Genomic DNA, 114,547 nt, shown 5'->3' with positions numbered 1-114,547 from the left:
ATTGAACTGTAATGGAGATCCACAATAGTGTATTATGTATAACCCAGTGCACACACTAAAGGCAATATTCTCACAGGGAGTCAGTATCCATTATCTGTCAATTTATTTAATTCAGATCAAAAGAAATTACAGCTCCTTTGTGAAACACTTCAGACACTGGGGCCGAATTATTAAGCTCTGAATGGAGCTTGATGCCCTTGTTTCTGCATGAGCCTTCAGGATCGCCGGAACATAAGTTATGAAGCAGCGGTCTAAAGACTGCTGCTCCATAACGTGTCCGCCTGATCTGAGGCCGCAGACATCAATCTACCTGATCCTATATGATCGGGCTGTTTGACACTCTCTGCTAGCGGCCGATCGGCCACAAATCTGCAGAGGCGGCATTGCACAAGCAGTTCACAAGAACTGCCTGTGGAATGATAAATTCAGACAGCGTAAGCTGTCGGCATTTATCGATGTGCGGCGGACATGGTCTGCTACATCGTATCATGTCTGCACAATGATAAATTGGCCCCTCAGCATCAACCTTTAATGGGCTCAATGCATTTCAACAAATATAAAGTCTTTTTAAAGAGCAATACAAATAAAATCACAAACGGGAGATCATTGTTTTTTCCCATATTACTTTTTTTGCAATAGATTTATCTTGCTAAGGTTGTTTTCCATATTGAAGAAGCACTGTCCTATAAAACTGTTATCCGCTAATGTCTTTCCAATTACTTGTAATAGCAGCTGCCGAGTATTAAATGTATGGAAAATTGCTTATTTGAAAAAGCTGCTAACAGGAAATGAATGTTTGTGCACAACTGAGCAATTTCTTATTGGCTCATAAACAACTCAGGATGTTTTATTGGTGGATAGACCCACGCCCCCATTTACATGAGAAAAATACTTCTGAACAGAAATGAAAAAATAAAGAGAAAATATATTTGTAAATATAAAATTATTTTATTTACTATAGACCTTTTTTATTTACATTTATATATATATATATATATATATATATATATATATATATATATATATAGCCAGATTACTAGTGGTGTAATGTTAGCGCAGTTCAGTGGTATTGCTTATCGTGTCCCACGGTATCATTAGGGCACCACTTGGCCAATAGTAATTTATTTGCCTTTATATTTTGCAGTTCACTCTTTTGATATACTGTATAATCTTTCTTGTGCTATGTAACTTAAGCATTTCTCTTCTATTCAGGGGTAGATTCTGCGGAAGTGATACAATAAGAGAAGATATTCTTCAAACTCTTAACCCTTGTTAAATATTCAGCAGAATAACCACATATTTTTGGAATGAAAAAAGAACTGTGCACATTTTCTTTGTACCTTGTTTTACTAATAACTACTCATGTTCTGGAAAGTGTAACTTAGATTGTTTCTTAACTGCATTTAGATGGAGATTTCATAAAGAAGATACTCACAAAGGATTTTATCTTTGAAATGCTATGATTTACGCAACAGTAAACTCTGATTTAAATCATATGAGTCAAATAGATTTATACATTCTTGGAAATGATAGGGAAAGGTAATTCGAAAACAGGATCAAGGATACAGGAAGCAAAGTGTTTTATTTCTGATGGGAGTGAGCCAAAGGTATTCTTGGCAGATCAAATATATCGCCTAGATTTAGAGTTCTGCGGTAGCCGTCAAAAGCAGCATTAAGGGCTCCTAACGCTGCTTTTGGCCGCCCGCTGGTATTTAGAGTCAGGCAGGAAAAGGTCTAACACTCACTTTCAAGCGCGACTTTTCCATACCGCAGATCCCCTTACGAAAATTGCGTATCCTATCTTTTCAATGGGATCTTCCTAACGCCGGTATTTAGAGTCTTGGCTGAAGTGAGCAAGTAGACCTTCTACCGACAAGACTCCAGCCGCAGAAAAAAGTCAGTAGTTAAGAGCTTTATGGGCTAACGCCGGTTTATAAAGCTCTTAACTACTGTGCTCTAAAGTACACTAACACCCATAAACTACCTATGTACCCCTAAACCGAGGTCCCCCCACATCGCCGCCACTATAATACATTTTTTTAACCCCTAATCTGCCGACCGCACACCGCCGCCACCTACATTATCCCTATGAACCCCTAATCTGCTGCCCCTAACATCGCCGACACCTACATAATATTTATTAACCCCTAATCTGCCCCCCCAAAGTCGCCGCTACCTTACCTACACTTATTAACCCCTAATCTGCCGATCGGACCCCCCCTGCTACTCTAATAAATGTATTAACCCCTAAACCGCCGCACTCCAGCCTCGCAAACCCTAGAATAAATTGTATTAACCCATAATCTGCCCTCCCTAACATCGCCTCCACCTAACTTCAAGTATTAAACCCTAATCTACCGACCTGACCTCGGCGCTACTATAATAAATGTATTAATACCTAAAGCTAAGTCTAAACCTAACCCTAACACCCCCTAAATTAAATATAATTTTTAATCTAACAAAATAAATTAAATATTATTAACTAAAGTCTTCCTATTTAAAACTAAATACTTACCTGTAAAATAAACACTAATATAACTGCAATATAATGAATAATTATATTGTAGCTTTTTTAGGATTTATATTTATTTTACAGGCAACTTTGTATTTATTTTAACTAGGTACAATAGCTATTAAATAGTTAAGAACTATTTAATAGCTACCTAGTTAAAATAATTACCAAATTACCTGTAAAATAAATCCTAACCTAAGTTACAATTAAACCTAACACTACACTATCAATAAATAAATTAAATAAATGAACTACAAGTACCTACAATTACCTACAATTAAATAAACTAAACTAAATTACAAAAAAAAACCCCACTAAATTACAAAAAATAAAAAAAGATTACAAGAATTTTAAGCTAATTACACCTACTCTTAGCCCCATAATAAAATAACAAAGCCCCCCAAAATAAAAAAATTTCCCTACCCTAATCTAAATTAAAAAAGTTAACAGCTCTATTACCAGCACTGAAAAGGGCTTTTTGCGAGGCATACCCCAAATAAATCAGCTCTTTTGCCTGTGAAAAAAAATACCACCCCCCAACATTACAACCCACCACCCACATACCCCTACTCTAAGCCAAACCCCCCTTAAATAAACCTAACACTACCCCCTGAAGATCTCCCTACCTTGAGTCGTGTTCACCCAACCGGGCACCGATGGACCAAAAGAGGACATCCGGAGCGGCAGAAGTCTTCATCCTATCCGGGCAGAAGAGGACATCTGGACCGGCAGACATCTTCATCCAAGCGGCATCTTCTATCTTCATCCATCCGACGAGGAGCGGCTCCATCTTCAAGACCTCCGGCGCGGAACATCCTCTTCCGACGAATGAAGGTTCCTTTAAGTGACGTCATCCAAGATGGCGTCCCTCGAATTCCAATTGGCTGATAGGATTCTATCAGCCAATCGGAATTAAGGTAAGAAAATCTGATTGGCTGATTGAATCAGCCAATCAGATTCAAGTTCAATCGGATTGGCTGATCCAATCAGCCAATCAGATTGAGCTTGCATTCTATTGGCTGATCGGAACAGCCAATAGAATGTGAGCTTAATCTGATTGGCTGATTGGATCAGCCAATCCGATTGAACTTGAATCTGATTGGCTGATTGAATCAGCCAATCAGATTTTTCCTACCTTAATTCCCATTTGCTGATAGAATCCTATCAGCCAATCGGAATTCGAGGGACGCCATCTTGGATGACATCACTTAAAGGAACCTTCATTCGTCGGTAGTCGTCGGAAAGAAGAGGATGTTCCGCGCCGGAGGTATTGAAGATGGAGCCGCTCCTTGTCTGATGGATGAAGATAGAAGATGCCGCTTGTATGAAGATGTCTGCCGGTCCGGATGTCCTCTTCTGCCCGGATAGGATGAAGACTTCTGCTGCTCCGGATGTCCTCTTTTGGTCCATCGGTGCCCGGCTGGGTGAACACGACTCAAGGTAGGGAGATCTTCAGGGGGGTAGTGTTAGGTTTATTTAAGGGGGGTTTGGGTTAGAGTAGGGGATTGTGGGTGGTGGGTTGTAATGTTGGGGGGTGGTATTGTGTTGTTTTTTACAGGCAAAAGAGCTGATTTCTTTGGGGCATGCCCCGCAAAAAGCACTTTTAAGGGCTGGTAATAGAGCTGTTAACTTTTTTAATTTAGATTAGGGTAGGGAAATTATTTTATTTTGGGGGCTTTGTTATTTTATTAGGTAGCTTAGAGTAGGTGTAATTAGCTTAAAATTCTTGTAATCTTTTTTATTTTTTGTAATTTAGTGGGGGGTTTTTTGTAATTTAGTTTAGTTTATTTAATTGTAGGTAATTGTAGGTAATTTATTTAATTTATTTATTGATAGTGTAGTGTTAGGTTTAAATGTGACTTAGGTTAGGATTTATTTTACAGGTAATTTGGTAATTATTTTAACTAGGTAGCTATTAAATAGTTCTTAACTATTTAATAGCTATTGTACCTAGTTAAAATAAATGCAAAGTTGCCTGTAAAATAAATATAAATCCTAAAATAGATACAATATAATTATTCATTATATTGTAGCTATATTAGGGTTTATATTACAGGTAAGTAGTTAGTTTTAAATAGGAAGACTTTAGTTAATAATATTTAATTTATTTCGTTAGATTAAAATTATATTTAATTTAGGGGGGTGTTAGGGTTAGGGACAGACTTAGCTTTAGGGGTTAATACATTTATTAGAGTAGCGGCGAGGTCTGGTCGGCAGATTAGGGGTTAATAAGTGTAGGTAAGGTAGCGGCAATGTTGGGGGGGGGGGATTAGGGGTTAATAAATATAATATAGGGGTCGGCGGTGTTAGGGGCAGCAGATTAGGGGTACATAGGGATAATGTAGGTTGCGGCGGTGTCCGGAGCGGCAGATTAGGGGTTAATAGTATAATGCAGGTTTCAGAGATAGTGGGGGCGGCAGATTAGGGGTTAATAAGTTTAAGGTTAGGGGTGTTTAGACTCGGGTTCATGTTAGGTTGTTAGGTGCAGACTTAGAAAGTGTTTCCCCATAGGAAACAATGGGGCTGCGTTAGGAGCTGAACACTGCTTTTTTGCAGGTGTTAGGTTTTTTTCCAGCCCAAAGTGCCCCATTGTTTCCTTTGGGGGAATCGCGCACAAGCACGTTTTTCCAGCTAGCCACTACCGTAAGCAACGCTGGTATTGAGGGTTGAAGTGGCAGTACATTCGGCTCAACACACCCTTTTTGGAGCCTAACGCAGCCCCTCAGAGAACTCTCAATACCAGCGTTGTTTAGAAGCAGCGCTGGAAAAAAAAAGACGTGTAGCTAACGCACCCCTTTGGCCGCAAAACTCTAAATCTAGGTGTATGTAAATAAATAGTAGGATAAAAAAGAACATAAGTGTACTCAATTGGAGAATGAGAACCCAGAGAAGGTGAAATAAGAACACCAGTTATTTGAGTCCACCAATGCTTGCTAGGTAAAAAATGTCAGCTTGTGTAAAAGGTTTGGTTCTTTTCTAAATTATTCGAAATCCTTTTAAGGGACTGACATTAGAATTCCTTAAAAGGAGTAAACAGTTTATATTTCAGATTCCCATTAAGAGAAGACTGGAAATAGGAATTTAATACATTTTTCATTTCAATGTAAAAGATGGACATTAATTTTCATGGGCTGCGAGTCTCTGTACATTTTGAACATTTCTCCTTGAGGTTTAATATATGACTGTTACTAAGAATATGAATTGCTTTATTTGTGGTTTGAAACTGTGAAATATATGATAGCATTGAGGTCCTTGAGCTGGACTCAACTCAACAGCACACAGTAGATCTGACAGCCTGATATGCAAATATATTGTTACCTGTAGAGTTCATGATAGTGACAAGATGCCTCCTGCAAAAGCTAGACACTTAATCATTTATTTTATTGTTATTTTAAATTACATGATAGAGATAACTTGATAGTATATCATACTCAGAGGTTAAATGTGTTTAGAAGCAAACTCTCTATGCAAAAGATGACACTGCCCATTTATTTCATCATAAACCCACACACAATAAAGAGCTCAATATCTCTTGTAGTCTGAGATCTGATACATGAATATTGCAATATAAAAAAAAACTTGAAAACCCTGTTTTGTGTTGGCCTAGAACCCATAAAAAGCTGTGAAAATGTTTTACTACCCCGCTACAATATTAACCTCTAATCTGACAAATCCCATTGGAAACTACCCGCTATACTATTAACCTGATATTATCGAGGGCCTCTGACATCCAAGGGGTTAATGGGAGTTCCCTGCCAGCAGTGATGTCATCTACAACAATAAGGCAACAGGTGACATTTCTTTGGCCCCTTTATGTTAGAATAACATGTCAGCCAAGTCGTAAAACAAATTAACATCCTTTTTACTGCAATTGTTGTTTAATAGCTAAACTCCACCCATTATTTGCCTTATTTTGAGGAGCCAATCTTGGTTTAGTCTGCAGACAACAAGGCTAATCACTGTCATAAAGTTAGTTAATGCATTGTTTAGCAGTTGTTATCAGTTAAAGCCAATCAGGGAAAGATATATAGCAGGATTGGCCTTGAGAAGTCAGCAGAGTGCATTTCATGTTCAAAATCCAAAATGTTCTGAGCTAAATTTCATGGAAAGTCGGAAAAATAAATAATGAAATTAAATTGCAGTTATTCCATTCTAAATATTTTGGGCTAGATCACAAGTGAAGCGGTAATTACTGCTCCCACTCTAATGTTAACTTAGCAAGAAGTTACACTTTTGCATGCGTTGAGTAGCGTTGGTATTACAATTTGAAAGTAAAAATGTTGCCCTCGAAACCTGATGCACGCAAGATGTTAGCCACCGGATATGTGGGGCCGATTTGTCAAGGGCTGAATGACCCCTGATGCCCCTGTTTCCGCGCGAGCCTTCAGGCTCGCTGGAAACAGGAGTTAAGAAGCAGCAGTCTTAAGATACTATACGATTGGGTTGATTGACACCCCCTGCTAGCGGCCGATTTGCCGCGAATCTGCAGGGGTGTGCATTAAACAAGCAATTCACCAGAACTGCTTGTGCAATGTTAAATGCAGACAGCTTATGCAGTCGGCATTCAGCGATGTCTGGCGGACATGATACGCTACAGCATATTATGTCCGCCAGACATTGATAAATTGGCCCCAATGTGTCTTTGCGATATCCCATTAACCCCATTGACTTCTATTGAGCAGCAAAGTAAAAAAAAAATCACCTATACTCACATGTTAACACCCATCAAAATAATCCCTCTGTAATAAACCCTAAATCAAAACATTACCTTACTCTTTTAACCTCTCTAAACTAGTATTCCCTAGTCTGCCACATCCCCCATCGCAAACTACCAGAGGCAAATCTTGGCCTAGGCAAATAAGGCACTTGCTTAGGGCAGCAGATTGGGAGAGGACAGCATTTTTTGTGGCTATATTTGTAAAAAAGCTTACAATTATTTTAGAAGTATTATACAGGTATATAATGTGAGATTTTGCCCAAAGAGCTTTACATTCTAGGGGGGTATAATAATAGACTGCCCATGGAGCTTCTGTTGACTTTCGGCACTCAGTATTGTGTTTGCAAAAGTATTGTTTTAAGAAATCTGTGTTTGTTTGTTTGGTTTTTATATTTCAGCCATAGATAGATGTGTGCGTTTATGTCTATATCTGTGTGTGTGTTTGTGTGTGTATGTGTCTGTGACTGTTTGTGTATGTGTCTGTGACTGTGTATGTGTCTGTGGGTGTGTGTATGTATGTGTCTGTGACTGTTTGTGTATGTGTCTGTGCGTCTGTATGTCTATATCTGTGTGTGTGTATGTGTCTGTGACTGTGTATGTGTTTGTGCATGTGTATGTCTATATCTGTGTGTGTGCTTGTGTGTGTATGTGTCTGTGCATGTGTATGTCTATATCTGTGTGTGTGCTTGTGTGTGTATGTGTATGTGTCTGTGACTGTTTGTGTATGTGTCTGTGCGTGTGTATGTCTATATCTGTGTGTGTGTATGTGTCTGTGACTGTTTGTGTATGCGTCTGTGCGTGTGTATGTCTATATCTGTGTGTGTGTATGTGTCTGTGACTGTGTATGTGTGTGCATGTGTATGTCTATATCTGTGTGTGTATGTGTCTGTGACTGTTTGTGTATGTGTCTGTGCATGAACATTTATTTTGGAAATGCCATAAACAAAATTCACATTACTCCATGACCCAAAAATATGGCCACAAAAAGGCCTAAAACTTTAGGTGGGAGGGGGGTTAGTGGGGGGCAGTTGGATTTTGAGTGTCTAGGGCAGCACAAAACCTTAATACGCCACTGCAAACCACCCCACTTCAACTTTAACCCCTAATCCTCCACATCCCATAGCAAACTGTCTGCTACACTATTAACCCCTAAACTACTTAACCCTTAAACCATTATCCCCACCACAATACCCTTACACTACTTAACCCATAAACTTCCATTACCGCTACTGCAATAACCCCCCTACACTACTTAAAGGGATACTAAACCCAAAAATTTTCTTTCATGATTCAGGTAGAGAATACAATTTTAAACAACATTCCATATTACTTCTATTATCTAATTTACTTCAATCATTAGATATCCTTTGCTCAATAAATAACAATGCATATGGGTGAGTCAATCACATGAGGCATAAATGTGCAGCCACAAATCAGCAGCTACTACGCCTATCTAGCTATGCTTTTCAGCAAAAAGATAACAAGAGAATGAATCAAACTAGATAATAGAAGTAAATAAGAAAGTTGTTGAAAATTGCTGCTCTTTCTAAATCATGAAAGAAAAATTTTGGGTTTTTTATGACCCTTTAACCTCTAAACCACCATTACCCCATTCAATAACCCCCTACTCTATTAACCCCCTAACAGCTAACCCCCCAAGAACCCTAACCTAAGACCACCTAAGTTACAAAAAATAAAAAACTACCTGTAATAAAAAAGAACATTACTAATAATAAAAAACACTACCAGTTAAAGCCCTATTCTAAACTAAAGTACCTTAAAAAAAGCCCCACCTAAAAAAACTTGTAATAAAATAATCGACAAATCACCCTGAAAAGGGCTTTTGACAGGCAGTACCCTGTTTGAAGTCATAATAGCTCTTTTGCAAGAAAATCTATCCTACCCCCATTCCCCCTCAATAAAAAGGCTAAACCCAAAGTTTATACTTACTATCTTGAATCAGGCTTCTTTGGGGGGCAGCGGCGGGTCCATATTAAATGTAACATTTGCACTTATATAGGAGAGCCCTTGCATTTCTATTGGCTAGTTTAAATTTGAATTAAAATATAGAAGTTGGATCCACAAAAAATTGCTGTATCTGATTTGTTCAAATAAAGCACTTGACAATTCGGTGAGTGCCAGTTTTATCTGAGATTTGCATATTTTTCAGCTTGCATCCTAGTAGTTGTTACTTTTGGTGAAAGTGCGCTCCCTTAGAATTTATAATGTGTGTATATATATATATATATATATATATATATATATATATATATATATATATATTTAGACATGCATAGATATGTATGTGTGTATATTTTAGAGCCCTTTTTAGTTAAACACCTTATATATCTTTGAGCCCTTATCATTTTGTTATAAAAATATTTTAATAATTTCATCAGATAGTGTTTATATGAGTGTAACTACTTTTAAATGTATTTGTGTTAGTGTTGTGTTTTATGCAACTTTTTTTTAACTCATTAGTCATTACCCCTTAAAGGTATAGGAAAGTCAAAATTAAACTTGCATGATTCAGATAGAGCATGTCATTTTAAGACACTTTTAAATTCACTTCCATTTTCAAAAGTACTTTGTTCTCTTGATATCCCTTGTTGAAAAAAAATACACACATATCCTACACTAGTGAGAGCTGCTGCTAATTGGTGCCTGCACACATTTGTATCTTGTGATTGGCTGACTTGATGTGTTCATCTTGCTGCCAGTAGTGCAATGCTGTTCCTTCAGCAAAGGATAACAAGAGAACAAAGAAAATTTGATAATGGAAGTAAATTTGAAAGTTGTTTAAAATTGTTTGTTCTATCCAAATCATGAAAGAAGATTTTGGGGTTTCCTGTCCCTTTAAGTGAGATTATGCTCAAGCAAACTTGTTTACTTTCAACTAGTAATACAGGTGTTATGCAAAAAGTAAAAAAAAACCTGATAGCGTTAGCACACCACATGTAATCTAGCCCTAAAACTTTATCAAAAATACAAATGTTTTGAAAAAAACTTTGCCACATCAATCTCACATGCCATGAAATAGAAATATAATAATGGTATATTCTAAATCTGCTGGACCTGCTGAAAAAAACAATATATAATTTGTGTTGGTCACTCCCTGAAATTTTACATACAATGAACTAGAGCTAATGTAGAGGTAAATTATTATTATTAATATTATTATTATCGGTTATTTGTAGAGCGGCAACAGATTCCGCAGCGCTATAAACAAATGTGGAGTACAACAAAACAATTATAGGAATCAAATGGGTAGAGGGCCCTGCCAAGAGTTGCACTGTTGTAATCCTTTCTTAAGAAGGTGATCTACAAACAGCTGGACTCTTAGGCTTACATGCTAAGGGGGTTCAGGGGATAGCAATGGAGGAGAGGAACTGGTATAAAGAAAGGTTAGCGTAGGTTGTATGCATCCTTGAACAGTAGAGCCTTTAAGGAGCGCTTGACACTTTCAAAACTAGGGGAGAGTCTTGTGGAGTGAGGCAGAGAGTTCCACAAGATGGGAGCCAATCTGGAGAAGTCCTGTAAATGGGAGTGCGATGAGGTAACCAGAGAGGAGGAGGGTAGGAGGTCATGAGCAGAGCTAAGGGGACGGGAGGGAGAGTATCTGGAGACAAGGTCTGAGATATAGGGGGGAGCAGTGCAGTTGAGGGCTTTGTATGTCAGAGTGTTTGATCCTAGAGGCAAGAGGAAGCCAGTGAAGGGATTGGCAGAGAGGTGCCGCAGATGAAGAGCGATGTGTAAGGAAGATGAGCCTGGCAGAGGCATTCATTATGGATTGTAAAGGAGCTAGGCAGTAGGTGGGGAGACCAGAGAGGACAGAGTTGCAGTAATCGAGGCGGGAAAGAATGAGAGAGTGGATTAAAATCTTAGTTGTGTCTTGTGTAAGGAAGTGTCTAATTTTAGTGGTGTTTTTAAGGTGGAAGCAGCAGGCTTTAGCCAAGGACTGAATGTGAGGAGTGAAAGAAAGATCTGAGTCAAATGTGACCCTGAGACATTGGGCATACAGGGTAGGAGTGGTCGACAGTTGTAGAGAGATTGGGGGTGGAGATTTTGGAAGAAGGGGGGAAAATGAGGAGCTCAGTTTTGGAGAGATTTAGCTTGAGATTATGGCCTCTAGTTATCAAGCCGTCAACCTCGAATACGCTGGAATTCCGCAGCGTATTTGTGGCGAGGCTGATTCGCCTAAGTTATCAAGCCCTGCTGCCCGGCAAAAGTAAAATATAGTGTCGTAAGCTTCGATCTGCCAGACTCAGTCCGACACAGATCGATTCTTACGTCACTCCAGATGTTCCGAACGCAAGTTCGGCACAATCTGACTACTTTTGGAAGTTATCAAATGACTACCAGGTACGCTCGGCACTTTTCCGGCCCAGCGTACCTGGTTTTCAAACCGCCGCCCTGGAGGCGGCGGATCCCATAGGAATCAATGGGAGTCTGACCATAGCAAAAGTTAATGTTCGCTGCTGCCCGACATCCCATTGATTCCTATGGGAAACGTCTGCACCTAACACCCTAACATGTACCCCGAGTCTAAACACCCCTAATCGGCCCCCCTACACCGCCGCCACCTATATTAAACATGTTAACCCCTAAACCGCCGCTCCCGGAGCCCACCGCCACTCTAATAAACTGATTAACCCCTAATCCACCGCTCCCGGACCCCGCCGCAACTATAATAATTATATTAACCTCTAAACCGCCGCTCCCGGACCCCACCGCCACCTACATAATACCTATTAACCCCTATCCTGCCCCCCTATACCGCCACCACCTATAATACATGTATTAACCCCTATCCTGCCGATCCTGTACCCCGCCGCAACTAAATAAATTGTTTAACCCCTAAACCGCCACTCCCGGACCCCTCCGCCACCTATATTAAATTTATTAACCCCTAATCTGCCCCCCCTACACCGTCGCCACCTATAATAAATTTATTAACCCTTATCCTGCCCCCCCTATACCTCCGCCATCTATATTAAACTAATTAACCCCTAAACCTAAGTCTAACACTAACCCTAACACCTCCCTAACTTAAATATTATTTTAATAAATATAAATAAAAATTACTCTTATTAACTAAATTAATCCTATTTAAAACTAAATACTTACCTATAAAATAAACCCTAATATAGCTACAATATTACTTATAATTATATTGTAGCTATTTTAGGATTTATTTTTATTTTACAGGCAAATTTAAATTTATTTTAACTAGGCACAATAGCTATTAAATAGTTATTAACTATTTAATAGCTACCTAGTTAAAATAAAGACAAATGTATCTGTAAAATAAATCCTAACCTAAGTTACAATTACATCTAACACTACACTATCATTAAATAAATTAATTAACTACAAATACCTACAATTAAATACAATTAAATAAACTAAGTTATAAAAAATAAAAAAATACAAGATTTTTTATCTAATTACACCTAATCTAAGCCCCCTAATAAAATAACAAAGCCCCCCAAAATAAAAAAATGCCCTACCCTATTCTAAATTACAAAAGTTAACAGCTCTATTACCTTACCAGCCTTTAAAAGGGCCTTTTGCGGGGCATGCCCCAAAGTAATCAGCTCTTTTGCATGTACAAAAAAAATACAACCCCCCCCAACATTACAACCCACCACCCACATACCACTACTCTAACCCACCCAAACCCCCCTTAAAAAAAACTAACATTAACCCCCTGAAGATCATCCTACCTTTAGCCGTCTTCAGCCAGCCGACCACCGATGGAACAGAAGAGGACATCCGCAGCAGCTGAAGTCATCATCCAAGGGGCGCTGAAGAGGTCTTCCATCCGATAGAATTCTTCATCCAGGCGGCGTCTTCAATCTTCATCCAAGAATTAAGGTAGGAAAAATCTAATTGGCTGATCCAATCAGCCAATCAGATTGAGCTTGCATTCTGTTGGCTGATCGGAACAGCCAATAGAATGCGAACTCAATCTGATTGGCTGATTGGATCAGCCAATCGGATTGAACTTGAATCTGATTGGCTGATTGGATCAGCCAATCAGATTTTTCCTACCTTAATTCCGATTGGCTGATAGAATCCTATCAGCCAATCGGAATTCGAGGGACGCCATCTTGGATGACGTCACTTAAAGGAACCTTCATTAATCGGGTAGGCGTCGTTGGAAGAGGATGGCTCCGCGTTGGCTCGTTTGAAGAAGGCTCCGCTCCGGATGTATGAAGATTGAAGATGCCGCCTGGATGAAGACTTCTATCGGATGGAAGACCTCTTCAGCGCCCCTTGGATGATGACTTTGGCTGCTGCGGATGTCCTCTTCTGTTCCATCGGTGGTCGGCTAGCTGAAGACGGCTAAAGGTAGGATGATCTTCAGGGGGTTAGTGTTAGTTTTTTTTAAGGGGGGTTTGGGTGGGTTAGAGTAGGGGTATGTGGGTGGTGGGTTGTAATGTTGGGGGTGGTATTGTATTTTTTTTACAGGCAAAAGAGCTGATTTCTTTGGGGCATGCCCCGCAAAAAGCCCTTTTAAGGGCTGGTACGGTAATAGAGCTGTTAACTTTTGTAATTTAGAATAGGGTAGGACATTTTTTTATTTTGGGGGGCTTTGTTATTTTATTAGGGGGCTTAGATTGAGTGTAATTAGCTTAAAAATCTTGTAATATTTGTTTATTTTTTGTAACTTAATTTTTTTTATTTTTTGTACTTTAGTTAGTTTATTTAATTGTATTTAATTGTAGGTATTTGTAGTTAATTAATTTAATTTATTTAATGATAGTGTAGTGTTAGGTTTAATTTTAACTTAGGTTAGGATTTATTTTACAGGTAATTTTGTATTTCTTTTATCTAGGTAATTATTAAATAGTTAATAACTATTTAATAACTATTCTACCTAGTTAAAATAAATACAAAGTTACCTGTAAAATAAATATAAATCCTAAAATAGCTACAATGTAATTATTAATTACATTGTAGCTATCTTAGGGTTTATTTTACAGGTAAGTATTTATTTTAAAATAGGAATAATTTGGTTAATGATAGTGTAGTGTTAGGTGTAATTGTAACTTAGGTTAGTTTTTATTTTACAGGTAAATTTGTCTTTATTTTAACTAGGTAGCTATTAAATAGTTAATAACTATTTAATAGCTATTGTGCCTAGTTAAAATAAATTTGAATTTGCCTGTAAAATAAAAATAAATCCTAAAATAGCTACAATATAATTATTAGCAATATTGTAGCTATCTTAGACCTAGATTTGGAGTTTGGCGTTAGCCGTGAACCGCCGGTATTTGGAGTCACTCAAAATAGGGTCTAACGCTCACTTATTATCCGCGACTTTTCCATACCGCAGATCCCCTTACGTCAATTGCGTATCCTATCTTTTCAATGGGATCTTTCTAACTCCGGTATTTAGAGTCGTTTCTGAAGTGAGCGTTAGACATCTAACGACAAAACTCCAGCCGCAGGAAAAAAGTCAGTAGTTAAGAGCTTTCTGGGCTAACGCTGGTTTATAAAGCTCTTAACTACTGTACTCTAAAGTACACTAACACCCATAAACTACCTATGTACCCCTAAACCGAGGTCCCCCCACATCGCCGACACTCGAATAATTTTTTTTAACCCCTAATCTGCCGACCGCCACCTACGTTATCCTTATGTACCCCTAATCTGCTGCCCCTAACACCGCCGACCCCTGTATTATATTTATAAACCCCTAACCTGCCCCCCACAACGTCGTCTCCACCTACCTACACTTATTAACCCCTAATCCGCCTCACTAACCCTATAATAAATAGTATTAACCCCTAATCTGCCCTCTCTAACATCGCCGACACCTAACTTCAATTATTAACCCCTAATCTGCCGACCGAAGCTCACCGCTATTCTAATAAATGTATTAACCCCTAAAGCTAAGTCTAACCCTAACACTAACACCCCCCTAAGTTAAATATAATTTAAATCTAACGAAATTAATTAACTCTTATTAAATATATTATTCTTATTTAAAGTTAAATACTTACCTGTAAAATAAATCCTAATATAGCTACAATATAAATTATAATTATATTATAGCTATTTTAGGATTTAGATTTATTTTACAGGTAACTTTGTATTTATTTTAACCAGGTACAATAGCTATTAAATAGTTAAGAACTATTTAATAGCTAAAATAGTTAAAATAATTACAAATTTACCTGTAAAAGAAATCATAACCTAAGTTACAATTAAACCTAACACTAGACTATCAATAAATTAATTAAATAAACTACCTACAATTATCTACAATTAACCTAACACTACACTATCAATAAATTAATTAAATACAATTGCTACAAATAAATACAATTAAATAAACTAGCTAAAGTACAAAAAATAAAAAAGAACTAAGTTACAAAAAATAAAAAAATAGTTTAACGTAAGGAAATGGGATAGGCGTGCATATACTAGTTTTTCAAGAAGCATTGAGGCAAGAGGGAGGAGGGAAATAGGGTGGTAGTTGGATGGGGAGGTAGGATCAAGGGAAGGTTTTTTGAGGATAGGTGTGACCAGGGCATGTTTCAGCGATGAGGGAAATATACCGGTGCTGAGGGAGAGGTATAAAATGTGTGTTAGTATAGGGGTAGGGGAGCAGAGAGGGAGGGGAGTAGCTGTGAGAGGATAGGGTCAAGGGGACAGGTAGTGAGGTGAGAGCGCAGTATAAGTGCCCACTATCGTGCGCCTGCAAATGGGCTAATTCCCATGTTTGCAGTTGAGCGATAAGTAACCAGCCATTACAAGTGGCTATTTATTCTACGTATTCTATATGTCTCACGGTATGAGAACAAGGCTCCCATTGGAGCCTATTGAAGCATGCTCTGGTGAGCGTAATTCTTCAGTGCACTGGAATTACTTAGTGGAGAGCAAATATTGCTTTAGCGAATGTGATATTTTGAGCTCCACTTGTAAACTGGCCCAATATTGTTTAATTGTACGTTGCAAAAAAAGCTAAAAATTGCCTTAGCACGGGGGGGTGTGTGTGAAAAAGGCTTAACAGCGAAAGGGTTAAAAAAACTACGGCCTTGATTACAAGTGGAGCGCAATATTACGCTTTTGCAAGCATGATATTTGCGCTTTACTCAGTAATATCAGCACACGTAAATGTGCGCTGGTATTACAAGTTAGGCACAATGTGAATGCGACCTCGCGTTCACATTGCCTGGAATCGTGCTCACAAGAGCGCAATTCCTTAGGCTCCAATGGGAGCCTCGTTCTCATGCCGTCAGACATGGCAAAACAAAAAGTGCAGTGCAGGGGTAATTTGCGCAGCGTTGGCCATCAAAATAAAAAAAATATATGTATATAAATATATACATATAAATATATTTATGTGTTTATATGTGTATATACACATATTAACACGTACATATATATGTATTTAAGCATATACATATATATTTACAGTAAAAACACAGTCCCCATTCACATCTATGTAAAGGCACTTTCAGTTCCGTATTTTTTCAAACTCCCCACATCACCTTACTTTAACCCCTTATAACTGCGTTGTGCAGTTTTTTTATTAAAAAATGAAAAATGCTCATATTTTTTATTTATGTTAAAGTACTGTCAACTTTATTTAGGAGCAATTGGGGCTCATTTTTTTCATTAACCAGAGGTCTGACCTCTGGTTAAATGCGCTAAGCGCAAAGTGAAACCGTGATCTCGCAGGAGCATTAACCAGCCAATTTTGCCTCTTTATAGGCACACGTTAAAATAGCGCTCCACTTCTAATCTAGCCTTAAAAAGAAAAAAAAACATACAAAATTGTTTGTCATGATCTAATTTATGGGTCAGTTACAATCTTTTAGAGAACGTATGATTTTTCTACAATTCACCATTAAAATGTATTGGAATCACATTGCCTAACAGAGCCATGTTTGATCCAGGCTATTCGAACATTGCAGGCAATATCTGGATACAACATTTGGAACCAAACTTATGCTTTATTAAAGAGGTTTGCAACAAGTGCAATTACACATAACTGAATAAAGAGACAGTGAAGCGAACACTTGGCGGGAAGGCGCCATCTTTGATCTTTGATCCCAGTGTTGCGCAGTTGAATATTTCAATGGGCACAGGTTATGTTGCACACTGAACTCTCTGGCCTAGATTACGAGTTTTGCGGTAGCTGAAAAAGCAGCGTTAACAGGTGCTAACGCTGCTTTTTTACTACCGCTGGTATTACGAGTCTTGCAGGTTTAGGGTCACCGCACACTTTTTAGGCCTTACCGCAAAACGACTTACGTAAACTTCGTAAACCCTTTTTTCTATGGGATTTTCATACCGCTGGTATTACGAGTCTGTCCTGGGAGGCCAAAGAGTGAGTGGTAGACCCTCTACCGCCAAGATTCCTACTGCATTTGAAAGTCAGTATTTAAGAGTTTTATGGTACAACGCAGTAACATAAAACTCCTAACTAAAGTGCTAAAAAGTACACTAACACCCATAAACTCCCTATTAACGCCTAAACCGGGGCCCCTCCCGCATCGCAAACACAAAATAAAAATTTTAACCCCTAATCTGCCGCTCCGGACATTGCCGCCACTATAATAAACATATTAACACCTAAACCGCCACACTCCTGCATCGCAAACATTAGTTTATTATTATTAACCCCCAATCTGCTGTCCCTAACATCGTTGCCACCTATATACATTTATTAACCATTAATCTGCTGCCCCAATGTCGCCGCCACTATACTAAATGTATTAACCCCTAAACCTAAGTCTAACCCTAACACCCCCTAACTTAAATATAATTTAAATAAATCTAAATAAATATTCCTATCATTAAATAACTAATAGTTACATTGTAGCTAGCTTAGGGTTTATTTTTATTTTACAGGTAAGTTTGTATTTATTTTAACTAGATAGACTAGTTACTAAATAGTTATTAACTATTTAATAACTACCTAGTTAAAATAAATACAAAAGTACCTGTAAAATAAAACCTAACCTAAGTTACAATAACACCTAACACTACACTATAATTAAATAAATTAGCTAAATTAAATACTATTAAATAAATTAAATTAAATTAGCTAAAGTATAAACCCCCCCCCCCCCACTAAATTACAGAAAATAAAAAACAAATTACAGATATTTAAACTAATTACACCTAATCTAATAGCCCTATCAAAATAAAAAAAAATCCCCCCCAAAATAAAAAAAAAACCCTAGCCTAAACTAAACTATCAATAGCCCTTATAAGGGCATTTTGTGGAGCATTGCTCCAAAGTAATCAGCTCTTTTACCTGGAAAAAAAAATACAACAATCCCCCAACAGTAAAACCCACCACCCACACAACCAACCCCCCAAATGAAATACTAACTAAAAAAACCTAAGCTCCCCATTGCCATGAAAAGGGCATTTGGATGGGCATTGCCCTTAAAAGGGCAGTTAGCTCTTTTGCCGCCCAAAGTCCCTAACCTAAAAATAAAACCCACCCAATACACCCTTCATCAATCCGGCGCAGAGCAGCTCCATCTTCAAGATATCTGACGCGGAGCATCCTCTTCTTTCCACGGCTAACGACAAATGAAGGTACCTTTAAGTGATGTCATCCAAGATGGCGTCCCTTAGATTCCGATTGGCTGATAGAATTCTATCAGCCAATCGGGATAAAGGTAGAAAAAATTCTATTAGCTGATGCAATCAGCCAATAGGATTGAGATGGCATTCTATTGGCTGTTCCAATCAGCCAATAGAATGCAAGCTCAATCCTATTGGCTGATTGGATCAGCCAATAGGATTGAAGTTCAATCCTATTGGCTGATTGCATCAGCCAATAGGATTTTTTCTACCTTAATTCCAATTGGCTGATAGAATTCTATCAGCCAATCGGAATCTAAGGGACGCCATCTTGGATGACATCACTTAAAGGTACCTTCATTCATCGTTAGCTGTGGAAAGAAGAGGATGCCCCGCGTCAGATGTCTTGAAGATGGAGCCACTCTGCGCCAGATGGATGAAGATAGAAGATGCCCTCTGGAGGACCACTTCTTCCCGGGTTGGATGAAGACTTCTGCCCATCTGGAGGACCACTTTGCCTGGCTTGGATGAAGACGTCTCCCGGTAAGTCGATCTTCAGGGGGTTAGTGTTAGTTTTTTTTTAAGGGTGTATTGGGTGGGTTTTATTTTTAGGTTAGGGACTTTGGGCGGCAAAAGAGCTAACTGCCCTTTTAAGGGCAATGCCCATCCAAATGCTCTTTTCAGGGCAATGGGGAGCTTAGGTTTTTTTAGTTAGTATTTTATTTGGGGGGTTGGTTGTGTGGGTGGTGGGTTTTACTGTTGGGGGGTTGTTTGTATTTTTTTTACAGGTAAAAGAGCTGATTACTTCGAGGCAATGCCCCGCAAAAGGCCCTTTTAAGGGCTATTGATAGTTTAGATTAGGCTACGTTTTTTTTTTTGGGGGGGGGGGCATTTTTTTATTTTGATAGGGCTATTATATTACGTGTAATTAGTTTAAATATCTGTAATTTGTTTTTTATTTTCTGTAATTCAGTGTTTGTTTTTTTGTACTTTAGCTAATTTAATTTATTTAATAGTATTTAATTTAGTTAATTTATCTAATTATAGTGTAGTGTTAGGTGTTATTGTAACTTAGGTTAGGTTTTATTTTACAGGTACTTTTGCATTTATTTTAGCTAGGTAGTTACTAAATAGTTAATAACTATTACTAACTATTCTACCTAGTTAAAATAAATACAAACTTGCCTGCAAAATAAAAATAAACCCTAAGCAAGCTACAATGTAACTATTAGTTATATTGTAGCTAGCTTAGGGTTTATTTTACAGATAACTATTTAGTTTTAAATAGGAATTATTTATTTAATTATAGGAATATTTATTTAGATTTTTTTAAATTATATTTAAGTTAGGGGGTGTTAGGGTTAGACTTAAGTTTAGGGGTTAATACATTTAGTATAGTGGCGGAGACGTTGGGGGCAGCAGATTAGGGGTTAATAAATGTAGGTAGGTGGCGGCGATGTTAAGGACAGCAGATTAGGGGTTAATAATAATAAACTAATGTTTGCGATGCGGGATTGCGGCGGTTTAGGGATTAATATGTTTATTATAGTGGCGGTGACGTTGGGGGTGGCAGATTAGGGGTTAATAAGTGTAGGTGGCGGCGACATTGGGAGCGGCAGATTAGGGGTTAATAAATATAATGTAGGTGGCGGCGATGTTGGGGGCAGCAGATTAGGGGTTTTTATACTCGGGTTCATGTTAGGGTGTTAGGTGTAAACATACATTTTATTTCCCCATAGGAATCAATGGGGCTGCGTTACTCAGTTTTACGCTGCTTTTTTTCAGGTGTTAGACTTTTTTTCGGCCAGCTCTTCCCGTTGATTCCTATGGGGAAATCGTGCTCGAGCACGTTACACCAGCTCACCGCTGACTTAAGCAGCGCTGGTATTGGAGTGAGATTTGGAGCAAAATTTTGCTCTAAACTCACTTTTTGTCTTTTAACGCCTGGTTTGTAAAAACTCGTAATACCAGCGTTGCATGAAAGTGAGCTGTGAGAGAAAACTGCTCGTTAGCACTGCACCCCTGTTACCGCAAAACTCGTAATCTAGGCATCGGTTTGTTAATAATCGGAACCAGTGGAGGCTCCTCCATATGTCCACAGCCGCACGTAAACCCCCAGCCCAAATGAAGAGAAAAAAAAACCTTTGAATAAAATATAATTTTTCCAATAGCCCCCCTATTAGAAAAAATATATTTAATTTATAGCCCCCAAAAAATAAAAGTCTGTTTTTTAAAAAAAATTAAAAAATGTTTGTATCTTTTTTTTGTTTTATTTGACCGCACGTGCGGTTAGCCTGATGCCTGTCATTATAGTGCTCTCACTAGATTTGCCTGCAGCCTGCTCCGCCTCCCAACCCATCCCTATACTGTCTTAATCGTACAGTTCAGCCTGTGTGATAGACAGTGTGAGTGAGCAGACAGCAGGTGGTGCTAATGGTCATCACTACAGTCATGTGATGATGCTGCAGCTCAATGAGGCTCCTCCCGCTCAATGACGCAAAATCTCATTGCGGAGATAGTCAGTGAGCTGAGAGGAGCTCATTTTGCAGAGTCTCAGTGTCCAGTACAGTTACAGCCGTGCAGGGAGCAGTATAGAGCTTACGGACCCTTCCCCATCTCTGCCCGACCGCAAAGCTATCTTCCTCTAAGATTAGGCAGCAGACTGTGTACAGAGGCTAACAATGATTTAAGGTAAGAGGGACAGAGGCAGCAATAAAAAGTATTTGTTTTTTGTTAAAGGAATTCCGGTTTGTTTGTTTTTTTCTTTTGTGTGAGAAGCTGCAGCTCACAGCAGGGCACAGCCTATTTCAACTCATTTTGGTATTTTAAATGTATTATCTAAATCTGTTTCACACACATAAGTATTATCTTTAAAGAGTGTATCCACTGTTTAGGAGGTTGTGGTCTCTCTCTCTCTCTTTCTCTTTCTCTTTCTTTATCTCTCTCTCTCTCTCCCCTCCTTTCCTCTCTCTCTCTCTCTCTCTCTCTCTCTCTCTCTCTCTCTCCTCCTTGCCTCTCTCTCTCCCTCTCTTTCTCTCTCTCTCCTCCTTGCCTCTCTCTCTCTCTCTCTCTCCTCCTTGCCTCTCTCTCTCTCTCTCTCTCTCTCTATATATATATATATATATATATATATATATATATATATATATATATATCCTCCTTGCCTCTTTCTCTCTCTCCTCCTTGCCTCTCTCTCTCTCTCCTCCTTGCCTCTCTCTCTCTCTCTCTCTCTCTCTATATATATATATATATATATATAGATATAGATATATATCCTCCTTGCCTTCCTATCTCTCCTCCTTGCCTCTCTCTCTCTCTCCTCCTTGACTCTCTCTCTCTCTCTCTCTCTCCTCCTTGCCTCTCTCTTTCTCTCTCTCTCTCTCTCTCTCTCTCTCTCTATATATATATATATATATATATATATATATATATATATCATCCTTGCCTCTTTCTCTCTCTCTTCTCAAGGGACTTTTTCAAGGGGTGTGGTCAGAGAGTCATAGGACTTTGGGTGATCTAGCTAGGCTCCCCTCCTAGATTAGTGCCAAACCAATGGACTAAAGCTTATGTAATATACATTATATACCGTCTATCTATATCTGCCTTGATTTCACAGTGTACAAGTTGCATAGATATCTTGCCTGCAGAGAACAGCTTGCCAAAACAGTCTACAGGTTATTATTGCTAATATTGAGTGCTTTTGAAGTGGCAAGATCATATAATATAAAATGTTCTATGCAGAAACACTAAGGGGCATATTTATCAAGCTCCATATGGAGCTTGATGCCCTGTGTTTTTGGCGAGCGGAAAGTTATGAAGCATCGGTCTATAGACCACTGCTCCATAACCTGTCCGCCTGCTCTGAAGGGATGGACAGAAATCAACCCGATCAAATACGATCGGGTTGACACCCCCTGCTAGCGGCCGATTGGCCATGAATCTGCAGGGGGGCAGCATTGCACAAGCAGTTCATTAGAACTGCTGGTGCAATTATAAATGCTGAAAGCTTGAGCTTATGAAATGACTTGAATAGCTTATAGAATTTCAGTAGCTCTCATCCTATTGGCTGATTTGAACAGCCAATAGGATTTGAGTAGCTCTCATCCTATTGGCTGATTTGAATTTGAAGAATCAAATCAGCCAATAGGAATTCATTGGACTCCATCTTTAATCGTGTACCTTAAATTCAGTATCCAGTGTTTGGCGGCGATCATACGGAGAGGATCCTCCATGCTCCATGGCTCCGCGGTCGCCAGTCTTCAGGTCCAGGGTTGCCGGTCTTCAGCTCCGCGGTCTTCGGTCTTCAGCTCTGCCGGATTGTTCCTGGAAGAAGAAAGAAGAGGTCGCCGCTTGGAAGAAGACTTCACTGCATGGGACAGGACCTTCTCCGCCGGACTTCAGGAACCATGAGTACCAACCTAGGGGTTAGACTTAGGTTTTTTTAAAAATGTTTTTTTTTAAATTTAGATTAGGGTGGGAATTTTGTAAAAGAGCTAAATGCCCTTTTAAGGGCAATGCCAAACAAATGCCCTTTTCAGGGCAATGGGTAGTTTAGGTTTTTTAGTGTTAGGTTTTTTATTTTTGGGGGTTTGGTGGGTGGGGGGTTTTACAGTTAGGGGGGACTTTTTTTTTTATTTTTTTTTTATTATATTTTTATTGAGGTTTCAAGAAACAATAGGAAACAAAATATAAAAACCCAGCAGGGTTACAACTTGGTTATATGCACCAACAAGTGCTAAAATATAAACAGTATAGTCAGTTATGTCTGTTATTTGGGACCTCACAGAGGGCACAGATTCAGAAGCTAAGTAGTTAAGTGCCTCAGTTACTATGGTACACTATAGTGATCAACGTATTTCACAGACTTATGTGCATATATGAATCAAAACAGTAGCTGATATAATTAGAGATGAACTCCGTGTTAGTAAGTGGAACCTCTTTTTCTTTTAAGGGGTGATGGGGAAAGGAGGGTCAGTGGTCCAAAGCCACTTGTATATAAGTGAAAAAAGGGGGGGAAGTTGAAGTGATGTGGTTTCTGATTGGGCTAGTGAATATGCCATAATATGGGAGGGGTACTGAGTATAATTATCTAGTGGGGGGCAGTATAGGGCGATTAAAATATTGACATGATATCATGGGAGGGTGGGAGGGAAGGAATATTTATAGTACATATTTCCAATAGAGGATGGGATGGGCAGAGAGAGGTCCGTTAGGTATGGTAATTAAAATATATATATGTTGAGCAGAGTAGGTTATAGATATAATACAGTTTTAAGCATAGACATAAGACAGGGTACTCAAACAGTGCTGGCATTGGTAAAGAGCCTAATTAGTCAGTATAAGCACTTATAACATGGAATAATCACACACCAAAAACAAACGATGGCAAAGATCCTAGCTCCAATGTACATTAACCCCAAGAACATTAAAGGATCAGCTTAAGTGATATGCCTATCAACTCACATCTCAACATTATTTCCATAATACTGCTCTATGTTGCGGCTGCCTCCTATATCTCTTGTATGGTATCAGCAGTAATTAAGCTATATGTTCTCCAAAAAGGTGAGAGGAACATGTACATGGCAGTAGTATCTAGTATAATCAATTCTACCCTATAAACCATCCCCACCATATAATAACATTTGCCCCTGCAATGAACTAAGCAGGAAAATCCTAGTAAAGCTTGAGTTATGACTGTATGAGGGATTATGCCAGAGTTTAACTGGAGAGCATCCACGTGGGGAATAAACTGAGTACACCAGGTTTAATAGGACAATGTCATGAAAGTATATATATAAGGCCTCAAAGTCAGGAAAGGCCCAAGAACATATAGGGCTAAACTAGCGAAGGTAATAAAAGAAAGGCAAGGGGCACAAATAAAGAAAAGGGGCCCCAAAATAAAACCGGAATGTCCACTTCTTTGTTTAGGGAAAGTTCATATGGTTAATTAACCCATGCCTCTCTTAGGTGGCCTATCCGTGTCCTGCCAGCAGCTAATGAAAGAGTCAGCCGCTGTATTAGGTGACCATAGTTTCAGCCACATTACTCTGTTGGATCGCTGCCTGTTACCCAGTTTCTCCCCTGAAGCGGTGTAAGTACCCCATAGGGCAATCGGATCAGTCCAGGAGTCAGTGAGGGAGGGATCAGTGGCCTGTTCCGTCTGGAAGACTTGAGTGCAAAGGGCCGCTCCGATCTTATAGATGGCCTCAGTGACGTTTGCCAGTCGGGTGCTCTCCGGTTTCCCCCAGCTGCTATTACTCCGTGGGTAGTTGTTGGTTTGGGTAAGTGAGGGCTGGCTGGCTTCACTCCAATACTCTATGTACTCTCGTGCAGAGATGTCCACCCATTGGAATACTTGCTCCTTCAATTCAAACCCAGGTTTGGGCTCGCATGTGGGCTTTAGCGATATGCGCTGCTTACTGGGTAGCGATATCCGTCTCTTCAGGTTGGTCGGCTGGCTCGTACGCTACCTTCCCCATGGCATCATGTAAGGTGCGATGCAGTTCCTCAAAGTTGCGGAGCATCCTTAGTTCCAGCTCCTCCAGGATCGCCTGCATCTGCCTATTTATACCCCTCTCCATATCAGGATAGGGTACAGTAGCGGATGATACAGTTTTCACTAGCGTAGATCTGCTTTACCCGGCTGCTAGCACCCGGCTGCTAGCAGGCCGGGGGGGGGTGACTGAGTGTGAGAGAAGTATGAGGCCACAGTCGTCGCTCTCTAGATACACAAGTTGTTCCTTTCAGCCAATGTAAACAGGGCTATATTTGGTATTAAAAAGATCCTCATTTACTGCCCTTTTAATTTCAGAGGTTATGCATAGTTATGGCTATTTAAAGCGGAGATTAGCAATATTTTCTGAAATTATAGAGAGAGCTTCTCCATTTTGCGACTCCTCATGGCTGTGGTTAGGACACGTGTCCCCGACTTTGTGTATTTTTAATGTGAAAGAGCTGTTTATCTTTGGGCAATGCCCTGCAAAAATCCCTTTTAAGGGCTACTGGCAGTTCATTTTTAGATTGGGGGTGTTTTTTATTGGGGGGGGGGGCTTTTTTATGTTCATAGGGATTAGGTCTAATTTTGTAAACTTTGGTAACTTGGTTTTTTATGTTCTGTAATATTAGCCTTTTTTATTTTTTTGTAATCTTAGCTTTTTTATTTTTTGTAACTTTAGTATTTTTTAGTTTAGGTAATTTGTGTTAGGGGGTGTTAGGTTAGGGGACTTAGTAATTTAATTAGTTATTTGCATTGTGGGTTTTGGCGGTTTAAGGGGTTAATAGGTTAATTAGGTTTATTGCGATGTGGGGGTTTTGCAGTTTAGGGGTTAATAGGTTAAATAGGTTTATTGCGATGTGGGGGTTTAAGGGTTAATAGAGTAATTAACTTCATTGTGATATGGGTGTTTTGCGGTTTAGGGGATAATAGGGTAATTAGGTTTTTTGCGATGTGGGTGGTTGACGGTTAAGGGATTAAGGGGTTAATTACTTTATTATTTTGCGATGTGTGGGTTTGCGGTGTATGTGTTAATACTTTGTGTTGGAGGTTCAGGTTTTTTTTTTGTTATACTTCGTGCGGGAGGTGTTTTTTTTTTTTTTGTAATGCTCCATTTGCCTTCGCTGTATCCCGATGTATTCCGAAAATGGCAGGGTGGCACCACCCTGCCATTTTCGGAATACACCTGGATACAATATAAGTTCTCATAACTCAGTTTATGGACAAAATTATCATTGTTCTTGAAACTATAGGAATACATTTAAAAAAACTTTTTTTAACAATTAATTAAACAAAAGTGTTGGCACAGCCAATTTTATTTTGATTTTCTTTTTTATCTTTGTATCTTTGTATTCATTGGAAAATTTAATAAAAATATTTCAAAATAAATTAAATGTATTGGAAGTTTTTAAAGGTAAATTTCTATAGCAATCACCAGGCTATGTACAAAATGTTCATCTCCTAACGCACAGAACAAATATATGTAATAGATTTGTAAATATAGGCATCTTACCAGCACACATAAACTGAGCAATTATGAAATTTAAAAAAAAAAAAAAAAACAACAAAGCAAACTTTTCAATACAATTCTGGCACCAGCACATAAGTATATCTACGTTCTTTGCCAGCTTGTATATAAGGAGTGCTCAGATAAGGACATAGTATACTGCAGTGACACAAAGACAAGGTGAGTGCTTTATCTTGTGCTTTATGTAGAATTACATATATCAGTATATTAATTGTCAAGTTTAAGGGAGCATTTAAATACTGAGCTAGGCATATATTTTGCAAGTAGTGTAACCCCACATAAGCACTGCTGTCGTTGGTGTTATATACTGTATGTTTTACATTTTATTTCTTAATTATTTTTTATAGAATACAGACTGTTTCTGTAAGCTAGGAATGCTTTTATAGAAAATAGCAGATGCTGATCTAAGCATGTTTTGGCTTCTATAAAATGCAAATCTATAGTTTAATACTTTTCTAGTAGAGTAAAGAGTTGCTCTTTTTTCTGATATAATATTATTGTGACTGCACCTCACTGACAAGGCCCACAGAAGGCCGAAACGATCGTCTGGAGTTGTCATTTCTCTTGTTCAGAGAAGAATTGCCTGGTATTTCGGTGCTGGATTGTCATTGGGCAGGGTTAGACTGATATGCTACAGGATATTTTTTCTCTGTGAAGGGGCATAGTGTGCTAAAAGAGTATGCACCCTGAGTGGCACTGAAAATGAACAGGCATGGACATTTTTCTAGCTTTTGTTCTGTCTCAGCTGAGTGCATCTCTCTCTCTTTTTATAATATTATTAGTATCAGGTATTTGTAGAGCGCCAACAGGTTCTGCAGCGCTATGAACATGGGTGGTATATAAAAAACGATTACAGCGGAGGCGGAGCTAGCCATGAACTGACATGGATGTTTCCTGCTGAAGCTCCACATTTGACCTGGCATTGAGGGAGATTATCGCTGGTCCAGACATGTTTGGACTGACAGAACCAAGTGAGAAGTAAGGGGAGAGAATGGGGAACAAGATTTCATAATTTTTTATGCAGAAAGGAGCTGTTTTGACTGAGTTAGAGCCTTCTATCATGATGCACCCCTGCTGTTTTGCCTGTAAACCCCATACCAGCTATTCTTAACATCACAACTAACTGGACTATCTAATGATCAGAGCAGCCATCAGAGGGGCAGAAGAGCCAGCAGAGGCATTTACAGGTAGACAGAGGGCATGAACATATGTTTAAGGGATAAAAAGCTGAAATAAAAGCCTTTTAAAAATGGGCCCCTGCTGAATTGTCAGGGAAACCCTGTAGCTATTAAGGCCCTGCCTAAATTTACAGCCTCAGGCCCTTACAATCCTGTTTAGCTACAGAAGATCAAATATTGGTGTATAGAAACCCTAACTGATGTGTTAAAAGGCTTGGTGTTTGCTGCATTTAACACCTTAATAAGCACACTTACTGGGCCCCTGCATGACTGTATCAGAAACCCCATTTGAAGCACAGCATAGATAATCTCAGCAACAGGAGGAATCTGCTTATAAACACAGAGACTGTCAGTTGATAGGGGATTATTACCTGAATTGTTTTTTTTTTTTTGGGATAAAAAGCTGAAATAAAAGCCTTTAAAAACGGGCCCCTGCTGAATTGCCAGGGAAACCCTGTAGCTATTAAGGCCCTGCCTAAATTTACAGCCTCAGGCCCTTACAATCCTGTTTAGCTACAGATGATCAAATATTGGTGTATAGAAACCCTAACTGATGTGTTAAAAGGCTTGGTGTTTGCTGCATTTAACAACTTAATAAGCACACTTACTGGGCCCCTGCATGACTGTATCAGAAACCCCATTTGAAGCACAGCATAGATAATCTCAGCAACAGGAAGAATCTGCTTATAAACACAGAGACTGTCATTTGATAGGGGATTATTACCTGAATCGTTTTTTGTTTTTTTTTGTGTGTTTTTTTTTTGCATTCATCTCATTGCAATTTAAAGTCTGCAACATCATACTATATATATGCCCTGACTGAACTCCACACCTCTCTCTATAACCTGGTATAGCTACTGTTTATCTGCATCACACTATGGCATCCAGGAGAGTCCCCAGGGTGGACAAGGGTACAAAGCCACATGCTACTTCTAGTTCAAAGATGAACACATTCTTTAAAGCTATACACTCTCCAACTGTGGAGGAAGATGATAATTCACAAATGTCTCAAGAAGAGCAACAGGATCCAATTCCTCCTGACAGAGAATCACCTATAACTAAAGCTGACCTTAAGGATCTCCCGACCAAAGCAGACCTCTCCTCTTTTTTTCAAAAGGTCAGCAAGATGCTGAAAGAGGGTTTAACAGAAATAAAGAAAGAAGTTGCGGATCTGGGAGGCAGAGTGGCCTATTTGGAAGAATTAGAGGAAGAGACTACATCCAACATGGACCTAATCAACAGGAAAATGGAGACCCAGGAATCACAAATTGAATATCTCCAATCCAAGCTAGAAGACCTCGACAACAGGGGTAGGAGACAAAATCTACGCATTCGGGGGTGTCTCTGAAAAAATCACGAGCGACACTCTCCCCTCACATCTATAAAACATCTTCAAACAACTATTGAATAATCAGCAGCTACCTGATGTAGCGATTGACAGGGCGCACAGAGCTTTAAGACCCAAGCCACGGGATGGAGAGCCTCCAAGGGATATAATCCTGAGGTTTCACAGATACACCGATAAAGAAGCAATATTAAATGCTACAAGAAAACAACAATCCTTCACTTTGGATGGTGACACGCTTCAATTTTACGCAGACCTCAGCCCTATCACCTTACAAAACCGCAAAGAAATAAGATTCCTCACGCTTCATCTGAGAGATCACGGTCTACCCTACAGATGGGGATTTCCCTTCAGTTTGAGAGTACTGAAGAACAACAAACTTGCAACATACAGGACGCTAGAAGATCTGGACCACTTTTGCCAAACACTGGGCATACCAAAACCTACCCTCCCTTCATTGGAACCTTCGGATATTTCTGACTCACAAAGAAATTCAGCAGCGCCAAAACCTCAATGGACGAAAGCGGCAAAGAAAAGTGCCAGCAGATCTAGACCCGAGTTGAGGGATCTTTAGACTATCTATACAGTTCCTTTGGCAGTGAAGGCCTGGCCGGCCGATAAAGATACTTGAGACATTCCTGAGATTAGCCTTAAGCATGATTATTATCATGGTCTTACTTTCGTGCTATGTTTCATTTGCTCCTGAGATAGATTGTTTATGCTATGGTCTTCTCTCTCCCCTTTTCTCCCCTTTAACACTGTTTCTCTCCTTCACAGGTGCCTTTCAACCTTGTTCGGTTGAACTAATTCCCCTATGAACCCCAATATTACTTGGGAAGGTTTTACAGGGAATTTTTGTTATGAAATGTTTTTTGTTTTCAGGTTTCTTGTTTGGTTGTATTGTTTATTGTTTTGTTGTTTATGCCGAAATAATGATACTTTTGTATTGCTTACTTCTGATCCAGGACTAAGAGATGTTTTTGTATACACGTATAAGAGAGTTACTTCCATCCACTATCTAACCACAGGCAGGGGTGGGCCGGACCAACACTTCAATGGTGCCATTTTCTTTGACACTGCGATGGCTGAGTATAGACACTACATGACTGGGCAACTCCTCCGACGTAAGGTAATGAGCTTTATCCCACAACACCGACGTAGGTACACAAATTAAGGAAATTAAACTAATCTCTCAAAACTGTAAGGGCTTAAATTCCCCAACTAAAAGATCCATAGCGCTTAATTGGGGGAGAAAAGAAAAAGCTAACATTATTTTTGTTCAAGAAACCCATTTTGTCACCAACAAAGAACCTACATTCAAATCTAGAGACTTCCCCACTTCGTACCTTCACTCTAACACAGAGAAAAAGAATGGGGTGGGAATATTATTCAATAAAAATACACACTTCCAGCTGTTGGAGAAATTGGTGGATAGGGAAGGTCGCTATATAATACTAGTGGGTATGTTGTTTAATAGACCAATTACCCTGGCTAACGTATATGCATCCAACACAGGACCAGCTCACTTTTTGACGACAGTCAGTAACAAACTCCTAGAGATCCAAAAAGGCACACTCCTGTTAGGGGGAGATCTAAATGTAGCATTGTTCCCGACTTTAGATTGTTCACAAGGCCGCAGTATCACTACGTGTAAAACTAGAAATCTAATTCTTAACACATTAAGGGGCCTCACCCTTTTGGACACCTGGCGCACACTTCACCCCACCGCACGCAACTATTCATTTTATTCTAATCCAGCCAAATCATACTCACGCATAGACTATTGGTTTATTAACCATAGCAATATGCCATTAGTTACAGACGCTGATATTTCTCCAATAACATGGTCTGACCACTCCTCAATATCGTTGACTCTGACCTGGCCCTCGGTACCAATACACCCGTTTCACTGGAGACTGGATGAGGCTATGCTACATGACCCACTAGTCGTACAACAAACCCAGCAAGCTTTGACAGAGTACTTTCAGCTAAACTGCAACTCCACGACGTACACTCCAATGACTTGGTTCGCACATAAGGCTGTTCTCAGGGGGTCGTTGCTGAAACAGAAAGCTATTAAAAAGCGTTCTTCGCTAGCACAATACAAAACACTACTACAGAAAGTACAAACTGACGAAAATTCACATAAAAGTAATCCCCAGAGACAGGATCTTTTGCAGGCGCTAGCCACATCACGATCCCAGCTAAAAAACTACTTGCATAAGGAGGCATGCGTAAAGGCTTTATATCTTAGGAAGATATACTTCCATGGAGGTAACAAATCTGGTACCCTGCTCGCTAGGGCCTTAAAGCGCAAAACATTACACAACTACATTCTCAATATAACAGCAGACGACGGCACGGAAACGTCGGACTCAAATCTGATAGCTAAATCATTCATGACCTACTATGGGAATCTTTACAATCTCCCCTGTAATGAGCGGGTAACGCAAGCAGAATTTTTAGACACTTATATTCAAAGTGCAGATTTGAGTAAGATTCAAAGAGAGGACAAAGAGAGCTTAGACGAACCGATCAAACTACATGAAATACTGAAAGTTATTAATGACCTTCCATCACATAAAAGTCCTGGACCAGACGGGTTTTCAAACAAATATTACAAAACATATAAGGATATCTTAGCGCCACATCTATTAGATTTATATAGGTATATAGATAAGGAAGGACATCTCCCCCCGGAATACTTAGAAGCCCAGATTTCAGTTATTCCCAAACCAGGTAAACCCCCCACGCATCCCGGTAATTACAGGCCCATCTCTTTATTGAACACTGATTTAAAAATCTTTACAAAAATACTGGCTAATAGGTTGAACCGAATACTCCCACAGATTATCCACTCTGATCAGGCTGGCTTTGTGCCTGGTCGAGAGGCCAGGGATAACACCATCAGATCACTTCAATTAATAGATCACGCTAAACATACAAACACGGATATGGTGGTTATTTCCACAGACGCTGAGAAAGCGTTTGATCGCCTAAACTGGGATTTTTTATTTGCTACACTTAGGGAGGTGGGTCTGGGGGAGGGTATGCTTCGTAGAATTCAGAGCCTTTATCATGCACCATCAGCAAAGGTTAGAGTAAATAATATGATGTCCGATCCCTTCATTATCCACAATGGCACAAGGCAGGGTTGTCCACTTTCCCCTATCTTATTCATAATCAGCATGGAAGTCTTAGCACAGAAAATAAGAAATAATCCGCTGGTTTCCGGCATTAAAGTAGGCCCTTTAGATTGTAAACTCTCGCTATACGCAGACGATGTCCTGTTCACGTTATCATCACCCCAGACATCTGTCCCTGAGGTCCTGAAAGTTCTCAAACAATGTGGTGACTTTTCCAATTTCAGGATTAATGAACAAAAGTCAGAAATCTTAAATATCTCCCTCCCACCTCAAGAATTTCAGACCCTGTTACAGTCCTGCACTCTTAAACACCAACCACAAGCGATCAAATATTTGGGGATGTATCTTGCTCCAAACATGAAAGCCCTCCTGGAGCTTAACTTCACTAATCTACTTAATACTATATCGACAGATTTAAAGACTTGGAAGGACCGTCCCTTTTCATGGTGGGGTAGACTCCAAATTTTGAAAATGAATGTACTCCCTAGATTGCTGTACGCGATTCAAGCTGTCCCTATCACCCTACCACAGGGCCTCCTTACTCAGATACAACATGTTTTAGATTCCTTCGTTTGGGGTAGTATAAAACCCAGAGTTAAGAAGGCAACTATGTACAGGTCAGCCAGAGAGGGAGGGTTGGGTCTGCCTAGGATAGAAACCTATTATCATGCCACGGGCTTACAGAGAATCATAGAGTGGCACAGAAATAGGGACTCTAAGGCTTGGATTCCAATAGATTCACATATACTTCACTCCCCCTCTCCGGGAGCTTTATGTTGGATAGCAGGGCAGAATCGACCCCCATGGTTGAAGGCATACCCACTTTTACACCATGTGTTCGAATTATGGGACACTTTGATAAAGAGATTCCCAGGAATATCAACACTCAGATCACCCATGTACCCAATTTCCCCGAATGCTGAGCTATTAGGGGGGGTAATGTTTGACAGGAATAACCTGAATAATTGGGAGATGGGTTACACGGTTCCCCTATTTAATTTACTCAGTGAGGGCAAACTCAAAAACAGGTTAGACCTTACAGACATCCTAGGTGGAGTTTTTGTTAGGTGGCTAAAATATAACCAAGTTCACCATTTTCTCCATACCCACCCTCTCAAACAGTCACTTACAAGAAATCTCACACCCTTTGAACAGACATGCGCTATGACAAGTTCAGCACATCACACCTTATCATGGGCTAAGAGACTCCTAGTTAATGCACAGAGCTCAAAACTTCCTGATTATATAGAAAGCTGGCATAGGGAATTGAATAAGACTATCACAGAAGCAGAGTGGGTTAAAATTTTTAATAATACAAGAAAATCTTCATCCTCAGCTAGATTTTTAGAGACAAATTACAAACTCCTGACACCTACCAGACTTAAATGCATTTTCCCTGCCTCGTCAGACCTTTGTTGGAGGGGTTGTGGGGAAAGGGGGACGATGACACACATATGGTGGGCATGTCCTAAATTGTCACCTTTTTGGCAGGGCATACAGAATATCCTAAAAGTCATAATGGGGCGGGGGGATTCCTATCAGCTAGACCCGACAACGGCCCTACTGAATCTGTTACCTAAATGTAAATGTAAATTAAGAACACGACTAATTCAGTTTGCATTGAATTCTGCTAGGTCCTTAGTCGCTAGGCTCTGGAAATCTCAAATCTCCCCGACCCTAAAGGACTGGCACTCTCACATGACAGATACCTTGAGAATGGAAGAATACGGTTTCTTTAAATCGAATAGGTTAGAATTCTTCCATGATTTAAAATTCATCTGGGATGAAATCCAAAATGATCTGAGGATAGAAGGGGGGAGCTTTACACAAGTTACAGGAGTGACCTAGGAGGAATGACAGGCCTAGTGTTATCTTAGAGAGGTATGGCTGACGTTGTCCCACCCCTGCCTGATACTCTAATAATGACCTCTTTAGCTTAGCACTTCTCTCAAAGGTTGATAGTTAAATACAAAGTCGAGGGATACCACTAGATGTGTAGAATATATACAAAGTGATCTTAAATTAAGAAATTTCAGCATAGTTTTGTTGTTGTTTGAGTTATGTTTTGTACATTGGTGTCATTGTCAATCACCATGCATTTATATGGAGTGGGGCTACTGTTTTCAAATGGACTTATCACAGACAGTCTAGCTCTACTATTTCATTTTACTATATGGGAGTTCGTTCTCCTTTCTTTTGGAGACTGATGGTTTCTCCCTCTTTTGTTTCTGTTTAAACTTTTGTATCAACAATGACATCCTTTTGTACCATGCTGCTAAATAATGATAATAAAAATGAATAAATAAAAAAAAAAAAAAAAAAACGATTACAGGGATCAAATGGGTAGAGGGTCCTGCCAAGAGTTGCACTGTTGTAGTCAGCTCTTATAAAGGTGAACTACAAACAGCTGGGCTCATAGGCTTACATGCTATGGGGTTTTAGGGGATAGCAGTGGAGATAGGAAGGTTAGTGTAGGTTGTAAGCATCCTTGAATAGTAGAGTCTTCAGGGAACACTTGAAGCTTTTAAAACTAAGGGAGATTCTTGTGGAGTGAGGCAGAGAGTTCCATAAGATGGGAGCCAGTCTTGAGAAATCTTGTAGACGGGAATGTGAGGAGGTAACAAGAGAGGAGGAGAGGAGGAGTTCATGAGCAGAGCGAAGGGGACAGTAGCGAGAGTATCTGGAGACAAGGTCTGAGATGTAGGGGGGAGCAATGCAATTGAGGGATTTGTGTTTTAGAGTGAGAATTTTGTGTTTAATCCTGGAGGCAAGAGGAAGCCAGCGAAGGAATTGGCAGAGAGGAGCAGCAGATGAAGAGCGACGTGCAGGAGAGATGAGCCTGGCAGATGCATTCATTATGGATTGTAAAGGAGCTAGGCAGCAGCTAGGGAGGCCAGAGAGGATAGAGTTGCAGTCGTCGAGGCGGGAAAGGATAAGAGAGTGGATTAAAATCTTTGTTGTGTTTTGTCTAAGGAAATGTCTAATTTTAGCAATGTTTTTAAGGTGGAAGCGGCAGGCTTTAGCCAAGGACTGAATGTGAGGAGTGAAAAAATATCTGAGTCAAGTGTGACCCCAAGACATCGTGCATGTGAGGTTGGGGTAATATATATATACTAGTTATAGAAACATGGGGGGTGGAGATTTTGGAAGAAGGGGGGAAAATAAGGAGCTCAGTTTTGGAGAGATTTAGCTTGAGGTAGTGAGAGGACATCCAAGATGAGATATGAGAGAGTAAGCAAGGAAGGAGATAATTCTGGTGCAGAGAGGTAGATTTGGGTATCGTCAACATACAAATGATAATGAAACCCATGGGACTTTATTAATGAACCTAGTGAGGATGTGTAGATTAAGAAGAGAAGGGGACCAAGGATAGAGCCTTGCTGTGCCCCAACAGAAAGAGGTAACGGGGCAGAGGGTACCCCAGAGAAGGCTACACTAAAGGTACGGTTAGACAGATAGGAAGAGAACCAAGAGAGAGCTGTGTCACAGATGCCGAAGGATTGGAGGGTATGGAGCAAAAGAGGGTGGTCGACAGTATCAAAGGCTGCAGACAGATCAAGGAGGATAAGTAGAGAGAAGTGGCCTTTTGATTTTGCTGTAAGTAGGTCATTGGTAACCTTAACAATTGCTGTCTCTGTTGAGTGAAGCGGGCAAAATCCAGATTGCAGTGGGTCAAGGAGGGAGTTTAATGTAAGGAAATGGGATAGATGTGCATATACTAGCTTTTCAAGAAGCTTTGAGGCAAGAGGTAGTAGGGAAATAGGGCGGTAGTTGGATGGGGAGGTTGGATCGAGAGAAGGTTTTTTGAGGATAGGTGTGACTAATGCATGTTTTAGAGATGTGGGAACTATACCAGTGCTGTGGGAGAGGTTGAAGATGTGTGTGAGTATAAAGGTAAGGGTAGAAGAGAGGGATGGGAGTAGTTGTGAGGGGATAGGGTCGAGGGGACAGGTAGTGAGGTGAAAGGATAGTATAAGGGCAGAAACTTCATCCTCTGTAACAGGGGCAAAAGAGCTAAATTTATGGCTATGTGAGTTTTGGATGATTGTGAGCTTTTGAGGGGGAGGGAGACCGGTAGTATGTTGAGACTAGAGCTGATTTCAGTTCTGATGGAGTCAATTTTGTAGTTGAAGTAGCTGGCAAAATCTTGGGCTGAGCTAAAAGTTGTGGTGGGAGGTGGGGGTGGTCGGAGAAGAGTCTTAAATGTGGAGAACAGACATTTTGGGTTTGAAGAAAGAGTAGAAATAAGAGTAGAGAAGTAATGTTGCTTATATAGATTAAGAGCAGAATAGTAAGAGTTCAAGATGAACTTATAGTGAAGAAAGTCAGCAGAACTCCTAGATTTCCTCCAGTGTCTATGTAGGTACCGTGTCAGAGGAGTATGCTAGGACTGAGGATGAGTGTATGTTTTCTGAGCTATGGTAGGTGGGGCCAGGTTATCAAGGACTGATGTAAGGGTTGAGTTATAGTGGCAGATGGATTCATCAGGACAGGAAAAGGAGGGGATGGAAGAGATAAGAGGTTCGAGAGAGCTAGCGAGCTGTTGCTGATCTAATGACTTGATTCTTCTGTGAAGTTTAGTGTGAGGGGTAGAATGAGGGAGAGTTGTAGGGAGGGAGGTGATGGTGCAAGTGAGGAGGTGGTGGTCAGAAGGAGGAAAAGGTGAGTTTGTGAAGTTTGAGATAGTTCATCTATAACTGAAAATCAGATCAAGGGAGTAACCATCTTTGTGAGTGGGAGAGTCAGTCCATTGTGACAGGCTGAAAGAGGAAGGGAGTTGCAGAAGTTGTTTTGCAGAGGAGGCAGTGGGATTATCAACAGGGAGGTTGAAGTCACCGAGAATGAGGGCAGGGGTATCGGAGGAAAGGAAGTAAGGTAGCCAGGCGGCAAAGTGATCTAGAAATCGAGTTGCGGAGCCAGGGGGCGGTATAAGACTGCAACGTGTATAGAGAGGGGAGAGAATAAGCGAATAATGTGTGTTTCGAATGAAGAAAATGTGAGGGAAGAGAAGGGATGTATTTGTTGAACGGTGCAACAAGAGAAAAGTACAATACCAACACCACCTCCTTGTCTATTGTCAGACCTAGGAGTGTGGCTGAAGTGGAGACCCCCATGTGACAGTGCAGCAGAGGAAGCAGTGTCTAAAGGAGAGAGCCAGGTTTCTCTGAGAGCCAGAAGTTTGAGAGAGTGTAAGATAAAGAGGTCATGGATAATATCTTATAAATCATTCAATCAGACTCATCTAGCAGTAGTGGAAGTTCTATAATTTTGGTGAACAATATATAAACTGCAGAGCTACTTGGACAGGACCAGTAGGCTGGGGAATAAGTTAGAGCGGCCTCTCGGCAGAGCTTTGTGTTTTCCATAGGCAGAGTAAAGGCAGCAGTGGTGGAGTCACAGGTTCTTTGTGGGTGTATATGGTTTTGCCATGGGTAGAGTTAGGCAGTCTGGGGCTTGGCTAGGTGGTTAGAGGATAAGGCCAGATGGTCTTGGGTGTGGCTAGAATTGAAGAGATATTGGCAGTGAATTGCAATCTTCACCATCTCCCTCAATCCTACAGCACAGTGATTATACAACCTAAAATATTTTTCACCACTGCCCTACAGACACCCAAACTGCAACACATAAATATTATTAATTTAAAACTCCAGTAAAAGAAAACATAAGAGTAAATTATGTCTTTGCAATAAAAACAATAAGGATATGAAATGTTCTGTCTAATAGGGTTGGTTAATATATTCAGTTGATACTGGAAGGTATTTTTCTGCAGGATATACAGGGATATCACGGTTAGGGGGCGATTTATCAAGCTGAGGCAAACAGGGGCTCACATACGCTCCCCTGTCCGCCGCAGCTCGCCTCTGGGGGCTGAATTTCCCAGGCGGAATTCAGCATTGCACACGAGCGCTATTTTGCGCTCACGTGCATTCCCGCCCCCTGCCTGCGCACAGCCAATCACTTGAGGGCAGGAGCTGTCAATCTCCCCAGTTGGATTACACCGTGGAGATTGTTTTTTTGCCACTTTAGTATGACCTGATTGTTGCTTGTTAAATACGGCGTCCAGGTTCTCTTGTGAGAACCTGCAGCCGTAGGGGCTCAAAGGCTGGCGAAAGCCTTTGATAAATGGACCACTAATTAGTATTGACAGTACAGTAGTTTCTCCACTAATTCACATCGGAGTAAAGAATGTTTTTTTTTTTTTTTCCCATTTAGAAACAATTGGAAATAACTTTTGACTATTTTTAATCAACAGTTGTAATAAAAATGTCTGAAAGGTTGAACTTGAGTAATTTTTCTGCCTAAATTACTATGAAACAATTTAACTAGGAGAACAAGTTTTCAAATATTAAAGTTAATAGAACAAAATAGGAGCAAATGATGAATTCAGTGCTTGTGATTCATATCTGTTGACCCAATGCATGAGCCAAACAGGTGAGACAAAATGTTTCTGTAGTTTAAGCTGCTTTTATATTTGTATTTTGCTTTCATTTCAGATGCTTGGGGCGGCATGGACTGTTCTTCTCCTCACACAGATAGTGAAAGGTGATCACGTCTGTCTGCCTGTGTAGTTTATTTGTCTTACTTGACTGTTAACTTTATGTCTGTCAGTCCTTGAACTCAACACTGCACCTCCAAAACTCAAAAATATTTGTATCCAGCAAAACTATTTTTCTTAAAATAAAATAAAAAGTTGTTGCAGTTGTTTTAACCACTTAGAGATAAGGGGTAGATTTAACAAGTGCTGGTTGGACATGATTCGCTGTAGCTGTAGCAAATCATGGCCGCCCAACATCACTAAATGTCGACGGAATACGCTGTTGGCATTTAACATTGCACAAGCATTTCTCTTGAAATGCTTGTGCAATGCCGGCCCCTGCACATCAGCCGTTAGCAGGGGGTGTCAATCATCCTGATCAGATCGAGAAAAGTCATCTCACAAGAACAGGTAATACGAAGCAGACGCTGAATGTGAATAGCGCTGTGCAATTTCTCTCCTGTATATCTGTCCCTGTTTGGCATGGTTCAACTTTCTTTATGGTTATGAGAAAAGGTATGGGACGAACTCTGGATGAGATATGAACGATATTGTAGCCCCCCCACAATGGTCATTTGTTAATCTGCTGAGATATACCTTATCTGGCCACATAGGGAGTGAAGGAATGAATTTGGGGATACCTAGTTGCTGTATAATTGTATGCAGCTGCCGTATATATTTGCATGAGACAGTTTAACTACAAGAATATTCTATGTAGAGACTTGCTTTGGGGAATTTCTCATATGTGAAGATCTTATTGTCTATTTGCCGGCTTTAATAATTAATACTTATTTATCATTATTCTGGGTACGCCTGTTTCTTGGGTAATGAATGAATTGCATATGCTTAACTTTATATGACCAATCAATGTGTGGTTGGTTTTTTGTATTGTTTATTATATTTTTTGCACATGATCACGAATTAATTAAATATACAATATTTACCAGTATCCCTAGTAGTGTTTATTTCTGGGGGGTGATGGTTCCTATATCTATTTAATTTATAGGCTTCATATGAGGTTGCTGGATAAGGTTCACTTGTGGACCTCTGTGTAGTTTTATATATATATTTATATATACATACTGTATATAAAAATATATATATATATATATACCTACTGTATATACAAAATATATATATATATATATATATATATATATATATATATACATACTGTACATAAAAATATATATATCTATACATATATAAAATGAGCTTGCGTGAAACATATAATTTTAAACTTGTAATATGAGCGCTCTCCGTTGAAAGTATAGGACATGTTAAAGGTATGTTGGCCATTCGAAACATTGTTTGGTTATTGTGTCTTACCATGGATACTTAATACCAGCAATATTTTTAACACACCCTGTGCTATCAATAATGCTTCACTTGTAACCTAGACTATCGTGTATTGGATACTTAACACATCTGATAATAGCAGGAACACCCACTAAAAAACTGTAGAAAATATAAGTGAGATGCTCATAAAGAGGCTCTATAAATGATGAAGATAATCTATCTTTCCTATTTGTCTATCTGTCTAGTACAACACATATCTATAGACACAATTTGAAACATTTTTCAATGCTTTCCAGGAGGGGAAGTCTGTTATCCAGAGAGTGGTTGTTACACGGACAGTCCCCCATGGGGAGGAACTCCAGAGAGGCCTATTTCTGCATTACCTTGGTCACCTAAAACAATCAATACTCGCATATTTTTGATTACTAGAGAAAATCCAAGTATCTTCCAAGTAAGTCATCTAGTTAATTGCCAAATATAGGTTATCATGAAATATAATTTTGTAGTCATGAATCATCATACCAATTTATAAATTCAAATTAATCTATTTAAAAAACAACTCAGCTTGATTTATAATCATTATATCCTTATATATTTCCTCATCATTCTGAAACGTCCTATGACTTTTGCTGGAAGGTTATTCCACTTACTGTACATACTTTTCTGTAGTTAAAGAGACAGTATACACTAATTTTCATCTAACTGCATGTAATAGACACTACTATAAAGAATAATATACACAGATGCTGATCTAAAAATCCAGTATAAAACCTTTAACATTCACCATTCCTTTTATTCGTTCAAAACGTCATCATGCGCAGGTACCCATTGCCATATGGTGTCTTTGGTAAGTAACTCATCTGCGATTCCAATTAAATCCCCTTTTATCTATCTTCCGGCTTCTACTGAGATACCGGAAACAGAAAACATATTAGGATCTTGAGGTGTATCTGTCTGGGTGTGAATGATAACACACTGATAACACACTTATATCACTGGATTGCATTGCCAGAAAGGTATTGGAACAGTACATGACGAAAGACCAAGTAACTAAATAATACTTTATTTGTAGACCTTTTATACATGAAGTGGACAACTATATATATTTGTCAAAGAAGGCAAATGGTGAGTGGAGTTTGCCTACTGAAAAATATTACAGCATGTTAATTTGTTTTAAAAATGTTTAGCCTTGGCTAATATGTTTTTCTATAGCAAGACAACAAAAATGCCTTGTAATTACAAGGTGTTTAACGTCCCTTTAACAACATCATATCACAGTAGCATTTTTCACACATTAAAGGGACAGTCTAGTCCAAATTAAACTTTCGTGATTCAGATAGGGCATGCAATTTTAAAAAAAACTTTCCAATTTACTTTTATAATCAAATTTTCTTTGTTCTCTTGGTGTTCTCTGTCGAAAGCTAAACCTAGGTAGGCTCATATGCTAATTTCTAAGCCATTGAAGACTGATTTTTACCTCAGTGCATTTTGACAGGTTTTCACTGCTTGAAAGCGCTAGTTCATGTGTGTCATATAGATAACATTGTGCTCACTCACAAGGAGTTACTTATGTGTCAGCACTGATTGGCTAAAATGCAAGTCTGTCAAAAGAAAAAAAAGGGGGGCAGTCTGCAGAGGCTTAGATATAAGGTAATTACAGAGGTAGGTTGGTAATACAAAACTGGGGAATGGGTAATAAAGGGATTATCTTTCTTTTTAAACAATAACAATTCTGGAGTAGACTGTCCCTTTAAGGTTTCAGTGTGTCACATGATCCTTTGAAGCAAACATCAACTTGATTAATCAGAATTTAAACTGACTTTATGTTTCTTTATGCCACAGGAGGTCAATAAGTCCACGATTTCAACATCTAATTTTAAGACCAGCAGGAAATCTCACTTCCTTATACATGGATACTTAGAGAAGGGGGACTATATATGGATGGAAAAAATGTGTAAGGTGAGGATGTACACATATATATGTTACATGTAATACAGACATACAATATAAGGGAAATGATCAATGAGAAAACCCCTTTAATGAAAAAAAATAAATAAATTCATACATGTGACAAAAATGTAATGTATTTTTCCATTGCTCAAAATTAAAAAGAATACTTGTTTTGTTCTGCTTCAGGCTTGCTACTACTTTATTTAAAGGGGTAGGAAGGTCAAAACTGAAATGTGCATGAATGCATTTTGATTTTAAATTTATTTATTTATAAAATATTTTACCAGGAAGGATACATTAAGATTTCTCTTGTTTTCAAGTATGTCCTGGGTCCACAAAACATTGTATTGATACAATAGGGGACAATAAAATACAAAAACAATATTAATACATAATATATGCAAAATTTAACATAGAACAGGTAGGAAATATATAATCAACCATGACAGGTGTATTCTGTTTTGAGATATGCAGAGAGGGATCTCTTAAAGGATATTAGGCTTGGGGAAGGTTTTAAAGTGTGCGGGAGGTCGTTCCATAATTGTGGTGCTCTGTAGGAAAAGCAGGATCAAGCTTTTTTTTTTTGCAATATATACTTCCATTAGCAAAAATACTTACTGTATACTAAAAGTTATTACTATTACAGCAGCATATGCACATATGCTACATGTGACTAGGGTATTGGGATTCAAGCATTATGCCTGCTCAGAGAGATGCCAGTGGTGTGTATTATATCAGTGAAGACTTAATTTGTGTCATACAAGCCACTGCTCACTCTCTGGAAACGTGTCCACCCATGCACATTTAAATTTTGACCTTTCTATCCCTTTAACCGCTTAACGACCAAGGACGTACAGGGTACATCCTACAAAAACTGTCACTTAATGACCAAAGACGTACCCTGTACGTCCTCAGGGGTTTCAATATTGAGGGGCTCAATATTGAGGCATCACTGCAATACCTTGTTTTACCCACCAATGCAGGGTGAGCCACTCTGTGGCCCTCTCTATATTGGCCAGAGATGGTGGCGATCATTGGTGGGTGGGAGTCATAGCAGGGAGGCGGGTGGGCCTCTTCCTGATCCGGTGCGCGCAAGTGGTTGGGAGCGTGCTGGGGGGTGGGAGTGTGTGCCTGGGTGTGTGTGCACACACGCACTGGTACTTTAAAATAAAATAGATTGAAGGTGATGGCATGGAGTGAGAGGGAAAGGGGGGTTAATAAATGTTAAGAAATGGATCTGGGAGGGGGGTAGGCTATTGAGGGGGGACAGCTACACTGCAGAAAAATGGCTTTTTTGCCAAAAAAATAAATAAAAAACACTTTTTATTTAGTAAACTTGGTACTGGCAGACAGCTGCTAGTTCCCAAGATGGCAGCAAATAGGTAGAGGGGGGAGGGTTAGAGAGCTGTTTGGGGGGATCAGGAAGGTTGGGGGCTAAGGGGGATCCAACACTGCAGAATAAATTAAAACAAAATTAAAAAAATTATATAAAAAAAAGCTTTTTTATTTTAGTACTGGCAGACTTTCTGCCAGTACGTAAGATGGCGGTAAAAATTGTTAGGTGGGGGAGAGAAGAGAGCTGTTTGAGGGGAGTCAAGGAGGGATCAGGGGGTCGGATATGTCAGGTGGGAGGCTGATCTCTACACTAAAGCTAAAATTAACCCTACAAGCTACTTAATTAACCCCGTCATTGCTGGGCATAATACACGTGTTGTGAGCAGCGGCATTTAGCTTGTAATTACCAAAAAGCAACGCCAAAGCCTTGTCTGCTATTTCTGAACAAAGGGGATCCCAGAGAAGCCTTTACAACCATTTGTGGCATAATTGCACAAGCTGTTTGTAAATAATTTCTGTGAGAAACCTAAAGTTAGTGAAAAAGTTAATGATTTGTTTTTATTTGTGCGCATTTGGCGGTGAAATGGTGGCATGAAATATACCAACATTGGCCTAAATCAATACTTTGGGTTGTCTACTACACTACACTAAAGCTAAAATTAACCCTACAGGCTCCCTATAAACTACCTAATTAATCCCTTTACTGCTGGGCATAATACAAGTGTGGTGCGCAGCGATATTTAGCGGCCTTCTAATTACCAAAAAGTAATGACAAAGTCATAAATGTCTACTATTTCTAAACAAAGGGGATCTCAGAGAAGCATTTACAACCATTTGTGTCATAATTACACAAGCTGTTTGTAAATAATTTCTGTGAGAAACCTAAAGTTTGTGAAAAGTTTGTGAAAAAGTGAACGATTTTTTTTATTCGATCGCATTTGGCGGTGAAATGGTGGCATGAAATATACCAAAATGGACTTAGATCAATACTTTGGGTTGTCTACTAAAAAAAAATATATACTGTACATGTGAAGGGTTATTCAGGGATTCCTAATAGATATCAGTGTTACAATGTAACTATCGCTAATTTTGAAAAAAAAAAATGGTTTGGAAATAGCAAAGTACTACTTGTACATATTGCCCTATAGTTTGCAAAAAAAAAGCAAAGAACATGTAAACATTGGGTATTTCTAAACTCAGGTCAAAATTTAAAAACTATATGGGTATTGTTTGCTGATTGTAGATGTGTAACAGATTTTACGGGTCAAAGTTAGAAAAAGTGAGTTTTTTTTCCATTTTTTCATCATATTTTATCATTTTTTATAATAAATTATAAGATATGATGGAAATAATGGTATCTTTAGAAATTCCATTTATTGGCAAGAAAAACGGTATATAATATGAGTGGGTACAGTAAATGAGTAAGAGGAAAATTACAGCTAAACACAAACACCGCAGAAATGTAAATATCCCCTTAACGACTGAAGACGTGCAGGGTACGTCCTCAGAAAAAAGGCAGTTAATGCCTGAGAACGTACCCTGCACGTCCTCAGTGTGGAAAGCAGCTGGAAGCGATCCTGCTCGCTTCCAGCTGCTTTCCGGTTATTGCAGTGATGCCTCGATATGGAGGCATCCTGCAATAACCTTTTTAAGTCATCCGGTGCAGAGAGAGCCACTCTGTGGCCCTCTCTGCACCGGAGATCGGTTGCTCCCTGTGTTGGTGGGTGGGAGCCGGACCGGGAGGCGGGTGGCGGCCATCGATGGCCCTGTGGATGTGAAGGGGGGCGGGATCGTGGGCAGGGGTGGCTGGGGGCGCGCACGGGCGCGCGCGCGTGCACGGGAGGGTGGGGGCGGGCGCGTGCACGGGGAGGGAGCGGGTGGGAACCGCTACACTGCAGAAAATGGGGAAATAAAAAATATAAAAAAAATGAAAATTAAAACAATCAGCAAGGTGGTGGGGGTTTGTCTGTGGGGGGTGGGGAAGCGACACTACAGAAAAAAAAAAACAAACAAAAAAAAAAGCACTTTTTATTGTAAACTGGGTACTGGCAGACAGCTGCCAGTACCCAAGATGGCCCCCAAAAAGGCAGAGGGGAGGGTTAGAGAGCGGTTTTGGGGGGGATCAGGGAGGTTGGGGGCTAAGGGGGGGATCCTACACAGTAGCATATGTAAATATGCTAAAAAAAAATTCATTTTTTTTTAAAAACCCTTTTATTTTAGTACTGGCAGACTTTCTGCCAGTACTTAAGATGGCGGGGACAATTGTGGGGTGGGGGAGGGAAGGGAGCTGTTTGGGAGGGATCAGGGGGTGGGATGTGTCAGATGGGAGGCTGATCTCTACACTAAAGCTAAAATTAACCCTGCAAGCTCACTACAAACTCCCTAATTAACCCTTTCACTGCTAGCCATAACACACGTGAGAGGCGCAACAGGATTTAGTGGCCTTCTAATTACCAGAAAGCAACGCCAAAGTCATATATGTCTGCTATTTCTGAACAAAGGGGATCCCAGACAAGCATTTACAACCATTTGTGCCATAATTGCACAAGCTGTTTGTAAATGATTTCAGTGAGAAACCTAAAATTGTGAAAAATTTTACGTTTTTTTTAATTTGATCGCATTTGGCGGTGAAATGGTGGCATGAAATATACCAAAATGTGCCTAGATCAATACTTGGGGTTGTCTACTACACTACACTAAAGCTAAAATTAACCCTACAAGCTCCCTAAAAGCTCCCTAATTAACCCCTTAACTGCTGGGCATGATACACTTGTGGTGCGCAGTGGCATTTAGCGGCCTTCTAATTACCAAAAAGCAACGCCAAAGCCATATATGTGTGCTATTTCTGAACAAAGGGGATCCCAGAGAAGAATTTACAACCATTTATGCCATAATTGCACAAGCTGTTTGTAAATGATTTCAGTGAGAAACCTAAAGTTTGTGAAAAAATTTGTGAAAAAGTGAACAATTTTTTGTAATTGATCGCATTTGGCGGTGAAATGGTGGTATGAAATATACCAAAATTGGCCTAGATCAATACTTTGGGATGTCTACTAAAAAAAAATATATACATGTCAAGGGATATTCAGGGATTCCTGAAAGATATCAGTGTTCTAATGTAACTAGCGCTAATTTTGGAAAAAAATGGTTTGGAAATAGCAAAGTGCTACTTGTATTTATGGCCCTATAACTTGCAAAAAAAGCAAAGAACATGTAAACATTGGGAATTTCTAAACTCAGGACAAAATTTAGAAACTATTTAGCATGGGTGTTTTTTGGTGGTTTTAGATATGTAACAGATTTTGGGGGTCAAAGTTAGAAAAAGTGTGTTTTTTTCCATTTTTCCTCATATTTTATCATTTTTTTTTATAGTAAATTATAAGATATGATGAAAATAATGGTATCTTTAGAAAGTCCATTTAATGGCGAGAAAAACGGTATATAATATGTGTGGGTACAGTAAATGAGTAAGAAGAAAATTACAGCTAAACACAAACACCGCAAAAATGTAAAAATAGCCTTGGTCCCAAACGGACAGAAAATGGAAAAGTGCTCTGGTCACTAAGGGGATATAGCCCTGGTCCCAAACGGTTAGAAACTTGAGAAGTGTTGTGGTCATTAAGGTTAAATGGTTAAGTATAATGATAAATGTTTTATCACTTTTTGAGGAAATTTCTGGGGAAATGCTTGTGCAATGTCGCCCCCTGAAGGCTCAAGTGGAAATAGCTGTATCCGCTGCATAATAAATTGCACGGAAACAGCTGCATCTACAGAATTATAAATCTATCTCAAGTGTGTACTAACATCATCTCCACAGCATTATGTAAATCTATACCCAAAAGAGCTTTTATCTAAAATGACGCATATCATGTTGGCACCAAAATACCTTCCTACAAATGTTTTCCCAACCCTCAGTTTAAAAATACTGTGGATGGCACCAAGCAACATGTGGAGTAGAATTATTTTTTTTTGGGGGGGGGGTGGGTTTGGAGATTATTCCGTCTCCCTGCATTAAAGCTTTCAATAGCATAAAGATAGGGAGTAGTGCTTCTTAAACCTCATAGTAGCCACATTGTACATACACTCTTCTTTGGCAGTCATCAATCATTGGCTGTATACGCTCCCATATCAGCAAGTGGGTGTGTGCAAAATTTGTTGAAATGGTAGTTATAAAATGAATGGCTTAAACAAATATATTCAGCATTTCTTACCAATGTAATTACACACCGTGCAAAACTTTAAATAAAAACTGTCACCAAACCACAATAGAAATTCTAGTTTAGATTAAAACGTCCTTTTATTCAGAAGACTTCTTTGATAGCTGGATTTCTCAAAAAAGGAAGCAGAGATTAAATTCTTGTGATTGTTATTTCTATTTTCATGTTACAAGTGGATATGTGAGCAAATAACTCTGTCCCACAAAGGGTTAAGGACTATTTCCAATCAGAAAGGACAATGGAATTTAATTTCGGTAGGATCTCAGATAATGCATCCTTATAAAAAAGCTGCAATAAGCCAAATAGCGGGCAGAGCTCTTTCAAACGTTACCGTTATTGAATCCTTAATATGTGGCCTCACATTCTCCTCATTTTAATTGATTTTAAATTGTTTTACATAAAATTGAAGAGATTGAATGCAGAGATACAGAGGGATTATTGATAACGCTGTTTACTTAATATTGTAGCTCAGAAGTGTGAGGATTTGTATCTATTATAAGAATGAATATTTGGTGCAACATTGTTACACTATGAATTTTTATTTCTGTCTCCTTTTATCAGAAATCTAGTCATCTGAGAATTCATCTGAATAAAATTACATTTTGATCTAAACTTTAATCTCTATTGTGGTTTGGTTTGGTGACAGTGTTTATTTTAAGTTGTGCATTGTGTGTAATTAGATTCACATTTTTATTTTCAGTCACTAATTAAATAGGAAATTTTATTTTCTACTGCGTACTTACTCACAGATTGCAACACTTTTTTTTATTTTATCTCTTACCAATGTGCTGTCATTACAGAGCTTACTATGAGCTATAATCTCCCTTTAACAGAGCTGTCTGTTTCTAGACAATGATTCAAGTGGAAGACGTAAACTGCTTCTCTATTGACTGGGGCGGAGGATCTCGTACTTTTTACTCACAAGCAGTAGCCAATATCCGAGTTGTTGGAGCAGAGGTGGCCACTTTTATTAACATTCTTGAAGTAAGTAAAGTCAAGCAGATGTTGCTACAAAGCTGTGATATTGTTCCTACCCTATTTTCCTCAGTGATTTCAGTTAACAGTTTTTAATAGACATGTGCGGTTCGTTTCGGATTTATTCGGAAATTCAGAAAATTCGGTAAATTCGGAGATTCGGATCAATTCGAATTTCCGAATTAAAATACTTCCGAATCTACCAAATGAATCTGAAATAGCTGCCGTATCTCCGAATAAATCCGAATTAGCTCGGTAAAATTTGGCATTTCCCCATAGGAAACAATGGGGAGTTTCGGCTGAAAAAAAAACCTAACACCGCAGCCCCATTGTTTCCTATGGGGAAACACTAAGTCTGCACCTAACACCCTAACATGTACCCTGAGTCTCTAAACACCCCTAATCTAACACTTATTAACCCCTAATCTGCCGCCCCCGCTATTGCTGACACCTGCATTATCTTATTAACCCCTAATCTGCCGACCGGATATCCCCGGCACAATAATAAATGTATTAACCCCTAAACCGCCGCACTCCCGCCTCGCAAACACTATAATAAATTTCATTAACCCCTAATCTGCCCCCCCCCAACATCGCCGCAACCTAACTACAAGTATTAACCCCTAATCCACCGACCGGACACCGCCGCCACCTACATTATAGCTATTAACCCCTAATCTGCTGTCCCTAACATCGCCGACCCCTACATTATAGTTATTAACCCCTAATCTGCCCCCCCCCAACGTCGCCGCAATCCTAACTACAAGTATTAACCCCTAATCTGCCGACCGGACATCGCCGCCACCTACATTATAGCTATTAACCCCTAATCTGCTGTCCCTAACATCGCCGACCCCTACATTATAGTTATTAACCCCTAATCTGCCCCCCCCAACGTCGCCGCAATCCTAACTACAAGTATTAACCCCTAATCTGCCGACCGGACACCGCCGCCACCTACATTATAGCTATTAACCCCTAATCTGCTGTCCCTAATATCGCCGACCCCTACATTATAGTTATTAACCCCTAATCTGCCCCCCCCCAACGTCGCCGCAATCTAACTACACTATAATAAATGTATTAACCCCTAAACCGCCGCACTCCCGCCTCGCAAACACTATAATAAATGTTACTAACCCCTAATCTGCCCTCCCTAACATCGCCGCCACCTACCTACAATTATTAACCCCTAATTTCCCGCCCCCAACGTCGCTGCTACTATAATCATGTTATTAACCCCTAAACCTAAGTCTAACCCTAACCCTAACACCCCCTAACTTAAATTTAATTTAAATAAAATGAAATAAATTTACTATAATTAAATAAATGAATCCTATTTAAAACTAAATACTTACCTGTATAATAAACCCTAAGCTAGCTACAATATAACTAATAGTTACATTGTAGCTATCTTAGGGTTTATTTTTATTTTACAGGCAACTTTGTATTTATTTTAACTAGGTACAATAGTTATTAAATAGTTATTAACTATTTAATAACTACCTAGCTAAAATAAATACAAATTTACCTGTAAAATAAATCCTAACCTAAGTTACAATTACACCTAACACTACACTATTATTAAATAAATTAACTACAAGTACCTACAATTATCTACAATTAACTAAACTAAACTAAACTAAAGTACAAAAAAAAAACACTAAATTACAAAAAAAAACACTAAATTACAAGAAATAAAAAAATATTACAAGAATTTTAAACTAATTACACCTAATCTAAGCCCCCTAATAAAATAACAAAGCCCCCCAAAATAAAATAATGCCCTACCCTATACTCAATTACAAAAGTTAACAGCTCTATTACCTTACCAGCCCTTAAAAGGGCCTTTTGCGGGGCATGCCCCAAAGAAAACAGCTCTTTTGCCTGTAAAAAAAAACCACAATACCACCCCCCAACATTACAACCCACCACCCACATACCCCTACTCTAACCCAAACCCCCCTTAAATGAACCTAACACTACCCCCCTGAAGATCTCCCTACCTTGAGTCGTGTTCACCCAGCCGGGCCGAAGTCTTCATCCGATGGGGCAGAAGAGGACATCCAGACCGGCAATTTTAAACTAATTACACCTAATCTAAGCCCCCTAATAAAATAACAAAGCCCCCCAAAATAAAAAAAATGCCCTACCCTATACTAAATTACAAAAGTTAACAGCTCTATTACCTTACCAGCCCTTGAAAGGGCCTTTTGCGGGGCATGCCCCAAAGAAAATAGCTCTTTTGCCTGTAAAAAAACCACAATACCCCCCCCCCCCAACATTACAACCCACCACCCACATACCCCTACTCTAACCCAAACCCCCCTTAAATAAACCTAACACTACCCCCCTGAAGATCTCCCTACATTGAGTCGTGTTCACCCAGCTGGGCCGAAGTCTTCATCCGATGGGGCAGAAGAGGACATCCAGACCGGCAGAAGTCTTCATCCAAGCGGGGCAAGAAGAGGTCTTCCATCCGTCAGAAAAGTACCAAAAAACAAACAAACACTAAATTACCAAAAATAATAAAATATTACAATAATTTTAAACTAATTACACATAATCTAAGCCCCCTACTAGCTATTAATATAGCTACAATATAACTAATAGTTACATTGTAGCTATTTTAGGATTTATATTTATTTTACAGGCAACTTTGTATTTATTTTAACTAGGTACAATAGTTATTAAATAGTTAATAACTATTTAATAACTACCTAGCTAAAATAAATTCAAATTTACCTGTAAAATAAATCCTAACCTAAGTTACAATTACACCTAACACTACACTATCATGCCCCGCAAAAGGCCCTTTTAAGGGCTGGTAAGGTAATAGAGCTGTTAACTTTTGTAATTTAGTATAGGGTAGGGCATTTTTTTTATTTTGGGGGGCTTTGTTATTTTATTAGGGGGCTTAGATTAGGTGTAATTAGTTTAAAATTCTTGTAATATTTTTTTATTTTTTGTAATTTAGTGGGGGTTTTTTTTGTAATTTAGTGGGGGGGTGGTTTTGTACTTTAGTTTAGTTTATTTAATTGTAGATAATTGTAGGTACTTGTAGTTAATTTATTTAATGATAGTGTAGTGTTAGGTTTAATTGTAACTTAGGTTAGGATTTATTTTACAGGTAATTTTGTAATTATTTTAACTAGGTAGCTATTAAATAGTCAATAACTATTTAATAGCTATTTTACCTAGTTAAAATAAACAAAAAGTTGCCTGTAAAATAAATATAAATCCTAAAATAGCTACAATGTAACTAGTAGTTATATTGTAGCTATATTAAGGTTTATTTTACAGGTAAGTATTTAGTTTTAAATAGGATTCATTTATTTAATTAATTTAATGATAGTGTAGTGTTAGGTGTAATTGTAACTTAGGTTAGGATTTATTTTACAGGTAAATTTGTATTTATTTTAGCTAGGTAGTTAATAACTATTTAATAACTATTGTACCTAGTTAAAATAAATACAAACTTGCGTGTAAAATGAAAATAAACCCTAAGATAGCTACAATGTAACTATTAGTTATATTGCAGCTAGCTTAGGGTTTATTTTACAGGTAAGTATTTCGTTTTAAATAGGATTCATTTATTTAATTATAGTAAATTTATTTAGTTTTATTTAAATTAGATATAAGTTAGGGGGTGTTAGGGTTAGACTTAGGTTTAGGGATTAATAACCTTATTACAGTAGCGGCGACATTGGGGGCGGGAGATTAGGGGTTAATAATTTTAGGTAGGTGGCGGCGATGTTAGGGAGGGCAGATTAGTTGTTAATAAAATTTATTATAGTGTTTGCGAGGCAGGAGTGCGGCGGTTTAGGGGTTAATACATTAATTATAGTGGCGGCGATGTCCGGTCAGCAGATTAGGGGTTAATACTTGTAGTTAGATTGCGGCGACAATGGGGGGGCAGATTAGGGGTTAATAACTATAATGTAGGGGTCGGCGATGTTAGGGACAGCAGATTAGGGGTTAATAGCTATAATGTATGTGGCGGCGATGTCCGGTCGGCAGATTAGGGGTTAATACTTGTAGTTAGATTGCGGCGACGTTGGGGGGGGGGAAATTTGGGGTTAATAACTATAATGTAGGGGTCGGCGATGTTAGGGACAGCAGATTAGGGGTTAATAGCTATAATGTAGGTGGCGGCGATGTCCGGTCGGCAGATTAGGGGTTAATACTTGTAGTTAGGTTGCGGCGACGTTGGGGGGGGGGGGGCAGATTAGGGGTTAATTAAATTTATTATAGTGTTTGCGAGGCAGGAGTGCGGCGGTTTAGGGGTTAATACATTAATTATACTGGCGGCGATGTCCGGTCGGCAGATTAGGGGTTAATACTTGTAGTTAGATTGCGGAGATAATGGGGGGGCAGATTAGGGGTTAATAACTATAATGTAGGGGTCGGCGATGTTAGGGACAGCAGATTAGGGGTTAATAGCTATAATGTAGGTGGCGGCGATGTCCGGTCGGCAGATTAGGGGTTAATACTTGTAGTTAGATTGCGGTGACTTTGGGGGGGGCAGATTAGGGGTTAATAACTATAATGTAGGGGTCGGCGATGTTAGGGACAGCAGATTAGGGGTTAATAGCTATAATGTAGGTGGTGGCGATGTCCGGTCGGCAGATTAGGGGTTAATACTTGTAGTTAGGTTGCGGCGACGTTGGGGGGGGCAGATTAGTTGTTAATAAAATTTATTATAGTGTTTGCGAGGCAGGAGTGCGGCGGTTTAGGGGTTAATACATTAATTATAGTGGCGGCGATGTCCGGTCGGCAGATTAGGGGTTAATACTTGTAGTTAGATTGCGGCGACAATGGGGGGGGGCAGATTAGGGGTTAATAACTATTATGTAGGGGTCGGCGATGTTAGGGACAGCAGATTAGGGGTTAATAGCTATAATGTAGGTGGCGGCGATGTCCGGTCGGCAGATTAGGGGTTAATACTTGTAGTTAGATTGCGGCGGCGTTGGGGGGGCAGATTATGGGTTAATAACTATAATGTAGGGGTCGGCGATGTTAGGGACAGCAGATTAGGGGTTAATAGCTATAATGTAGGTGGCGGCGATGTCCGGTCGGCAGATTAGGGGTTAATACTTGTAGTTAGATTGCGGCGACGTTGGGAGGGGGCAGATTAGGGGTTAATAACTATAATGTAGGGGTCGGCGATGTTAGGGACAGCAGATTAGGGGTTAATAGCTATAATGTAGGTGGCGGCAATGTCCGGTCGGCAGATTAGGGGTTAATACTTGTAGTTAGATTGCGGCGACAATGGGGGGGCAGATTAGGGGTTAATAACTATAATGTAGGGGTCGGCGATGTTAGGGACAGCAGATTAGGGGTTAATAGCTATAATGTAGGTGGCGGCGATGTCCGGTCGGCAGATTAGGGGTTAATACTTGAAGTTAGATTGCGGCAGCGTTGGGGGGGCAGATTATGGGTTAATAACTATAATGTAGGGGTCGGCGATGTTAGGGACAGCAGATTAGGGGTTAATAGCTATAATGTAGGTGGCGGCGATGTCCGGTCGGCAGATTAGGGGTTAATACTTGTAGTTAGATTGCGGCGACGTTGGGGGGGGCAGATTAGGGGTTAATAACTATAATGTAGGGGTCGGCGATGTTAGGGACAGCAGATTAGGGGTTAATAGCTATAATGTAGGTGGCGGCGATGTCCGGTCGGCAGATTAGGGGTTAATACTTGTAGATAGGTTGTGGCGACGTGGGGGGGGGGGCAGATTAGTTGTTAATAAAATTTATTATAGTGTTTGCGAGGCAGGAGTGCGGCGGTTTAGGGGTTAATACATTAATTATAGTGGCGTCGATGTCCGGTCGGCAGATTAGGGGTTAATACTTGTAGTTAGATTGCGGCGACAATGGGGGGGGGCAGATTAGGGGTTAATAACTATAATGTAGGGGTCGGCCATGTTAGGGACAGCAGATTAGGGGTTAATAGCTATAATGTAGGTGGCGGCGATGTCCGGTCGGCAGATTAGGGGTTAATACTTGTAGTTAGATTGCGGCGGTGTTGGGGGGGGCAGATTATGGGTTAATAACTATAATGTAGGGGTCGGCGATGTTAGGGACAGCAGATTAGGGGTTAATAGCTATAATGTAGGTGGCGGCGTTGTCCGGTCGGCAGATTAGGGTTTAATACTTGTAGTTAGATTGCGGCGGCGTTGGGGGGGGCAGATTATGGGTTAATAACTATAATGTAGGGGTCGGCGATGTTAGGGACAGCAGATTAGGGGTTAATAGCTATAATGTAGGTGGCGGCGATGTCCGGTCGGCAGATTAGGGGTTAATACTTGTAGTTAGGTTGCGGCGACGTTGAGGGGGCAGATTAGGGGTTAATAACTATAATGTAGGGGTCGGCGATGTTAGGGACAGAAGATTAGTGGTTAATAGCTATAATGTAGGTGGCGGCGGTGTTAGGGACAGCAGATTAGGGGTTAATAGCTATAATGTAGGTGGCGGCGATGTCCGGTCGGCAGATTAGGGGTTAATACTTGTAGTTAGATTGCGGCGACGTTGGGGGGGGCAGATTAGGGGTTAATAACTACAGCGAGTGCAGAATTATTAGGCAAGTTGTATTTTTGAGGATTAATTTTATTATTGAACAACAACCATGTTCTCAATAAACCCAAAAAACTAATTAATATCAAAGCTGAATAGTTTTGGAAGTAGTTTTTAGTTTGTTTTTAGTTATAGCTATTTTAGGGGGATATCTGTGTGTGCAGGTGACTATTACTGTGCATAATTATTAGGTACCTTAACAAAAAACAAATATATACCCATTTCAATTATTTATTTTTACCAGTGAAACCAATATAACATCTCAACATTCACAAATATACATTTCTGACATTCAAAAACAAAACAAAAACAAATCAGTGACCAATATAGCCACCTTTCTTTGCAAGGACACTCAAAAGGCTGCCATCCATGGATTCTGTCAATGTTTTGATCTGTTCACCATCAACATTGCGTGCAGCAGCAACCACAGCCTCCCAGACACTGTTCAGAGAGGGGTACTGTTTTCCCTCCTTGTAAATCTCACATTTGATGATGGACCACAGGTTCTCAATGGGGTTCAGATCAGGTGAACAAGGAGGCCATGTCATTAGATTTTCTTCTTTTATACCTTTTCTTGCCAGCCACGCTGTGGAGTACTTGGACGCGTGTGATGGAGCATTGTCCTGCATGAAAATCATGTTTTTCTTGAAGGATGCAGACTTCTTCCTGTACCACTGCTTGAAGAAGGTGTCTTCCAGAAACTGGCAGTAGGACTGGGAGTTGAGCTTGACTCCATCCTCAACCCGAAAAGGCCCCACAAGCTCATCTTTGATGATACCAGCCCAAACCAGTACTCCACCTCCACCTTGCTGGCGTCTGAGTCGGACTGGAGCTCTCTGCCCTTTACCAATCCAGCCACGGGCCCATCCATCTGGCCCATCAAGACTCACTCTCATTTCATCAGTCCATAAAACCTTAGAAAAATCAGTCTTGAGATATTTCTTGGCCCAGTCTTGACGTTTCAGCTTGTGTGTCTTGTTCAGTGGTGGTCGTCTTTCAGCCTTTCTTACCTTGGTCATGTCTCTGAGTATTGCACACCTTGTGCTTTTGGGCACTCCAGTGATGTTGCAGCTCTGAAATATGGCCAAACTGGTGGCAAGTGGCATCTTGGCAGCTGCACGCTTGACTTTTCTCAGTTCATGGGCAGTTATTTTGCGCCTTGGTTTTTCCACACGCTTCTTGCGACCCTGTTGAGTATTTTGAATGAAACGCTTGATTGTTCGATGATCACGCTTCAGAAGCTTTGCAATTTTAAGAGTGCTGCATCCCTCTGCAAGATATCTCACTATTTTTTTACTTTTCTGAGCCTGTCAAGTCCTTCTTTTGACCCATTTTGCCAAAGGAAAGGAAGTTGCCTAATAATTATGCACACCTGATATAGGATGTTGATGTCATTAGACCACACCCCTTCTCATTACAGAGATGCACATCACCTAATATGCTTAATTGGTAGTAGGCTTTCGAGCCTATACAGCTTGGAGTAAGACAACATGCATAAAGAGGATGATGTGGTCAAAATAATCATTTGCCTAATAATTCTGCACTCCCTGTATAATGTAGGGGTCGGCGATGTTAGGGACAGCAGATTAGGGGTTAATAGCTATAATGTAGGTGGCGGCGATGTCCGGTCGGCAGATTAGGGGTTAATACTTGTAGTTAGATTGCGGCGACAATGGGGGGGCAGATTAGGGGTTAATAACTATAATGTAGGGGTCGGCGATGTTAGGGACAGCAGATTAGGGGTTAATAGCTATAATGTAGGTGGCGGCGATGTCCGGTCGGCAGATTAGGGGTTAATACTTGTAGTTAGGTTGCGACGACGTTGGGGGGGGCAGATTAGTTGTTAATGAAATTTATTATAGTGTTTGCGAGGCAGGAGTGTGGCGGTTTAGGGGTTAATACATTAATTATAGTGGCGGCGATGTCCGGTCGGCAGATTAGGGGTTAATACTTGTAGTTAGATTGCGGCGACAATGGGGGGGGCAGATTAGGGGTTAATAACTATAATGTAGGGGTCGGCCATGTTAGGGACAGCAGATTAGGGGTTAATAGCTATAATGTAGGTGGCGGCGTTGTTAGATTGCGGCGGCGTTGGGGGGGCAGATTATGGGTTATTAACTATAATGTAGGGGTCGGCGATGTTAGGGACAGCAGATTAGGGTTTAATAGCTATAATGTAGGTGGCGGCGTTGTCCGGTCGGCAGATTAGGGGTTAATACTTGTAGTTAGGTTGCGGCGACGTTGAGGGGGGCAGATTAGGGGTTAATAACTATAATGTAGGGGTCGGCGATGTTAGGGACAGCAGATTAGTGGTTAATAGCTATAATGTAGGTGGTGGCGGTGTCCGGTCGGCAGATTAGGGATTAAATAATTTTATTATAGGGTTTGCGATGTGGGGGGGCCTCGGTTTAGTGGTTCATAGGTAGTTTATGGGTGTTAGTGTACTAAATGGGTGTTATTGTACTAAAACATACCGAATTTCGGAAACCGAATAGAACCGAATTCAGCTGAATTTATTCGAATCCGAATAAATCCGAAACGAATTTATTCGAAAAGTCCGAATCGATCCGAACCGAAAACGAACCAAATTTTTTAGCCATGCACATGTCTAGTTTTTAACCAATAAATAATTAATATTTTAGTTTGCTCTGAAACTATTAGGTTGTACAAGTCTTATATTATATAGATTCATATTATAAAGGAAGTAACTTTAAAGAAATTAATAGCATTATATATATATATATATATATATATATATATACACACACACACACACATATATATATATATATATATATATATATATATATATATATATATATATATACACACAAAGAGAAAAAGAGAGATACTTTAAACAGTATATAGAGAGTGGTTTAACAGTAAATATAAACACATATGAACTTATATATACCGTATTGTTCCGCATATAGGCCGCACTTTTTTCCCTTGATTTGTACCTTTAAATTTGCAGTGCGGACTATATGCGGGCCGCGGCCTATATTCGGGTGCTTATCGGCAATATCGCACATGCGCAGTGCTGCCGAACTTCCGGTGCACCCCGTGGCCTTATGGGTATTGTATTCAAATGAAAAACTGCAAAGGGAGCACTCACTTGTTGTAAAACGTCACTTTTATTTTGCCAAAGTAAAAACTGCTTACACAACAGTCCATAAAACAAGCATTGTAGAAGCCCAATCGATGCAGATAGCAGCTATCTGTATTGATTGGGCTTCTATGATGCTTGTTTTATGGACTGTTGTGTAAGCAGTTTTTACTTTGGCAAAATAAAAGTGACGTTTTACAACAAGTGAGTGCTCCCTTTGCAGTTTTTCATTTGAATCCAGACTTGGCCTTTAGGAGTGAGCACTCGTTTTTACCCTTAATGCAACCGTGATCCAATACCGCTACCCCACTGAATTGGCCGCTGAGTGATGATGTCATTACCCGGTGCGGAAGTCCAAGTAACCTGAAGAACTAATATGGAGGTGTCAGTTATTGCTGAAGGATGCGCTCAGAGCTACATTCAAGGGAATTACACAATCGTAGGGGACCAGGTTGTCCGGTTAGCCACACATCCAGCACCGGGTGTTAGACAGAAGTTGCCGCAGCTTGTGGGTAAGTGTGTTAACTTAGCATTTGGTTAATTTAGCTTTTGGTACTTTATCTATGGGCGCATGATAGGCTGACTTGTTAAGCCATTATACACACAGTGTTTGTTGGTTTAATGTGCATTTAAGGGCCTCCCTTTTTGGGAACTTTATTGCATTATGAGTATTGTAGGTGTGAAGATATTTTCTTTAAAAATTAAATTTCTTCAAAATGGCACCAAACATTAAGGGTGCGGCCTATATTCAGGTGCGGCCTATATGCGGCACAATACGGTATATTAGAGATGTGTATTCTTTTTCAGATGAATACACATTTGTCATGAAAATTGGATTTTAGCTAAACGAAAATCTGAATGAATGCACAACGAAAATGAAAGAAAACTAAACAATACTGATGAAAATTGCCCTTATTCTATCTTTTACTTGCATTTAAGGGATTAATACCTTTGTTTTCACCTGTACCCTTGAAACATTTACATTCAGTTTAACTCTACTGTTTAACAAAAATGCAATATTTGTGTTGTTTTAAACTAATTGAATATCAAATAGTGATTCCCTGAGTATTCAGCATGAATATATATGTTCAAAATAAAAAATACAAGTACTACAAATGTTTAAGTATTGTTATTAGTCTAGATTACAAGTGGAGCACAATCAATAGCACAGAGTTTGTAATCTTTTACACAACCTTGCACAAAGAACATGGTACAATACAGTATTACAAGGGAATGGTTAAAGGGACATGATACTCAAATGATGAAGCCCTTGAAAGTAATACAACATATCTGTAAAAAGATGACAGAAAAATATCCCCCGAACATCTCTATAAAAAAAGAAGATATTTACCTCAACATTTCCTCAGTAGCCACATCCCATTGTAAACTGACTTTAAGCAGCCAATTAGGATTCTAGTCCCGGGACTTGCAAGGGAGCGTACATCTGGCATGTGCTGAAGTCCTGTTATTTCCCTCCTCAGTTTAAAGAAGTTTAATATGAAATGTCATGAGATTTCAGTGAAATGTCATGAGATCACTGTAGAGTAAAGATTGTCTTTTTTTTTTTTTTTATAACATGCAGCTGATAGTAGCTGAGGGATAACTGTTCAGAGAGAACTTACTCCAATGAGGTGAAGAAATTTGGAGGTAAATTTTTTTTACATAGAGATGTTCATATTCATATTTTTTTCTCTCAGCTTTATACAGTTATGCTGCATCACTTTCAAGTGATTTATCTTATGAGTATCATCTCCCTTTAAATATTTTAACCAAAACATGTAAAATACTTTTAGTGAATAGCTTAGGGAGAGCTATTGGTTCACTCATTGCGCTCATATTACAAGCGATGAGTCAAGTGTTACGCTCGCGTTTCAAAATGTATCACTTTTTAAGACCTGAACTAAACAGTTATTATAAATAGTATAAAAATGAACTAAATTAAAACTCCACTACTTGCGCATCAATGGCTTAGCACCCTCTGCTTAACACATGTAATATGATTTTTCTCTTAGTTACAATAATGGTGATATCAGCAATATTTTTCAAATGCCATTACCCTAATTTTGGAAATTGTTTATTAGAATATTTTTAGCCACCCTCTTTCAATGGTTCACTTGATTGGGCACAGCCTGGGAGCGCACACAGCTGGTGAGGTTGGAAAAAGAAAGCCTGGAATTAGGCTAATAAGCGGTAAGATCTGCTGGCAAATCTAGTATGTAAATAATATAAATGATGCCGAACTAATTAGACAACAATTACACAATTTCCTTGACTAAAAATTGATGGCTCATCAATGTCTATGTTTTAAGTAATATAGAAGGAGTTATTACAGGCTACGTGGAGAGGGAGGGATCTATTTAATTATGGAATCTAATGGCATGTTGTATTAACTGGGTTAAGTACTGAAATAATTCAAATATATGACAAATAATTAAAAATAAATAAAAACCAGGTTTGGATCCAGCTGGACCATTATTTGAAGGAACACCCGCTGAAGTCAGACTTGATTTAACCGATGCTGTCTTGGTGCAAGTGATTCATACAAATGCAGCTGATTTTATTCCTTATTTAGGTAAGATGTCAACTCATTACTAGTTAACCTAGAAAATTAATTAATTGGTAGGAGGTAAATTGTAGATGTCACATAGTAGATTATACTTTTATTTTTTTTCAGGTTTAGGAATAAAACAGTCAAGTGGACATCTCGACTTCTATCTGAATGGGGGGAAATTTATGCCAGGATGCCCAGAAATCATAATCAACTTAAGTCTAGACATTGACAAAGTTTTTGAAGGCAAATATTTTATAATTAAAATAAAAATATATTTAATTCACAAATTATTATCTTTTGCTGAATGTTGCTGTAGCATTAAAAATAAAGGTGATAATAATAATAGTGAGTTTTTTGTTAGTTTTATATATTATTTTATTTTTTTAATACCTAATTAATATATAGCGTTTAATGGGGTAGATTTATCAATGTGCTGGCGGACATTGATAAATGCCGACACTGTCAGCATTTATCATTGGAAAAGAACAGAGTGAGGGTAGCGCTAACAAAGCTTAGAGTTTAGACTATTGTAATGTGCCAATGTGGTGGAGGCAGTGCTCTGTGTTCACAGAGTGAACTATTGTATGATGTAGCAAGGAGTTGGAGTTATATAAAAATAATTGTATACTAAACCTCTAAGGGGACTATATATAGTCGTACACAAAGTCTAATGAACGCAATGAAAATTTAATTGTATATAAAAACAATAAAAATTAAATTATAAATAAATAAAATACAGATACAAATATTAGAAGGTGCCGGCACCAATGGCGGGGTTAAAAATGCAATAAACAATAATATGTTACAAATAGAACTTGATAATACATAAGAAACAGGTGGATATATTGTTAAAAACAATTTTATCGTAAGGACAGTCTCTGACACTAAGTATCCCAGTGGGTCTGTTTCATGAGAAAAAAAAGATAGCAGACAATTGTTCCCAATTTACCGTTTCTGTGTATCTTAATACCGTCCTCAAGTGGTTAAAACAGAGCTGTTAGTAGCCGTAGAGGGTAAATGTAAAGAACCGCTCCTGCGGTGGTGTCCAATACTTTGTTGGTAACAGGCGATGTTGTTAGTGCACTGCAATTTCAAGATGTAAAATCCCACTTTAACTGGATATCCTGTGTGTTACCGAAACTGTTTTACAGGTAAGTCTTGGGGCTGGGGTAGTTGCTGGCAGCCGTGACAGAGCTCTCTGGGCTGTACCTCCAGGTCCTATTACCTGTTCCGACGTGTGGGATAGTATGACTGGAATCCGTTATATCAGACAGGTAGTGAATGGACTCAGTGAGAACTCGGTAGATAGATCCTGGGTGAGGAATTACGCACATGTATACACCGCTTTATTTAAAGACAGCTTTAATGCACCTCACCTACTAGAACCGAATTCTCTAAAGGAATAATAAGTAGATAATGGACAGATGAGCAAATCTACGCGTTTCAGCCGGGTGGCCTTTATCAAGATGCTCATCGTGGTGTTGTGTAGATTTAAATATCCTCATGTGGTTCGTGATAGGTCCAAATTTGACTCCCACAGGGTGTGTTGTAGTCGTGAATTATCTGTCTATTAGACATTAATTAGTGAACAGTTTTTGTAACAATTGAAAAACATAGGAGAGTTGATGTGTTCTAAGCGGCAAAGACATATTACAATTATATATATATTTTACAATGCTATAAAATAAGCATGTTATTGAAAAGTAAGTTCTAAATTAAAATAAAAATAAAATAAAACTTTGATTATTACAAGAACTGAATAGTTCTTAGACTTGACTTGGTGTACTAATCATAATGCAAATAAAAAATTCTAAAAAACAAGAGGTCATGTTAATCTGATGAAAGAGAATAGGTTATTAAAATTTAAAAGCATTTATCGATTTGTGATATTGTACTATCTCAATATGTGAGTGACTAAAATAAAAGGATATAATGACGAATGTAGTAAGAATTGAATAGATAATATAAATAATGGTTTATTCTATTTCAGACCATAGGATAATGTGCCAAAATAATTTGATTTGTATGGGTGTACTTTTGAAATACTTATGGTAGATTATGAGGAAAAAGGGAAAGACATAAAGTACATATTTCGAGAACAAGAGGGGGTGTTGATACTATAACTAAAAATATTCCAATCAAAGGGGAAAAAAATATATATAATAAATAAAAGAAATAATAAAAAATAGAAAAAAATAGAAAAAATATGGAAAAAATATATAGAATAAAATATATAAAAAATATAGAAAAAAATATATATAGGATATTCCATTCAAATAGAAAAAATATGCCATATATATTAAACTATTATCTACAAGTGTGAAGATTTAAAAATTGAATGTCCATGTAGATAGCAGATTTTTTAGACTGCCATTAGAAATGCAAATGTCACTAGGGAGTTAGAGAAAAATAGTAAATATATGTATATTTTTCCATGTATATTTTCCCATGTATATTTTTACAAAAAAGTCCGGTGATTAGATTATCACAGATTTCATTAGGAAAGAGTTGGGCAAAGAAACGATTTGTTATCAGAGGGACGGCTACCTTGAATTATAGGAGCGTAACCTAATTTAAAGCTAGAGTTATTTGTATATATAGAAATCAAAAGATTCCATATTTACACTATGACCATTACTAGTTTCAAATGACATTGTCTGTATGATTGTTTATTTTTTAACTTAATTGAACTATGTCTGTTTGTTTATTGGCAGAAAAAACTTTACTAGGTTTTATGTTTATTTTATTGAATACTTATTTTATGTAAACTTCTCTACCAAAGTAGAGAAGTTTACAAGAACATTGTATGCAGTAAATGATGTTTCTATCTGTGCATCTAATTAACTCTTTTATTTTACTGTAATATTTAGTTGTAGGAGAATGAAGTTCTTTTAGTTTTGTGCTATGCTGGCAGGATTTGCAAGTGATGCATGGGAAATATCCACTGAGTTGGTTACCTAACAAGTCTCTATCAGATGAATGGTTTCCTTTCTTAAATTCACTAGGTGAAAGTATCATTTTTAAGTTTCTTGCTTTCCTGAAAATTATATCTGGTTGGTCTTTTATGTTATGTCCTAGAACCTGATCTTGTTTTAAGAGATACCAATGTTTTTTTAAAATTTTCTTGATTTCTCCATGTTGTGAACTGAAATCCGTTATGAATGGTATAAACAAGTCATCATGTTTACTAATTAAATTATTGTGTTTTTTCTTTGATTTAGTTGTCAATAATGTATCTCTATTGATATGGGCTACTTCAGATTGTGTTTTCTTGATGGTGACTGGGTTATATCCTTTATCTATAAACCTATCTGTGAGGATTTGGGACTGTAACTGGTAGCTTTCTTGAGAGGAACAGTTCTTTTTAATCCTCATAAATTGGCTATTGGGAATATTGGATTTCCATTTTGTTAAATGGCAACTTTCAGAATGAATATAGTTGTTGGCGTCTATATCTTTGAAATAAGTTCTTGTCTGTATTTGGTTATTTTTAATCTCTATTTCAATGTCTAGAAAATTAATTTTACTACTACTGTATTCGTGAGTAAATGATAGGCCCATGTTGTTCTTATTTATATCTGTGATAAACAGATCCAATAATTCAGTGTCTCCTTTCCATATTAGGAAAATATCATCAATGTATCTGCAATAGTGCACAAGGTTCGCCCCCCATGGGCCTTCGTTAATGTATAGATCTTTAAAGTGGCCCATGAACAAGTTAGCATAACTAGGGGCGAACCTTGTGCCCATTGCAGTACCTTTTAATTGCAAGAAGATTTCTTTTTTTTTTTTTTTAAATCATTTTTCTTTATTTATTGATTTAGTGCATATAAAAAGAAAAAAAAAAAGAATGAAACATAATACCAAAGAAGAAAATCAACGGAAAACATTACAGGCATCTTATCTGGAGACGCAGCTCCATATGATAATGTAACTAATACATCCATGAGCAGCTAAACATATAACATAAAACATATACCATGTTGACAAAAATAGGTATTTATCGAATACCAATTCCAATCTATAAAATAGCAGAAGAGTCAAAATCATACCTACTTATACTAAGTATTCTTACACACTTCTATTATATATACCTGTAAATCTAACCAGGGTGCACAAGGTTCGCCCCCCATGGGCCTTCGTTAATGTATAGATCTTCAAAGTGGCCCATGAACAAGTTAGCATAACTAGGGGCGAACCTTGTGCCCATTGCAGTACCTTTTATTTGCAAGAAGATTTCATCATTAAAAAGGAAACTGTTATTTGTTAAGATGAATTCTATACAATCAAGGATAAATTTATTTTGTTTAATTGGAAGTGTTTTATCACTGTCCAAATAAATTTTGACTGCTGATAAACCTAATTTGTGGGAAATGTTGGTGTAAGGTGAACTCACATCACATGTGACGAATATATAGTTGTCTTGCCATATAAGGTTTTTTATTGAGTTGAGAAAGTGTGTTGAATCTTTAAGGTATGATTTAAGGTTAACAACATATTTCTGAAGAAAAAAATCTACATATTGGGATAAATTGCTGGTGAGTGATTCTATCCCTGATATGATGGGACGGCCTAGAGGTTTAGTTCTTTGTTTGTGTACTTTGGGTAGAAAATAGAAAGTGAGGGTCTTGGGGTAAGTTATAACTAAAAAATTAAATTCTGACTGGTTGATAATGCCCTCTGTGCTAGCATACTTATGTAGAGTGTCTAATTGGCCGGATCTACTTTTTTACCGCTACCCGGAAGTAAGCCGCATTCACACACGCTGCCAGTCCCAGACACGGATCTCCCAGTGCGGTAACGGAACACTCACGGTCCTCAAGGCGGTAACGTACACGAACAAAACTAAAGCCTTTAAGCTTCTTACCTGCCTGTTTGTTTTCACCAGTCTGAATTATTGGGCAAATCCTGTTATCCGCAATATCAGTTACAAACAAACAATGTGTGTCTGCGGAGTGTCTGAACTTGTATATATTTTAGGATGTGTGTGAATGTGTGAAGTAAAAGGAGATCATTCTGTCTCATTCCTGTTACTATCATTACTGATTAAGACGTGTCAGTATTTCTAATCCATCTGTGGCTCTCATTTAGATATATATTGAACATATGATATATATCTTATGTATAAATCCTTATCATTATTAACACCTAAGTCTGTAGTTAATACATAAATTCATCCTATATTAAATGTCTCATGTTGTCTAATCAGGATACATAGAAGTTGTTTTCTGATTAGTTCAAAAAAGAGCAACAAGCTCTACTTTTAGGGCTAATCTTTATATAAAGTGCACAAATACTTGTTTCCTGAATTGTAAACCTCAATATACCACAATAAGGTTTTTTTATTGAGTTAAGAAAGTGTGTTGAATCTTTAAGGTATGATTTAAGGTTAACAACATATTTCTGAAGAAAAAAATCTACATATTGGGATAAATTGCTGGTGAGTGATTCTATCCCTGATATGATGGGATGGCCTGGAGGTTTAGTTCTGTGTTTGTGTACTTTGGGTAGAAAATAGAAAGTGGGGGTCTTGGGGTAAGTTATAACTAAAAAATTAAATTCTGACTGGTTGATCATGCCCTCTGTGCTAGCATACTTAAGGAGAGTGTCTAATTGTTTGGATTGTTTCTGAAGTGGGTTTGTTGTTAACTTCTTATATGTGGTTCTATCGTTTAGTAATCTGTTTGATTCCTCAATATAGTACTCAGTATCCATGACTACAATCCCTCCCCCCTTGTCTGCTGGCTTTATCACTATTTTGTTGTTGTTTTTTAATTCATTTAATATTTCAAATTCTTTTTTGGATAGATTGTTCCTCAATGGTTTGGTCTGATCTAATGATATAAGATCTTTCTTAATATTTTGTTCGTAGAGTTTAATGTGTTCGCTTTTCTCATTAGTTGGATAAAAGGAAGACTTAGGTTTATATTCTGTATGTAAATAGTCATCATTCTTAGACATTGAATTATATTGTACCGGATTTTTTAGAAAATATCTTTTTAGAGTGATCTTACGTATATACTGGTTAATATTAATTAATGTCTCGAATTTATTCAACTTACATGTAGGGGCAAATGTCAAGCCTTTACTCAGTACTTCTTCTTGTTTTTCATTTAAAGTCATTTGACTAATATTAAAGATGCCCGATGTATTATCTAATTTAGTTGATCTTATCTTTTTATTGTTTTGTTTAGAGGTTCCTCTCCCTCTTCTACCTCTAGTCTTCTTTTGTTTTGTAAATTTCTTTGTGTTTTTGCTGTATCTTGTAAGTTTTTTGAAGGCCCCGCTCTTGCGGGGGAGTACCCTAAAAAAGGTGTTTTTGTTGTTTCGCTCTTTTGCTTATTGCTTTCATGGTTATCATTTGTATACCCTCTATGCTGGTTAGGTGTATTTAGCAAGGGTTCGTATCTGTTTTTTAGAGGGATTCTCCAATTATGATTATAGTTATCCTTGTGTTTGTAGTGTTCCTTGTTGTGGGGAAATTCATTTGAACTAGGTCTAGTGTAGTCATTTTCGTGTTGTTGGTTATAATAATTTGGTCTATAATAGTGGTTTGTTTGTCTATTCGGAAATCTGTCATGTGTATGTGACTGATTGTAATAATGTTGTTGGTATGTTTGTCTGTTTTGAAAATGGGGATTGGAAGAGGTATTTCTATCATTATAACTATATTGAACTGGATAGTTATCATATACCTCTCTATTTATTTCAGGATGGTTAGACCTATTTCTATTCCAATATTGATTATTTTCAGTGAAACTGTGATTCCGTTGTGTATTCATGTTTATATGTCTTGCCTTATTTGTGTTATGTACCCTCCAGGTTGGTTCTTGGTGAGTATTCTTTCTTTTGTTGCGTATCTGATAATAAGTCTGTGTTCTATTCTGATTTCGATTATCTGTGTTGTTGTTATGAGAGGTTGTATAGTTTGAATTATTATGTATTTTTTGGTGATTTTTGCTAAATAAAGAGGCCAGGTCTTTCTTAGAGGAAGTCCTAGTGTTATCAGCTGTTGTATCTACATTTTCACTATGTGTCTGTTCTTCATTTGTATTACTATTCTCTTCTGTTTTTTTATAATCATCCAAATCCCTATTGAATTTGGAATTTTTTTGAGTGATAATGATTTCTTTCTGTTCAGAAAGTTTATTAATAATATCTAATTGGGTCTGTTTATAATTGTCATTTATATCCAAATTTTCGAGCTTATTTTTAGACACTTCAATTTCTTTTTTAATATCATTAAGATGAATTCTTCTAGCTTTGACAATTACTTTCATAAGTCCAATTGAGGCCATTTCTAGGATCTCAAACCATTCATCTGATAGTGTGTCAGGTAAATCGAATGTGCAGTTTTTTTTCAACCTAAGGCCTCTAGGTACCATATTGAGGTCAATATAGTTCTGTATATATTTGATTTCTAAAGTATGTTTAACTTCTTTTAGAAGTGTAATTTCTAAATCTGAAAAAAATCCATCTATATTATCTTCTTTAGGTGCTGCTGCAGTAGTATTAATATTAGATGCTATATTTTTAAGGATAATGTCCCTCTGTGCAAAAATGTCCATATTGGAGTATAGGTGAGGGTGTCTGTATTTATTACCAATAAAAAATGTGAGGTAATATGTGAAAAAGGAATTGAGTGTAGAAATGTAGATTCCACTCGATATTAGAACGAGTGGCTAGTGTAAAGTGACCAATTGATTGTAATTTTCTCTAAGTATATACTATATCATATGAGTAAACAGTGAAAGAATAGCAATTGTGGAATCAATGTGAAAAGAATTAATGTGAAAAGGTAATAACTATGTAAATAATGAGAAAATCAATTAAAATTAATGTGAAAGATTAATGTAAAAAATGGGGGGACCAATCATATAAGTCTAGAGAAGTAATATATATTGCTATAGTGTCTAGAGAGAGTGGATCTATAACAGGAGATAAATGTAGTAACAGAGAAGGAAGTAATGTTAAAGATGCTAAACACTCTCACTCTAATATGCTATACCCTAAGGTCGGGATATCTCCTAAGTCCGGCCCAAAAAAGTGAAACTAGAAAAGAACAGAGTGAGGGTAGCGCTAACAAAGCTTAGAGTTTAGACTATTGTAATGTGCCAATGTGGTGGAGGCAGTGCTCCGTGTTCACAGAGTGAACTATTGTATGATGTAGCAAGGAGTTGGAGTTATATAAAAATAATTGTATACTAAACCTCTAAGGGGACTATATATAGTCGTACACCAAGTCTAATGAACGCAATGAAAATTTAATTGTATATAAAAAACAATAAAAATTAAATTATAAATAAATAAAATACAGATACAAATATTAGAAGGTGCCGGCACCAATGGCGGGGTTAAAAATGCAATAAACAATAATATGTTACAAATAGAACTTGATAATACATAAGAAACAGGTGGATATATTGTTAAAAACAATTTTATCGTAAGGACAGTCTCTGACACTAAGTATCCCAGTGGGTCTGTTTCGTGAGAAAAAAAAGATAGCAGACAATTGTTCCCAATTTACCGTTTCTGTGTATCTTAATACCGTCCTCAAGTGGTTAAAACAGAGCTGTTAGTAGCCGTAGAGGGTAAATGGAAAGAACCGCTCCTGCGGTGGTGTCCAATACTTTGTTGGTAACAGGCGATGTTGTTAGTGCACTGCGATTTCAAGATGTAAAATCCCACTTTAACTGGATATCCTGTGTGTTACCGAAACTGTTTTACAGGTAAGTCTTGGGGCCGGGGTAGTTGCTGGCAGCCGTGACAGAGCTCTCTGGGCTGTACCTCCAGGTACTATTACCTGTTCTGACGTGTGGGATAGTATGACTGGAATCCGTTATATCAGACAGGTAGTGAATGGACTCAGTGAGAACTCGGTAGATAGATCCTGGGTGAGGAATTACGCACATGTATACACTGCTTTATTTAAAGACAGCTTTAATGCACCTCACCTACTAGAACCGAATTCTCTAAAGGAATAATAAGTAGATAATGGAGCGATGAGCAAATCTACGCGTTTCAGCCGGGTCGCCTTTATCAAGATGCTCATCGTGGTGTTGTGTAGATTTAAATATCCTCATGTGGTTCGTGATAGGTCCAAATTTGACTCCCACAGGGTGTGTTGTAGTCGTGAATCATCTGTCTATTAGACATTAATTAGTGAACAGTTTTTGTAACAATTCGAAAACATAGGAGAGTTAATTTGTTCTAAGCGGCAAAGACATATTACAATTATATATATATTTTACAATGCTATAAAATAAGCATGTTATTGAAAAGTAAGTTCTAAATTAAAATAAAAATAAAATAAAACTTTGATTATTACAAGAACTGAATAGTCCTTAGACTTGACTTGGTGTACTAATCATAATGCAAATAAAAAATTCTAAAAAACAAGAGGTCATGTTAATCTGATGAAAGAGAATAGGTTATGAAAATTTAAAAGCATTTATCGATTTGTGATATTGTACTATCTCAATATGTGAGTGACTAAAATAAAAGGATATAATGACGAATGTAGTAAGAATTGAATAGATAATATAAATAATGGTTTATTCTATTTCAGACCATAGGATAATGTCATAGACAGTAGCGTGAATTGCTTTGTGGTCCTGGATGTCCGACCGCTAACGGCTTCTGTATAGGATATGAGGGATATATTACACTCTCACCTGCTCTTCTTCTGACCGATATAGACACTTCGTTCTGGTCACACCGTCTCGTAAGCCCTCCGGGATCACTGATATTCCACTCTCTCGTGGTTTAGAGATTTCCCTTCGGCGTCACGATACACGTGCTTAGTTGCGGCCAATCAGTGAGTGAGTCATTCGAGCTGGCAGCGTTACTCCTCTCCTATATGATAAGCCGGTCTTGGCGTCCGTTCTGTGCTGACTTACCCGGAGCCCCCTCGGGTGGGCTGGATTGCCCTTTTACAGTACACACCGGCCCTCTTCCAGGTCGGATATACATGAATTCCAAAACAATGGTACTGTTTAAGATAAAAGTTCTCTTTATTAGGACAAGTTAAAACAAAGTTGCTCACGTGCAGCAATATTAAAAATCAAAAAACACTACTTAAAGGCCAGTCTGACATGTTTCGGCTGTCCGCCTTATTCATAGACTCACTATCTATTGGTCGCCTATGGAGCTTTATACGCTCCCTCGCAACCTCATTGGTTGCTAATAAGTGTGCTTGTTAACCCTTTCTATATCGGACAATTAGAGGTAATACTGCTTGTGATGAAGGATGCGTTTTTTCTCAAATATATGTATAATAACCTCTCACATACAATTCTGCTTGGATTAATACTATACCTTTGGGTCCACTTCCAATCTATGTGTTAGTTTATCAACAAGTGTCATCTACTCATAGGAATATTAAAGTTTATCCATTTGCGTGCAATTGTCATTATTTACAATGCATTTATGACACTTGTATGTGAACTATTTGGAAGTGTTATATTTACCCACTAATAGTTACCATCTCACAACCAAAATATAACAATTTGGATACTTGCAATTATAACAATAATTCTATTCAAAAATTCAACCATACTTTATCAGTGGCCAGATTCATATTTGTCCCTTAATGGTTACAATTGGTGCAATACCAATATTTAATACTGTCATATAATTACAACACTCGATCTGTAGCTATATCATTGTATCCAAAGTAATACACAATAATGTCCTCAGCTCATGATTGAATTGTTTTCCAATATCAATATATTATTTATCTAGATGTTAAATGTACAGTGGGATATGGTTATTGTGTTTGTATGACCAGGTTATCTTAGTGTTTATTTCTCTCCCAAAAATTAATGATATCGTTCTCTATATTCATTCCTATTGGTCTACGTGTGTTAAGAGTAAAGATCCAATAAGCCTCTCTATGGAACAGCTCCTTGACTCTGTCACCTCCTCTTGGTTTCTTATTTATAACATCTATGATCATCCATCTGAATGATTCAACTTTACCTTGATGTTCAAATAAAAAATGTTTAGCCACACCGGTGGTGGTCTTCTCCTTATCAATATCATTCAAGTGCTCACGGATTCTGCTCCTAGCCTCCCGTGAGGTACAACCAACGTACTGGACCCTGCAAATTGAACACTCTACCATGTATATGACAAATTCTGTTCTACAATTTGTACATTGTTTACAATCATAGACCTTTGTCGTATGTGCTGACTGAAACACCTTTCTGCACATGGGAATGTCCACTAGAGAACTCAGAAGAAGACTAGGTGAACATCTGGGAAATATAAAAAATGCCAAGAAAGATCTTGAGAAAGATAAAAAACTCACATCTGTTGCAAGACACTTCTTAGATTATCATGACAGCAAACCAGAATTAAAATGTTGGGTCTTACAAAGACTCACTTTGGGTATCAGGGGAGGTGATATGGAAAATACCCTCTTAAGAGCGGAATCCAAGTGGATTTTTTGGTTACAGAGCATGAAACCTAATGGTCTGAACGAAATGATACAATACAGTGCGTATCTACATTAATCCTTACAATCATACTCTTGTACCAAAAGGGGATTAAGCAAAAACAAGATCATCCTGTACCATATCCAATAAACATGTGAAAAGAAAAATAAAGATTTAAATGAAAGACTGAATAATCTAACCACACTGATATATCTATGGGACCCCAGTTCAAATAATATACATAATATTGATTGGAGTCTAATAATAAGATCAGAAATTATAGAACCAGCTTGACATGGAATGATATAAATCATCTAATGGAATATCCCAATGGGGTTGACCTAACTCCTAACTTAAAAATCAGGATATCATATGTAACCATATATAATCTAAAAATGTAAACTGTTAATAGTAAGTAAGAACTATATAAGACATTGAACATTCCAACAATTTGAGAATTTCATGTCTAACTATATAACATACTCCATTAGCATAGAAATTATATTAGTACTATATCTTTGAACACACAAAGATACAAACATTAAATGAAATTACAAATTCATGTCCTTCTAACATTAAGGATATTAACATAAACCTTGCAGTGGAAACATATTGGGGGGAAAAAAATTTAATGTAGAATGAAACGTAATATAACTACATAATAACCATTGTGGAAATAATAGTGATGTCACAATAGCGATGAATTGCCCCTCTACCACGTATCAGAATTGCACATATGTATAAGAAAACTGTTATTAATGTTGATCTTTAAATATATATGAATAAAGCACTGACACGAGTACACAAAACATCCCATCATAAGATCCAGTAGAAAGGATAAGGCAATTGCCGCGATATAAATGGGATTGTGAAAACATCATGATCTCTGCTTTGGCCATTAAGTAACATATATTGTCAACCATTATGGACAGATGTGCTGATACTTGCCCGGTATTAAATAATACACATATGGAGTAATTGTAATTTCTGCTGATTGCCCAAATGCACGTCAAGACAAGCTGTTATTAAAACATAAACACAATACAAGAAATCTATTGGATTACGATAACAGACACACCCCCGCATCTTATAGGCCACAGCTGACGATGACGCTACTATGTCATCGTAACACTGTAAGATGCTAGAGAGCAGCTGATAGGTTGATACTCATTGGCAGGAATGTAATCGGCCATGTGATTGGCTGATGATCCTTTAAAAGTAGCGTGTGGCGGTCGGGCCGGACGCCTCTGAAAAAGCAGTTGCGAAACGCGCGTCAGGCGTTTGCACTGCTCCTCTCACTCAGTCCGTTGGGTTTTAGTATTAATTGTTGGCCTCTTTTAGGCACCTTAGCTTTAACCTTAAAAACTTTAATTTAAATCACTGGTCATCTACCATAGCGAGTACTAACCTGTAAATAATAACGATTCAGGTTCAAGTTAGCCTTACTGGTATCGGAGCATATTGCTCAAACTTTAGGCTATCACTAGGAGACAATCTTAGTACCAATCGATTCTGGGTTATATTTCATGGTCTATTATAACTACAGCGCTTTTTCACCGGAGCGTCATTTATAGCTTGAATTTAAATGGTTTTGGCTATTTAGCCTCATAATACAATTGCACACAATTCAGGCTATCGCTATTTACAAGCCTGTATAGCGCCACCTGACTCTGTATAACCTTAGAATCATATGATATCAGTTCAAACATCTATTTGAACTTAATTAGAAATAGAAGTGCTAACAGTGTCACAAAAACACAGGGAATCACACTTCCACAAGCGATATATATTTTTTCTCTGAATAGTTTTTTATGGGAAAACAAATTTGATACACACGTATCCCTTAAGAGTCGTTCTCTATACAAATAGAAATCAGTGAACTGTGTCACAACTACAAGGTCACAGATACCGATCAATAAAATTGTACTGAAATAATAACGCCTTTTATAAAAAACGCAAAGAATCATGCTGTGGTAATAACACACTCCCATATATATCCAAGTAGTGGTTGAATAAACTGACACCGTCATCACACTCCTTACAATTGGGAATGGAGTAATATTTGAATGATCCATTAGCACTTTTTATCATCCAATAATATATGGTACTAAATATCCTGTGTGAATAATATTTAGTTAAGGTTATTAGCATTGAATCTGTTGAACTAACCCAACAGGACAGTGTGATACAGACTGATCACTGTATCAAACCTGAGAGGAGCCTTTGCGTACCGAGTATCACTCGGACACAATTTTAATAGAATTTTTAAAAACACTCAATGGTGGGAACCTCCACAATTTTTTATTCAAATGAAATATAAAAGTTAAGTTTTAATCAATACACGACACACCACACTGCAATATAGTATTGGTTTTGACCCTTATAAGTGTGCCCAATATGCTTCACTTTCTCTGTCCTTCTTTTGTTAATAATTCTTATTATTTGGCATAAGGCACTACCTACTGTAAACACTCAGGTTCTGTTTCAATAGGTTCCAAGGGACAAAACCCCAAAACCTCCCCCCCTCTTTCCCTAGAGGTCATAGGGACTCCATACATAACCTTAAATCATACCTTAAAGATTCAACACACTTTCTTAACTCAATAAAAAACCTTATATGGCAAGACAACTATATATTCGTCACATGTGATGTGAGTTCACTTTACACCAACATTTCCCACAAATTAGGTTTATCAGCAGTCAAAATTTATTTGGACAGGGATAAAACACTTCCAATTAAACAAAATAAATTTATCCTTGATTGTATAGAATTCATCTTAACAAATAACAGTTTCCTTTTTAATGATGAAATCTTCTTGCAAATAAAAGGTACTGCAATGGGCACAAGGTTCGCCCCTAGTTATGCTAACTTGTTCATGGGCCACTTTGAAGATCTATACATTAACGAAGGCCCATGGGGGGCGAACCTTGTGCACTATTGCAGATACATCGATGATATTTTCCTAATATGGAAAGGAGACACTGAATTATTGTATCTGTTTATCACAGATATAAATAAGAACAACATGGGCCTATCATTTACTCACGAATACAGTAGTAGTAAAATTAATTTTCTAGACATTGAAATAGAGATTAAAAATAACCAAATACAGACAAGAACTTATTTCAAAGATATAGACGCCAACAACTATATTCATTCTGAAAGTTGCCATTTAACAAAATGGAAATCCAATATTCCCAAAAGCCAATTTATGAGGATTAAAAAGAACTGTTCCTCTCAAGAAAGCTACCAGTTACAGTCCCAAATCCTCACAGATAGGTTTATAGATAAAGGATATAACCCAGTCACCATCAAGAAAACACAATCTGAAGTAGCCCATATCAATAGAGATACATTATTGACAACTAAATCAAAGAAAAAAAAAATAATTTAATTAGTAAACATGATGACTTGTTTATACCATTCATAACGGATTTCAGTTCACAACATGGAGAAATCAAGAAAATTTTAAAAAAACATTGGTATCTCTTAAAACAAGATCAGGTTCTAGGACATAACATAAAAGACCAACCAGATATAATTTTCAGGAAAGCAAGAAACTTAAAAATGATACTTTCACCTAGTGAATTTAAGAAAGGAAACCATTCATCTGATAGAGACTTGTTAGGTAACCAACTCAGTGGATATTTCCCATGCATCACTTGCAAATCCTGCCAGCATAGCACAAAACTAAAAGAACTTCATTCTCCTACAACTAAATATTACACTAAAATAAAAGAGTTAATTAGATGCACAGATGGAAACATCATTTACTGCATACAATGTTCTTGTAAACTTCTCTACTTTGGTCAAACAAGTAGAATGTTGAAAGATAGGATTCTAGAACACTTGTTAAAAATAGAACATGAAGCTACAGATACCAAACTATATTCCCACTTCAAAGAAGTTCATCAAAGTGACCTAAAACATTTTAAATTCTGGGGTATAAAAAAACTTAAGTTAAATAAAAGGGGAGGAAACATGAACACCATTCTCATTAAAAAGGAAGCAGAATATATATTTCATTATAATACACTTTATCCGGATGGCTTAAATTCTGAATTAGATTTACATTCACTTATTCAATAAAATAAACATAAAACCTAGTTAAGTTTTTTCTGCCAATAAACAAACAGACATAGTTCAATTAAGTTAAAAAATAAACAATCATACAGACAATGTCATTTGAAACTAGTAATGGTCATAGTGTAAATATGGAATCTTTTGATTTCTATATATACAAATAAATCTAGCTTTAAATTAGGTTACGCTCCTATAATTCAAGGTAGCCGTCCCTCTGATAACAAATCGTTTCTTTGCCCAACTCTTTCCTAATGAAATCTGTGATAATCTAATCACTGGACTTTTTTGTAAAAATATACATGGAAAAATATACTTGTAAAAATATACATATATTTACTATTTTTCTCTAACTCCCTAGTGACATTTGCATTTCTAATGGCAGTCTAAAAAATCTGCTATCTACATGGACATTCAATTTTTAAATCTTCACACTTGTAGATAATAGTTTAATATATATGGCATATTTTTTCTATTTGAATGGAATATCCTATATATATTTTTTTCTATATTTTTTATATATTTTATTCTATATATTTTTTCCATATTTTTTCTATTTTTTTCTATTTTTTTCTATTTTTTATTATTTCTTTTATTTATTATATATATTTTTTTTCCCCTTTGATTGGAATATTTTTAGTTATAGTATCAACACCCCCTCTTGTTCTCGAAATATGTACTTTATGTCTTTCCCTTTTTCCTCATAATCTACCATAAGTATTTCAAAAGTACACCCATACAAATCAAATTATTTTGGTACATTATCCTATGGTCTGAAATAGAATAAACCATTATTTATATTATCTATTCAATTCTTACTACATTCGTCATTATATCCTTTTATTTTAGTCGCTCACATATTGAGATAGTACAATATCACAAATCGATAAATGCTTTTAAATTTTAATAACCTATTCTCTTTCATCAGATTAACATGACCTCTTGTTTTTTAGAATTTTTTATTTGCATTATGATTAGTACACCAAGTCAAGTCTAAGGACTATTCAGTTCTTGTAATAATCAAAGTTTTATTTTATTTTTATTTTAATTTAGAACTTACTTTTCAATAACATGCTTATTTTATAGCATTGTAAAATATATATATAATTGTAATATGTCTTTGCCGCTTAGAACACATCAACTCTCCTATGTTTTTGAATTGTTACAAAAACTGTTCACTAATTAATGTCTAATAGACAGATAATTCACGACTACAACACACCCTGTGGGAGTCAAATTTGGACCTATCACGAACCACATGAGGATATTTAAATCTACACAACACCACGATGAGCATCTTGATAAAGGCCACCCGGCTGAAACGCGTAGATTTGCTCATCTGTCCATTATCTACTTATTATTCCTTTAGAGAATTCGGTTCTAGTAGGTGAGGTGCATTAAAGCTGTCTTTAAATAAAGCGGTGTATACATGTGCGTAATTCCTCACCCAGGATCTATCTACCGAGTTCTCACTGAGTCCATTCACTACCTGTCTGATATAACGGATTCCAGTCATACTATCCCACACGTCGGAACAGGTAATAGGACCTGGAGGTACAGCCCAGAGAGCTCTGTCACGGCTGCCAGCAACTACCCCGGCCCCAAGACTTACCTGTAAAACAGTTTCGGTAACACACAGGATATCCAGTTAAAGTGGGATTTTACATCTTGAAATCGCAGTGCACTAACAACATCGCCTGTTACCAACAAAGTATTGGACACCACCGCAGGAGCGGTTCTTTCCATTTACCCTCTACGGCTACTAACAGCTCTGTTTTAACCACTTGAGGACGGTATTAAGATACACAGAAACGGTAAATTGGGAACAATTGTCTGCTATCTTTTTTTTCTCACGAAACAGACCCACTGGGATACTTAGTGTCAGAGACTGTCCTTACGATAAAATTGTTTTTAACAATATATCCACCTGTTTCTTATGTATTATCAAGTTCTATTTGTAACATATTATTGTTTATTGCATTTTTAACCCCGCCATTGGTGCCGGCACCTTCTAATATTTGTATCTGTATTTTATTTATTTATAATTTAATTTTTATTGTTTTTTATATACAATTAAATTTTCATTGCGTTCATTAGACTTGGTGTACGACTATATATAGTCCCCTTAGAGGTTTAGTATACAATTATTTTTATATAACTCCAACTCCTTGCTACATCATACAATAGTTCACTCTGTGAACACGGAGCACTGCCTCCACCACATTGGCACATTACAATAGTCTAAACTCTAAGCTTTGTTAGCGCTACCCTCACTCTGTTCTTTTCTAGTTTCACTTTTTTGGGCCGGACTTAGGAGATATCCCGACCTTAGGGTATAGCATATTAGAGTGAGAGTGTTTAGCATCTTTAACATTACTTCCTTCTCTGTTACTACATTTATCTCCTGTTATAGATCCACTCTCTCTAGACACTATAGCAATATATATTACTTTCTAGACTTATATGATTGGTCCCCCCATTTTTTACATTAATCTTTCACATTAATTTTAATTGATTTTCTCATTATTTACATAGTTATTACCTTTTCACATTAATTATTTTCACATTGATTCCACAATTGCTATTCTTTCACTGTTTACTCATATGATATAGTATATACTTAGAGAATATTACAATCAATTTGTCACTTTACACTAGCCACTCATTCTAATATTGAGTGGAATCTACATTTCTACACTCAATTCCTTTTTCACATATTACCTCACATTTTTTATTGGTAATAAATACAGACACCCTCACCTATACTCCAATATGGACATTTTTGCACAGAGGGACATTATCCTTAAAAATATAGCATCTAATATTAATACTACTGCAGCAGCACCTAAAGAAGATAATATAGATGGAATTTTTTCAGATTTAGAAATTACACTTCTAAAAGAAGTTAAACATACTTTAGAAATCAAATATATACAGAACTATATTGACCTCAATATGGTACCTAGAGGCCTTAGGTTGAAAAAAAACTGCACATTCGATTTACCTGACACACTATCAGATGAATGGTTTGAGATCCTAGAAATGGTCTCAATTGGACTTATGAAAGTAATTGTCAAAGCTAGAAGAATTCATCTTAATGATATTAAAAAAGAAATTGAAGTGTCTAAAAATAAACTCGAAAATTTGGATATAAATGACAATTATAAACAGACCCAATTAGATATTATTAATAAACTTTCTGAACAGAAAGAAATCATTATCACTCAAAAAAATTTCAAATTCAATAGGGATTTGGATGATTATAAAAAAACAGAAGAGAATAGTAATACAAATGAAGAACAGACACATAGTGAAAATGTAGATACAACAGCTGATAACACTAGGACTTCCTCTAAGAAAGACCTGGCCTCTTTATTTAGCAAAAATCACCAAAAAATACATAATAATTCAAACTATACAACCTCTCATAACAACAACACAGATAATCAAAATCAGAATAGAACACAGACTTATTATCAGATACGCAACAAAAGAGAGAATACTCACCAAGAACCAACCTGGAGGGTACATAACACAAATAAGGCAAGACATATAAACATGAATACACAACGGAATCACAGTTTCACTGAAAATAATCAATATTGGAATAGAAATAGGTCTAACCATCCTGAAACAAATAGAGAGGTATATGATAACTATCCAGTTCAATATAGTTATAATGATAGAAATACCTCTTCCAATCCCCATTTTCAAAACAGACAAACATACCAACAACATTATTACAATCAGTCACATACACATGACAGATTTCCGAATAGACAAACAAACCACTATTATAGACCAAATTATTATAACCAACAACACGAAAATGACTACACTAGACCTAATTCAAATGAATTTCCCCACAACAAGGAACACTACAAACACAAGGATAACTATAATCATAATTGGAGAATCCCTCTAAAAAACAGATACGAACCCTTGCTAAATACACCTAACCAGCATAGAGGGTATACAAATGATAACCATGAAAGCAATAAGCAAAAGAGCGAAACAACAAAAACACCTTTTTTAGGGTACTCCCCCGCAAGAGCGGGGCCTTCAAAAAACTTACAAGATACAGCAAAAACACAAAGAAATTTACAAAACAAAAGAAGACTAGAGGTAGAAGAGGGAGAGGAACCTCTAAACAAAACAATAAAAAGATAAGATCAACTAAATTAGATAATACATCGGGCATCTTTAATATTAGTCAAATGACTTTAAATGAAAAACAAGAAGAAGTACTGAGTAAAGGCTTGACATTTGCCCCTACATGTAAGTTGAATAAATTCGAGACATTAATTAATATTAACCAGTATATACGTAAGATCACTCTAAAAAGATATTTTCTAAAAAATCCGGTACAATATAATTCAATGTCTAAGAATGATGACTATTTACATACAGAATATAAACCTAAGTCTTCCTTTTATCCAACTAATGAGAAAAGCGAACACATTAAACTCTACGAACAAAATATTAAGAAAGATCTTATATCATTAGATCAGACCAAACCATTGAGGAACAATCTATCCAAAAAAGAATTTGAAATATTAAATGAATTAAAAAACAACAACAAAATAGTGATAAAGCCAGCAGACAAGGGGGGAGGGATTGTAGTCATGGATACTGAGTACTATATTGAGGAATCAAACAGATTACTAAACGATAGAACCACATATAAGAAGTTAACAACAAACCCACTTCAGAAACAATCCAAACAATTAGACACTCTCCTTAAGTATGCTAGCACAGAGGGCATTATCAACCAGTCAGAATTTAATTTTTTAGTTATAACTTACCCCAAGACCCCCACTTTCTATTTTCTACCCAAAGTACACAAACACAGAACTAAACCTCCAGGCCGTCCCATCATATCAGGGATAGAATCACTCACCAGCAATTTATCCCAATATGTAGATTTTTTTCTTCAGAAATATGTTGTTAACCTTAAATCATACCTTAAAGATTCAACACACTTTCTTAACTCAATAAAAAAACCTTATTGTGGTATATTGAGGTTTACAATTCAGGAAACAAGTATTTGTGCACTTTATATAAAGATTAGCCCTAAAAGTAGAGCTTGTTGCTCTTTTTTGAACTAATCAGAAAACAACTTCTATGTATCCTGATTAGACAACATGAGACATTTAATATAGGATGAATTTATGTATTAACTACAGACTTAGGTGTTAATAATGATAAGGATTTATACATAAGATATATATCATATGTTCAATATATATCTAAATGAGAGCCACAGATGGATTAGAAATACTGACACGTCTTAATCAGTAATGATAGTAACAGGAATGAGACAGAATGATCTCCTTTTACTTCACACATTCACACACATCCTAAAATATATACAAGTTCAGACACTCCGCAGACACACGTTGTTTGTTTGTAACTGATATTGCGGATAACAGGATTTGCCCAATAATTCAGACTGGTGAAAACAAACAGGCAGGTAAGAAGCTTAAAGGCTTTAGTTTTGTTCGTGTACGTTACCGCCTTGAGGACCGTGAGTGTTCCGTTACCGCACTGGGAGATCCGTGTCTGGGACTGGCAGCGTGTGTGAATGCGGCTTACTTCCGGGTAGCGGTAAAAAAGTAGATCCGGCCGTTCAATGATCCAAGCTCGATAATAACAAAGTTGCGACAAGATCATATGAGATTCAAAGGTAGCAAAAGTAAATATTGGAATTGTTACTTTGCTCAGGATTCAAGTGATAGGAGACCTGAAATAAGAATAGCTACAACAGAGTAGGTATGACTTCAATAATCAGGCAGTGAATGAATGTTACAGGTAGTCCTTAAATAGGGAGGAGACCACATAGGAGGGGTTAGAGTTAAAGGTATACCACATCTCCCCCCCTTCAAGGAAGCACCCCAGGGGATTCCAAGCTAGGTTTCTCAGGATAGCGGCGATGAAAATTTTGCAAAAGACGAGGAGTGCGAAGATCAGAATGGAGTTGCCAAGAGTTATCCTCCGAACCATAACCCTTCCATTTCACAAGGTACTCCAACCTCCGCCTATGGATCCTAGAATCCAACACAGCTTCGACTTCATACTCCTCTTGATCATCAATGAGTATCGGAGGTGGTCGAGACAAGGAGAGGGACTGAGGTGATGGAAGATATGGCTTCAAGAAAGATACATGGAAAGAGGGGTGAATCTTAAAATCCTGAGGGAGCTCCAATCTCACAGCATTGAGGTTGATTATTTTAGACACCTTAAAAGGACCCAAGTACTGATTTGCAAGCTTTTTACTAGGAACGGAAAGCTTAAGATTTTTTGTCGAGAGTAGAACTAAATCTCCAATTTGATAAGAAGGACCGGCTGTGTGATGGGTATCATACAACCTTTTCTGATAATCTTTAGCTTCTGAAAGATGTTTTTTCAAGACGTCCAGCCTTTCTTGTAAAGTAGTCGCAAAATCCAATGCAGAGGGTGAGTTCACCTGTTGAGAGGATAAAGAGATAGTTGTAGGATGATATCCGTAAGTAGCGAAGAATGGGGATAGTTTAGTTGATGAAGAAGTGGTACTGTTGTAACAGAACTCCGCCAAAGGTAAATAAGATGACCAATCATCCTGGAGATGAGTTATGTAGCAACGAAGATATTGCTCAAGAGTTTGGTTAAGTCTCTCCGTAAGACCATTTGTCTGGGGGTGAAATGCAGTCGAGTTTCTTGAATCAATCTTGATTAACTTGCATAAAGATCTCCAAAAATTAGAGGTAAACTGAGTACCACGGTCAGTTATAATAACTTTAGGCAGTCCATGTAAGCGAACTATGTTGTCTAGGAAAACGTGAGCTGTTGTGAAAGCTGTTGGGAGACCTTTTAGGGGAATGTAATGAGCCAGTCTTGTTAGATGGTCAATGACAACTAAGATAGTATTGTAATGGTGGGATTCAGGTAACTCGACAATAAAGTCCATTGATATGGTACTCCAGGGTTTGTCAGGAATGGGCAGAGGAGATAAAAGACCTGATGGTCTTTTGTGAACTAACTTATTTCTGGCGCAGGTATCACAATGTTTTACGTAATTTGTTATATAAGTATCCATGAGTGGCCACCAATAATTTCTCCTGGTTAGGTCAATAGTTTTAGAAATACCTGGATGACCCGCTAGGGTCCCATCATGGGTTTGTTTAAGAATGGAAGATCTCATTTGTTGGGGGATATAGAGTTTAGATTTATGGTAAAAAAGTCCAGTATTGGAATCTTTCTGACAGTCTATTCCATGTGGTGGTTCATGCTTTAATTCTTTTAATACCTCTTCTTCTAAAGGTGTAAGTAAACCTATAATTTTTTCTTTTGGAATGATTTGGTTGATTTGATCTTGAGTGTTTTGATCATGTAGTCTAGAGAGAGCATCGGCTTTGGTATTCAAGTGTCCCGGTCTGTATGTTAAGAGAAAATTAAAACGATCAAAGAATATTGACCATCTTGCTTGCCGTGCAGACAAGGTCTTACTTGTTTTTAAGCATTCAAGATTTTTATGATCTGTATAAATCTTAAAAGGCAGTTTGGAACCTTCTAATAAATGCCTCCAGTGGTCTAGGGCACGTTTTATAGCTAGAAGTTCTTTATCTCCTATGCTATAGTTTTTCTCAGCGCTAGTCAACATTTTCGAATAGAAAGCAATAGGATGAATCTCAGTCTTGTTCTTATCTTGTTGTGATAATACTGCACCGATACCTGAGTCAGATGCATCGACTTCAAGGATAAATTCCAAATCAAAGTCTGGCATAGCTAGGATGGGTGCTGTTGTAAAATATTCTTTCAACTTGTTAAAAGCATGAGTTGCGGATTCTGTCCACTTAAATCTTTGTTTTTCACTAGTAAGTGCTGTTAAAGGTTTAACGATTGAAGAGAAATTTTTAATAAACTTTCTATAGAAATACACAAAACCAATGAATCGTTGTACAGATTTTGTTGAAGTTGGAGTAGGCCAATTCAAAATTGCTGAAACCTTCTCCGGATCCATTTGTATTTTGTTGGGACTGATGATATAACCCAAGAATTTTATTTGTTTGACATGAAAAGAACATTTTTCCAGTTTAGCATATAATTTGTGTTCTTTTAAACGAGTTAGTACCCAGCGTACATGCTTTTCATGTTCCTGTGGTGTTCTAGAATAAATTAGGATGTCATCTAGGTATATTATGACACAAACGTCAATAAGGTCACGAAATATCTCGTTTATAAAAAACTGAAAAGTTGCTGGGGCATTACTCAGACCGAAAGGCATTACGTTATATTGAAAAAGGCCATATCTGGTTCTGAATGCCGTTTTCCATTCGTGACCTTCCTTGATTCTAATCAAATTATAGGCTCCCTTTATATCTAATTTGGTGTAAATAGTTGCACCAGTTAGACGTTCCAAAAGTTCAGGTATTAGAGGTAAGGGGTACCTGTTTTTTATTGTGATGTTATTCAATGCCCGATAATCAATAATAGGTCTTATGGTACCATCCTTGTTTCTTACTTGAAACATTCCTGCAGCTGCAGGGGATGTGGAGTGGGAAATAAATCCCTTACGTAAATTTTCGTCTAAGTAATTTCTAATATATTGAAGTTCCTCTTGAGAGAGAGGATAGATCTTACCATGAGGGATTTTGGAACCAGGTATTATATCGATAGGGCAGTCAAATTCCCTATGGGGTGGAAGGTTTTATGCCTCTTTTAAATTAAATACCTCTGCCAAATCCTGATAACATGAGGGTAAACCATTATCAAGTGACGCTATGGTTTGATGTGGGTAACAAGTGTTTGAGCAAAAGGCAGAATCTAATGTTACCTTATTTGAAACCCAATTTATGGTTGGGTTGTGTTTCTTCAACCAAGGGTACCCTAGAATGAGAGTATGCTGATGTATGGATATAAGATCGAAAGATAAATATTCGGTGTGTCCCTGAGATGATGTTACAAGCAGGGGAACAGTATGATGTGTAATAGGCACTTGTTCTATGAATGAACCATCTATTAACTTAATGGACACAGGGTTTTGTTTGCAAATAACTGGTATTTTATTTTTATTTACATAGGTGGAATCAATATAATTGCCGGAAGCGCCTGAATCAATTAATGCCTTGGTTTGGATATTTTTCTGGTCCCACTGTAAAAAAATGGACAAAGTCATGTGTGTATCATTTGCAATGCTGTAAATAAAGTCACTGGTTATTGCCTTACCATTCTTTTGTTTCTTCAACAAAGGACAAGTGGATACTGCATGTTCTTTTTGAGCACAGTATAAACAGAGATTTTCCAAGCTCCTTCTAATTTTTTCCTCTGGTGGCAGAGGTCCTCTAAGAACTCCAATCTCCATAGGGGTAGCACTGCCATGAGCTCTATCATGACTTGTTGTGACTTGATAAGGTTTCCTGGATGGGTTATAATAAGAAGCCCTCTCTGCTCTCCTTTCTCTCAAACGTCGATCCAAAGAAGTGCTTAATTTGATAAGACCCTCAAGGGTATCTGGGATCTCAAGACGGGAAAGTTCATCTTTGAGTGATTCAGACAAACCCAGGCGATATTGATTCGTTAAACTGATTTCATTCCACTGAGAGTCCTCAGCCCACATCTGAAACTCAGTGGTATAATCTTCCACATTTCTCTTACCTTGTTTTAAAGACCTGAATCTCATTTCAGCATTTATTTGAGTATTTGAGTCTTGATATAGATTAGTCAAAGCAGAAAAAAAATCCTGTAATGAATCTAGGATAGGGTTATTGTTTTCAAAAAACCTATTAGCCCAAGTCCTTGGTTCACCTTGTAGGAAAGATATTGTAGTACATACTTTAATCCGCTCAGTGTGATAAGTCTTAGGTCTAAGGGAAAATAATAAGTTACAGGCATTCTTAAATTCCCTGAACTCAGAACGTTTCCCTGAGAAAGGTTGTGGATAATTAATATGAGGTTCAGGTGGATCATGAGGCTTTTGTGAAACATAATCTTTAACTATTGTTTTAAGTGCTGCATTTTCAGTCTGTACTTCAGTCACTGCTCTTGCTAAATAATCAAGTTTGAGATAGACATTATTAAACTCCTTTTTTATTTCATTAGGATCCATAACGGTAAATATTTTGAATCAAAAGAATTTTGATTGTCTTTAGGCCTGATTATTATGTGGTATATTGAGGTTTACAATTCAGGAAAAGGTATTTGTATACTTTATATAAAGATTAGCCCTAAAAGTAGAGCTTGTTACTCTTTTTTGAACTAATCAGAAAACAAATTCTATGTATCCTGTTTAGACAACATGAGACATTTAATATAGGATGAATTTATGTATTAACTACAGACTTAGGTGTTAATAATGATAAGGATTTATACATAAGATATATATCATATGTTCAATATATATCTAAATGAGAGCCACAGATGGAGTAGAAATACTGACACGGTCTTAATCAGTAATGATAGTAACAGGAATGAGACAGAATGATCTCCTTTTACTTCATGCATTCACACACATCCTAAAATATATACAAGTTCAGACACTCCGCAGACACACATTGTTTGTTTGTAACTGATATTGCGGATAACAGGATTTGCCCAATAATTCAGACTGGTGAAAACAAACAGGCAGGTAAGAAGCTTAAAGGCTTTAGTTTTGTTCGTGTACGTTACCGCCTTGAGGACCGTGATTGTTCCGTTACCGCACTGGGAGATCCGTGTCTGGGACTGGCAGTGTGTGTGAATGCGGCTTACTTCCGGGTAGCGGTAAAAAAGTAGATCCGGCCGTTCAATGATCCAAGCTCGATAATAACAAAGTTGCGACAAGATCATAAGAGATTCAAAGGTAGCAAAAGTAAATATTGGAATTGTTACTTTGCTCAGGATTCAAGTGATAGGAGACCTGAAATAAGAATAGCTACAACAGAGTAGGTATGACTTCAATAATCAGGCAGTGAATGAATGTTACAGGTAGTCCTTAAATAGGGAGGAGACCACATAGGAGGGGTTAGAGTTAAAGGTATACCACACTTATATGGCAAGACAACTATATATTTGTCACATGTGATGTGAGTTCACTTTACACCAACATTTCCCACAAATTAGGTTTATCAGCAGTCAAAATTTATTTAGACAGGGATAAAACACTTCCAATTAAACAAAATAAATTTATCCTTGATTGTATAGAATTCATCTTAACAAATAACAGTTTCCTTTTTAATGATGAAATCTTCTTGCAAATAAAAGGTACTGCAATGGGCACAAGGTTCACCCCTAGTTATGCTAACTTGTTCATGGGCCACTTTGAAGATCTATACATTAACGAAGGCCCATGGGGGGCGAACCTTGTGCACTATTGCAGATACATCGATGATATTTTCCTAATATGGAAAGGAGACACTGAATTATTGGATCTGTTTATCACAGATATAAATAAGAACAACATGGGCCTATCATTTACTCACGAATACAGTAGTAGTAAAATTCATTTTCTAGACATTGAAATAGAGATTAAAAATAACCAAATACAGACAAGAACTTATTTCAAAGATATAGACGCCAACAACTATATTCATTCTGAAAGTTGCCATTTAACAAAATGGAAATCCAATATTCCCAAAAACCAATTTATGAGGATTAAAAAGAACTGTTCCTCTCAAGAAAGCTACCAGTTACAGTCCCAAATCCTCACAGATAGGTTTATAGATAAAGGATATAACCCAGTCACCATCAAGAAAACACAATCTGAAGTAGCCCATATCAATAGAGATACATTATTGACAACTAAATCAAAGAAAAAAAACAATAATTTAATTAGTAAACATGATGACATGTTTATACCATTCATAACGGATTTCAGTTCACAACATGGAGAAATCAAGAAAATTTTAAAAAAACATTGGTATCTCTTAAAACAAGATCAGGTTCTAGGACATAACATAAAAGACCAACCAGATATAATTTTCAGGAAAGCAAGAAACTTAAAAATGATACTTTCACCTAGTGAATTTAAGAAAGGAAACCATTCATCTGATAGAGACTTGTTAGGTAACCAACTCAGTGGATATTTCCCATGCATCACTTGCAAATCCTGCCAGCATAGCACAAAACTAAAAGAACTTCATTCTCCTACAACTAAATATTACACTAAAATAAAAGAGTTAATTAGATGCACAGATAGAAACATAATTTACTGCATACTCTTGCAAACTTCTCTACTTTGGTCAAACAAGTAGAATGTTGAAAGATAGGATTCGAGAACACTTGTTAAAAATAGAACATGAAGCTACAGATACCAAACTATATTCCCACTTCAAAGAAGTTCATCAAAGTGACCTAAAACATTTTAAATTCTGGGGAATAAAAAACTTAAGTTAAATAAAAGGGGAGGAAACATGAACACCATTCTCATTAAAAAGGAAGCAGAATATATATTTCATTATAATACACTTTATCCGGATGGCTTAAATTCTGAATTAGATTTACATTCACTTATTCAATAAAATAAACATAAAACCTAGTAAAGTTTTTTCTGCCAATAAACAAACAGACATAGTTCAATTAAGTTAAAAAATAAACAATCATACAGACAATGTTATTTGAAACTAGTAATGGTCATAGTGTAAATATGGAATCTTTTGATTTCTATATATACCAATAAATCTAGCTTTAAATTAGGTTACGCTCCTATAATTCAAGGTAGCCGTCCCTCTGATAACAAATCGTTTCTTTGCCCAACTCTTTCCTAATGAAATCTGTGATAATCTAATCACCGGACTTTTTTGTAAAAATATACATGGAAAAATATACATGGAAAAATATACATATATTTACTATTTTTCTCTAACTCCCTAGTGACATTTGCATTTCTAATGGCAGTCTAAAAAATCTGCTATCTACATGGACATTCAATTTTTAAATCTTCACACTTGTAGATAATAGTTTAATATATATGGCATATTTTTTCTATTTGAATGGAATATCCTATATATATTTTTTTCTATATTTTTTATATATTTTATTCTATATATTTTTTCCATATTTTTTCTATTTTTTTTCTATTTTTTTCTATTTTTTATTATTTCTTTTATTTATTATATATATTTTTTTCCCCTTTGATTGGAATATTTTTAGTTATAGTATCAACACCCCCTCTTGTTCTCGAAATATGTACTTTATTTCTTTCCCTTTTTCCTCATAATCTACCATAAGTATTTCAAAAGTACACCCATACAAATCAAATTATTTTGGCACATTATCCTATGGTCTGAAATAGAATAAACCATTATTTATATTATCTATTCAATTCTTACTACATTTGTCATTATATCCTTTTATTTTAGTCACTCACATATTGAGATAGTACAATATCACAAATCGATAAATGCTTTTAAATTTTAATAACCTATTCTCTTTCATCAGATTAACATGACCTCTTGTTTTTTAGAATTTTTTATTTGCATTATGATTAGTACACCAAGTCAAGTCTAAGGACTATTCAGTTCTTGTAATAATCAAAGTTTTATTTTATTTTTATTTTAATTTAGAACTTACTTTTCAATAACATGCTTATTTTATAGTATTGTAAAATATATATATAATTGTAATATGTCTTTGCCGCTTAGAACACATCAACTCTCCTATGTTTTCGAATTGTTACAAAAACTGTTCACTAATTAATGTCTAATAGACAGATGATTCACGACTACAACACACCCTGTGGGAGTCAAATTTGGACCTATCATGAACCACATGAGGATATTTAAATCTACACAACACCACGATGAGCATCTTGATAAAGGCCACCCGGCTGAAACGCGTAGATTTGCTCATCTGTCCATTATCTACTTATTATTCCTTTAGAGAATTTGGTTCTAGTAGGTGAGGTGCATTAAAGCTGTCTTTAAATAAAGCGGTGTATATATGTGCGTAATTCCTCACCCAGGATCTATCTACCGAGTTCTCACTGAGTACATTCACTACCTGTCTGATATAACGGATTCCAGTCATACTATCCCACACGTCGGAACAGGTAATAGGACCTGGAGGTACAGCCCAGAGAGCTCTGTCACGGCTGCCAGCAACTACCCCGGCCCCAAGACTTACCTGTAAAACAGTTTCGGTAACACACAGGATATCCAGTTAAAGTGGGATTTTACATCTTGAAATCGCAGTGCACTAACAACATCGCCTGTTACCAACAAAGCATTGGACACCACCGCAGGAGCGGTTCTTTCTATTTACCCTCTACGGCTACTAACAGCTCTGTTTTAACCACTTGAGGACGGTATTAAGATACACAGAAACAGTAAAATGGGAACAATTGTCTGCTATCTTTTTTTCTCACGAAACAGACCCACTGGGATACTTAGTGTCAGAGACTGTCCTTACGATAAAATTGTTTTTAACAATATATCCACCTGTTTCTTATGTATTATCAAGTTCTATTTGTAACATATTATTGTTTATTGCATTTTTAACCCCGCCATTGGTGCCGGCACCTTCTAATATTTGTATCTGTATTTTATTTATTTATAATTTAATTTTTATTGTTTTTTATATACAATTAATTTTCATTGCGTTCATTAGACTTGGTGTACGACTATATATAGTCCCCTTAGAGGTTTAGTATACAATTATTTTTATATAACTCCAACTCCTTGCTACATCATACAATAGTTCACTCTGTGAACACGGAGCACTGCCTCCACCACATTGGCACATTACAATAGTCTAAACTCTAAGCTTTGTTAGCGCTACCCTCACTCTGTTCTTTTCTAGTTTCACTTTTTTGGGCCGGACGTAGGAGATATCCCGACCTTAGGGTATAGCATATTAGAGTGAGAGTGTTTAGCATCTTTAACATTACTTCCTTCTCTGTTACAGCATTTATCATTGCACAAGCATTTTTAGTGAAATGCTTGTGCAATGCCACCCCCTGCACATTTGCGGACAATCGAACGCTAGCATGGGGTGTCAATTAACTCAATCGTATCCGATCGGGCTGATTGCTGTCCGCTGCCTCAGAGGTGGCGGACGAGTTAAGGAGCCGCGGTTTTATGACCGCTGCTTCTTAACTTACATTTCCGGCGAGCCATTAAGTATGTGGGTAGATAGCAGCATCCAATGCTTGGTAAATCTACCCAATATATCAATGTGATTTCATTTAACTACCTTTTCATACATCTTATCTATGATAACAATATTATATCATATGTTGCAATAGGGATGTTTAAAATAATATTTTATGTAGAGCTTGTATCTTACAATATTTTATCATCTATACTTATTAAAATATTTTTTAATAATTCAATTCAATACAGAATTATTTTATAAAGGGTAAAAAACATATTTAGATTTTTGAGCAGCATTTTGTAATCTGTTTATTCTTTTTTATTACTTGTATGTCTTATTTTACTAGGACTTGTAGAAACTGCCGCATGCCATCATTCACGGAGCAGAAGATACTATACTGATAGTATTCTGCATCCTGATGGATACATTGGTTTCCCCAGCCCCTCCTACAGTGAATTTCAGAAAGTAAGTTTTGACTTATTTGCTGCATCAAAGCTTCATAATTTCTCATCCGCTGCTCCTTAACTTCTCCTCCACTTTTTAGGTGACTGCCCCTGCTAGTGGCCGATTGGCTGTGAGTGAGCAGGGGGCAGCATTGCACAAGTGTTTCACCAAAAATGTGTGTGCAATTTTAAATAGCAAGGTCGGGCGGACATGATTCACTTTGGTAAATCTACCCCTTAGTGTCTTTTTATTTCTAGAGCTAAAAACTATTTAAAATGATTATATAAGATGTAAAATTATTGTATTTTAGATTAATTGATCATGATCATGTTGAAAGGGGTTACTACTAAAATTGGCTTTACTATATTTTAAAACTTTAAAAGGACATTGTACTCAAAAATATTCTATTATCTATATTCAAGAACACATTTTAAAGTCTCTTTATTGGAATACAACAGAAAAAAATCAGAAAAAAACAGCTTCTATAGGCTAAAGTGGCAAGTATTTAGTGTGACCTCCCCTTACGCTTGAGCATCCTGGTTCTGTAAACCTAATTGGAATGGAACCCTAATTAATGTAATTGCTAACATGCTAACACCTGTATTTCTTCTACTATTTTATGTCAAAATGACTGCTGTGAAAAAGGTCTATTACACCAGGTTTTTGAAAGACATGCTTGATCATTACATACACATGTGGAATGAGTTTAATTCATTGGAAGCTTGCTAATAAGACCAGCTGTCAATCAAATCATTCCATTCAAATACCTAATATCAAAGAGGTGCATCATCAAGGCCACACACGGAGGGAAATCAGCAAACAAACGGGATACTCAAGATGTGGAATTTAAGATGTTATAAAGAAATTTGAAGAACCAGGAAAGGCTGAGAAAAAAAAGGACTGGAAGGCCAAGAAAACTTTAAAAATCAGGTGAGAAGTTTCTCAGAGTTTATTCTTTGAGAGACCGGAAGTCCAGCAAAGACCTGGCTCAGCATCTGGCAGCTTCATCAGAATGCCAAGGAATGGTCTTTATGGAAGGTTAGCAGCCAACAAACCACTTTTTCGGGTGAAAAGACTAACATATGCTAAAGCTCCCAATGACTGGAATGAAGATCAGTGGAAAAGACTATTATGGATTGACAAATCCAAGTTTGACATTTTTGGATCCAATCTTCAACAATGTGTGAGAAGAAGAGTTGGAGAGAGATGGAAGAATGAGTTCTTGCGGCCTTCAGTGAAACATGGTGGAGGGACTGTCTTGGTTTGGGGCTGCATTTCTGCCAGTGGTGTTGGTGATATTGTGCAAATTGATGGGATCATGAATGCATAAAAGTACAGTCAGGTTTTAATTCATCATGCCATTCCTTCTGGAAAGCACCTGATTGGGAATGTTTTTATTTTACAGCATGATAATGATCCTGAGCACACTGCTAATGCAGTGAAATCATATTTGGAGGGGAAAACAGCTGATAAAGAGTCCAGACCTGAATATTATACAGACTGTATGGGATCACCTGGACAGCGAAAGAAATAAAAGACAACCTAAATCTTAAAGAAGAACTCTGGGAAGTGCTGAAAGAACCCTTGTTTAATGTACCATATTACTTCAGACAGTCTCCCCAAAGGAGTTCAAGATGTGCTTAGTGCCAAGGGAGGTCACACTAAATACTGGCTTTTGCCTGAAGAAGCCATTTTGTTCTGAAAATTGTGTTTTTTTATATTTTGTGTACATATTTCCTTTATTTTCTGTTTGCATCTTAATAAAGAGACCGAAAAAGAAATATGGATGGTCATTAAAACTTTGTTTGCTATACACACACATATATATATCTTAAATAAAGATGACCGCACTCGCTGGATTTCACCCAAATCCAGCAAGTGCGGTCATCTTTATTTGATGATGTGCTCTACTTTACCAACACCCAGTTTAAGACTTTGGGCCCGATTATCTAAACTTCGCCTGTCTGACATGGTTTTTCACGTAGACTCTTGCAGGTGCTGCCTAGTTTTAAAAAGAGGCAGTACCTGTTCGTGTGTGTGGTGTTTTAAAAAAGGGTCCGTACCTGTTTGTGTGTGTGTGTGTATATATATATATATATATATATATATATATATATATATATATATATATATATATATACAGGGAGTGCAGAATTATTAGGCAAATGAGTATTTTGACCACATCATCCTCTTTATGCATGTTGTCTTACTCCAAGCTGTATAGGCTCGAAAGCCTACTACCAATTAAGCATATTAGGTGATGTGCATCTCTGTAATGAGAAGGGGCGTGGTCTAATGACATCAACACCCTATATCAGGTGTGCATAATTATTAGGCAACTTCCTTTCCTTTGGCAAAATGGGTCAAAAGAAGGACTTGACAGGCACAGAAAAGTCAAAAATAGTGAGATATCTTGCAGAGGGATGCAGCACTCTTAAAATTGCAAAGCTTCTGAAGCGTGATCATCGAACAATCAAGCGTTTCATTCAAAATAGTCAACAGGGTCGCAAGAAGCGTGTGGAAAAACCAAGGCGAAAAATAACTGCCCATGAACTGAGAAAAGTCAAGCGTGCAGCTGCCAAGATGCCACTTGCCACCAGTTTGGCCATATTTCAGAGCTGCAACATCACTGGAGTGCCCAAAAGCACAAGGTGTGCAATACTCAGAGACATGGCCAAGGTAAGAAAGGCTGAAAGACGACCACCACTGAACAAGACACACAAGCTGAAACGTCAAGACTGGGCCAAGAAATATCTCAAGACTGATTTTTCTAAGGTTTTATGGACTGATGAAATGAGAGTGAGTCTTGATGGGCCAGATGGATGGGCCCATGGCTGGATTGGTAAAGGGCAGAGAGCTCCAGTCCGACTCAGACGCCAGCAAGGTGGAGGTGGAGTACTGGTTTGGGCTGGTATCATCAATGATGAGCTTGTGGGGCCTTTTCGGGTTGAGGATGGAGTCAAGCTCAACTCCCAGTCCTACTGCCAGTTTCTGGAAGACACCTTCTCTAAGCAGTGGTACAGGAAGAAGTCTGCATCCTTCAAGAAAAACATGATTTTCATGCAGGACAATGCTCCATCACACGCGTCCAAGTACTCCACAGCGTGGCTGGCAAGAAAGGGTATAAAAGAAGAAAATCTAATGACATGGCCTCCTTGTTCACCTGATCTGAACCCCATTGAGAACCTGTGGTCCATCATCAAATGTGAGATTTACAAGGAGGGAAAACAGTACCCCTCTCTGAACAGTGTCTGGGAGGCTGTGGTTGCTGCTGCACGCAATGTTGATGGTGAACAGATCAAAACACTGACAGAATCCATGGATGGCAGGCTTTTGAGTGTCCTTGCAAAGAAAGGTGGCTATATTGGTCACTGATTTGTTTTTGTTTTGTTTTTGAATGTCAGAAATGTATATTTGTGAATGTTGAGATGTTATATTGGTTTCACTGGTAAAAATAAATAATTGAAATGGGTATATATTTGTTTTTTGTTAAGTTGCCTAATAATTATGCACAGTAATAGTCACCTGCACACACAGATATCCCCCTAAAATAGCTAAAACTAAAAACAAACTAAAAACTACTTCCAAAAATATTCAGCTTTGATATTAATGAGTTTTTTGTGTTCATTGAGAACATGGTTGTTGTTCAATAATAAAATTAATCCTCAAAAATACAGCTTGCCTAATAATTCTGCACTCCCTATAATTCTATAATATTTAATAATGTGTTTTACTGTGTATTTAAATATGTAACTTTTCTTTATATAGGGGAAACTTTCTTTGTACTTTTAAATTGATATCCCTATTTATATCTACACTTATCTATACCTGTGTATATTCATATAAATATATAGGTATAGAAATAGATTTTACATTAACATTATCAGATATATAGAAAATATATATTTATAAAGAAAAAGAAAAATATTATATGTGAAGAACATTGGAATGTAAAATATGCGTAACGCTCTTCGGATTGCGCACTGAGGTCTACCCACCACTGGTTCTAAAAAGTTTGTTAAAAATGGCAATTTTATTTATTTTATTGTTTTATTTATTTTGTATTCAGTTTTGTATGTAGTGTAAAAATCCTGATACAGATTTAAAATAATTAAAATACCCTAGTAATAAAAACTGTTTATGTGCTCTTTATTGATTTAATCATTATGTTGACCTTTTTACAGATTTCTTGCTTTTTATTTAATTCAGTTTAGAATGTATAACAACTCGCAATTCATGTCTGTTTTTAAAATGGCAGTTTTTAATTAATAAACCGCATGTTGAATATACGCTTACTCCAAATCAAAAACAATACAATATAACAATAGACTGGATTTTGTTCCTACTTTCACTGGGGACACTTTAGAAACCAATACATTTTTTATTGCAATAAGATAAACTGATAGTTTCTTCTCATCTCCATAGGGCACTGCTTTCCCATGTCCCACAGGTGGTTGCCCTCTCATGGGGCACTATGTTGATACCTATGCTGGGATCACATCAAACAGTCAGCGTTTTTACTTGAATACTGGAGAAACAGAAAGCTATGCACGTAAGATTAAATATTTAACTACTACATTAATTTACTGTATTTTTTTATTTTTCTCTAAAAGCAGGAATAAGTATTTGTTCAAGTATTTTTTTCTTGTCAGCAATATAAAGAAATATATTAGATTCCTATCTACAAATAAGTTATTCTAATCACACACACTGATACATAATTGAAAATGAAAAAATATTCTGTATTCTAATGTATTGTTATGGGGTGAATGGATATAAAAAATAAATCTATCACACACAGCTGTCCTGAGATGTTAAGAGTGGTCTTGATTTGCCTGCTGTCCTTCTTCCATTACCTTTTCCATGTTGCACCACCCTTGCATTATTTAGAGCGTTTCGTCAGTGACTTTTTCTACCATTTTCAAATATATTGATTTTATAAGTGACCTAATACACAATATCTCACACAGCAAAGGAGAACTACCAGTGACACAGAAAAGCAATGATTCCACACTGGTGTTCTACAGTGTTTTCGAGGCGTGATACTGCAGGCAATTTTATGATACATTTGGTTAAAAACTATGATGATAAAAATACGGTTCTATAAATATTTCCAAAAATTAAAAGTTCACCATAAAAAGGTCATTTTAATTGCACCTGATTTGCATCTTTATATCTATTTTATCACGTTAGTATATTTGTATTTTTGAATTTCCCATTATAACATGTTAACGCAACTGAGGGTTTAGTTTTGTGGCCAATACAACTTTGTGTAGTGGATGTAACTAATGAGAAGGATTCAGAATATTTGATTTTAGCCCCTCACATATTCAGTCTATAGACTTATTAACCCCTTAATGACCGAGGACGTGCAGGGTACGTCCTCTAAAAAAAGGCAGTTAACGCCTGAGGACGTACCCTGCACGTCCTCAGTCTGGAAAGCAGCTGGAAGCGATCCTGCTCGCTTCCAGCTGCTTTCCGGTTATTGCAGTGATGCCTCGACATCGAGGCATCCTGCAATAACACTTTCTGGCCATCCGATGCAGAGAGAGCCACTCTGTGGCCCTCTCTGCACCGGACATCGATGGCCGGTATCGTTGGTGGGTGGGAGCCGACTTGGGAGGCGGGTGGGCGGCCATCGGTGTGATCTGGAAGGTGGAGGGGGGCGGGATCGGGGGCGGAGCCTTCGGGGGCGCGCACGGGCGCGCGCGCGTGCACGGTGGGTGGCGGGCGGGCGCGTGCACGGGGCGGGAGCGGGTGGGAACCGCTACACTACAGAAAAAAAGTAAAGAGTAAAGGGTATTAAAAAATGAAATAAACATTTAAAAAAAAAGCATTTAAGCGATCTGGAAGGGGTGGGGGGTTGGTATTGGGGGGGGGGGGAAGCTACACTACAGAAAAAGGATTTTTTTTTTAATAAAAACACATATTTTCACTAAAATGGGTACTGGCAGACAGCTGCCAGTACCCAAGATGGCGCACATTAAGTCAGAGGGGGAGGGTTAGAGAGCTGTTGGGTGGGGGATCAGTGAGGTTGGGGGCTAAGGGGGATCCTACACAGAAGCATATGTAAATATGCTAAAACAAAATGCACAAAAATGCACAAATTTTCCTTTTATTTTAGTACTGGCAGAGTTTCTGCCAGTACTTAAGATGGCGGGGACATTTGTGGGGTAGGGGAGGGAAGAGAGATGTTTGGGAGGGATCAGGGGGTCTGATGTTTCAGGTGGGAGGCTGATCTCTACACTAAAGCTAAAATTAACCCTGCAAGCTCCCTACAAGCTACCTAATTAACCCCTTCACTGCTAGCCATAATACACGTGTGATGCGCAGCGCCATTTAGCAGCATTCTAATTACCAAAAAGCAACGCCAAAGTCATATATGTCTGCTATTTCTGAACAAAGGGGATCCCAGAGAAGCATTTACAACCATTTGTGCCATAATTGCACAAGCTGTTTGTAAATGATTTCAGTGACAAACCTAAAATTGTGAAAAATGTAATGTTTTTTTTAATTTGATCGCATTTGGCGGTGAAATGGTGGCATGAAATATACCAAAATGGGCCTAGATCAATACTTGGGGTTGTCTACTACACTACACTAAAGCTAAAAATACCCCAAAAAGCTCCTTACATGCTCCCTAATTAACCCCTTCACTGCTGGGCATAATACACGTGTGGTGCGCAGTGGCATTTAGCGGCCTTCTAATTACCAAAAAGCAATGCCAAAGCCATATATGTCTGCTATTTCTGAACAAAGGGGATCCCAGAGAAGAATTTACAACCATTTATGCCATAATTGCACAAGCAGTTTGTAAATAATTTCAGTGAGAAACTGAAAGTTTGTGAAAAAATTTGTGAAAAAGTGAACAATTTTTTGTATTTGATCGCATTTGGCGGTGAAATGGTGGCATGAAATATACCAAAATGGGCCTAGATCAATACTTTGGGATGTCTTCTAAAAAAAAATATATATATGTCAATGGATATTCAGGGATTCCTGAAAGATATCAGTGTCCCAATGTAACTAGCGCTAATTTTGAAAAAAATATGTTTTGAAAATAGCAAAGTGCTACTTGTATTTATGGCCCTATAAGTTACAAAAAAAGCAAAGAAGATGTAAACATTGGGTATTTCTAAACTCAGGACAAAATTTAGAAACTATTTAGCATGGGTGTTTTTTGGTGGTTGTAGATATGTAACAGATTTTGGGGTTCAAAGTTAGAAAAAGTGTGTTTTTTTCCATTTTTCCTCATATTTTATAATTTTTTTTATAGTAAATGATAAGATATGATGAAAATAATGGTATTTTTAGAAAGTCCATTTAATGGCGAGAAAAACGGTATATAATATGTGTGGGTACAGTAAATGAGTAAGAGGAAAATTTCAGCTAAACACAAACACTGCAGAAATGTAAAAATAGCCTTGGTCCCAAACGGACAGAAAATGGAAAAGTGCTCTGGTCACTAAGGGGTTAAAAAAGATTTCAGGTGCTATGAAAGGGTTCATTTGATTTTTGACTTTGGGGCCGAATTATCAAACTCTGAATGGAGCATGATGCCCCTGTTTCCGCACGAGCCTTCAGGCTCGCTGGAAAAAGCAGTTATGAAGCAGCAGTCTTTAGACCGCTGCTCCATAACTTGTCCGCTTGCTCTGAGGCTGCGGAGTCAATCCGCCCAATCCTATACGATTGGGCTGATTCACACCCCTTGCTAGCGGCTGATTGGCCGCGAATCTGTATGGGGTGGCATTGCATTCACAAGAACTGCTTGTGCAATGATAAATGCCGACAGCGTATGCTGTTGTCTTAAATTTGATACAAATAAAGTGTGAGCTTTATCATTACGGGTTGACCCAGCATTTTTGTTGGAAGGTAAGTTTGTAGTAGTTCTATAAATGTAAACTAAAAGTTACTCATTTAAGAATAAATTTTAATTTAGACAGCCTTCTATCACAGTACTGTAGTTTATTTTTCTGACTACTTGATGCTCTATCTATTCAGGCTGGCGATACAAAGTGTCTCTCAAGATTACTGGCTCAACAAGCTTAACAGTAAATTTCCAGGTTGCTTTATTTGGAACAAATGGAAATACTAAACAATATAAAATTTACAGGTAGGTGAACACAAGAGCACAAGGATGAACTAACATAAATGTTTGCATTTTTCAGTATATCAGAACCTGCTTGTGCTAATGAAACCTCTGGGGAAGAAAATCTGTATATTCTTTAGATTTGTTTTAATAGATAATCTGAAGGGACAGTAAATATCTTGTAATTCTAACATTGTTATGCAGTTTTCCAATAGATTGACATATCAGCAGATTCTGAACAGTATTAGAGCAGGTTAACACCTTGTTTTTGTCAATTTTTTCAATTGTCAAACTCCACCCATAGTTTTCCTTATTTGGAGGAGCCAAAGTGCCCCTGTCCTTATGTTAACAAAATCTCCATTGTTTGGCTTCAACACAAATGATAACTAAAAAGATGTTGCAGGATTAGGCTTGTGGAATATTATCAATAATTATAGTTAAATTACAGAAAAAGAGGTAAAAAAAAGTATATTTCAAGTTTCTTTACTGCACATACACCTCGATTACGAGTTTTGAGCTAAACAGGGTGGGAAACGAACGCAACAAAAGTTGTGTTATTTCACCCCCCCATATTGCTGCCATTACAAGTTTATGAAAAGTCTCCTTGTGCATGCGATATGGTGGCGTTAAGCACCATACCGCACAAAAGCCAAGGGCTGAGAATACATGCTCGTGCATGCTTTCCCCCATAGACATCAATTGGGAGAGAGTGTTAGAAAAAAACTAACACCTGAAGTGCGGAATGGTGATCGCCGTAACGCAACCCCATTCATGTCTATAGGAAAAAATTTATGTTTAAACCTAACACCCTAAAATAAATCCCAAGTCTACACACCCCTAATCTGCCACCCCCCACATCGCCGACATCTAAATAAAGTTATTAATCCCTATTCCGCCACTCCCAACATCGCCGCCACTATAATAAAGTTCTTAACCTCTATTCCACTGCTACCCAACATCACTGCCACTATAATAAAGTTATTAGCCCCTATTTCACAGCTCTCCGACATCGCCACCACTATAATAAAGCTAATAACTCATATTCCACCACTCCCCAACATCGCCGCCACTAAATAAAGTTATTAACCCCTAAACCTCCCACATCTCCACCACTAAATAAACCTATTAACCCCTAAACCACTGCCCCCCCAACATCACAAAACACTAAATTAAACTATTAACCCCTGAACCTAACACCACCCTAACTATAAATTACAATTATAATATAACTATCTTTAAATAAATTAAAAATTACCTGTGAAATAAATATAAATCTAACATTAAACTATAAATTAACCTAACCTTACTATTCTAATAAAATAAAAAAACTACCAATTAAAATATCTAAATTACAAATTTAAAAAACCTAAAACTACGAAATAAATAAAAAAATCTAAATTACAATTAAAAAAAAATTCTACGAAAAATAAAAAATCTAACACCTAGATTACGAATTTTGTCGGTAAAGCTGTGCGTGGCTAACAAGCAGTTTTCCCTCACCGCTCACCTACAGTAACGCTGGTATTATGGTTTTTTTAAACCCGTCGTTAGCCACAGAAAAGTGAGAGAAGAGCAAAATTTAGCTCCACATCTCACCTCAATACCAGCGCTGCTTACGGTAGCGTTGAGCTGGCTAAACGTGCTCATGCACGATTTCCCCATAGGAATCAATGGGGCAGAGCCGGCTGAAAAAAAAACCTAACACCTGCAAAAAAGCAGCGTTCAGCTCTTAACGCAGCCCCATTGATGCCTATGGGGAAATCAAATTTATGTCTACACCTAGCACCCTAACATGAACCCCGAGTCAAAACACCCCTAATCTTACACTTATTAACCCCTAATCTGCCGCCCCGACATCGCTGACACCTACATTATAATTATTAACCCCTAATCTGCCGCTCCGGACACCGCCGCCACCTACATTATACTTATGAACCCCTAATCTACCGCCCCCAACATTACGACACCTGCATTATAATTATTAACCCCTAATCTGCCACCCCCAATGTCGCCGCAACCTACCTACACTTATTAACCCCTAATCTGCTGCCCACAACGTCGCCGCCACTAAAATAGTTATTAACCCCTAAACTGCCGTACTCCCGCATCGCAAATACTAGTTAAATTTTATTAACCCCCTAATCTGCCGTCCCTAACATTGCCGCCACCTAACTACACTTATTAACCCCTAATCAGCCAATAGAATGCCAGCTCAATCCTATTGGCTGATTGCATCAGCCAATAGGATTTTTTCTACCTTAATTCCGATTGGCTGATAGAATTCTAACAGCCAATCGGAATTGAAGGGACACCATCTTGGATGACGTCACTTAAAGGTACCGTCATTTAGTGTTAGTCGTCGGAAGGAAGAGGATGCTCTGCGTCGGATGTCTTGAAGATGGACCCGCTCCGCTTGGGATGGATGAAGATAGAAGATGCCGTCTGGATAAAGACTTCTGGCCATCTGGAGAACCTCTTCAGATAGGTTGAAGACTTCTGCACGTCTGGAGGACCACTTCTGCCCAGTTGGGTGGAGACGTCTCAAGGTAGGGTGATCTTCAAGGGGTTAGTGTTAAGTTTTATTAAGGGGGGATTGGGTGGGTTTTAGAGTAGGGTTGGGTGTGTTGGTGGTGGGTTTTAATGTTGGGGGGTATTGTAATTTTTTTTTTACAGGTAAAAGAGCTGATTACTTTGTTGGCAATGCCCCCCAAAAAGCCCTATTTGTAATTTAGTATAGGGTAGGGTTTTAAATTATTTTGGGGGGCTTTTTTATTTTATTAGGGGGATTAGATTAGGTGTACTTAGTTTTAAAATTTTTTAATTATTTTATTATTTTCTGTAATTTAGATAATTGTATTTAATTGTATTTAATTTAGGGAATTATGGCCTAGATTTAGAGTTTGGCGGTAGCCGTCAAAACCAGCGTTAGAGGCTCCTAACGCTGGTTTTAGGCTACCGCCGGTATTTGGAGTCAGTGATTAAAGGGTCTAACGCTCACTTTTCAGCCGCGACTTTTCCATACCGCAGATCCCCTTACGTCAATTGCGTATCCTATCTTTTCAATGGGATCTTCCTCCGGTATTTAGCCAATCAGAATCAAGTTCAATCCGATTGGCTGATCCGATCAGCCAATCAGATTGAGCTTGCATTCTATTGGCTGATCGGAACAGCCAATAGAATGCAAGCTCAATCTGATTGGCTGATCGGATCAGCCAATCGGATTGAACTTGATTCTGATTGGCTGATTCCATCAGCCAATCAGAATATTCCTACCTTAATTCCGATTGGCTGATAGAATCCTATCAGCCAATCGGAATTCGAGGGACGCCATCTTGGATGACGTCCCTTAAAGGAACCGTCATTCGTCGTCTAGTCGTCGGTTGAAGAGGATGTTCCGCGTCGGCTTGGAAGAAGATGGAAGATTGAAGATGCGGCTTGATAGAAGACTTCATCCCGATGATGGACTTCCGACTTCAGCCCGATGATGGATTTCTTCAGCCGCCGCTTGGATCCAGACTTCAGCCCGAGGATGGACATCACTCTTCAGCCCCCTGCTTGGGCTTGAATCAAGACTCTGGACCGATCGGTGAACCCGGCAAGGTGAACACAAGGTAGGAAGATCTTCAGGGGCTTAGTGTTAGGTTTATTTAAGGGGGGTTTGGGTTAGATTAGGGGTATGTGGGTGGTGGGTTGTAATGTTGGGGGGGGTATTGTATGTGTTTTTTTTACAGGCAAAAGAGCTGAATTCTTTGGGGCATGCCCCGCAAAGGGCCCTGTTCAGGGCTGGTAAGGTAAAAGAGCTTTGAACTTTAGTAATTTAGAATAGGGTAGGGCATTTTTTTATTTTGGGGGTCTTTGTTATTTTATTGGGGGGCTTAGAGTAGGTGTAATTAGTTTAAAATTGTTGTAATTTTTCCAATGTTTGTAAATATTTTTTTATTTTTTGTAACTTAGTTCTTTTTTATTTTTTGTACTTTAGTTAGTTTATTTAATTGTATTTATTTGTAGGAATTGTATTTAATTAATTTATTGATAGTGCAGTGTTAGGTGTAATTGTAGATAATTGTAGGTATTTTATTTAATTAATTTAATGATAGTGTAGTCTTAGGTTTAATTGTAACTTAGGTTAGGATTTATTTTACAGGTAATTTTGTTATTATTTTAACTAGGTAACTATTCAATAGTTCTTAACTATTTAATAGCTATTGTACCTGGTTAAAATAATTACAAAGTTGCCTGTAAAATAAATATTAATCCTAAAATAGCTACAATGTAATTATTATTTATATTGTAGCTATATTAGGGTTTATTTTACAGGTAAGTATTTAGCTTTAAATAGGAATAAGTTATTTAATAAGAGTTAATTTATTTCGTTAGATTTAAATTATATTTAATTTAGAGGGGTGTTAGTGTTAGGGTTAGACTTAGCTTTAGGGGTTAATACATTTATTAGAATAGCAGTGAGCTCCAGTCGGCAGATTAGGGGTTAATGTTTGAAGTTAGGTGTCGGCCATGTCAGGGAGGGCAGATTAGGTGTTAATACTATTTATTATAGGGTTAGTGAGGCGGATTAGGGGTTAATAACTTTATTATAATAGCGGTGCGGTCCGGTCGGCAGATTAGGGGTTAATAAGTGTAGGCAGGTGGAGGCGACGTTGTGGGGGGCAGATTAGGGGTTAATAAATATAATATAGGGGTCGGCGATGTTAGGACAGCAGATTAGGGGTACATAGGGATAATTTAAGTAGCGGCGGTTTATGGAGCGGCAGATTAGGGGTTAAAAATAATATGCAGGGGTCAGCGATAGCGGGGGCGGCAGATTAGGGGTTAATAAGTGTAAGGTTAGGGGTGTTTAGACTCGGGGTACATGTTAGGGTGTTAGGTGCAGACGTAGGAAGTGTTTCCCCATAGCAAACAATGGGGCTGCGTTAGGAGCTGAACGCGGCTTTTTTGCAGGTGTTAGGTTTTTTTTCAGCTCAAACAGCCCCATTGTTTCCTATGGGGGAATCGTGCACGAGCACGTTTTTGAGGCTGGCCGCGTCCGTAAGCAACTCTGGTATCGAGAGTTGCAGTGGCGTTAAATATGCCTGTACGCTCCCTTTTTGGAGCCTAACGCAGCCATTCTGTGGACTCTCAATACCAGAGTTATTTTAAAGGTGCAACCAGAAAAAAGCCAGCGTTAGCTACGCAGGTCGTTACCGACAAAACTCTAAATCTAGGCGTATATTAATTATAGTGTAGTGTTAGGTGTAATTGTAACTTAGGTTTATTTTTATTTTACAGGTAAATTTGTCTTTATTTTAACTAGGTAGTTATTAAATAGTTAATAACTATTTAATAACCATTGTACCTAGTTAAAATAAATACGAAGTTGCCTGTAAAATAAAAATAAACCCTAAGCTAGCTACAATGTAACTATTAGTTATATTGTAGCTATCTTAGGGTTTATTTTATAGGTAAGTATTTAGTTTTAAATAGGAATAACTTAGTTAATTAAAGTTATTTTATTTAGATTATTTTAAATTATATTTGTTAGGGGGTGTTAGGGTTAGACATAAGTTTAGGGGTTAATACATTTAATATAGATGCAGCGACGTTGGGGGCGGCAGATTAGGGGTTAATAAATGTAGGTAGGTGTCGGCGATGTTAGGGACGGCAGATTAGGGGTTAATAAAATTTAACTAATGTTTGCGAAACAGGAGTGCGGCGGTTTAGGGGTTAATATATTTATTAAAGTGGCGGCGATGTCTGGTCGGCAGATTAGGGGTTAAAATGTTATTTAAGTGTTTGCGATGTGGGGGGGGAGCCTCGGTTTAGGGGTTAATAGATAGTTTATGGGTGTTAGTGTACTTTTTAGCACTTTAGTTAAGAGTTTTATGTTACGGCGTTAGCCCATAAAACTCTTAACTAGTGACTTTGAAATGTGGTATCAGTCTTGACAGGAGAGGCTGTACCGCTCACTTTTTCAAAGACTCATAATACCGGCGTTAGGCAAATCCCATTGAAAAGATAGGATACGCAATTTACGTAAGTGGATTTGCGGTATGTTCGAGTCGCGGAAAAAAAGTGAGCGGTACACCTGTACCTGCAAGACTCGTAATACCAGCGTTAGGAAAAAAGCAGTGTTGGGACCTCTCAACGCTGCTTTTTAAGGCTAACGCAAAACTCATAATCTAGGCCTAAGTTTGCCAGAAACATTTAACACTAAAATCACGAAAAATAAAAACACTAAGGGCTCCATGTACTAAGAGGCGGGCGGACAGATTCTTAACTCGCGAAGCTGTCCGCCCGCCTCCGCTACACACGGGCAGCGGATCTATTGATCCGCTTTGCCCGTATGTACCATTACACACTCAGCGGAGTGTGTAATGCCCGCCCCTTCAGTCGCGCGACCAATCACGCGACTTAAGGGGCTGTCAATCACCTAGAGCGAGCGAGCTCTCGGTGATTTTGCTTCGCCACCTAAGAGGTGGCGTAGGGTGTAGGAAGCAGCGGTCTAATGACCGCTGCTTCTTACATTGCGGGAAGCAGGCTCGCATATGCGAACCTGCCCCGCAAAGGCTCCGGAGCAGCTTTCGCTGCTTCGTACATGGAGCCCTAAGACTACAAAAAAACAAACGAAATTATTAAAAATAAAAACAATTACACCTAATCTAATATCCCTAAAAAACAAAAACAAAATAAAAACACCCCCTAACCTAAAATAAACTACCAATAGCCATTAAAAGGGCCTTTTGTAGGGCATAGCCCTAAAGAAATCAGCTCTTTTACAAAGTCCCCCCAACAGTAAAATCCACCACCCAACCAACCCCCCAAAATAAAAAACCTAACTCTACAAAAACCTAAGCTACCCATTGTATGAGCATTGCCCTTAAAAGGGCATTTAGCTCTTTTGCATTGCTCAAATCAGCCAATAGGATTTCAGTAGCTCTCCTCCTACTGGCTGATTTGAATTTGATGAATCAAATTAGTCAATAGGAATCCAAGGGATGCTATTTTGAAACAACTTCCTTGCATTCAACTTCAGTGTACGGCGGCGACCATATGAAGAGGGCGCTCCACGCAGGATGGGATCAGCTTCCAGGATGGCTCCATTCCATGCCGCCGGGATGAATATAGAAGACACCCCCAGGATAGATGAAGACCTCGTCGTCTGGATGAAGACCTCGCCGCCTGGATGGAGATGGATGTCCGGACTTCAGAAACCGTGATTAGATCTTCTGGGGTTAGTGTTAGGTTTTTGTTTTGTTTTTTTGGTGAGCTTCAATCCTATTGGCTGATCCAATCAGCCAATAGGATTGAGCTTGCATTCTATTGGCTAATCGGAATTCCGATTAGCTCATATAATTCTATCAACCAATTGGAATTCAAGGGACGCCATCTTGGATGACGTAATTTAAAGGAAAATTCATTCTTGAAGAGCCAGTGAAAGAAGAGGATGCTCCGCGCCGGATGTCTTGAAGATGGAGCCACTCCACGTCGGAAGGATGAAGATAAAAGATGCTGTCTGGATAAAGACTTCTGCCCGTCTGGAATATGACTTCTTGCTGCTTGGATGAAGACTTCTCCCGGCTTCGTTGAGGATGGATTTCCGGTCTTCAAAAACTGTAGTGGATCTTCGGGGGTTAGTGTTTTTTTAAGGGTTTATTGGGTGGGTTTTATTTTTAGATTATGGGTTTGGGCAAGGAAAAAGAGCTAAATGCCCTTTTAAGGGCAATGTCCATCCAAATGCCCTTTTCAGGGCAATGGGGAGCTTAGGTTTATTTAGATAGGGTTTTATTTTGGGGGTTTGGTTGTGTGGGTGGTGGGTTTTACTGTTGGGAGTTGTTTTATTTTTTTACAGGTAAAAGAGCTGATTTATTTGGGGAATTGCCCTGCAAAAGGCCCTTTTAAGGGCTATTGGCAGTTTAGTTTAGGCTAGGGTTTTTTTTTTTTTTTGAGGGGCTTTTTTATTTTGATAGGGCTATTAAATTAGGTGTAATTAGTTTAAATATTTGATAATTTCTTTTTTGTTTTGTGTAATATAGTGTTTTTTTATTTTTTTGTAATTTAGTTAATTGTATTTAATTAATGTAATTTATTTAATTTTAGTGTAATGTTAGGTGTTAGTGTGAGGCAGGCTAGGTTTTATTTTACAGGTAAATTTGTATTTATTTTAACTAGGTAGTTAGTAAATAGTTAATAACTATTTACTAACTATTCTACCTAGTTAAAATAAATACAAACTTAGCTCTGAAATAAAAATAAAACATAAGATAGCTACAATGTAACTATTGATTATATTGTAACTAGCTTAGGTTTTATTTTACAGGTAAGTATTTAGTTTTAAATAGGAATTATTTAGTTAATGATAGTAATTTTTATTTAGATTTATTTTAATTATATTACAGTTAGGGGTGTTAGGGTTAGACTTAGGGTTAGGTTTAGGGGTTAATAACTTTAGTATAGTGGCGGCAGTGAGGTTGGGGTGGCAGATTAGGGGTTAATAATATTTAACTAGTGTTTACGATGCAGGAGTGTGGCGGTTTAGGGGTTAATATGTTTATGATAGTGGCGGCGATGTCCGGAGCGGCAGATTAGGGGTTAATATTTTTATTATAGTGTTTGAGATGCGGGAGGGCCTCGGTTTTAGGGGTTAATAGGTAGTTTATGGGTGTTAGTGTACTTTGTAACACTTTAGTTATGAGTTTTATGCTACATCTTTGTAGCGCAAAACTCATAACTACTGTCTTTAGATGGCGGTACGAATCTTGTCAGTATAGGGTGTACCGCTCATTTTTTGGCATCCCAGGCAAAACTCGTAATACCGGCGCTATGGGAGTCCCATTGAAAAATGACTTTTTGAAAGGTGCGGTAGTTACGTTGTGTTACGGCTAAAAAAATGTGCGGTACAGCTATACCTGCAAGACTTGTAATAGCAGCGGTAGTGAAAAAACAGTGTTTTGAGGCTTTTTCACTCATAACACAAAACTCGTAATCTAGCCGAGAGTCTTTCTTTGTATGTTTTATGTTTTAGACCATATACCAATTTTAGTAGACCTCCTTTGAACAGTTTCTAGTTAATTTATATCCTTCTGGAGATGTGGTCTATAGAACAGTAAACAATATTCCAGATTAGGCCTAACTAGGGATCTGTAAAGGGGCATAAGTACCGTACTATTTCTGCTACTAATACCTCTCCCAATGCAACCAAGTATTCAACTGGCCTTATTGGTTGCACTGCTGCATTGTCTAATTAAATCATCTGAAATAACATTTGGTAAACAATGCAGCAGTGAAGCGAATAAAGTTAGAATACTTGGTTGCATTGGGAGAGGTAGCTGTACTTTACATGTATAGCCCAGAGAGCAATATTAGTATTAAAAGTTAGGAATTAATTGTTGCGCTCAAGCTCAATTCAAAATACCGCTGTAAAATTTAGCTATTTATGAGATTTGAAGGAAACCATTAATATTATTAATAGTATAGCACAGAACTATGTGATGAACTTCACTATTGGAAGCTATCTGCTTCGCTCACCGTTGGCTTAGCACACTTCTGCTTAGCACTAGAGGGATATGCGACATGAATTTTATTGTGTGCCTCCATAGATGTCTACTATGTGACTGTGATTTAGCGCATCTGCTCTATTTGACATACACGTTAGCATGTCCTACACTATTGCTCGATCTATAAATAATAATTTTGGACGTGTAATATATGTAATATTTTTGTGCTCTACTTTTAATCTAGAGCCATGGTAAGCTAGGGTCAAATACTAACAAATTAGTTTGGTTTAATTTGTGATTTAACAGATAAAGACTTCTTTATAATATATACGCTAAATGCAAAATTCCTATTCATGGTTTGTGCAATCAGACTAACTCACATGTAACATTTTTCCACAGTGGACCCATTACATCTGGCAGCACATACACTGCTTTCATTGATGTGGAAATAAATGTTGGGACTCTCACTAAAGTGACATTTGTCTGGAAAAGAAACCTAATTAATCTTTTCCCAACTTACTTGGGGGCTAAATCTGTGATGGTGCAATATGGGAAAGATGGTACAAAGTAAGTCTTAAACATGTCATACACATACTACAAACCTTTTAGTGAAAAAAAATATTGTAGAATTAAGATTAAAACTAAATGAGCTATCTTGGTAAAGTGGGTGCATTTTAAAATATTTATTTGGTGTTAGTTTATTAGATCCACATATAAAAAATTGCATGGAAGTATTCAAAGAGATTCCTATGCGTTTCACTGCATAAACAAGACACATTGGGGCCTATTTATGATGGTGCGAGCGGACATGATCCGATGTAGCTGATCATGTCTGCTGCACATTGATAAATGCACATTTATCATTGCACCAGCAGTTCTTGTGAATTGCTGGTGCAATACCGCCCCCTGCAGATTCGCAGCCAATCGGCCGCTAGCAGGGGGTGTCAATCTACCCTATTGTATTCGATCAGGTTGATTTCTGTTGATTTCTGTCCGCCACATCAGAGCAGGCGCACAGGTTATGGAGCAGTGGTCTTTAGACCGCTGCTTCTTAACTTGTGTTTCCGGCGAGCCTTCAGGGGCATCAAGCTCCATACAGAGCTTGATAAATATGCCCTAATGTGTAAGACTCTTGAGGCACCTTCATGTGTGTTTTTATATGGAACTAATAAACATTTTTTTATATCTAGTTTTGTAGTTTCTGAACTGTTACTGTTCACTGCTGCTTAGATTTACAGGAAAGCTAATAGAGCCTATTGTGTCTGATAACGCTTTGCACCATAATATTAACCTCAAGGACTTATGCATTCAGTACTCAGTGCATTAAGCATAATGTTTTGATTGGTTAAAGCTATTGGGGCATATTTATCAAGCTCCATAACGTGTCTGCCTGCTCTGAATTTAATACGATCAGGTTGATTGACCCCCCCTGCTAACGTCACAAAAAACTCTAATTAAATAATACAGACTACATAGCTAATACAAGATCACTGTACCATATTCAGTAAGACTATATTTATTTCTTCTTTCAGGAGTACCTTTTGTGGTGAGGAAACAACAGGAGAAAATACTCTTCAGACCCTTAACCTATGTTAACTTGGCAAAACAATAAAGACTTTGCTGACCTTTTGGAATAAAACTCATCTAAAGCTGTTTTGCCTTTTACATTATTTTTCTGATGCTCATTTATCTCTCTTTGCCCACATTGTTTTATGTTTCTGTTCTTTGTACACTTAAGGTCTAACACAGATGCTAAAAAGCAGGCACCAAAAACATTCTCATAAGAACAATTCTAGCGGAATTTCTACCTTCTGCCATTTAAATAAATGCTACCCTTGGCGAGAGTTGTGTTGTCATGAACCTAACTAAACCTCTGGGAATAACATTTATAAATGATCATTTTGGTTGACCATAAACATTTTACTTATGCTGCTGATTCACTAAAGCTTACTCATTTATCCATTCTTTAGTGAATCAATAACATAGAATAACAAGGCATTGCAGAAAATGTGCTAAATTAACATGATCAATACTGTATGGCAATATTTGCGTTAAATGAATGTACGTGTTCCACTGCTACAGGGGAAAAAAAAGTTAACTTCTAGGGACATATTCATCAAGCCTTCAGGCTCACCAGAAACAGAAGTTATGAAGCAGCGGTCTAAAGACCATAACCTGTCCGCCTGCTCTGAGGCAGCGGACTGAAATCAACACGATACAACCCAAATACAAAATCAACCCAAATACAATCGGGTTGATTGACACCCCCTGCTGGCCGCGAATCTGCAGGGGGCGGCATTGCACCAGCAGTTCACAAGAACTGCTGTGCAATGATAAATACTGTATACTGTCGGCATTTATCAATGTGCAGTGATGTGCAGCAGACATGATTACGCTACTTCATATCATGTCCGCTCACACATTCATAAATATACCCTATTAACTATTGAATTACTGGAGCCTGATCCTATTTGTGCAATGAAAGCAGCGTTATGTTTACATTGTATTCAGCATCTCAATGTCAATCAAAGAATTCAAATTGAATCCATAGAAATTCAAATGCAAAGTGCCTTACTTTTCATCTTTTTAAACTTAAACCTATTTCAATCAATTTAAAAACATCACAATAATCCATTTGATTAAAAGACTTTTAAATATTTGTAAATGCTCTTTAATCTTCCAATAATTTTATAATCCAATAATTCAACAACTGTATTCTACTCAATAAGAAAAGACTTAAAGGGACATTCCACCCACATTTTTTCTTTTATGATTTAGAAAGAGAATGCAATTTTAAACATCTTTCTAATTTACTTATATTATCTAATTTGTTTTATTCTCTTGATATTCTTTGATGAAAAGCATATCTAGATATGCTCACTAGCTGCTGATTGGTTGCTGCACATAGAAGCCTCGTGTGATTGGCTCACCATATGCATTGATTTTTCTTCAACTAAGGATATTTAAAAAATGAAGAAAAATAAATAATGGAAGTAAATTGTAATGTTGTTTAAATTTCTATTCTCTATCTGAATCATGAAAGAAAGATTTTGGGTTTAGTGGCCCTTTAAATCCTACTCCAAGGGGTAGATTTATTAACCCCTTAATGACCGCAGCACTTTTCCATTTTCTGTCCGTTTGGGACCAAGGCTATTTTTACATTTTTGCGGTGTTTGTGTTTAGCTGTAATTTTCCTCTTACTCATTTACTGTACCCACACATATTATATACCGTTTTTCTCGCCATTAAATGGACTTTCAAAAGATACCATTATTTTCATCATATCTTATAATTTACTATAAAAAAATTATAAAATATGAGGAAAAATTGAAAAAAAAAACACTTTTTTTAACTTTGACCCCCAAAATCTGTTACATATCTACAACCACCAAAAAACACCTATGCTAAATAGTTTCTAAATTTTGTCCTGAGTTTAGAAATACCCAATGTTTACATCTTCTTTGCTTTTTTTGTAAGTTATAGGGCCATAAATACAAGTAGCACTTTGCTATTTGCAAACCACTTTTTTTTCAAAATTAGCGCTAGTTACATTGGAACACTGATATCTTTCAGGAATCCCTGAATATCCATTGACATGTATATATTTTTTTTTAGTAGACAACCCAAAGTATTGATCTAGGCCAATTTTGGTATATTTCATGCCACCATTTCACCGCCAAATGCGATCAAATAAAAAAAATCGTTCACTTTTTCACAATTTTTTTCACAAACTTTAGGTTTCTCACTGAAATTATTTACAAATAGTTTGTGCAATTATGGCACAAATGGTTGTAAATTCTTCTCTGTGATCCCCTTTGTTCAGAAATAGCAGACTTATATGGCTTTGGTGTTGCTTTTTGGTAATTAGAATGCCACTAAATGCCACTGCGCACCACACGTGTATTATGCCCAGCAGTGAAGGGGTTAATTAGGGAGCATGTAGGGAGCTTGTAGGGTTAATTTTAGCTTTAGTGTAGTGTAGTAGACAACCCCAAGTATTGATCTAGGCCCATTTTGGTATATTTCATGCCACCATTTCACCGCCAAATGCGATCAAATTAAAAAAAACGTAAAATATTTCACAATTTTAGGTTTCTCACTGAAATCATTTACAAACAGCTTGTGCAGTTATGGCACAAATGGTTGTAAATGCTTCTCTGGGATCCCCTTTGTTCAGAAATAGCAGACATATATGGCTTTGGCGTTGCTTTTTGGTATTTAGAAGGCCGCTAAATGCCGCTGCGCATCACACGTGTATTATGGCTAGCAGTGAAGGGGTTAATTAGGTAGCTTGTAGGGAGCTTGCAGGGTTAATATTAGATTTAGTGTAGAGCTCAGCCTCCCACCTAAAACATCAGACCCCCTGATCCCTCCCAAACAGCTCTCTTCCCTCCCCCACCCCACAATTGTCCCCGCCATCTTAAGTACTGGCAGAAAGTCTGCCAGTACTAAAATAAAAGCTATATATATTTTTTTTTAATGATTTTTTTAAGCATATTTACATATGCTGCTGTGTACTATCCCCCCTTAGCCCCCAACCTCACTGATCCCCCCCCAAAACAGCTCTATCCCCTCCCACTCTAACTTAATGGGCGCCATCTTGGGTACTGGCAGCTGTCTGCCAGTACCCAGTTTAGAAGAAAAAAAATGGTTTGTTTTTTTAATTTTTTGAAATTTTCTGTAGTGTAGCTTCCCCACACACAAACCAACCCCCCCACCCCTCCACGATCGTTTTTTGTGCTTTTGCACAAACATGATTAGCCAGGTTTTATTAAATACTTTTCCGTAGTGTAGCGGTTCCCACCCGCTCCCGCCCCGTGCACGCGCCCGCCCGCCACCCTCCGTGCACGCGCGCGCGCCCGTGCGCGCCCCTGGCGGTCACGCCCCCGATCCCGCCCCCCGTGACATCACGCGGCACACCGATGGCCGCCCACCCGCCTC

At 37.8% G+C, this 114,547-nt stretch overlaps 2 protein-coding genes across 2 annotated transcripts in view; both read left to right on the top strand.

Moving 5' to 3' along the window:
- Nucleotides 1-1,494, top strand: part of LOC128639631 (pancreatic lipase-related protein 2-like) — a 208,223-nt gene extending 206,729 nt beyond the window's left edge. Inside the window, exon 11 of the mRNA XM_053691757.1 lies at nt 1,213-1,494. Within this exon, the coding sequence (XP_053547732.1) occupies nt 1,213-1,276 (64 nt within the window). The 3' untranslated portion in view covers nt 1,277-1,494. The remainder of the gene's footprint in view (nt 1-1,212) is intronic.
- A 39,185-nt stretch (nt 1,495-40,679) lies between these two features.
- LOC128640513 (pancreatic lipase-related protein 2-like) lies at nt 40,680-111,202 on the top strand. Its single transcript, XM_053692989.1, has 11 exons — nt 40,680-40,763; nt 42,155-42,271; nt 48,664-48,798; nt 60,552-60,660; nt 60,923-61,042; nt 61,145-61,264; nt 91,932-92,050; nt 96,455-96,581; nt 100,031-100,142; nt 110,006-110,173; nt 111,139-111,202. The coding sequence occupies exons 2-11, from the start codon at nt 42,254-42,256 to the stop codon at nt 111,200-111,202; spliced, it is 1,092 nt and encodes a 363-aa protein (XP_053548964.1). The 5' UTR covers nt 40,680-40,763; nt 42,155-42,253.
- Nucleotides 111,203-114,547: the final 3,345 nt, after the last annotated feature.

This window comes from Bombina bombina, chromosome 9 (genome assembly GCF_027579735.1).
Source record: "Bombina bombina isolate aBomBom1 chromosome 9, aBomBom1.pri, whole genome shotgun sequence".
NCBI classification, from domain to species: Eukaryota; Metazoa; Chordata; class Amphibia; order Anura; family Bombinatoridae; genus Bombina; species Bombina bombina.
This window is presented reverse-complemented; position numbering and strand designations above follow the sequence as displayed.

What these genes read in the sequence shown, in the direction of transcription:
- LOC128640513 (XM_053692989.1), top strand. An exon ending in AGAAACAGAAAGCTATGCAC is followed by an intron (nt 96,582 to 100,030) that starts GTAAGATTAAAT and finishes CTATCTATTCAG; the next exon opens with GCTGGCGATACAAAGTGTCT. An exon ending in AAACAATATAAAATTTACAG is followed by an intron (nt 100,143 to 110,005) that starts GTAGGTGAACAC and finishes ATTTTTCCACAG; the next exon opens with TGGACCCATTACATCTGGCA.